General features: G+C 36.4%; 15 protein-coding genes across 15 annotated transcripts; 13 read left to right on the plus strand and 2 right to left on the minus strand.

Annotated features, from left to right (window-relative positions):
- The first annotated feature begins 21,136 nt into the window (after positions 1-21,136).
- Positions 21,137-22,078, plus strand: LOC119247078 (olfactory receptor 9K2-like). The gene has a single exon (XM_037513293.1). The coding sequence runs from the start codon at positions 21,137-21,139 to the stop codon at positions 22,076-22,078; it is 942 nt and encodes a 313-aa protein (XP_037369190.1).
- Positions 22,079-28,824: 6,746 nt separating this feature from the next.
- On the plus strand, positions 28,825-29,769 carry LOC119247079 (olfactory receptor 12-like). Its single transcript, XM_037513295.1, has one exon. It carries the CDS (start codon positions 28,825-28,827, stop codon positions 29,767-29,769), a length of 945 nt encoding a protein of 314 aa, XP_037369192.1.
- A 6,537-nt stretch (positions 29,770-36,306) lies between these two features.
- On the plus strand, positions 36,307-37,254 carry LOC119248432 (olfactory receptor 12-like). Its single transcript, XM_037515386.1, has one exon. It carries the CDS (start codon positions 36,307-36,309, stop codon positions 37,252-37,254), a length of 948 nt encoding a protein of 315 aa, XP_037371283.1.
- Positions 37,255-52,743: 15,489 nt separating this feature from the next.
- LOC119247080 (olfactory receptor 10C1) lies at positions 52,744-53,700 on the minus strand. Its single transcript, XM_037513296.1, has one exon. The coding sequence runs from the start codon at positions 53,698-53,700 to the stop codon at positions 52,744-52,746; it is 957 nt and encodes a 318-aa protein (XP_037369193.1).
- A 7,970-nt stretch (positions 53,701-61,670) lies between these two features.
- On the plus strand, positions 61,671-62,606 carry LOC119248433 (olfactory receptor 6C76-like). The gene has a single exon (XM_037515387.1). It carries the CDS (start codon positions 61,671-61,673, stop codon positions 62,604-62,606), a length of 936 nt encoding a protein of 311 aa, XP_037371284.1.
- Positions 62,607-71,298: 8,692 nt separating this feature from the next.
- On the plus strand, positions 71,299-72,237 carry LOC119248434 (olfactory receptor 6C74-like). Its single transcript, XM_037515389.1, has one exon. The coding sequence runs from the start codon at positions 71,299-71,301 to the stop codon at positions 72,235-72,237; it is 939 nt and encodes a 312-aa protein (XP_037371286.1).
- A 6,121-nt stretch (positions 72,238-78,358) lies between these two features.
- LOC119248435 (olfactory receptor 2AP1-like) lies at positions 78,359-79,297 on the plus strand. Its single transcript, XM_037515390.1, has one exon. It carries the CDS (start codon positions 78,359-78,361, stop codon positions 79,295-79,297), a length of 939 nt encoding a protein of 312 aa, XP_037371287.1.
- An 8,265-nt stretch (positions 79,298-87,562) lies between these two features.
- Positions 87,563-88,501, plus strand: LOC119248436 (olfactory receptor 6C74). The gene has a single exon (XM_037515391.1). The coding sequence runs from the start codon at positions 87,563-87,565 to the stop codon at positions 88,499-88,501; it is 939 nt and encodes a 312-aa protein (XP_037371288.1).
- Positions 88,502-95,059: 6,558 nt separating this feature from the next.
- LOC119248437 (olfactory receptor 2AP1-like) lies at positions 95,060-96,360 on the plus strand. Its single transcript, XM_037515392.2, has 2 exons — positions 95,060-95,965; positions 96,331-96,360. Exons 1-2 carry the CDS (start codon positions 95,060-95,062, stop codon positions 96,358-96,360), a joined length of 936 nt encoding a protein of 311 aa, XP_037371289.2.
- A 7,597-nt stretch (positions 96,361-103,957) lies between these two features.
- Positions 103,958-104,896, plus strand: LOC119248439 (olfactory receptor 6C74-like). Its single transcript, XM_037515394.1, has one exon. The coding sequence runs from the start codon at positions 103,958-103,960 to the stop codon at positions 104,894-104,896; it is 939 nt and encodes a 312-aa protein (XP_037371291.1).
- Positions 104,897-109,921: 5,025 nt separating this feature from the next.
- Positions 109,922-110,860, plus strand: LOC119248438 (olfactory receptor 6C74-like). The gene has a single exon (XM_037515393.1). The coding sequence runs from the start codon at positions 109,922-109,924 to the stop codon at positions 110,858-110,860; it is 939 nt and encodes a 312-aa protein (XP_037371290.1).
- A 6,291-nt stretch (positions 110,861-117,151) lies between these two features.
- LOC119248440 (olfactory receptor 6C74-like) lies at positions 117,152-118,078 on the plus strand. The gene has a single exon (XM_037515396.1). It carries the CDS (start codon positions 117,152-117,154, stop codon positions 118,076-118,078), a length of 927 nt encoding a protein of 308 aa, XP_037371293.1.
- Positions 118,079-126,587: 8,509 nt separating this feature from the next.
- Positions 126,588-127,526, plus strand: LOC119248441 (olfactory receptor 6C74-like). The gene has a single exon (XM_037515397.1). It carries the CDS (start codon positions 126,588-126,590, stop codon positions 127,524-127,526), a length of 939 nt encoding a protein of 312 aa, XP_037371294.1.
- Positions 127,527-132,354: 4,828 nt separating this feature from the next.
- LOC119248442 (olfactory receptor 6C6-like) lies at positions 132,355-133,314 on the plus strand. Its single transcript, XM_037515398.1, has one exon. The coding sequence runs from the start codon at positions 132,355-132,357 to the stop codon at positions 133,312-133,314; it is 960 nt and encodes a 319-aa protein (XP_037371295.1).
- Positions 133,315-139,683: 6,369 nt separating this feature from the next.
- Positions 139,684-140,628, minus strand: LOC119248443 (olfactory receptor 6C6). The gene has a single exon (XM_037515399.1). The coding sequence runs from the start codon at positions 140,626-140,628 to the stop codon at positions 139,684-139,686; it is 945 nt and encodes a 314-aa protein (XP_037371296.1).
- Between the last annotated feature and the right edge of the window lie 3,551 nt (positions 140,629-144,179).

Consider the following 144,179-nt stretch of genomic DNA (forward strand, 5'->3'; position numbering starts at 1 on the left):
AGCGCGGGAGGGTGAGAGAATTCACCAGAGCCAGAGCGGGGAGCAGAGCAGGCAGGAGGACTGAAGTACACTGCTGAGGGGAGCAGCGGGCGGCAGGAGAGGTCTGCGCGCCATGTGGGACCCTCGCCCAGTGGCTGGGGGTCGAACCAATGTTGCAACCCAGCGCTCAACCGCTGTGCCACTGGGGAGGCCCCAAATATATTTTTAATCGATGCAATAGCTTATCTCTACTCATCTGATGCAGCAGTGTTCTTTCATAACAACCCTGAAAGTTAGGCAACGTATCTGAGCAGTGAGACCTCCACTATCAGATGTAGAAGGCCTGATTCGTGACTTTTCTGGCGCACGCTAGCTCTTTTCTGCTCTGAATGGGAGAGTTCATTGTGAGTTGATCTAACCAAGAGCATCATTAAATTGCCAGTTTTACTCTGCTCTCTAAAAGAACTTCTTTTGCAGGTTCATATAGAAAATGAAGGTCAAGGGGCCTCCCTGGTGGCACAGGGGGTAAAGTGTCAGCACTATCAAGCTTTCAGCAGCACGAGTACAATCCTCGCCAGGGAACTACCCACAGGGCACAGCAGACCTCTCCTGCTTTACCCATTGCTCCCCTCAGCAGTGTATTTCAGTCTGCCTGTTCTTTTCCCCACTCTGTCTCTGGTGAATCCTCTCACCACCACCACCCCCTGACCCTGCACCTCTGGCCTGTACCCCCAGCTCCAGAGACAGGGCAGACTGGCCACACAGGAATGTGGCTTTTCTGGGTCCTCTTACCCAGCTCTCTGCTTTTCTGGTGTGGTTTTCCCTTCATCTCACAGATGAGAGTGAAGGTTTGACGACTCAGATGCCCTAATAGGAGAACTGCAGCCATCCGGGCAGGGTGACCCAGAACTTGATCCCTGTAGGCGCCCCCCTCCCAAGCTAATCCCACCTCGTCTTTACCCCACTCTCGCCCAGGAGATGGGGGGGGTGCTGACGTGGGTGGGTGTGGGGGTGGGAGGAGGATTTGAGCTTCCCTCTCTGTCAGCTGGTGTCTGTTTTCACGACAGATGGTGGGTGGTGACGTGGCTCTATTGTCTTCCCCTGCCTGCCCTGGAGGGAGATTTCTTTGCCAGCAAAACGTGCTATACTTCCAGAAGAAACAGCATCTGCCTCTGAGCACAGGTCCAGAAGGCACCCGGCTCTCCATGGCCTCCTTTGCTTTGAAAGCAATTGTGCACTCCGTTAAGCCTCCCAGAGTAACCTGTTGTTTGTTCTCACTCGTCTTCAAGGGTTACCGCAAAGGGAACAGGTTTATCCTCTAAAGGAGGCATGAATGTTAGACACGAGGGAGATTTTTACCTACTCGTTATTAGAAATGACCTGAGCTCAAAATTTAAAACTTGCTCAAACCTGTTTCTCTACCCCAGGCTCTCCGATTCCCCCCCTCCCTGTCCTCATACTGTATTTCCCCCCAACATTGGTCAGTGACATTGTTCATTTTAGCTACTGGGGAAATGGAAAATACTTCATGGATGGTTTTCAGACCAGTGACTGATTTTGACTTTGCACCTCGGTCTTGTCATTGTCTCCTGTTCTTTCCACTACGCTGTAATGTTTCCCTTTAAAATGATGTGAAGAGGGAACTCTCCTGTCCTTTCTGGTTCTATTGAGTAAATAAATACAACTCCTATCCCTCAGGCCGCTAACTCAGGCAACCCCCTATTTCCTCCCCCGCCCATCTCTCTAGACTTAGAGACATTTCTAGGCCCTCTCTTTGGTTTCAACAGCTGCCAGGACCAAAGGGCAATTTTTTTGTGGTGATTTTAATACTGGTTTTGCAGTAATCCTTGGCAGATAAACTCACAGTAGAGAGATTGGGAGTTATTTATGAAGACTTGCTGCTGTAGGAGGCTGGACATTTGTTAATCTTTTCAGCTGAGGTGGAGGGGCCCATTTTAATCAGAATTTGTGCAGAAATAATCCTTTCTTTAAATTCTGGCCCAATTCCTCCAATAATTGCAATCAGGGCAGAGCTCTTTGGAAGACAGGATCTTAGCAGGGAGTTCAAAGGGATGGGACAGGTAGACTGAAATAGTCCCAGAAAAGAAGTTCTTTATAATGTTCTGAGCAGCAAGAGTTCTCTCTAATGTTGCTGTGTAACGGAAGAAGTTGGAGGAGTCTGAAACTCACCAGCCCGCCTTATTTGAAGGGATCCTACCTGTGAACCTGGGAAGCGAGAACGAAAGAAAGACCATTACGACTGGCAAATTGTACTGTAAGAAAAGTTCTGCAAGAGAAGCAAAGGTTGTTTTTACATCGGTGTACAGAGAGGACATCTTACAGCAGAGCTTCTGATTGAACACAAATTTCGTTCGTGTGGGAGAGCATCACTCACCTGCAAGGCAAGAGACTGAGGACATTAATCTGTAATAAAGTAAAAATCAAAATCAACAAGGAACTATCGGCCAGAGACACACGGGGTGGGGGGGGTGGGGATCGGGGGGAAGGATAAGAGGGATTAGAGTCAGAATAAGGGGGGTAAGAATTGTATGGGGAATAGAACCAAAATGAAAATGCATACATTGTGCAAAAATGAAAAATGATGTAAGAATTATATAAAATAAAATAATTTAAAAAAGCAATGTGAAAATGAAAAAAAGAAAAGAAGCAGAGGACAAGATATTATTAGACAAGCAGGAAATCTGGGGAGGAAATCTGTGATGGGTAGGCAGGAGGGAACAGGTGCAGGTAAGAAGAGGGTGCACGTCTGCTGGAGTGAGGGGCGAGGGAAGAGTCACAGGCTCAGCGCAGCACCCAGAGTTTTGGCCACATCAGCGCTGAGACCCTGGAAGAAACTGTCTGAGGAGTCCGGTGTTACAGGGCTTGTCCTGCACTTAGTCATTATCTGAGCGCAAAGCTGGGGACGGGAAGGGTCTCACTGCCTCCTCGGGGTGGATCCAGAGGGATGAGCGCTGGGCTCCTCACTCAGCTGCTCCCGGAGTAGCTTCCCTCAGACTCAGTAGTGAGTCTTCCGGCTGCCACGCCTGGGGTTTGTTTGATTCTGGGAGGTTTCTGTCCCATTTGAGTTTCTGTTTTGTCCCCTATGAAACAAAACGATGACACTTATTCCATCTTGTGGCCCAGGGCAATCTCTGATTTTATAAAAAGTCTCAACCTAATCCCTAACGTGTGGACGTGTGGGCCGGCAGTAGCAGGAAGCTGTAGTGGAAAGCAAGGGTTCGTGGCCAGGAGGAAGACAGCTGATTCGGGCAGGTGCCTTCTCCTGCCTCCGCCCGGCCCTCCTTACTGTCTCTGAGCTCCAACCTGGCTGGCTGGCTAGACGGGGCTAGTCACAGCTTCCATCCGATCTAATCTAATCTGGTCTAATCTATCAAAGAGGTAATGAACTATAAAAGTGTGGATTCAATTACAATTAGAGGGGAGTTTGTGTTGGCTGCAGCCTGGTGCTAGCCGGAGAACACAGACTCAGGCTAGGTGGGAAGGCCCCATCTGGGCTACAAGCTCTGCTGTCGCCTGGGCGAAACCTCACTGAGCACAGTGAAGAAAAAACAGTGCTCAGAGCAGTGATTTTTTTAATGGGAAAAAAGTGTTCACTTTAGATTTTTTTTTTTTTTTTTTCAGAAGAAGACTAGAGGAAGGAAATTTTTCTTTGACTTTCGTTCTCTTATTTCTCAGGGATAACCAAGGTGTATCCAGAATTTGCAACTCTGGTTTTTGCTTCTTGGTTTTTTTGCTTCTAAATCCTCCCCTCTTGCTCTTCTCCCTTCTCTTCCTAAACGGCACAGACTTAGGCAAGGGAGTAACCAGTTCTTCGAATTTCAAGAAAGATCTCTCTTTGTGTCGAGATTCTTTTTTTTTTTTAATAAGAAATAAATATCTTTTTTTTTTTTAGATTTATTTATTTAAACAAGCACTGGGTACAGAAGAAGCGCGGGAGGGTGAGAGAATTCACCAGAGCCAGAGCGGGGAGCAGAGCAGGCAGAAGGACCGAAGGACACTGCTGAGGGGAGCAGCAGGCGGCAGGAGAGGTCTGCGCGCCATGTGGGACCCTCGCCGGCGGCCGGGGATCGAACCAGCGCTGCAGAGGCTGCGGGCAGCTTCGCATCCCAGTGCTCAACCGCTGCGCCACCAGGGGAGGCCCTGTGTCGAGATTCTTATACGTTTTTTCAAAGAGATTCAGGGGCATTCTTAATGCCTTTCTCTCTATAGTCACAAATTGTGCTTGTCTTTTAAAATCCAGCTTTCTGGCATTTCCTGAGAATGGATACTTAGAAAACCTTCAGAGAAGTATGAACTCTTTCCCTCTCCAGACTTCCATTACACCATGGAGCTCTCCTGAACAAATTGATCTTCTTTTGCTTTGCATTAGAGACATTTGCATACTTACTTTTATTCATTTTTCTTGTCTTGCTTACCATGTATACATTCTTTGATTTTAGCGATTATGTTTTTACTAATCTCTATACCATCTACATCTCATCCATCTTTAATTAGAATACAATAGTCACTAAATGTAGGCTTGCTAAGAATGGTCATGTCTTTGAGAGAGAATCATTCTGTCTTCATTTACCTCTTTGCTATCTTTTCTTGCCTTTTCTGCTTAATTTCCAGATCCCAAAGAACACTCTGCAAACCAGTTAAAAGACAAAGTGAATTTTGAAATTGCAAACCAATTAAAAGACAAAAGTGAATTTTTAAATTTTTAAATTTAAAGGAAAAAATTTCTTTTTATGTCGTTTGCTTTTCCTTTTCCCTTTGACCCAATTACAATTTTTCTTACCTGTTTGGGAAGATCCACAGCAGTATTTGGCTTCCCTGGATATTTTTTTTTTTAAAAGATTTCATTTATTTTTGCATAGAAGAACCAGGGTGTAGGCCAGAGGTGCGGGGGATAAGAGGAGTCATCAGACACAGAGTGAAGAGCAGAACAGGCGGATCCATGGAAATACATTGCTGAGGGGAGCAGCGGGGAGACAGGAGAGGTCTGCTGCTCCATGTTGGTCAGGTCCTTGGCTGGGGATTGAACTCAAGCTGCAAAGGAGGGTCCTCGAGGTGGTGGTGCAGAGATTTAACCCTGAGGCCACCAGGAAGGTCCTTCTCTGAAATTTTGTATGAATTCTTTGTAAGACTGTTGTAACATTTATCCACCAATATGGCAAGGTGGCAACATTTTTAATTTTTAACTTTCATTCAAAAGCAATAAATTAAACAGTTTCACCTTTTAACTGTCTATATGGTCTTAGGCATATATGATTTCCCCTTGCCTCAAGGTTTATTACTTTTTATTTTCCCCAAAGACTTTTATAAAAATACCGTGTGGTAAAGCAATTGCTCTGTAAGCATTTGAGTAATTATTATCATTGTCAAAGCTTTTTTAAAAAGAGAAGCAAAATTAAAAATGTATTTTAAGAGTCACTCATAATCCATTACCATTTCCTTAGAAAAAAGTTTTTAAGCAGTTAAAAGAAATTTCTTCTTTCATGCATACATCTGTGTCAGGTAGTAAAGCAATAATATTTCAAGGATTTATAGGATCTCGAAGTAGAGCTGGACTTGTGCCCAGACACAGGTTCTCATTTGGATTGATGTAACTTGCATGAAGACCTGGGTCGTGTTGGAAGAATTCACGCACTCTGTTCCAGACTGGTCACCATACACGTGAGGCCGTCTGCTTATTTTAAAATCAAGCAAATAACATGAAAATCAAATGCAAAATAAAACCCAGATTAGCATATAATCACATTAGCAGACTAATTGAGTCAGGAGCTCAGCACTTTGGGTAATAAGGTTGCACCCTTCAAAAGAAGAGCAAGAGAAAGTCCAAATTGTTTATCCATCCTTTTATTTCAATGCAGAACAGAGGATCTTGGAACCAGATGTGGCCAGAGTCCCATTCGGGCAGTTAGCACAGTATCACTTACTCTAGGGGACCCATAAGAGGGGATTAGGGGTCATCTACTGAGTGCGGCAGCCCCCTAAGGCTGAAGGGATTAGCATCTAATGCAGTCAGCTTTGCAGAAAATCAGGCTCAGATGAGGCTCTAACCCTTTTATTTATTTTTGTTTTTCAAAACCTGCAAGAGCGAGGGTTTTTCTTTTCTTTCTTTTCTTCTTCTTTTTTAAATACAGTAATGTCTTTTCCATTCTGAGAAATTGGGGCGGAAACAGGGACATTGGACTTTGGATCCGCAGGCATTTGATAGGTCTGAAATAAAACATGTTTTCCTTCTATCCATACTTTCTTTGTTTTTTTTTTTTCCCCCCAGACTTTTATTCTTTCTCTTCAATTTCCTTTTATCCATCCTCACCTCCTAGATGACTAATCCCAAATATTTTAGTTGGAACCAACTCCTTTATTCCTCTAAAATTCTGAAAGGAAACAGCAAAATAAACCGTATAGTCTGACATCTTAATTTATTTGGAGCAGTTGTTAATGTGCTACCTTCTCTTTCAGTCATTCCAAAGACATTTATATAATGCTTATACACACACAAACACACACACATTCACATCTGTGCATATGCATATTTGTATGTGTATATATGTGCTTATACGAACATGTACCTATATCTGTGTGTGAATATTATCAGGCATGTCTAAGATCCCCCTTGTAAATCATTGCATAAACTTTGGACGGCACTAGGATAGAATAAAATGAGCTAGTGCCAAGTGCAGTCATATATCCAGACTAACTATACATTCATCTAGTTCAACTTCTTCAATTTTGCTGAAGAGTTAGATGAATTTATAAGATAGCTAATAAAGTGTTTATGGCCCCAGATCTACTTAGGTGCCAAGGCTCAAACCCAGGAACACCAACTCCACCAACTGCGCTTTTTCCTAACAGGGGCATCTCCATAACAAACCCCACCTTAAGGGGGCCAGAGCTGAGCGAAAAGATGAGACACTTGGAGAAGGGCCTGCCTGCTGCCCAGCTTTGGACCTGCCTTAGGGACTTGTGGGGCAAGAAAGGAAACACGGGGAGGAGAGACAATTGGAAGAAACATGGGTGAGAGCTGCTTGGGGAGGCTGACAGTGGCGGCTGTTACCTCGATTTCTGCTTTTGTAACAAGGGGAAGGTTCCAGGTTTCCTGCCCCACCCAAAAGGGGGGTGGAGCTGAGCAGGGAGAGGAGAAGCTGCAGAGGAGACTGAGGAAGGAAGGAAGCAGGATGGAGCCAGGAGGAGACCTGGAGGAGGCACATGTTGCTGAGAGACACGTGAAGAAACTGCTCTTGCCTTTTGGTCGTGGACGGGGTGACTCAGATGTGGGTGAGACCCGTGGGGAGGTGACAATGGCAGTTTTTGTCTTGATTTTGATTTTGCTCTTTTCCCTCCAGACTTGTCTGGTGGTTTCTGATCCTTTTCTGTGGGCCCCACTTGTAGGTGCTTTAGACTGTGGCAGGCTTTGGGGCCTTGCTCTGGGCCAGTCCCGCTTGGGTGGACTTTTACCCACGAGGGGACGGGTAACTTTGGGTGCTTGATTTAGAAACTAGATTCTTTGCCTTCTCTGTATTGTTTCCTAATTGTATTAAAATTCCTTCCCATTAAAGTCTCATATGTTTTGTGTTGACGTGGCAGATGGCAGAACCTATTTAGAGTAGGCAGGTTTGGGGGGTCTGGGCTGCCCCTCTCCCTGCCCTGTAATACTTTGATTTTGCTCCTTCCGTCCCAGACTTGCCAGGTCCCTTCTGCCCCTTTCCTGTGGTTCTTTCCAGAAGGTGCCTTAGACTTGTGGCAAGTTTTCAGGCCTTAGCTCTCTGCTTCAGGTCAACCCTGTTTGGCTGGGTTACCCATGAGGGGCTGGGAAACTAGCTGCTTTGTACTACCTAGTGGGGGAGAAAAAACTCACAAACCCTTGGAAAGTTTGCAATCCAGAGGCACAGACCGGTAAGCAGAGACCTACAGACAGGCCTCTGGTAGGCTTCCCTCACCGCCGCATCACCGGTGGCCTGCTCACACAGCCTTTTACCCAGCACGTCACGTCTAGATATTAAAAAATTACAAGGCATGCCAAAAGGCGAAAAATACGATTTGGAGAGATGCAGCAAGCATAAAAACCAGACATGACAGGAATGTTGGGGTGATGGAATTCATAGACTTTTCCAAAGTGTCACCAGAATCTAGTCTTTGAATAAAAAACACCAGAGGCTCCTTAAGCTTTTAAGAACTTACATCTATGGAGAGGCAGATGTTAGGTAACCACAAAAAATATGGCATATATAATAATACAGCAGTATCAGTCCAGTATTACATGACACAGAGAAAGGAAGTGCTTATACAGAGAGGGCGGAGGCTGTTATGCAGACATTTGTTTTGTACCTGAAGGGGTCAAAGTATAAAGAGAAACACTCCAAGCAAGGGAAATGGTGAAGTAAAAGATAAATGTTGTGTCCTGGGGAAAAGAACATTCTAAGGGATCAGCCCACAGTCCTGGTTGTGTATCTGGAGGTGGGTGGTTAAGAATGAGTTCAGGTAATTTATTACCAGGTAGTTTTGTAACAGTGGAATCGCCATAGAAAGGGGGGGTTCCAGGTTCCCTGCCTCCCCACCCCTGCCCACTGGAGGGTGGAGCTGAGTGGTGAGGAGAAGCTATAAAGACTGGGAGAAAGCTTTGGAGAGGACTTTGGAAGAAGCCAAGGAAAAGATTTAGAGGAGGCGCGTGGACCAGAGAGACGTGAAGAAGAAGCCTTGGACTTGCTCCAGGGCTTGGGGGACCCGGAAGGAGACACTTGAAAGAGACAGAGACGTGGGTGAGAGTCCCGTGGGGAGGCTGACAATGGCAGCCTTGATGGTGACTTGGGTTTCGATTTTGCTCTTTTCCTTCCAGACTTGCCTGCCCCTTCTGCCCCTTTCCTGTGGGTCCCCACCAGGAGGTGCCTTAGATTTGTGCAAGCTTTTGGCCTCAGCGGCCCCACTTTGGGCCAACCCTGTTTGGCTGAGCATTTACCCACAGGGGATGTAACTTTAGATATTTCACAAGCAAACTATTTTAACTATATTCTTTCTCTTCTCTCTATTTATTGCACACTAATTTTATTAAGGTCCTTTGCTATTGAAGTTCTTATGCACTAAGAGTTTGTCTTTATGCAGCCGATGGCGGATCTCATTTAAAGCAGGCAATTTTGGGGTTCCTGAGGTACCCCTCAGCCTGCCCACTAACAATGCCACTCTTAGTACTTTTATTACAATTATTAAGTGTTTATTCAATGAAAATATGTCTAATAACTTATCTGATCACTCAGTTATACATGAAATAGGTTAACAAAATGTTCTTTTCATTTTATACCTTTGTACAGCACAATTCATTTTTTTCTCTCTCTCTCTGTTCTTATTTCTGGCTCCCATATTATCCAGTGAAACCATTCTACTAAGAGAAGATGAATGGATAATTTTCACTGCTTTCAGGCCAAAGGAAGAAATTTCAGGTGCTAAGAAAAATTGGAGACTAAAAATTTCAAGATAGTTTATTTTTACCCGAAGAGCAACTAGTTTTCCCAATTTTCCCATCACTTTTGGTGCTTCAGTGAATGTTGCCGATTAACCAGTAGTATTGAATTTTATAGTCACTAAAAAAATTATACAGTAATTTTACAGTGACTAAATTTTTTATAGTAACTAAATTTTATAGTAACTAAAGTTGCATCTTCTGCGGGTAACTTCCTCTTTCAGATGCACATTCCTGTGATTTCTCCTGCAGTGCACCCTTGATTTACAAGCAGTCCTCAGGAGGTGCCAAAACAAAATTTACCACAGGTAACAGAGAGCGGGGCATGCCATTTTTCTATTTAGAAAGGCACTCTGTAGAATAGTACCTTCAAATTGCATTTTAAAGCAAACTGCAAATTTGGCAGTAGCTGAAAGACAGTATTTTGTTGTTTACTTTGAAAGAAATTACCAATTAGGTAAGGATTGAGTGTGAATGATTCAAGCCAGTTTTTCCTTACAGACACACAAACTCACACCTTGTCCTGTTTCATGCAAGATGAATATTCCCATCACATTATCGCTTGTCTGCTTTGGACTTGATCCTACTGATACTAGGGTGACAGTGGCGTTTTTACACAGAGAAGTGGCAAAATTTATTGTCAGTGGCTGATATCCCGGGCCTACGGGTGGCTTATTTTGGCAAATTCCAGCAGGAACTTTCCTTCATCCTTTCAGGGCGATACATTTTTTTCTGAATTGGGTTTAGGAGACACAGATGACTTGGGGTCTCTGATAGCGGGGAGTAGGCTGGAAGCAGGAATGGCCCGTTGAGGTTCTGTTCCTTGAAATGGACCCTACTCTTATCCCTCCACCGGCTCATGAGAAACTTTTTCAAGGTGCCAGCCTGGTATTCATCCCCCATCTGTCAAGATCCCAGTCACAGGCCTGACTCTCATTAGAAGCCACCTCCACCTCTCTCACATCTCTACACCCAAACAATCTGAACAATCAGACTGGAGTCATGTCATTGTTTCCTATGGAAATCAGTCTCGTGGAGCCCCGGGGAAAAGACTTGCTTTCTTGTTCTACTTCCCTCCAATGAGGACAGGGATTGGAATGGCAGCTTCTTTACCTTCACTTATGCCTGGGGAGAATGGGCTAGGAATATAGAGTTGAGGTCCGGAGGGCCGAGAATGGCTTAGGGTGGAAGCAGTGGGGGAGCAAAGAATCCCTTGCCTAGGCCACAGTTTGTTTGGAGAGGACTTCAGATTTCTAGGATTCTGAAAACTGAGAGGGGGAACCTCACCTCCAACTCTGCTAAATACTGGTATGTTAATTGAATGAGGATATTAGCATGGGTGCAGGATAAAAGCACACCTCATTTGTTGCACTGTTACACCATGAATTTCACAAGCAAACTGAAAATCATAAATTTTCAACTCATTTGTTAGTTCTGCTGGACAGATCTGAATGAAATAATTTTTTTTCTGTTAAAGCTACTCAATGATGTTCAAAGAGCCAGAAAGTGGTGTGCGGATAAAATATCTGTGGGCTTGAAAATTGTTTCTATATTTCATGTAGCTACTTGCTTTCAGTACTCCCGAGTTGCTTTTAAACTAAACTAGAAATATTTTGCAATTATTCATTTATAGCTATAACCACACCTTTGTGTATATTTATGCCTCCTAGACATCTTGTTGCAGTTTAAAATTTTTGCTAGCTGTCCCTTGTCCTTTGTCTTAACTTTTATCTCCTTGTTCCATTTTTTTTTTTTTTTGCAGAGAAAGCAAACAAGAATTGTGTGGTTGTTTTTTTTTTTAAACCCAAAGCGATGCATTTATGATGGAAAAATTCGATAATATGAAATCAGTGGTATTCCTGCCAATGTGAGCGAGACATTTGACTGTGAGACAGAGCCAGGTCCCAGGTGTTCTCCCCAAAGGGCATCGTGGGGGGTGGTGGTGGTGGTAGGAGTTGGATCAGAGAATGAATGAATGGGCAGACCCTGACAGCTGAGGTTTTGATTTGATTTGATTTGATTTGATTAGATTTGAGGGGCTCAATTTTTAGACACAAAACAACTCTGTCTTTTCCTTTAGTTTGCCTTGTGTTTGCTTTTTGACATCTTATTAGAACACTTCTTTTTAAAGAAAATGTAGGATTTCTCATTTCTTACTACATTAAACAATACTGAGAATAGTCTGACATTCAAAGCCCCTGAAAGCTGTCTTAATTGACCAATCTACCATTACCCAGATGCTTCCTGACAATGTTTGATAATACTTGCCAGACTGGACCATGGATTTTTATTTGTTTGTTTGTTTTTAATACAAACTCTACAAATTTGTTTGTCTATTAATACAAACTCTGCATTTAGACTTTCCCAGCAGAGTGTGCTTTTGCTCCTATGCAACTCCTTACTTGGAATTCTTGTGATCCCCCCCTTATCCCCCACTTTTTTCCGTAGACCTAGTTCAATCATGCCTTATTTCTTGAAATCAGTCAGATGGAATTTGGATCTTTCCTTCAAGTCTTCACGATTGTTTTTACCTCATCGGTATTATTTATGGCTTTTTATATTAATTTTCCCTTTAACCACATTTATCAATCTCCCAAATGTAGCCCAGACCCTCGTTAGAGCAGTGGGTGGTCTTCCCTTAGCCTCACCCCCACCCTTGTCCCACCAGATCCTTGTATCTGAAAAATCCATTATGTCCTCTACTACACATGTGCATTGTGTAGGGCCAATCTTAGCTCTCAGTTTTATTCATAAGTCATGCTAAAGGGGTTTGATTCAATGATCTTTAATGTGTATGGGGACATTGGTGAAGCGCTACCTCGTCCACAGTCCATGTTAACACCTTCATGAAGAGACTACAGGAATTTTGGAGGCAGGTACCAGCCTTAAAAAAAATCTTTTTCAGGGGCCTCCAGGGTGACGCAAGGGGTTAAGCACCACACTATGAAGCAATCCACAGCCTCTGCAGCATGAGTTCGATCCCCAGTCTGCCAGGGAGCAACCCACATGGTGCAACAGACCTCTCCTAACTTGCCCGCTGCTCCCCTCAGCAGTGCACTTCAGTTCTGCCTGTTCTGTTCCTTACACTATCTCTGGTGAATCCTCTCACCTCCCCCATCTCTGGCCTTCTATGCATAAATAAATAAATCTTGAAAAAAAAATCTTATTCAGGGCCTCCCTGGTGGTGCAGGGGTTAAAGTCCAGCCACTGCTCATGAGTTTGATCCCCTAGCCAGTGAGCTGACCCACATGGCGCAGCAGACCTGTCCTGTCTTGCCCACTGCTCCCCTCAGCAGCAAATTTCAGTAGAACCAGCCTGTTCTGTTCCCCGCTCTGTCTCTGGTGAATCCTCTCACCCCCTGCACCTCTGACCTAGACCCCAGTTCTTGAATGCATAAATAAATAAAAATAAATCTTAAAAAAATCTTATTCATAGAATATGACTTATAAATGAATTTCTAGAGTTTACTTTTATGAAGTTTTAAAAGAGGCTCCCCAGTTAGCAGAAATGCTGCTGTGACCAAACTCTTGTTGTCCTGTCCCTGGTCCATGGCCTGTGGGAGCTCAGCTTCCCGAGGGGTGCAGAGGCCGGGGGTGACAGATGGCCGGGCCCCAGCAACAGTTTGTGGAAGGAGTCGCTGAGGGGAACTGAGAAGGGCGTGTGTCAAGTCTGCCTAAAAGGCAAAAGAAAAGCCTCAAGGGAGCTGTAAACACCAGGGCCTGTATTACAGACAGATTTTTGCACATTTGAACTTAGGAAACAAATGCAAAATGAAAAAGTGTCTCCTTTAGGCCGAGATTTGTTTTCACTGTTCCCACCATTTGAGCAGCCTCTGCTCCGGTCCCTCGGATGCTGTTGTCTCCGCTGGATCAGCTTCTTTTTGTCATTTTGGACAGGAGTCTTTTCCGATTCCACAGGTCCTGGGAAGGGGTCCAGAGCAAGGTCCTCACCTGACACCTGCGTGTTGAGACAGGTGCTCTGGATGCTGAACATCTGGGGCTGCTGAGGGGCCAGTGGGTTTTGAACACCTAGAGTTTAAGAACATGAAGTGGCAGGAAAGACCAGAGTGCCCTCAGGACGGGCGTCTGGCTATTTGGTTTCCAAGTCTACCTCTAAGCAAGCGATTGAATCTCAAGACTTAATCTCCCAGCGGTGGAGTCTGTTTGCTCAAGGGCCATCTTGGGGCTGGTCTCTCTCCCTGGGGCCATTAACAGAAAAACCTGGAAGCCTGGATGAGCCAGGATGAGCCTGAGCGAGCACCCAGTGGCCATGGAGGGCAACAGCAGCTTGGACCAGCTGTGCTCGCACCTGGTAGGGAGCAGCAGGCCAGTCATCCAATTCAGGCTCAGCAGAACCAGTGCAAAGTCTTCTAACATTTTTTATTCAGGAAAGTTCTTTCGAAGCACCATCCACTTTCATGAAAGGCCGAATCTTTCATTCAACACACTGGGTATTGTTTTTAGCATTTTTCTCTGAAAGAGAGTAATAATGAAGTCAGTGATTATGTGATCAAGGATATTGGACGTAAGTGTGGCTTGGGAAATTCACTTAATTTGTGAAAAACCCATTTCCAGGCTGGCAAAATGAAGAGGATATTTCTTCCTTACCTAATGATTTTGATTAATACTTTTTGCTTTTCAGTTCATGAAAATATTTTTAAAGGTATAATTTATATCATCTATAGTGTCATGCTAGATGGTCAAGAGAGGTTATTTATATGAAAGTGTAAATTATATTCATAAAAAGAGTCAAAAATTAAGGATCTTAATCCTAGTGTTATTCTGAGGGAGATTTAAGGTGGTCCCGCTCAGTCCGAGCTGGGACTCTGAGAATGAGTGAGCACAAAACAATTAGGGATAAACTGAAATTAGTCTGTCTTCTTCCTTTTAACCTCCAAGAACTTTTCTCTAAAGTTCATTGCCACACACTGCAGGTGATTACCCTGCTGACAGAGCAGAGCATGAGCATTTCATGAATGCAGAGAGTTCTAGACATAACAAGATTCCTCGTAGGTGACAACAGGTATGGTGAAGTGGATGAGGAGGTGATGGCACAGCTCGAGGGTCACCAGATTTGGGAAAGAAAACTACCTTTCCATTAGTTGTTTGATCTCCACTGAGTTATGAGAGCTGCCAAAGCAGCTACAATAAGTTACCCAGGAATCTGAGGAGGACACACACCTGCCTCCCCATTCGAGGTGGCTCATCTTTGACTTGCTGTGTCTCGGCAGGTGACCCAGGCACTGAACTCCTCTGTGTGCTCACTGAGGTGAGTGAGGGCAGGACAGAGAAGGGAGAATGGAGCTGGGGTGCCCTGCTTTCCTCTAGCCCACCCTGTGGTTTGTCACATCACAACCCCCCATCCCCAGCCCCATTTAAAGGATGCAGGGTGACGGATACGACCTGTTTTCCCAGCACAGGACTGACTTACTCACTTTCTGTTTCATCTCAAATTGTCTTGAGTTCCAGGAACCCTCTCAGCCCAGGGGAATCAAGAAGGTTAGTGATCTGGTTGTGTTTAGCCTTAAGAGGAATCTGATTTAGAGTCTAAAACTGCTTTAGCCTGACCTATAGACATTCATTTACTAGTTAAAGTAAACAAGCGAGGTTCGGTCAGGTATGAGTGCAACGAGGGGTCGAAAATGAGAGGGGGGCTGGGAATGGCAAAAGACCAGAAGGAGCCAAGAAAAACTTTGTCCACTACCCAGTTTACACATTTTATCCCATAATATTGTTTCTTTTAGAAAGAGCAATCATCTAGAGGCTTCAGGGTGGAGAAAACTCGTACTGAAGGTGTTTACAGGCCTGGGAGTGCACCCTGGGGCTAGATTCCCAGCCCAGCGCTGTCACCAAACTGATTGACTTGGGATAAAGGCCTTCATTTTTCAGAAATTCAATTTCCTTTTTGGAGGATGAAGGGAAACGTGGGTAAACCTGATCCTGAACTTCTTTCTAAATGGAAAGTTCATGACCCATGAGAAGGTCTCCAAGGCCTGCTTTCTACCACTGCCAAGCCTGAGTACCCACGGCCAACATGAGGATGTGCTGCCACCTGGTGGCATTTTGATATCGCATGCACTCGCTGGGAAATTTCTTTTAAAAGAAATACTTTCTGTTAAAGAAGTAAAGACATTTGCTTTCATTTGGAAATTTAGGAACCAGCACTTTACACTTGAACTTGCTTCCACTCATGACCCTATACGAGATCACATTCCACATCTACAGACATTAAAAAAAACTTTTTTTTTTAATAATAAAAATTAATATATCATTTTCTTTTTTTCGGTATTTAGAAATTGCTAGGTTGTGACAATTTATGCTTCAAGTATAAGAACATCAATTTTTCCTTATCATTTGCCAAGTTGATGCATGAGAACAAGAATTTTAATATGTGATGATTAGTGTTATTTAGCGCAATTTAAATTTTTTGTTTGCGTTTCCCTTATTGTGAACTGCCTATTACTGTTTCTGCTTATAAATGTGTGTGAGATAGTTATATGTTCTGAATAATGATCCTTTGATGGTTGCAGGCACCACGTGTATTTTTTCCTTATTTTTTTATGTTTATTGAATTAATAATGGTTTTTAGTACTGTATGTTAGGGGGTACAGGTTCACACCTCTACAGATGCTCCGTGCTCCCTACCAAAGCCCCAACAATCCTCTTCTAAGTCCATTGGATTCCTCCTCTTTCTCCCCAACTCCCTCCACCCTCCCCTTCTGGTAGTCTCAGTTCTGAAGTGAGATGTCAAGGGTTAGTTTTGGTCTGTTTTTATGTTCTTGGTTTTGTCTTGTAAATTCCACATATGAGTGAAATCATCCAGTATTTTTTTTTCTCCTTCTGACTTATTTTGCTTAACATAATCCCCTCCTCTTCCATCCATGTTGTCCCCAATGGAGGCTTCACCTTTTTTATACAGCTGAGCCGTAGGCCACTGTCTACACATTCCGCATCTTCCTATCCACTCATCTGCTGTCGGGCCCTTCGGTTCTTTCCATAACTTGGCTATGATAAATAGTGCTGCGGTGAACACATGAGTGCATTTACCCCTGCGAGCTACCGTTTTTGTATTCTTCAGGCAGACACCTAAGAGGGAAGTTTCTGGACAATAAAGTAGATCTATTTTTACTGTTTTGAAGATTTATCTATTTATTTATGCATACAACAGCTGGGGTGTAGGCCAGAGGTGTGAGGGGTGAGAGGATTCACCAGAGACAGAGCGGGGAGCAGAACAGGCAGATTGACTGAAACACACTGCAGCGGGGAGATAGGAGAGGTCTGCTGCACCATGTGGGTCAGCTCTCTGGCTGGGATCGAACTCATGTTGCAGTGGCTGGTGAAAGCTTCATAGCGCTGAGACATAAACCCCCTGCACCACCCTGCATCCTTTTTTTGGTAAAATTATTTTCTAAGGAAAACCACTCCTTGATCTGGGCTCATTTGTGAGAGTTTTGTGTGCTCTGTGGCATCTTTGGTCCTGGAGCTCCAATTTTCCTAGCAGCTTTATGTGCTGTGAAAGATTGGGAGTTTGGTGTGCAGTGTATGTGTTACTAAATTGTGAATTAGTGAGACTTACCATGTAACAGCCTATCAGCATTTGAAGATATTGGCACTTGATATCCAATTAAGGAAAATTTGCCTCCAATTTTAAGCTTGAAAGTCTCGAATAAATGTTCAGAAAAGAATCACAACCGCTTGAGTCTTCAGATTTTTCAGTATGTAAAAGAGTCGTGTACAAAGTGAAATGTCTGTGTGCTGATTCTCAAAGTAACCATGAAGTCTGATGAAAGAAAAGAAAAAGGAAAAGCCAAAAGGAAAATCAGAAAGCACTTTGGAATGAAAGGAAATGAAAACACAACAGAGCGGGATGCTGTTAAAGCAGCAGGCAGGTGGCGATTTATAGGTCGAAGTGCACATTAGAAAAGAAAGATCTTCAACCCCCCTTTGCCCACACTCCCTGCCATGCCCTTGTCCCGTGACCCTGCAGTGCTCTCTTGCTCCGGGCTGGCTGTTCTGCCTCATGCCTGGATTCACCCACACCACTTGCTGTGACCAATGGGGTGTTACCTTTCACTTCACCCTCTTAACCATCACTTTAAGAACATGCCAGGGTTGCTTGCTAGAGAGAAGACACACACAGAGGAGAGACAGTCTGCCTCTGTGGTGCCAGCTAAGGCCACCCTCGATCGGCCAGCTGATATCACAGAGCCGAGATTCTCTGAGGCTATCCTGATGGTTTATGGTTCTTCTCTATACATTACTTTTGCAATAGCCAGCTGATAAGTAGGTGAAAGAAATGTTTAGTTAAGCATCTTATTTTGTGCATTATAGTCTCAGTTTTTATGACCGGAATTCAGTGTATGGGATCCTAATAATGGCTATAGTTCTACATGTGTATTTCCAGCCAGCTCATTCCTTTTTTCATTATTTCTGGTATTTCAGACAAAGGACACATTCTGATATCTCCACCCACAAAACCTGTGGCTTAGTTACAACCAGAGCATTGGGTCTACCTGAGGTGACATAGCCTTGACATAATGGTCACTTATGAGTGTTTGCTTGTTAATTTTAATTATGGATACACTGATAACATGGTTTGTAATATATTTTGCTAGAATATGAAACATAGAGCTCATCTAGTGTAAGATGCTGTGAGGAAAGAGGGTTAATCAACCTCGCGGCCACAGGACTATAAGCTGTCATGGAAAACAACCAGTGGACAAATTCAGTGTGATTCGAGAAGGCAGAAATTAAGTGGAGGACTGGAAATCATATAAAATATACCATCTCAACCTAAAGCCAAGTTTTCTGAACAAAAAATTCATGTCCAAGAAGGATCCAGAGATGACTTAAGTTTGAGTAATAAGAACAGTCACGTCCCTCCCCTTTTGGCTCTCCTGTGTGGCTCTCGTGGGATGGACCTGGAGTTTGCACTGCTCAACCCATAATTGCCTTCTGTGTGGCCTCTCCTTCCTTCTTGGTGCTGTAATTATCTGAGATGGTTGCAATAGAGCAATAGTTGCAGCAGGGTCCCTGCTGCTGCATTCCTGCAGGTCCTCAGGGGCTGCCTCTGCCCCTGGGGACATCACCTTTGCTCTACTTAAATTTCCATTTTGCTTTCATCCTTCTCATTCTAAGGACTTGAAGGTAGGGCCACAATGCAGAATGAGCTTGCGCTTGGGATGCCACAGGTTGGGTCACACTAACTTTTCAGTTTCTATGAGGAAACGTTCATTGCTTACAAGATGCCCAATGATTCCCTCTTCCATCCTCTGTCTTTAGAGAGGTGTGCATAATTACAGGGGATTTTCAGGTAAAAAACACCAAAAGGAAATTAAAAACACACTCTTCAATGAAGAATGGGATTTTATTCATCAATGAGCAGCACCTAAAACAAAATACAATTATATATTTCAAATCAAGATTTTTATAGTTTGTATAAAATTTTAATTTCAAAATTTAATTTTGACATTGTCTTGGATTTTCTTTATATTGTTTTACAACCTTTAATTGCCTTCCTAGAATTAAACACATCTTTTGTGTCCTTGCATCTACCTTTAGAAAATTGCTTAACAGAAATAACGAAAGAACTATTCAGGTAAGAGATGATAAATTTATTTTTATTTAAGTCAAATAACTGAGTATTTCTACGTTCTTAGTACATACAAAATTTCATGATTGTTAAAATTTACTGTTTATACATTTTTTAAAAAACAGTATGAATAATTTTTTAAAAAGTCCCTTTTCCTAAAGGGCAAATTACAGAATATTGGCTACCTCTTAATAAATGGAAGGTAGGGTGAAAAAGAAGATGCATTCACTTGTGGTATGGGAGGAAACTCCTTTCGGATACTGTGTGTTCCCTTATTCTGACTGGCATTTAGTAAGTGACCCATAATATTGACTATTCTTGAAAAATAATAGGGATCTCAAAGTAATTACTACCTAGTTACTGCAAATTGACTGATATAATTTTAGACAACATGATGTGACTGTTAAAAAAACACAAAATAAATAATACAAAAAATTTTCCTACTAAAACATGACCAGATATCCAGTTACGCGCTGTGAGATTGGTTGCTTTCACAAGGCCTTCTTACTTTCTCTAAAAATCTCTAAAAGCTTACCTGTTCCATTACCCACTTACATCTCATGACTGAAAGCTGAAATTCCTCTCCTAAGTCTTCATTTCTCTAGCCCTGCTTTTACAATAATATTTTGGAACAAGTGTCCTTACAGAAGTTAATATGGACACCTACTGCTTTTTCAGAAAAATCAATTTAATTACAGTTGTTTAAGCAGATTTCAATTTGTGTTGGCAAAGGAGATCTAAGAATCATGTTACTAAGATGTTGACAGTTTTCTCTGTGTGTGAACTCAGCTAACTGTTATGGGAAAGTTAGTACTGGGTAGAAAGGAGAAAGATCATGTGATGAGAAGTTAAGAACAATAAAGTTGGGCATTTGGGGAACATGGATAAAGAAACAGAATGGTTGTGTATATGAGGGAGGATGAGAGTCAAGAACAAAATTCGGGCCTCCCCTGGTGGTGCAGGCTGTTGAGCGCTGCACTGTGAAGCTGTCCACAGCCTCTGCAGTGCAGGTTTGATTCTGACCGGCTCGCGAGAACCCCACATGGTGAAGCAGACCTCTCCTGTCTCGCCCGCTGCTCCCTCGGCACTGTTTTTGGTCGTCTGCCTGTTCTGTTCCCTGCTCTGTCTCTGGTGAATTCTATCACCCTCCCCCACATCTAGCCTGTACCCTGGTTCTTGTATAAATAAATGAATAAATCTTAAAAAAAAAAGAACAAAATTGTCAGCTATAAACACCAAATGAAAAATGAACTCTTTTTCAATCATGTGCTGCTTCTGATAAGCCATCTAATCTCTCCCCTTTGTTGGATGGACTTAAATGCCAATTACTTTTAAAGTCTGAAAAGAAGAAAGAGATGGCTGTTATTTACTTGGAAAAACAAAGTTTTCAAAGTTACAGGACAAACAAATCGGGCTACCTAACTGTGGGCCAGATTCAAAGTTATCCTTTTGAAAATGTTAGGATCTCTTTGGATCTCTTTCTAAATGCAGACATCACAAAATTAGTTTTCAAGACTGATAAGTTTCTTTCTTAACCCCAAACTTTAGTCAAGACATTGTTTTGAAGTTTCCCTTTTTTTTTCACTTGCACAGATGTTTGAGGTCAAGTTGGCTTCTTGGTGGATTTGTACAGAAATTAGTAGGATCCATGGAGTCTCCTCTCGAAGTCTGAACTTTGTCCACTTCAAGAAGCTGAAGATGCATTCATTTTTCAAGGTTTTTAACTTAGGAGTGTGAACTAAATTTCATGGTAGCTTATTTTAAACTCTTATAAACTGCTTAAACATTAACTTCTCTTAATTCCACTGTTGTCCATGAAAGTGACGTTATTATAGTGGGAAGAGCACTGGATTTGGGGAACCACACTGGAAAACTATGAGTTAGGCTACTTCCATGTTGTGTGATGGTGGCCAAGGACAGCTACCTCATTTGCTCCCTCGAAGAGGGTACAGCAGTCATACCCCAGGTGACTGGATGGCAAAAAGGAGATAACACAAATTTCAATGTCTTCTAGAACAGGAAAGGCTATTTTATGATACCTGGAATTGGTAGAAAGTTGAGTTTTTAATCTCATCTTGTCCCTCTTGGCAGGTTGTTGCCATGGGTGACAAGGGAGCAGGCAACCACTCAGATGTAACTGACTTCATGCTTGTAGGCTTCAGGGTCCGTCCAGAGTTCCACATTCTCTTCTTCCTTCTGTTCCTGATGATCTATGGCATGGTCCTTGTGGGGAACATTAGTTTGATGGTGATCATTATGACTGACTCCCAGCTGAACACACCGATGTATTTCTTTCTAGGCAACCTCTCCTTCATTGACCTCTTCTACTCCACTGTCATTGCACCTAAAGCCATGGTCATCTTCCTGTCTGAGAGAAAGACCATCACCTTTGCAGGCTGTGTTGCCCAGGACTTCCTTTTTGCACTGTTCATTGTAACAGAGGGCTTTGTCCTGGCAGCCATGGCCTATGACCGCTTCATGGCCATTTGCAGTCCTCTTCTTTATAGTGTCCACATGTCAAGACGCCTTTGCATATACCTAGTGGTTGGTTCCTATTTCTGTGGCTGGGTCAGTTCTGCCCTGCAAGTCAGTGTAACATTCTCAGTGTCTTTCTGTACATCCAGAGTCATTGACCACTTCTACTGTGATTCTTACCAAATTGAGAAGATCTCCTGTTCCAATCTCTTTGTCAATAAGATAGTTTATCTTACTTTGGCTGCCGTTATTATTTTGCCCACAGTAGTTGTTATTATAATATCTTACATCTATATCGTGTCCACCGTCTTGAGGATCCCCTCCAGTGAGGGCAGGAAGAAAGCCTTCTCCACATGTGGCTCTCATCTGGGGGTTGTGAGTGTGCTTTACGGGACTGTCTCCTTTGTGTATCTCACACCTCCAAGCAATCCTGAGCTTCGTAAAGTGGCTTCAGTATTTTACATATTGATCACACCCATGTTAAACCCTCTTATTTATTCACTAAGAAACAAGGATGTCAAGCAAGCTTTGAGAAAAATTTTATGGAGGAAAAGAACTTTATCCTAATCCTACTTGCCTGTGATTTCCCTATTAATGGGCCATTGATTGATTCATTCTGATTTGCTTTTAATGTGAGGCCAAGTTGGGTCACTTTAGGATGACTATCCCATGATGAATTATTTTCACTGAAGGAGTGATACCAATACATTTTTCACTCTTCCTTAAGAGTCATGTTGTATCTTGGACATCAATAAAATATGTAGTGCTCTGTAAGGAAATACAATCCTCATTCTTTCTAAGTATAACTTTAAGATAGTGAGGGAAAAGAGAATTTTATTTTCCCTTTGGTTAGAAAAATTGTTTCAATAGTATATCAAGCTCAGAATATGCAATCTCTGATTGTTAGAGGAAGCATCAACCTGAGGAGTATGATGATTGATTTGTAATATTTAGTTTATTTTATAAAATCTTTTCAGAGTGACTTGATTCTGGGTCCATAATTTGTGAATAAAAATCATTGTATAAAAATTGTTTTTTGTTGTGCCATCTTGAGTTAAGCAGAACAACTCAAAAATCATGGGTGTTTAATTGTATCTTAGTGGTATTTGTGGTTATTATTGTTATTGCTTTATTATCATAGCAAAGAAATGGAGAAAGACATTCTGTATCCAATTTCTTAAAAAACGTGTACCCAAATCTATAAAGGGATAGCCGTTAGTGCTGGTATCCTATTTAAAGGGACAAAAATTGCATTAGATGTTCCAAATCATCCTATTACAGTTTGTACTGGGTTATTTTGTTTTCTTAAAAAATCACTACTTGTATGTAAAAATTTTTACTTGCTTTGATTTTGATATTTAAATTATACGTGACCTTTTAGTCTTTTTTTTTGTATTGGTGTTGTATTTAATGAAATTATTTGCATTTTTCAAATAATATTTTTGTTGCCATATTACCATGATTTTCCTGATTCAGGTTATTCTTTCAAATGCAAATTGCAAGTATTTAAAATCACCAAATATGATAAAATGAACAGAAAAGTTTGCTGAAAAGAAGTATCAAGGATTTGCTCCTATTGTATCTCTTTTACTTGTGTATTGTGGGATAAAATTGTAATACTGATGGGAGATACAGAGATGTAATAGATATCGAACTTAGTGTATGCTTGCCTGTGTCCATAATATGAGATATGCCAATATAGTCAATTAATTTTGAAAGGTCCCAGTGATCATGCAGTATAAACAACTTGTAGAAGTTAGAAATGGAGGGGCAGAATATGCAGGGATGGATAATGGCAGAACAGAATATTCTGTATTTGGAATAAGATACTATTAATAGCATTTTCTCATAATTTTTATATACTCTAGCTTAGAAAATTTCCTTAGTCAAAGACGACTTCAATATTTTGTCTCACATGACAAGAGTGGTTTCTTTTTGTACTGTTCTAAATGTTGTCCTGGAATTTAAAATGTTTTCTTTGTTCCTTGCCAATATTTCCAATAAATCGATTAATATTATTTCATCACCTTCTGCATTGTAACAGTAGGCATCCCTTTTTTGTTTGCTTAACTGAGTTAAGCAATAAACTTGTTAAATTTATTTGTTTATAAAATACTGAAAATTACTTTGGATAAAGTAAGCGAGGGGAACAGCTGGAATATGGTAAAAGCACACTGAATGAACAGGAGAGTCGGGATCCAGACTTGCGGTCGGGTAGAAGTCCAGCCATCCAAGGAATGAAGAAGCAAATTAAAGAATCCAGTCTCATTCAACGATACACCTGGAACATATGAATACCAGGTATTTTCAAACATTTTTCCCTTTCTGAAATTTTTAAATTTGGATAGAGCAGAACTCAGAGGCCACGTTTGGGGTATGGGTCAGGGCTTTGCTCTTGACTGGGAACTTTATAATTAGAAAAAAAAATTGTATCTCAAACATGATGGCACACTGGTTAAAGTGGCTTAAATCCCCAAATCTGATAGTAAATACTGAAGAGGATGCGGAGCAACAGGACGTCTCACTTGTTGCTCATGAGTACGGAGAGCAGAGAGTTTACCATCTTCCTACAAAACTTAACATAAACCGTACAGAGTAGCATTTGTGCTTCTGGGTTTTTTTCCAACTGATTTGAAAGTTTGTGTTCACATAGAAACTGCACATGAATATTTACAGCAGTTTTATTCTTAAACCACCAAAACGTGAAAGCAAGCAAGATGTTATTTCATAAGCAAATGCATAAAAAAAATCTGTGGGACATCCCTATAACAGAATGCTATTTAAATACAAAAGGAACACATTTTTAATTCAAATACAATATGAATAAATATTAAACGCATTTTAATAAGTGAAAGTATGATCCATTCATATGATATTCTGGAGAAAGCAAAGCTGTAAGGAATAAGATTAGCTGTTTGTAAGGATTTGTGGAGCACAGTGTTTGACTACGGGAGACCCAGGGATCTTCAGGGGAATAGGCTAAACTTGTGCAGGGCTGTTGTGGTGGCCACATGTATCTATGCTTTTGCCAAAGCGCAAGGGCCTTCTTTGTACAAAGAATGAAAATCTACATGTACCAAAAAAAAAACCAAAAAACTAGGAGGTTAGCCCACCCCAGAGCCAAACTGCAGATTGAGACTAAAGAATCACACTGTTTTACAAATAAAAGACCTGATATCACTGAAGGATTGTGCGGGGGAAAGTGAGCACCTATATAATTCTGTAAAACAGATTTTTGCCTGGAGACTCTGTCACTAAATAGAGAAGGAACAGGGCAGAGTCACTGTGTTCTGGTTGGTAATGTTGTTTCTCTCAGGGATGCAGCTTTACAATTGATCGTGAAAATTCTACGCAAATATCCTCAATTGTTTACAAATTTAAGTAACTAATGGCAACTGGTAGAGACCCCCAGTTTCCACTGCCAGAAGGGGGATAGCAAAAGGAGAAGGCTGGAGAGAACCATGTGATATGAGATTAGAGTTGGAGTTACCAGTATGAACTCATCTTTAGATTAATGTAGAACAGAGCAGATATAATGACTCAGACTTGTCTTTTTTTGGACTGAAGATTTGATTTTGACCTAAAAAGTAGGAAGCTACGCAAAACAATAGTAGAAATTTATTATGTGTAGAGCTCAATGTTAAAAGAAAGCCAAAACATTGAATTATAATTATTAGTAGTATGGCAACTCTTGAGTGAAGATTCGCCATCACAAACATTATCATTTAAATTAAGAAAATTTTACTAGTTAATGATACTATAGTTATAATTATAAATTTAATGAAAAGTCAACAGATGAATTTGAAAAAGTACCTTACATGCATAATAGTTTAAAGGTGTTATTTAGGTATTAACAACAATATATGTTTCTATAGTTGATCTTAGCCAAAAAACTGAAAAGTGATGTTTTTCTAAACTTGGAGTATCTAAAAGTCAAAAAGTTACCTAGGTATTATTAAAAGCAGTATGGAGGTAGCTTAAAACATTAAAAACAAGGGGGCCTCCCTGGTGGTGCAAGGGGTTAAGACACAACCTATGAAGCTATCTGCAGCCACTGTGTAACAGGGGGAGGTTCCAGGTTTCCTGCCCTACCCAAAAGGGGGGTGGAGCTGAGCAGAGAGAGAAGCTGAAGAGGAGACTGAGGAAGGAAGGAAGCAGGATGGAGCCAGAAGGATACCTGGAGGAGGCACATGGAGCTGAGAGACACGTGAAGAAACTGCGCTTGCTTTTTGGTCGTGGATGGGGTGACACAGTTGTGGGTGAGACCCGTGGGGAGGTGACAATGGTGGTTTTTGTCTTGATTTTGATTTAGCTCTTTTCCCTCCAGACTTGTCTGGTGGTTTCTGATCCTTTTTTGTGGGTCCCACTGGAAGGTGCTTTAGACTTGTGGCAGGCTTTGGGACCTTGCTCTGGGCCAATCCCATTTAGATGGACTTTTACCCACGAGGAGACGGGTAACTGTGGGTGCTTGCTTTAGAAACTAGATTCTTTGCCTTTCCTGTGTTGTTTCCTAGTTGTATTAAAGTGCCTCCCCATTAAAGTCTCATATGTTTTGTGTTGATGCAGCGGATGGCAGAACCTATTTAGAGCAGGCAGGTTTGCAGGATCTGGGCTGCCCCTCTCCCTGCTCTGTAACAACTGCAGCATGCGTTCAATACTCATCCAGGGAGCTACCCACATGGCGCAGCAGACCTCTCCTGACTTGCCCGCTGCTCCCCTCAGCAGTGTATTTCAGTATATCTGCCTGTTCTGTTCCCCACTCTGTCTCTGGTGAATCCTCTCACCCTCCATACCTCTGGCCTGTACCCCAGTTCTTGTATGCATAAATAAATATTTTTAAAAAACATTAAAAACAGGGCTACCATATGGCCCAGGAACTCCTAGGCATCTGCCCCCAAAATCAAAAACAGTAATTCCCAAAAGGAAACCTGCACTCCCATGCTTATTGCAGTGCTATTTATCATAACCAACTTATGGAAACAATCTAAATGCCCCAAAACAGATGAATGGATCAAGAACCAAACCAATAACAAGCATGAGAAATCTGGCTATAGAATTCAGCTACCAGAGTTGGGGGGGGCAAGGTATAGGGGGGCCCCAGAGCCCTCTCTTGGAGGACTATGGGTGCCTTGGTGATGGGTGTGGCTTGGTAACATACCTCTGAAGAGATGTGATCCTAGATCCCTGAATGCTGAGACTTAACCCCTTGTGCCACCAGGGAGGCCCCCTCTATTACTTTTCTTCTAATATCAGTATGACGTATTGACAATAGAGGTAAGCAATGAATTTCTAAAACAGCTGTAATCCATTTAAATGAAAAATTGTGAATATTCCTCTGTAAATCATGAAAATCGAAGAGGAATCAAATACTTCTCATCTAAATGTGTCTTCTTAAAGTCTTTTCCATAAGTAGAAAGTTAGTTTTCATGGCCTCTAGAGAGCCCCTCTAATGTCCTAAATGCCTGCAAGTTTCTTCTCCCATTTTCCTTTTTGTATTATGATACAAAATGCATTGCTGGTGAGAGCTCTTAGTCCCCCATGGATATCCCGCAGGGGGAATGCCCATTCACACTGGCTTCCCTCCCCTGGAGAGAATTTCTCTCAGGACCTGTCCCAAGTCTATTTGTTGGTTTAATCAATTAAAGAGTAAACTAAAAATAAGGAGGAGGAGAGGTAAGCTACACTTTTTGCTAATACTTGTTCATTTTAGCAAATTTGTGTCATGAGCTGAACAGTGAAGAAATGCAACCCTTATCCTAGAAACGCTTCCTGTTAAACAAAGGTTTGCTAGTTTTCCTATTTTTATTTCTCCTTGAATAATCAAGTTTAAATAAAAGTTTTACTAAGATAAATTGTATTCATTCTTGAGAGTATCTCATATTGAAGTTGTTGATTCTCAACACTGACTTTTAATTCATTTTTTTAAGAAAGCAGATCTTGTAACTGGATCGAATTGATTCTAATATAATTCCATAGTCCCAACCTACTTTAAAAGAATGTCAAAATTAATTAAACTGGAAAAATAACCACAAAAATATAGGAGATGTTATGAGACAGTTCATAATTTCTATCAACTATAACTCATTTATTATTAGTTATGCAATTTATAGATATACTAAATATATTTATAATAAGCATATGAGACATTTTTATAGTACATAAAGTTTTGAATTTATAGTTTGTCAATTTTCTGTTACATTTTCTGATAGATTATTGAATAGAAAGCCACACCACTGTTCAGTTTCATGAATCTAAATAAGCCTTTTAAATCTGTTCTTGTTTCAATGTTCCCATTCATAAAATTAGAATAAAAATTGCTTCTTTTTTTACTTCTCCACTGTATTTTATTTATGGTCATACTAAAAAAAGCTAAATTAATAGAAAGAAGTTTGTTTGAATGCATATTTCTTCCCGTATCCTTTTGCAGTGCTCTTTCAGTTGCCCCCAGGCCTTCTAACTTTCACATGCACAGATCTTTGTGTTTCTCATTAGATTGTCTATTTCTGAAAAGGCAGTAAAACCTCTGCCCAAGATCGTAGACTCCACCAGTTGCATTTCACTCTGCAGTATCTAGTGGGAATAACCAAGGGAAGCATGACAAGAAGGAAAGAAGTAGGGAAAGGTGGGAAGGAGCCAGGCAATAGGGAAGGAGGGAAGACAGGACAGGCAGGTGAATCACCAATAGACATTTGATCTCATTGTGTCTGGAAAATACAGCAAGAATCACTTCTGCATTTTAGCAGATGATCTGTGCCTCTGAGTCACCATAAGGACAAAAATAATCTACGAAATAAGGATATAAGAGAATGGGTAAAAGGAAGATGCTTTTGTCAGGATCTGAACTCTTTGTTAATAGAAGCAATCATTAAAAAATTAAATGTGACCATCAATTGAATGCACCTTCACTCTAAATAAAATCTTAATTAGATTATAACGGCTTTGAGAAATTCCTTTCACTAAAGGAGGCAATTTTCAATGGCAGCAAACTGATAATAAATAATAATAAAAACAAAATAAGACTTTTCTTCTATAATCTCATCTCCCCAAAGTACATTTATAGAGCAAATATCCATTATCTGCAAATAAGTAGAGCCATGAAATTTAACCAATCAGATTGAACTGTTCACCAGGAAGAATATTAAAAAATAGTATTATCTTCTTTATATGTTATTAGGAACAATAAAAATATTAGGAACAATACAATGAAACAAAATTTTTACACACTGACCCTAGTTATTTTTACTAAAACAAATATTTTCATCCCTTATTTCTTTTCTTTTTACCATTTCTCCAGTTCCATCTGTATCTCAGCTATGAAGAGTGAGCTTAATAAGACTTACTCAGATGTGATTGAGTTTATCCTTGTAGGGTTCACAACCTCTCCAAAGTTACAGATCCTTTTATTCCTAGTATTCTTGCTGCTCTACGTGGCCATTGTGGTGGGAAATATCAGCATGATATTAGTCATTAAGATGGACTCCAGACTTCACACTCCTATGTATTTCTTCCTTAGAAACTTGTCCTATTTAGATTTGTGCTACTCCACAGTCATTGCGCCCAAAACTTTAGCCAACTTCTTGTCCAAAGAAAAGAAAATTTCTTATAATGGCTGTGCAACCCAATTTTTCTTCTTTGCCCTTTTTGTCACAACTGAAGGCCTCCTTCTGGCTGTGATGGCATATGATCGCTTCTCTGCCATTTGCTCGCCTCTCCTTTACCCAGTGCAGATGTCTCAGAAGGTCTGTGTTCGGCTGGTGACTGGGTCCTACATTTGTGGAAGCATTAACTCCATGGTCCAAACGGGTTTCACCTTCAGTTTGCGTTTCTGTGGAGAAAACAGATTAGACCACTTTTTCTGCGATGTCCCAGCCCTGATCAAGATCTCATGCATGGACACCTTTGTGAATGAGATCGTGCTGTTCATTCTGTCTGCTTCCATCATCATCAGCACCACAGCTGTCATTCTGGTTTCCTATGCCTATATCCTCTCCACTGTCCTGAAGATCCCTTCCACCAGTGGCCGGAGTAAGACTTTCTCTACCTGTGGCTCGCATATAGCAGTGGTGAGTTTATTCTATGGCACTGTGTTCTTCATGTATGCCCAACCTGGGGCCATCTCTTCATCAGAGCAAGACAAGATCGTAGCAGTGTTCTACACACTCGTGATACCAATGCTGAACCCTCTAATCTATAGTCTGAGGAACAAAGATGTGAAAGATGCTGTGAAAAGAATTTTATGCAGGAAACGATATTTATAAAACATAATGAACAGATTTTTTTCCCTCCAGGTCCTAGTTATTTTTGTTCTTGTGAAATTACTATATTAAAGATATTTGCAAGTATGACAGCAAATACTTTTCTGTTTTGCAAAATAATTTTCTTATAAAATAGACTGTTATTTTATTTGCTTAGAATATACTAAAACATGTTCTCAATTTATGATTTAATATTTTCATTTCAAATTTACTTTAAGAAGTAAATATTAAGGGCCTCCCCGGTGGCGCAGCGGTTGAGCGCTGGGTTGCGAAGCTGCCCGTGACCTCTGCGGCGCCGGTTCGATCCCCGGCTGCTCCCCGGCCACCGGAGGAGGGTCCCACATGGCGCGCAGACCTCTCCTGCCGCCCGCTGCTCCCCTCAGCAGTGTACTTCGGTCCTTCTGCCTGCTCTGCTCCCCGCTCTGGCTCTGGTGAATTCTCTCATCCTCCCGCGCTTCTGACTGTACCCAGTGCATGTATAAACAAACAAACAAACAAGTAAAATAAATAAATAAAGCATGCCTCTATTTTAAAAAAAAAAAAAAAAAAAAAAGAGAAGTAAATATTAAGAGCTGCTATATAATGATTAAAGTAACATTGTGTATGTGTTTTCTATTCTTTAACTTTTTCTTACTATAAAGCAAGCAAACTGATATTTGAAAGAAATAAAAGGCCTATTGTGTAGGTGGTAAAATAATAGTTACGGTTACATAGAACTCTTTTGAGTAAAAGACCTGTTTCCAGGTTTTTTTATTCACCCAGGTTTATATTCTGAGGAGTATCATCCTTAGAATCACTATTCCTATAAAAAGGGGACCCACAGTAAATTATTTGAGATACAGCTATTTACATATATGTAGCAATAACATTCTACCAGTTTTTATTTCCCCATTTTCTACTTAAGGTTTTATAATAATAAAAGGTAATACATAAAGAACAGGTGCAACATGTCACATTCAATTTTTATCACCATTTTCAAATGAGGAAACTGAGGTATTTGGAGACTAAGTAGCTTGGTGTAGGCAAAATGCAACATATCTTCTAAAGCATGTGGAATATTTTAAAAAGGTAACATCACAACCTAGAAAAAGCAATTTCAAAAAGGAGGTATATATCAGTTATTCAGTCCTGGAATTACAACAAACCTGACATAACCCTTTCAATATTTGTGCAAATATTATGTTGTGTTTCTATTTTCTTTTAACATTTTAATCAATGTTTTGATTTAGAGCAGTGTAATTTCTGTATATAATTTCAGTTATTGACCTTTTCTCTTTTAATATGTTATGCATACTTATGCACTCAAAGTCAGATAAATACTTTTATTTATTTTCTAATCCTGGTCCACAATAGAAACTTCACTTGTTTCATCATCTTGCTTGCTTTGGTTAGCCAAGGGGGTGAGTCAGTCTGAGACCAGTGTCAGGGTTCTTATTATTTTTTAAGATGATTTATTTTTTTTTTAAATTATAAGTTTGAAGAAGCTATTTGACTGTATAGTTTATTAAATAAAATGACATATGACAGAAGTAAGAAGCATAATAATTTCTACCAGCCCTCCCCCCACCAAACACCATCCACTGTGTTCCCTCTTAAACTCAGGTCCCCAAGATGTTTATTGATGTCCAATAGATTTGAAAGTACTTTATGTTGTCAAGTTGTCTGTTATTTGAATGTCCAATATTTGGTTTTCTCATTCTGACTTGCTTTGCTGCATATAATTTTTTCAAATTCTCTTCATTTTGTTGAAAATGGCTGCATTTCATCCTTTCTGTAGCTATTTAATATTCTACTATATCTATGTTCCACATTTTTTTTTATCCTTTTGTCCAGGGAAGGAGATTTAGGCTGCTTTCAAGCCTATGTATTGCAAATAATGCTGTTGCAAATGTTAGAACATACGGAGTTTTTATTGATGGTTACACATTATGTGGTTAGCTGCCCAAGAGTGGGATTGCTAGGTCATACGGTATTTCTATTTTCAGATTTTAAGGTAAATCCAGATTTATTTCCATAATGGTTCTTCCAACAGGATAATAGGGTCATTTTTCTCTGCATCATCTATACCACTTATTGTTGAGGATATTTTTTCATTTTTTCATACCGCCCCATTGAGTGTAAGGTGAAATTTCATGGTAATTTTAATCTGTATTTCTTTTATTAGGAGTGAGGATGAAGTTTTTTTCATGTTTTGGTCTTCTTTCATATCCTTGGCTACATTTATTCCTGGGTAGTTTACTATTTTTGATGTGACTGAAAATTATATTTTCATAATGTCTTATTTCTGATAGTCTTTTGAGTCTAAAAAAGAGCAACAAATATCTCCAGGAGATTCACCTGAGCTCCAAAGACAAACACAGGCTAAACGAAAGGTTGGAAACAACTCTACAAACAAATGGTGCCTAGAAAAAAGCAGGAATAATGATATTTATATCAGATAAAATAGACTTCCGGCTAACAAGGTAACAAGAGACAGAGATGGAAGTTACTAAGGGGTCAGTACACCAGGAAAATATAATACTCATCAATACACATGCAGCAAATAAGAAACACCAAAAAAGTATAAGACAAATTTTATTAAATCTGAAACCAGACATTGGAAAGAACAGCAACTTTCACCAGTGGACAAATCAACCAGACAGAAAATCAAAAAGTAAACAATAACTTTGAATGAGGAATTGACAACATAGATTTAATGGACATATATAGAATACTGCGTCCACTAAAAGCTGAGTATACACTTTTCTCAAATGCACAGGGAACATTCTCCAGGATCAACCAAATGCTGAGTCACAAAACAAGTGACAATAATTTAATGAAGACTGAGTCATATCAAATATATTTTTTGATCATAATGGTATCAAATTAGAAATCAGCCACCAAAAAAGTAGGAAAAAATCTAATAAAGAGATTAAACAGCATATTAACGAGTAACCATTGAATAAGCAAGGAAATCAAAAAAGGAAATTGAAAAATGCTTGGAAACAAACAAAACAAAAATGAAAACACACCCTTTCAAAAATCCACAGGATGCAGGAAAAGGAATACTAAGAGGAAGCAAATAGTAGTAGGACCATATCAAGAAACAAGAAAGAGCTCAAATGAACATCCTCGTCTCTAAACTTAAGGTATTGAAAAGGGAAGAACAAACAAAACCACAAACAAGTAGGAGGAAAGAAACATAAAAAGTTAGAGCCGAAATATGTGAAAGAGATCTGGCTGCAAAACGGAGGCAACCAGAAGGGGAGGGTGATGGAGAGGGTGGGAGAGGCCCAATGGAGCTGGGGGTGGATTACTGGGGCTTTGGTGATGGGCATAATGTGAAAACATAAATTTGTGGAGGTCTGAATCTATAACACTTAACACAAATACAACGTTGTGAAGCAACCATACTTCAGTGCAAAGGATGTAAGGTAGGTCTCATGAAATTAAATATAATTAGATAGTGTGTTGTCTAAGAAAGTAAATTTTCCCTTCAATAAGATTATTCATAGTGTTGAATGCACCTCAGACTTCAGCTAAACATAGACATAGTGCATCAAATTTTTTCTAATTCCTTGTCATATTTCTGATCTAAGGGGAAAACCATTCAGGCTTTTATCTTTAACCTTGTATTTCTGAAGCTGGAACTGCCATGGGACAACACCAGCTTCTCCCGCCCCCACCCCACCACCTCAGTGGCCCCAACAGGTACACCCCTAAAGGCACCTAAGGCAGGAGCTGCTGCTTGTGGGCAGCGCCTCCCTCCACTGGCTCCTGGAGGGTTTGAACAGGGAGCCCCTAAGACTCCCAGGACAGAGCGGGAGTTTCCCGCAGGCTGCCTGGGTAGGATCCAACTCCGTGGACTGGGCCTAGTGGTCACCCCAACATTGGATTTGAGAGCTACAGCCCTGTTCCTCCCATTCCCCACTCCCACCCTTCCCCCCATGTTACCAATGTTACTTCACTTAAAAATTAATTTAGTATGAAGTTATTAAAATATTGTTAAATGCTGTCTTATGAAAACTAGTGATTTCAAACCAGTAGAAGAAACACTTCAACGCTCTGGCACAAATGCCAGAGGTCTGTGACAATCTACCACGTTTTGGTAAAACTTACTGTGGAGCCAACATCTCTCTAAAATGCAATGGGTAGAATATGTTTTAGAACCCAAGATAAAGCTGGATGTGTGCTATGGAAATAAACGCAAAGAAGCTAAATGGATGCCTGGTTATATAAACCTGGTTATATAAACCAACCTGGTTATATAAACAGCTTTAGTGATGTCATTTAGGTTTCCATTAGCATCAGAAAATTAAGAAATGAATTAGATCACGAATTTGTGTTTTATAGGAACAGAAATTCCTCCAGTGATATTTGTAAAAACAGAGCAATGAAGAACAAAGAGTATCAGATTCAGAAGAATTTTATAATTAATAATCACTTTGATTGACAGAGTGAGAACATTACTATTCTTCTAGGAAGGAATAAAACTAAATTCATTGGTACTCAAGCTTCTACATAGGGACTGATTTTACTATAGGTGGGAATCTTAAAAAATAAATGAATGCTGCCCACACTCATTTCATTAATGCACAATTTTCAGTATTCAGATTAATTAAGAATGAGGTGTGATCCAGGAATCAGAATTAAAAGCAAAGAGAAACAAAACTTTCCCCAAGAGATTGTGAAGTATGGGTAAGTTTGGCAACACAGACCTAATTGACCTCCAGGGTCTTTTATTTATTTAATAAAACTATATATATATATGTATATGTACCTATATACACATACTAAGCATATAGTTTCTAGTTTACCTTCTTGGCTTTAAGATTAATTATATGTATAGGTCAAATGACTTAGAATTTATGACAGATAATATAGGAGGAATTTTCAGTTCTGTCTTTGCATTATATAAAAAGATATTTCTCGGGATTTGAAATGTTGGTTTTGATAAGTGAAAATGAGGTACATATGATTTAGAAATAAGTAGGTCTATTTATGGAGTGTAATCAGATAGTTGAATAAATCCAACATAAACTATGAAACATTTTTTTGTAACTACACTTTCTTCAAAGTTTCCTTTAAAGGTGTAATCAGCTATTAAAATTCTTCAATGAAGTTTCTTTTGGAGTCTGCTGATTTTCAAGTAAGGTTTTTAAAAATCATATATTTAATGAAAATGTTTTCTTAATTTGGTATACATTTCTCTTTTTTCTGTACAGTCGCTCATATATCCATTATTTATTGAGCAATATCTATTTTCCGGGTACTACATATTCTATTAATTGATATACACAATTTAATTTAATCTTTACAACAGTGATTCTACCAGGTAGCTGTTTGAAGATATGTTTTGCTGCAGAGTGACTCACTGAATTTGAGCAATTTGCCCAAGATAACTTAGCCAGTAAGTGACAAAACATGGATTAAAACTCATATTTATATGAATGAAAATGCTATTTCTTTAACTAATAAAACGCTTAGACTTCACAAGAAGTAATAGAAGCAAATCAGTTTCACTTCTTCTGATTCTATTGTACTTTTAATTTTGTGAAAATTTCCAAATAAAAATATGACATTAAGTTCCTTGAAGGGAAGGGCATTTTTTTGTTAGTTCAAAAATTAAATATAGCCATGGAATCACAGAACTGTAACATAAAATTTCTTTTATTAAAATTGGATTTAATTTTTCAAGTATCTTAAACATGATTAATATTTTATCTGTGTGTCTCTTCAGTGCTTGATATTAAACTTGATAGTTATTTAAAAAAGGAAAATCTATGTAATATAGGGTTTTTTTTGTCCTATTTATTTGCAAACATCTTCTGTTTCAATAATGTATCTGTACAAGGAAAATACCTGCTGGGGAAGTAAATCTTGTACTTCAACCGTAATGCTTCAATATAAACATACTCATTCATATATCTAATTGTTAATGTTCTACATTAAAAGTTACTCTAGAGTTTGGCTGCAACTGGGAAGTAGAACTATGAACAATCAGGGATTAATAATAGATGACGTTGGAGGCAGAGGTTAAACAGTGTACGGTTAATATAGGACTTTGATTTATCTTTTCGGGTGACTTTCTTTAAGATCGATGCTTTATTCTATTTTGATAACTAGTAGGCCCATGTTTTCCAATGTCTTCTATAGCAGAACGACTTCCCCACACCAGTCATTTCACTACATCTTGTAAAAATGGAGTTGCCATGTTTTCACCCAATTTTCCATTTTTTTCAGTCTAAGTAATTATAAGTGCTTGTTTGTTTATTTGACTAACATTTGTTACACCTTTAAATCTTCCAGTAAGTTTAAATATTGCTTTTCACACTCAATTTCATGTTACCCTTCTAATAACCTATATATTAAATATGATGTATTTGGGTACTTGCAAATGTAAAAGTATTCTGTTGGATGTGTTGCCAGGAAAGTGTCATTTTCAATTAGCATATTATCTTTTATTGGGAACTTCAGGAATCAAAAGTTGACAAAAGTTTCCACAGTCTTCATGATCACCCACTATTTTTTTCAGATAAATTTTTCAGATAGCGCTCAGCTATGAAGAGTGAGCTCAACAGGAATTACTCAGAGGTGACTGAGTTTATTCTGCTGGGATTCAAAACATCTCCAGAAGTGCAAATCCTCTTATTCGTACTCTTCTTGCTTATCTACATGGTCATTGTGGTAGGAAATATCAGCATGCTAATTGTTATTAAAATAGACTCCAGACTTCACACACCTATGTACTTTTTCATCAGAAATTTGTCCTGCTTAGACATCTGTTACTCTACAGTCATTGCTCCCAAAACCCTCGCTACTTTCTTGTCGAAGGAAAAGAAAATTTCTTACAATGGTTGTGCAACACAGTTCTTTTTCTTTGCTCTCTTTGTTGGCACTGAAGGCTTTCTTCTGGCTGTGATGGCATATGACCGCTTCTCAGCCATCTGCTCACCTTTCCTCTACACGGTGCGCATGTCTCAGATGGCCTGTGCCCGTCTGGTCCTCACCTCCTATATCTGTGGAAGCATCAACTCTATGATACAAACAGGTTTTACCTTCAGTTTGCGTTTCTGTGGAGAAAACAGATTAGACCATTTTTTCTGTGATGTCCCAGCCCTGATCAAGATCTCCTGCGTGGACACCTTTGTGAATGAGATCGTGCTGTTCATTCTGTCTGCTTCCATCATCATCAGCACCACAGCTGTCATTCTGGTTTCCTATGCCTATATCCTCTCCACTGTCCTGAAGATCCCTTCCACCAGCGGCCGGAGTAAGACTTTCTCCACCTGCACCTCGCACATCACTGTGGTGAGTTTATTCTATGGCACTGTGTTCTTCATGTATGCCCAACCTGGGGCCATCTCCTCGCCAGAAAAGAGTAAGGTTATAGCTGTGTTCTATACTCTTGTCATCCCTATGTTGAATCCTTTGATTTATAGTCTAAGGAATAGGGAGGTGAAAAATGCTGTGAAAAGGATATTGTTGAGAAAAACATCTTTTCATTGATTGAGCTGTAAAACTATATAATAGGGTAAAAGCAATATTTTCAAATATTTGTTAGGAAACAGCTTGAATTTGGAAATTCAAGCTATTGGAATTAGGAAATGATTCCAGAAGTTTCAGAAGATTGAAGTTTATTTTATTTTTAACATCAATAGATTTTTTTTAAATGAATTTAAAAATCAATATAGATTTTTAATATCCTTATAATTCTTATATGGTGTGGTGTCTAGTTTGTTGTAATTTTGTTTAGGTATATTCAAAATTGCAACTCATAGGTACAGTACTATTAATTAATGCACATTTTAAATCTATTAGTATAATAGGTTCAAATACGTGATCTTTACATATCTATCTATCTGGAAGAGGGAGAAATATTTTTACTACTGAATGTTCCAGGTTTTTTCTCTAAATCATAGTCAACTTCGTCACTGTACAATCTTTGTAAATGAGAATTAGAAATGTTATTACATTGTAAATTATTCACTTTGCCCAAATACTTATACAAAGGAGGGGTGCAAATTATTACACCAATGATTTCCTTAATAATATCTTTATATTATCCAAACATTAATGATGCTATCAAGGAGCAAAAACATAAAAATAAATAAATTATTGTGATTTAGCTTTTGCAAAACTATGTTGTCATGGGAAGTCTTAATAATAAATGTTTTATAATATTTCCAGTATTATTTATGCAATTTGCCTCATTATTTATGGTTCGTGGATCATTTTCATAACACATATTGACTGAGAATCCTTAATTTAAGTTGGAAAAGTTATTAATTTAATTTGGAAAAGTTACTGTCACAATTATTTAGTGTTTTGAATGCCTGTGGGTAGCTATCATTTCTATTTGGAATCCCTTTATCTTACATTTATACTTAACTAAATTTGCCAACAGTTTGATTTCACATCATTAGAATTTTGAGTTCCATATCACTGATTTCTGTGGCTCTAACTCTCCTGGTATCAGGACAGTTGTAAGCCATTATTGCATGGTAACTATAATTAAGAAGAATGTATAATATATTTGAATTTTTCTAAGAGAGTACGTTTAAATGTTCTCACTACAAAAATAAAAAGGCAGTGTTATGAGTTAATGTGTTGAGTAAACTTCTTATATACGCATCAAATCATTATGTTATACATTTCAAACTTGCATAATGTTATATGTCAATATAGCTCAGTAAAGGTGGATGAAATAAAATATACACATGCTGGCACATGAACTTTCTGTTCTATAGATAACTGTGTTTTCTTCATAATTTTAATACAAACAGAGGAACCAATTTAGTAAACTTACTTGTAAGCTTTAGCACTAAGCAAAAATTCAAAGAAAAATTCAGACAAAAATTGTAGCTTTGCTCTTTGGTGCATTGAAAGTAGGAGCCATTTTTCATCAGCAGAAAAAAACAAAATGAAGAGAAAATATTTTTAAAAAGTATGGAGATTCAATTGTGTAGAAAAAGACGAGCAAGTAAATATAGACAATTAAGAATATTTTGCCCATCAAAGGGTGTTTTCCTGAAATTACATGACAAACCACAACCTAAAGTGTATTTTCACAATGCACACAAACAAAAAGATTATATACTGAGTTCTTACAAATTTATAAGAAAGGCACAATCAACCAATAGGAAATGGGAGAAATGCATTAGCGCACATTTCACAGAGCAAACATTTACATTTCACACGCAAACAATATGGCCAGTAAATTTTGCTGGGATGTTTTATGTCAATAGTGATTAGAGAAATAGAATTTAAGGTTGTAGGAAAATTCTATTTCACACCCATTCAGTGGGAAATTAATGAAAAGGTCTGACTATGCCAGTGCTAAAGAGTACATGGTCTGTCACCTGCATCTCTCAACAGGACTGATATTGTTTTTATGAGAGCAAAAATTATTTTTTGTTGTGATGAAAGAACTTATTTTTTTATTTATAATCTTATATAATCATTCACTTTGTTGCTTATACATAAAATGTAAATTCTGTTTTGTGTATAGATATACACAATATACAGTTATATTGTGTGCTTATAATATGAGCATTTCCTGATGGTGATTATAAAATATACAAAAATGTAATGAAAAAATTATAATAAAGAAAAAATAAGGTTGAATATACAGATGCTTTACAGGCTCTATTTTACATTACATTCTATACTGTTGGAATGTTCATTTGAATTGAGTTGAATCTATAAATCAGTTTGGGTATATCTAATCTCTTGCAGTATTGAGTGTTCCAGTTATGAATATGACATATTTCTCTAATTAGGTCTTCTACAATTTCTAATTTTTTAGTGTAGGGGACATACACATTTGTCAGATTTATCACAAAATGTTTAATATTTTTATCCTATCAAAATGAAGGATTTCATAAAAAGAATCTTCTTTTTATAAAAACCTTCTTTTATAGGTCTATTCAAACTCCTCCAGAAATTTTAGGTAGAAATAATATATTCCAAATCTTATTTTAAAATTTTCATAGTTATTTTATTATATTTTTATTGAGGTTACATTGATTTAAAACATTGTATATGACTTAGAATTACAGGACACACCCTTCAGGTGTATGTTATCACAAGACATCTACCACCAGGTACCCATAACCCCCCACCATAGTTCATTGTGCCCCTTTGTAACCTCCATTCTATAGTCAGATTTCTAGGGTTTCCTGTTTGTAGGGTTTGCTGTTCTGTAAAAAGTTTCTATAATTTGTTTTTACCTCCCTAGCTTAACTCCTAAATATGTTATTTTTCTTGATGCTTGTATAGTAGAAATTCAGCTTAATTTTCTCTTCAGATCCTTTGTTATTAATATAGAGCAATGCAACTAACTTTTCTGTATTGACTCTGTGTTCTGCTACTTTGAGGCATTTTTAAAATCTAGTTCTAATAATTGATATATGTGGACTATATTGTGTTTCTTTTTTTATTACTATTATTAGGATTGACAGTCTGAATAATTTCAGTGTATTTTGGGCAATAAAGACAGTACTTACTTGATCCTGGGATGAGTAAGCAAAGAAAATAATCTCCTGAGGATTAAAGGTCAAATGAAAGAATTATAATCTGAATTGGTAAGTTAAATTATGGAAGGATAGTATCTGTACATTTAAAACTTTAATATATTGATTAAAGAAACTGAAGTAAACACAAAACATGGAAAGATAACCCATGTTCATGAACTGGAAGATTTAATATTGTTATAATTGCCATACTATCCAAAGTTATTATTATTTTTACATTATTGTATATATACATTGCAGCTTCTGACAATAATTATAGTTTTTTGTTGATTTTGATTTACTTTCTTATAGTATTCAATAGCATGATCCAGTCTTATATTTACGTTATTTAATAACATCAGCTCTCAATAATTTAGTAATTATTTTTAGCAATGTACATGTCATATATACAACCACCAACATCAGAAAGTAATGTTATTACATTACTATTATATCAACCTCAGACTCTATCTTCTCAAAATGATCCTATATAGCAAAAGGATATTTGTTAGAAGCAGAGATTGTATCCAGTTGTTCTCATGTACTTTCAGTCTCCTTCAAGTCTAACAGATTCTCAAGATTTTGAATTTTCATGACATTAAGACTTTTGAATATTATTTGTATGGTACTTTATAGAATTTTCAAGGAAGTTTCTCTATGACTAGATTCAATTTACAAACGCTTTATAAGACGATTACAGAAGTGTTGTTACCGTCTCCTTGTGTCATTGCAGGTAGCACATAAATTCATTCTGTCATGTTCCTGATAAATTTTACTTAATCAGTTAATGAAAATCTATCTTCTGCTAGATTTCTTCCTTTAAAGTTAAGCATTGTTCATTGAAATAAATAAATATAAAGGTGCATTTAATAAGATATAACAGCATAGCTGGCATCTTATTTTATTAAATGGGTTTATCATTTTACTAATCAATCTTGATGCAAAAATTGTCCTCAGTTTGGCCAGTGAGAGCCCCTTAGATGCTTCTATGTCATTCTGAAATGTTCCTATTTATCTATGAGAACTTACTTTATAGCAAAAGTGATAAATTCATAAGATATAAATAATTCAATAAAGACATGCCTACACATATATGCATAAACCGATAGTAGAATATTTTGTTAAAGAATGGGGTATTTTTAGCGGAGGTAGATCCAAGATAGCATCAGAGGAGATTCTTTATTTCATTCCTTACAGGACCATCCTGGTTGTAAGGCAAACATCCCAGGCTGGGCAGGTTCATTGTTGATTCAGGCAAATGGAAAAGGAATCTTGGAGCCTAAGTACCTGACACCCCTTTAATGTTAAAGCAATGAAAAGGAGGCTAATTTACTCCACTTTTCCTACACTGGTTAATCAGTGGAATACTGTACTCAAAGAGTACTATGCCTAGGGACAAGCTAGAATATCTCTTGGACATTGGAGACGGTTCCGACTATATCAGAAGAGACATAAAGTATATTCATGCTTTAGTGAACAAGATGTGGATGGGGAGACATTTGGAATGTAGACTGGAACAGAAGACTTCTGTACAAACTACAGTACTACAACTTAGCCAGCAGCCCCAGGAGAAGAGAGTCAAACAGAGCAGAGACATACACTTTTGATTGAGGATAAATATCTGCAGAAGAGCTGGAGTGTTTGCAGTGGCTGAGATCTCCAGTGAAGGAACATGTACAGTGCACTGGCTTGTGATCCTTCTTCCACAACATTTGGTACTAGCACATGCCACTGAGCACATTCAGAGGCAGCAGATTCTCAGTTCTGGAACAGGAGAGGAAGGCTATAAGATGGTACCAAAAACATAAACCTGCTCCCCCCTAGTGACTGGACCCCTTCAAGACCTCCTCACCTCCTTACTCAGCAGTTGCACGATCAGGTCTCATACATAGAGAAGCCTAAAAAACCAAACACCCCAAATCATATAAAAACCACAGTGCCATCTGCTATAATTGAATAAGTAGTTCAAATCTCTACAGTTGCAAACAACAAAATGATCAGGCAAAAAAAAAAAAAAAATATGGCAACTTGAGGCCTCAAGGAAATATGACACCATAGGGAGAACAACTTTCCAGAATCCAAGCACAAAGATGGAATATTTTATCTTCCTACCAGACAGAGAGTTCAAAGTTCCCATGATAAAGGAATTCAAAGAAATGCATGAAATTTCAGGAGGAAAAGTCAAAGTGATAAAAGAGCTGTGAAAAACTGATCCACAAAGTTCAGAAAAACAAACATGTCATGAGAAATAAAATTAGTGAAAAGAAAATAGAAACTGACAAATTAAATAAGAAAGTATGAGAGTTTCAGTATGTAAAAAAATCAAGAGAGAAGGGGAAAAAACACTGTAGAAAGCAATAAGAGCAGACTGAGTCAAAAGGAGAATCAAATTAGTGACCTTGAAGATAATAATGCACCCAAAACCTGGGTTGAAGAAGAAAGAGATATGTGAAGGGGAAAAAATGAAGAAACACTTAAGATCTATCCAAATCCCCTAGGAAAGGCAACATGAGAGTAATGGATATTCCAAAAAAGGAAGAGAGAGAGAGAAGTAAACAGAGAAATTATTCCAAGAAATGATAGAGGAAAAATACATAAACTTGGGGAAGGAACTAAATATGCAAGTCTATGGAGCGAAAATAGCACATGCTTGTTTAAATATAATGAGACCTAGACCAAGACACATGGTCAAGAAATTTCCAAAAGTTTAAGACAAGCAAAGAATATTAAAGGGATAAAGATAAAAACAGACAACCAATAAAGGCACACCGATCAGGATTATGGACTTACAGGCTTACATCTTATTTCTCTGAAGAAACTTGATAAATAAGAGGAAAATGAAATGATGTGTACAACATCCCTAAAGATAAAAAATTCCAGACAGGAATAATATAGCCTGAAAGAATTCCCTTCATATATGAGGGAAAATAAATTTCCAAGCATTTTATTCCAAGACAATAGGAGCTGAAGGAGTTTGCAAACACTAGATCTCCAGTTCAAGAAATGTGAAAGGAGGTCTCTTATCTAACTCAAAGAGAAAAACATAAAAAAAAGAACAAGAAAACAGAGAGACAAAGAATGAAAAGACAAAATTGAAATAACAGATCCTCATGTATCAATAATCAACCTAAATGCAAATGTACTGAACTCACCAATCAAAATGCTGGCTGGATCAGAAAACAAAAACAAATTTTCTGCTGTCTCCAGGAGACCCATCTGAGCTCTAAAGACAAATATTGGCTCAAAGTAAACTTTTAGAAAACAATATTACCAGCATATGGGACCCCAAATAAGACAGGGACAACCATACTTTTGTCAGATAAAATAGACTCGCAGCTGTACAAGGTAACAAGAGTCATAGATGGATATTATGTAACACTCATCAATATGGATACACCAAATGAAGAGACATCAATAAATGTAAGAAAGATATTGTTAAAATGTGAATACAGATATTGGCAGCAATGCAACAGCAGTAGGGGATTCTAACACTTCATTTCCTCAAATGAACAGAGCAACCAGACAGAAAATTAAAAAAGAACAATAGCTTAATATGAAATTAAACCACAAGGGTTTAACAGATATTTATAGGGCATTAAACTCCAAATAATCTGAGAAGTCATTCTTCTCAAATATGCATGGAACATTCTCTAGGAAAGACCACATGTTGGATCACAATACAAGTGTCAAATTCACAAAGATTGAAATCATATCAAGTGTCATCTCTGAATGGTATTAAACTAGAAATAAACCACAAAAAGAAGGCAGAACAAATCGCTATGTGGAGATGAAACACACTGCTGATTGACTATTGGGTTAATAAGAGTATCAACAAATAAATTTAAAAATGCCTCAAGACAAATGAAAATGAGTTCACAATATACTGGAACCTATTACATACAACCAAATCGGTAATAAGAGAGAAGTGTACAGTAATACAGGCCCACATCAAGAAACAAGAAAGATATAAAAAGAGTCCAAACTGGGAAAGAAAAAATAAAGCAATCACCATTTGAAGATGGCATGATAATATGTACAGATAACCTTAAAGACTCCACTAAAACAATAGATCAGTACAGTTAAACGGCAGGTTACAAAATCAACTTACAAAAATCAGTTGCATTCCTACATCCATACAACAAGCTACTGGTTAGAGATCAAGAAAACAAGTCCATTTACCAAAGCATCAAAAATTAAATTCTTTGGAGTAAACTTAACAAAGGAGTCACAGGACTTGTATGATGAAACTATGAGACATGTTAAAAGAAAGAGAAGACACAAATAAATGGGAAAATATTCCCTGCTCATGGATTAGAAGAATTAGCATTGTTGAAGTAGACTTCTTTCCCAAAGCAATATATAGATTCAATGCAATCCCTATCAAAATTTCAACGGCATTCCGATTATAGGGCAAACACTACTGACGTTTATATGGACCCACATAAGATCCCAATTAGTCAAAGTAATCTTGACAACAAAAGATGAGGAATGGACGTATCAGACTTCAAACTATAGATCAAAATCATAGTTATAAGAACAGTATGTATGATAAGTATAAAAATAGACACACAGATCAAAAGAATAGAGAGCCCGGAAATAAACCCTCCCTATATAGACAATTAATATACAACAAAGGAACCAAGAGTGTACTTGGAAAAAGGAAAGGCTCTTAACAATGGTACTAGGAAAACTGGACAGCCACATGCAGAAAAATGAAACTAGACCACCCTCTCATAACAAATACAAAAATGAACTCAAATGGATTAAAGATTTTCATGTAAGACCTGAAACCATAAATTATATAGAAGAAAAGATAGGCAAAATAGTTCATGACATTGGCCTTAGTAAAGTTTTTGTGAATTCATTTCCAACAGCAAGAGAAACAAAACAAAATATAAAGAAATGGGACCATATCAAACAAAAAAGCTTCTGCAGGGGAAAAGAAACTACCAATAAAACAAAAAGACACACTACTGAAGAGGAGAAAATATCTGACAAGGGGCTAACATACAAGGTTTGTGAAGAACTAATGCAACTCAACAAAGGAATAAATAACCCAATTAAAAATTGGGCAGAAGAGCTAAATAGATACTTCTCCAATGAAGACATACGAATGGCCAATAATCTATGCTCTAGTGGCAACTATATGTGTAGATAGATAGATAGATAGATAGATAGATAGATAGATAGATAGATAGATAGATAGATTAGTTTGCATGGATTTTAAAATTAGTCTTTAAAAGAGAATCAGCTATAAGTTTGGCATTCTTAAAAATTTTTATCTTAATAACTTTAAGTGCCCCAAATATAAAATGATTAAGCTACATGCACATTTTTTATTGCTACCAATTCATCACCAGAATTCAAATCTCTTTATTCCAAATTCTTTCTGTTCACAAGACTTTACCCATATTTAGATTAGTTATAATTAGTAAAACATTTTATTATATAAATATAAATAGTAAAATATTTCATTATAATTAGGTTTCCTTCCCAATCCTGAGAATTTGTGTAATTAATGAGAGAATTTTCTAATTAACTTTTTTTTGAGCGTCTTATGTTAATTATGTAAGACAACACAATCCTTTTAAGACACCCTTTATACTTAAAGATTTTGATGTGCCTTATGGAGTGTATAGTAGTGAAAAATTTACTTTTTTAAAGCTGCAAACCCTAAGAGACCAATTAGAAACTCAAATAGCACTTCTCTATTGTTATCATTAATTGTCTTTGTCCTTAGAGAATATTTATACTAATATTTTTAAAGATGAAGTCATCCTCAAGGTAGCATGTTTGGAATCAGTTCACTCTGATGGCTTCCACTACTGGGAATCCCCCTGGATGCCTACAATAATACTTCATTCTCACAGCTAAGTGTGCCAGTTAGAGGGATACCTAAGAGAGATGGAATCATGCTTTGAGAAGGTTAATGAGAAGCAGGGACCCCCGTGGGTCTCAAGGTACAGTAGGGGTAGAAAGTAGCTAATTTCTCAAACTTCCTTGGACAAATTGAGTTGGTTTTGCTATAATTAGCTGTAGGCTACAGCAGGGCAACCAGAGGAGATGATTCCCACTGGTAGAATGAAACTTTTTTTAATCCTGCTATGACTTATCTTAAATAAAGACCATATTAAAGAACTCATGATTTTAATCAGTCTCACTGGGCCCTATTAAAAAATGAATTTAACAGTCAAAGAACAAAATTAGAAAGAACCTTAAGAATTCCCTGAGTAATAGGGTGACTCAAGCCTGAAATACTTTTAAGTGGTACTTTAAATGTTAGAAAATATAGTCCTAGACAAATATTTTCTTAAGATTTTATATTCTCTCTCTCTCTCTCTCTCTCTCTCTCTCTCTCTCTCTCTCTCTCTCTCTCTCATACACACACACACACACACACACACACGAATCTCTTGGGTGAATGTTAGCATTATTAGAGTAGTTTCCAAACACTCTGATTACTAAAAGTAACATACATGCAAACATAATTTTCTGATTTCTTCCATGGACAATTATATCTGCCTTTGACCATATAGCTTCTTTTAAAAATCTATTTGAAAGAGCAATTTATAACTTCCAATTTAAACTCCTTTTACATAATCTCTGGAAGTTACTTTAAAATTTATTTACATATATTATTTCTTTGGTGAATATAGTGATGTTACTTATCTGGTTTAATAATAACCTAGAATAAATGGGAAGAGAAGAGAATCTTCTTTGAACCAATTTCTCTTATTTTTAAGATATGCATGCAAAATTGTATTTATTACAATTTCTTGCCATTTCAAATATATACTTTTCTTTAAAATCAGTGTTTCACCTATTTTATTTATATTTAAAATTGAGGTAGCACTAGTTTACATCACTATACATTTTAGGAGCATAAGTCACACCTCATCAGGTGTGTGCTATCATCACCTAAGTACCAAACACTCTCCACCAAAGACAAATAACTCCCCTTCACACTTTGCTTATCAGAACCCCCTTTTCTAGCAACCTGTTGTGTAGTCAGAACCCAAAGATTTGGTTTAGTTTTGTCTGTTTCTTTGCTTTGTTTCTCTCTTTAAGAATCGTTTTGAATGGCAAGATAAAATTAACAACCTCTTTTGAGATGCTAAAATCTTATGGAGAAAGTTCAAAAAATATATTCTCAGTAGTTAATCAGATAAATATGTTACAGTCTTTCCTTCACACATTTAAAATGTTCTCATTATTGTATTCCCTGCAAGGTCACATATATAGCATTTATCTTACTGTAGGATTCTTTGATTAGCTTGAGTATTTGCTTTAACTATATTAGAAATCATGTTGCTTGTAAGTACTGTATTCTCAACCAGTCCTTTTAACCAGAGCAGTCATATAACAGACTAATTAATTATTTTCACTATTAATGCTACTTAGGATTTGAAGAATAACTACCAACACCAACAAAACCCCCCTTGCCCAAGTGTTAAGAACATCTATTGTCCAGTCATCTTAAAAGTTTTCCTGCAGCCACCCACCAAGAGTTGCGAATAACTCTGGTTAGATAATTATGAGGAAGAACTTCCTGACTGATTAAAACTGGTAATTAAAGCAGAAGGTGAACTGATGAGAACACTGAAGTTGCCTGGAATCTACCTAAAACAATGCAATAGCCTTCCTACTTCTACCTTAAGAATAATTGAAAAGGAAAGCAAGGCACTATGTTAGCCGTTGATCAAAAATGAAACATTTTGTATCTTCTGACTGAGATTAATTTCAGACACTAATAATTAGGCTATAATTCAAAATTATTTTTTTACATTTCCTAGAATCTTAATCACTCTGAGGTGGAAGATTTCTTACTTTAAATGAGAAAGACAATGTTTTAAATTTTAAAATTCTCCCCTAAATTGGATAGATATTCTTGTTATCACTTTTAATTAAATAAGAGAATTTATTAAATTATTAAATTAATTTATCAAAATTTATTTTTGAGGATTTTATCAGTTGATTCTGCAACAAAAATTAATTATCCTTAAAGAAATGTTTAACTATATTGGCTTATCTTATAGCATTCATGCATGTAAATAATTCCCTGGAAAACAGGAAACCATTTTCTACCTAAAGACAGAGGATGGGGATCAGAAAGGTATAAGACAATGGAGATTTAAATTTTAGATACTGTCTTTTAGAGTTTAATATAGTCAAGTGCAAATTATTTATGTCAAATAATTTAATCTGACAATTCAAACCGAACACTTTCTATACACATTAAATCAACAACCCATGAGTATACCCTTGATTATATTCATCAATTGAGAATTTCATATTTTTGAAAGCATGCCATTTCATTTTCCAAAATCTCTGCTTTTCAAAAGTTTTTCCTTCAAACTGATCAAAAAGATGTTTTCCTGTGATTTCTTCCCATTGTTTTTTAATTCTATCTTTTTACTCTCTTGAAAATAAGCCAAACATCTTTGCATGTTCGTTCAGTGTATAACGATAATTGCTTCAATCTTTTATAAAATTCAGCTTCCTTAGCGACTTCAGTCCAAGCTTATCCATTGTGGTCAAACATAGAAAATCTGGCCACCTGCAGTATAAACTTGCTTTATTATTTTACTTGTCTTTCAAATGTAGTAACATCTACAAGTAAACACAATACACATTCAATCATTTATTTTTAAGTATTTATTTAGAGTTTTCAAGGTCCCATTTGAAGGATACAGTCCATGAATCTCTTGGAATGAATATTGTGGAAACCACTGATTACCATGGTACCAACTATCTCGCCTCTCAAACAGTTTATAAGTTATTGGGGAAAGAGCAGGGAGTTAAAAATGCTGTAGAGAACAAGAGAGTTAGGTGATAAAAAACATGAGTCATATGTGAGATGTCCTTTCCTTGGTATAGGAAAGGAAAACACCGGGAATGATCCTATTTCTTTGGGCAAATTTTAAGTAATTTTAGTAAATGCAATATTTTAAATAAAATTTCATGTCACAATTTTTTTTAAAGATTTATTAATTTATCTACACAAGCAATGGGTACAGTCAGAAGCGCAGGAGGCTGGGAGAACTCAGCAGAGCCAGAGCGGGGAACAGAACAGGCAGACTGACAAAATACACTGCTGAGGGGAGCAGTGGGCGCGGCAAGAGAGGTCTGCGCACCATGTGGGACCCTTGCCCGGCGGCCAGGGATCGAACCGGCGCTACAGAGGCTGGGGGCAGCTTCGCAGCCCAGTGCTCAACCGCTGCGCCACCAGGGGAGGCCTTCATGTCACAATTTTTGAGCTAAAATGTCACAGTGCCTGATTTTTTAAAAAATGTAAACGTACAGAAAAGGTATTCAGATGCAATCACTACAAATTCTGTCCAGCAGATGGCACTGCTAGAGAGCTTTTCAAGAACAAGGCATCTTAACTGTGCACCATGAAATAATTTGCCTCTGAATTTCTTTAACTGGTAGGATTTGAACATAGTTAAATGTCATTTTTTTCCTAAGGCATTTATTCGTCAGTTAATAATTTGAAGAATGATTGCATTGTTTATATTGAAAATGTATAATTTGGTGACAATTTCAAGTGTACAAAATCCTATTCCGGCTTACTATCTTACTTAACAGATTAATCAATGTTGCCAGATCAATTAACAATTATTAACAAATAGTTGGTATCTGCAACTATATATGTATAAATAGAGAAAGCATATATAATCTTACTTACGTACTATTTTAAAAATTAAAACATGATGATAGTGCATTTCTGTCTAATGTTGGAAATGGTTTGGACACTAACCACATACTTTGATTTGTGTATTTGGAAAATTTCTCTTGAGTCAGGTGATCTGGTCACAAAGAGTACTTTTGTATTATGTAATTTGTTTAGCTTTTTCCTTCTGAGGATAGAAAAAACTTTTAAATTAAAATCCTCAGGAATCACACCAAACAAAAGGATAACTCTCAATTGTTTATCCCAAAATAATGAATAATATTTGTAAAGAAATTTTCATAATTCTTGAATCACTCTTAAAGGGTATATGCACGTAAGATCTGTATGATTAAGTAATAAAATAATTAAAATCTATTTTAATTAATGTAGTTTTTAGGATAGCCACTGAAAATTTTAACCAGACAAATATGTATCAAACTAGCAGAAGAATGTAGACTAATAACTAATCTTTTCTAGAAGTAAAAAGAATAAAAAAAATAGTCTGATATAAGTCCTCAGAACTTAGTTAAAATGGCCTTTGATTTATTGAAGATTGTATAACTCATGTCAAAATTACATTAAAAAAAGATAAAAAGGGGGAGAAGATATTTCTATCTCATGCAATAGAAAATTCCAGTGTATTACTAAAACTGGATTCATCTGCCTACATATCATTATGACACTACAGTTACGAAGTTCTAGGCAGTGTTTTCCTTCGTGGACATTACAATAATAAATTATTTAAAATAATAAATGATTTCAAAATATAAATAAAAGGTAAGAAATTATGACTATCTGGATTATGCCAGCAGAAATAAAGAGAAGCAAATGGATTCTCTTGTTTCATGGGGTTCACTTGCTGATTTAGGCATTTCCAGTTAAGTTACGTTGAACTTTCAAGTGAGATAGCAATTAGAAACTAGATTCAGATTTTGAATTGGTACTGTATAATGTAAGTGGTTAGCTTTCAATAAATTAATAAAAATGTCAATAATTAAAGTCAAATAGGGGAATATTTTGAATGTTACTGGAACATATATAATATCAGAGGCTACATATTATCACCAGTCACACCTAGGAAGTGGTCTTTATGTAATTATGGATCATTTACTGGAGTTGAATAAATATATTTTTGAGGACAAAATAGGTTTAAAAAATCCTAACACAGGAGAGCGAGCACTAAACAAATCTCAAAGAAGCAGGGGGTACCAGAAAGTGTCTCGTTGGTGCCCATAGCTTTTTATTACTCAAATTAAAAATATGTACACATCATTTTCCTTCACTACATTTTACATTGGGGCATAATTTGAGATTGCTTTTGCAATCCCTTCTCATTCTCTTCTAAACCAATAGTGAATATTGAATTGTCTCTCGTGATATGTGTGGGATAAACTTTGGGATGAACTGCTTTGGAGTTCAAGCAATAAAATATTGCATATGTTGGGTATGAGATTTCTTTCATCTCATTTCCTGGGAATTTTATTATCATTCTGGTATTCTAGGAAATTAGAGATTGAGGTGATGCAGGAACACCTGCCATGGAGTCCTTAACAGTTTGGTGGTGAATAGCAACAGCACAGCTTCTTTAAGTGGTTGTGCAGAGGAGTGAGAATTAAAATGAGAACCAAACAATATAAGAGACCTGACATGACCGGTGGCTGTTAGACTGGGGTATGTGTGTGTTTGTGAGTGTGTGTGTGCGCGCACATGTGTGTGTGTGTGTGTGTACATGTGAGCTATTTATGTGTTTCAGAGACAACTAAGAAGTAGCTTTGGAAGGTGAGGCTGTGCTGTCCCACAGGTACTGCTCATGGAAACTTCAGTCATCCATGCTTCTGAAGTTTCTTTCACCTAAAAGAACTTTTTAATTAAGGTATCTACATTTACTTTAAACATAATGCTATTCACACTGAATAGTCCACCGTAGAGTAAAATTAACTGTCATATGCACTAAGAATCCAAAAAAAATTTTTTTGTGAGTCACTTTATTGTGAGTTTTGCTTTTTTGCTGTGGCCTGGAACTAAACAGACAACATTTCCGAGATGTACCTTCATGGACAGTCCTATAGGAAATTATATTCAAATTGATAACTCCTATACAAGGTTTCTAAATGGAATAACAAGAGTGAATGTTACACAGAGACACATTTCTCTAAAACTTCACTATAATAAAAATAAAAGACAAGAGGATAAGAAGAAATGAATAATCTAGTTTTGTATGAAGAATCATGTCTCTTACTGGATTTATAAATTCAGTGCTTAAAGTTGTATCATACTTATATAACTTCTCAGTTGATTATTAAAGATGATTATTAACATGTATGAAAGCAGAGAAATTAAACTTCCATAATCCACTTTAAGAACACAAATTCTAAATTTAGTATGACACTAAATTTTATTATTTCCTATCAATTTTCTTATTTTCTTATTTCTTATTTTATTATTTCCTATCAATTTTTTCTTTTTTTTCCATTTAAGTACATTTCATTTACTTCACTAAAATGGTGTGAAATATACTTACCTTGATCCTAATGCCATTGGAAAATGAAAAAAAGAATTGTGTCAGGATACAGGAGATGCTTGGTAATTATGTTGGTGGGACGATATGGATTGAATGAATAATAGACAATTTAGTGATCCTACCACGTAGTTCAATTTTGCCAAAACTCACTGAAAAATGTAGTACACATCCCAGTGTTTTGGGGTTGCTGTGCTATAAATTTTTTAATGACACTGTTTTGTGATATAAGGATCATAAAATCTTGGGGAACTCTTGGCAGAATAGTGTTTTGGCTACAGTGGCTCTTTAGGTCATTGTCTACGCGGGTGTCTTTGTGCTACCTTTTGAAAGGCTTCCTTCACTTCCTTGTTTCTCAAGGTGTAGATGACAGGATTCAGAGCCGGGGTGACCACTGTGTACATGAGTGCAGTGGCTTTGTCTGTCTGTGCAGTGTGTGCAGCCTTAGGTTGGAGATAAGTGAACAACGCAGTGCCATAGAACAGAGAAACAACCAGAATATGAGAAGAACAAGTAGAGAAAGCTTTGTGCCGGCCAGCTGCTGAGGGCATTCTCAAGATGGTCGCCAGAATGCGTGTGTAGGAGCACAGGATGAGGAAACAGGGACTCATAATGAAGAGCACGGATACAGCAAACATTACAATTTCATTGTGGGAGGTATCCACACAAGCCAGCTTCACCACAGGCATGATGTCACAAAAGAAGTGCTCGATCCTTCCTGTGCCACAGAAGGGCAGAGTGAAGATCCAGGTGGTCTGGGCTGACTCCACCACCATCCCAGTTGTCCAAGATGCTGCAGCTAATTTCAAACACACACTGGGGCTCATCAAGAGGGTGTAACGCAGAGGGTAACAAATAGCTACAAAGCGGTCATAAGCCATGGCTGCTAGCAGGCAGCATTCTGTCAGCCCCAGGATGGTGAATATGTACATCTGCACGGCACAGCCCCCCACACTTATGGTCTTGTTCTCCACCAGTAGGTGGACCAGCATCTGAGGGACCACACTAGTGATATAGCACATTTCCAGAAAGGAGAGGTTAACCAGGAAGAAATACATGGGGGTGTGCAGGGAAGGGGTGACCCAGATTAGACAGATGATGATGAGGTTTCCTCCCACCGTAAACAAATAAATGATTAAAAACACAACAAAGAGCACCGGTTGTAATTCTGCTAAGGAGGAAAAAGCCACAAAGGTGAATTTGGTGCAGAGGGACTGGTTTCCACTCATTGTAGGCTCAGAGTCAGACATCTGTGGATACAGCGGAGAGAGTAGGTGAAGGAATAAGGTCCCCTAACATAATCAAACCCCAGCAATGGACGCTTTCCTGGAATCAGTGGTCTGACATGAGAATCTAGACACTTGAATTCCTTTTGCTAAATCTTTTAAATAATTGCCCAATTAAAATGCATGCAATATTCTTTGCTGATTTTGAGTTGTGGATCTTAGGCTATTTTAGAGAAAGTAAAGAAAGTATCTAATCAGATTTCTTTTTGTTTTATATTATTGATATCCAATCATATGCATATGCTGTTGTGTGAATAATATATAAAGACAGTCTACTTGTAAATGAGCCATATAAAACCTGCATGTATCGAGTAAAATATAAAGGGTCTATATTCTGGTCTTTTGAATTACACAATCGTTCTTAAAATCATATTTAAGAATTTGGAAGCATACATACACTCATTTATCTGTTCATTTTCATACATATTTTTGCTCATTTTAATTTTAAAATAATAAGCCAATGATTGGGCAGCTGAAATCCATAGAAACCAAAACTAACAGAATGTTCTTTCTACAGCCTCAATGTAATTTTACAGGGAATTATGAATAGTGAACATACCTAGAACCACAAGGTGAATCTTTTCCTTGCTAGGATCCTAGACTGTCTACGATTCCGAATTATAACATGATTATGAGATGAGCTATATTTCTATTCTGGCTAGAGAGCTTAGGGATTACATGCACAGCATGGTTTAATTGTATTTGTCTCAAGAGAAATTCATGCAGGAACAACAATAATGAATGAAATAATGGAAACTACTGAGCTATTCAAAAAAGACAAAATTTTCTTATTTGTGGCACCATAAATGGAACTGGAGGAAATTATGCTAAGCAAAATATATCAGAAGGAAAAAGATAAATACCAGTGATTTCACTCACACATAAGCAAAACAGCAGAGCAGGCAAAAATTAAAATAAGGCAAAATTTCAAAATCTGGGTGCAGAACTGAGGCTCCTAGAGAGATAGGGAGGGATAGGGAGCAAAGATTAAGAGGGGGCACCTTCCTCTATGGTGGAGGATTATTGATGCTTTGGTCATGGGCCTGGTGTCATAACATACATCTAAAAAGAGGTGAAACTATACCCTTAAATTGCATACTATGTTGTAAACCAAGATTACCTACAAATATACAATTAAAACAAACAAAAAACTCAGCCCTGTCTTTTGCAATGTGATTCTGAAACTACTCTCCACAGGAAAATAAGTTTCCTCATATTTTGAGTCTATTCTGAGCCCGGGACTTGATTTTGCCAAGAGAATGTAATGTGCTAATTCAGAGTACAGAGTCAAGAAGCCAAACATACATCAACTCTCTTGCACCCACATGATTTCTCAAGATAGCAAGACAAGACTAGCCTGCTCGAAGAAGAGCCGTCTACTCAAGCAGATCTCATCCATTCCATGCGGCCATTCTAGACCAGTTTAAAATCAATTGATTCTCCAAAATGTGGTTCTCCACATCAGCAGAAGAGTCTAACTGAGCCAGAGAGTGATGAGCAATAATGAATGCATTGTTACTTTAAGGCACTAAGTTTAGGGAAGTTTTGTTACATAAACTGTGGTATGAAACACATAATGAATGCCAGATAATTAGATTAAGTATCACAACTGCAGGTTCATCTCTGACTCTAATTGAAATTATTTGCACTATGCTGCAGGGGACAGAGAAGTGGTAAATGTTATCCATTATAGTAAGAAAGTCAGTTTCCAGGGCTTATCTTTCTTATCCCCCATTGAGGTATTGAACTCTCTCTCCTTCAACTGTCTGTCTCTCTGAATATTAACTCCTCAAGCTTCCAGGATTTGTTTCTGTCTTTTACTTGGTTTCCTTTATAAGGTCACTGGCTTAGATTTCCACTTACCCTGTGCATCTCAGCACTACCTGATCACATAATGATAGAGCATCTCTTAGGAAATTCTTATAGGAACCCCATTAGCCCATAGATGTTACTCCTATTACTATAGTTTCTATAATTGCCTTTCCCCTCAAATTTTATCAATTTATCAGTCATTTATGAAACTATATAATTTGGAGAATACACCTTCACACCTCCATTGTGTGTTCTTTTCATATCATTCATCTCTTTGTAAAGAATTCTTTGTTCCTGGATCTCTTTTCTAAGACCTTTCACCTGCCTTTCTGTGTTTGACTATACTTCTAATACCTTATTTGCTTTGGTTAAATTATTAATCTAAAATATTTGTCTGTATACTCCTCTAATTCTATGACCTTCATTTAAGTCACTGGATTTCTAGTCTCTACTTTTTCCATCTTGCGTTCAGATGCTCCTTATTTCATAGGCATATAAGCTGCCTTATTGGCTTTTCTTCTGGTTGAGGTTCTCTGGGCTTATTTTGTTTGTTTTCTTTGTATAACTTTGTGGTAGGTAAAGGAGGGGGTGAAAGCTGGAGTCCAAAGACTCGGTCTCTGATCTTGTGGGTAAGGAGACCTTTTCATGTGGTCCTGGATTTTTGCTTTTGGAGACACATTATTTTTTCAATAACTTAATTATTTTTTCAATTTCCTTGCTCATAATTGGTCTGTTCCAGTTTTCTATTTCTTTTTTATTCAAGTTTGGAAGTTTGTAGACTTCTAAGAATTTGCCAGTTTCATTCCAATTTTCCAATTTGTGGCATAAACACATTCTTATTAGTCTCTTATGGTCCTCTGTATTTCTGAGGTGTGTGTAGTAACTTCTCTTTCATTTCTGATTCTATTTTTAGAGTTTTCTCCCTCTTGTTCTTCGTGAGTCAGGCTAAAAGTCTATTTTTTCAAAGAAACAACTTTTGGTTTCATTGATCTTTTGACTCTCTTTTTGATTTCTAGTTCATTTGTCTGGGCCCAATTTCTATTATTTCCTTCCTTCTACAGGTTTTCTATTTCATTTCTTCTTTTTCTCAGAAATTTCCATACCTGTATTGTTTAACAGCTGACTAAGTAAAAAAATAAATTGATTATAACTAAGGGGTTGGCAAACTATGACCCATAGGCCAAATCCAGTTCATTGCTCATTTTGATAATGGCTGTTGAGATCAGAATGGATTTTACATTTTTAAATGTTGGGCAAAAAACAAAAGGATAGTATATTGTGCATGTGAAAAGTATATGAAATTCATACTTAAATATCCTCCAATGAAATTTTATGGGAACATAGACACTCATTCATTTCTGTATTTTCGATGCCAGCTTTCACACTATAATGGCAGTAGGGAAGTTGTGATAGAGCCCATATGATCCACATACTTAAAATACTTACAGCCGAGTCATTCACAAGTTTGCTGACCCTTCGTGTAATGGCTGATCCACTTCACTTTGTTGAAGCAGAAAAATTTCCCTGTTGGTTATATATGACTCCCCAAACCAGGCAGAGGCGACCTGCTCACCCTGCATTCAGCAGGCTGTGCTCTCTGGAGACACTCGCACTCTCTGGCTGCCAAACTGAGAGCCCACCAGCAGGTGACACAGAGAGGAGGCAAGGAGCCTCTCCCACTAGCAGGTGACACAGAGGGGAGGTAGGAGCCTCTCCTGGTCCTGAAGGCCAGCCCAGGAGTCCTCACCAAGAGACTGTGACTCACCTGGGGCGCCTACAGTCTCTGACTACAGCAGCTAAACTCTGGAGAATACAGTGGGGATAGGTGGGTGCCTCCCCTGGCTCCCCAAACCAGACACCATCACATGCTGTGCTCTCTGGGGAGGCTCAAACTCTCTAGTAACCAGGAGGTCCCACTACGGGGGAGGTGGGTACTTCTGGTCACCGAAGCCTATTTAGAATCCCCCGATCAGGATGCTCTCTCCCTGGGAGCCTACACTCTGGTTTAGCAGGGGAGCACTGGGCCACACACTGGGGATGGTGGGTGTCTGTCCCACCTCCCTGGGTCAGGCGCAGATATCCCAGGTGCCCTTTGTTATGCAGCTGGTGGCTCACACACTCTCTCCGGCTGCACATTCTGCAGACTGCCTCATAACTCTGAAATTGCACACGGGATAGGTGAGTGTTTCTTCCTACTGTTGAACCCCGTCACAGGCTAGTCACAGGCCATCAGGGCTGTTCAGCAGAATACACTCTTAGGGAAACCTTCACTCTAGTGCAGCTAGTGCAGGGGAAAACAAGGGAGATCTGGCTTCCCCAGCTTCTTGGCACAGTTCCTGCACACTTGCCTACCCATTTAATGTCCCTGTCGTTCCCAGCGCCGGAGGCACTGGTCTTCACTTCCTAGCTCCGACCCACATGTGACTCTTCCTCCAGCCTCTCTCACTGTGTCCACGAAGGGAGGCATGACTCAAGGGTTCTGTCATTCTGCCATCTTTCCCCTCTCCTCTTGTGTGAGTGTTTTTAAAGCTATCTATAATCTTAGTGAACAACTCTTTTTGTTCTGGATATATTTTCTAAAATCCTGAGTTGTCTTAAAATTTCCATCCCCAAATCTCTGTTAAATACTTGCTTGTTCTACTTTATGTAGGTCTCTGAGATACAGCCTTTCCATCCTGCATTCAGATACTCGGTCTCCTAGGCAAGTGCATCGCCTTAATTGCTTTTTCCAAGAAGGGTGCTGTGGCTTTAATTCTGTTTGTTTCTCTTCTTTACTTTACTCCATTACAGGTGAGGGAAGGAGGGGATGTATCAGTCTTGGTGGGGAAGAAGGATTATTCTAGACAGAGAGGTTTACCTTGCTTCGTTTTCCCTCCTCTGCAAAGCAAACTCTGCTTCAGGGAGTCCAAATTCCAGAACTCTGTGTCCTTGTTGCTCCTGTGGCTGCACAGCGTGGGCTGTGTACAGATTACAGCCGCCCTTGCAGATCTCAGTGCAGGGCGGGTAGGACCCTGCCTCTGACACTCCAAAGCAGCCAGATTCTCCATGATTGAATCAGCATCGCAGCACATGGAAGCAAGCAGCTCTACACTCACCCATTACTGAAGAAAATTTCCTCACGCAAGTTCTCCATACCACACAGTCTCTGCCAGTGTCCAAACTGTTTGGCTGGCACTGCCACTCCCTGGCCACAGTTCCCTCGCTCTCTCCCCCTGTTGCACCACAGCAGTAAGTCACCAAACTCAGAGCAAGATTTCTGGGTTTCAGTTGACGATTGCCAGTGATGACTTGGTGAGTTTTCCCATTTTTATAGGACAATGGACAAAGGGATAGGAAACTCGTCTTGTATTATTTTCAAATTAAAGTGTAAGGAGTTTGGTTGTTTTGGTGTGCTGGGCTGGTTGGGAGGGATTTTGGCAGATGATCTGATTGAGGTTCAGTGGAAGTATCCTATGTCTTGATAATGAGTAATAGTGGAAAGATAACAAGATACAGCAAGATGCATGAGGAGTTTGGGAAAGTTCAGTCTGAAGAGAGAAGAGTAATGCAAATGGAGATAAATGGACAGATTCAGAATTTGTGTAGGACGTAGAGGTGGCAATACCTGCTGTGGGAAATGAGCAGCAAGGTAAGAAAACTAAAGCCCTGGTCAGTAGGAACCAAGGAAGGCATCATTTTCCTTCTGATATATTTCTCATAAATCCATGAGAGTTCACTTTTTTTTTATAAAGTTGCCTTTTTTTTTTAAAGATTTATTTATTTATTTATACAAGCACTGGGTACAGTCAGAAACATGGGAAGGTGAGAGAATTCACCAGAGCCAAAGCGGGGAGCAGAGCAGGCAGACCAACAAAATAAACTGCTGAGGGGAGCAGCGGGTGCGGCAGGAGAGGTCTGCGCGCCATGTGGGACCCTCGCTGGCGGCTGGGGATCGAACCTGCGCTGCAGAGCCTGCGGGCAGCTTCACAGCCCAGCGCTCAACTGCTGCACCACCAGGGGAGGTCTGAGAGTTCACGCTTAGTTTCCTTTGTTCACACAGTTTACCCTACCTAAAATGTCATATTCTACTTACTAATCTGTCTCCAATGTCTTGCTAAAGATCCACGCTTTCTTACAAATCTTCCCCAACTGGCCCAAGTCCTAGAAAAATCTTATGGTCTCACTCATAGCAGGAATCTAGAAAACTTAAATAAGGGACCAGGAAAATGAATATAAGAAAGTGAAAATCAAAATCAACAAAAAACTATGAACCAGAGACACTTTTTGGGGGGTGGGGGGCGGGAGGGGAAGGATTGGGGTCAGAATGGGGCGTTTGCAATTGTATGGGGGAATATAAAAATAAAATTTAATATTTAAAAAAAAATAAAAAAATAAAAAAAAATAAAAACTGCAAAAAAAAAAAAAAAAAAAATCTTCACTCCTGGTCTCCTTTGCCACATACCAAAATCAGGATCATTTACCTTTAAGTTTATGACACTGTATATTGCTATATTCATTCATGCATTCTGTATCCTCAATAAATTGGTAAATTACAATAGTCAAGGATGTTACCTTGACTTCAATTCCTCAGTGTATTGCAGTGCATTCTCCATGGACCTGTGAAAATATTTTAGTAAATGTTCGTCACTTATAATGAAGTCATGAAAGAAGAAATTTGCCCTCATGGGATGAAATGCTTATATCTATTGTTTCCATGACATTTATTTTATTAGGTGCTAATCGGTTCTCAAACACACAATTTCATTTCAATTAGCATGGTCTTTTACTCATATTATTTTGAGACAGTATTACCTTGAAGTGTTTGAGCACACTCAGTCACTGGTCATTACAGTAAAATCGACTAGAGTTTTTCCTCTGTATTCTCCTGAGTAGAGGTACATTACAGTTCTGCTGTAACTTGGCCTCTCCATCAGTTAAGAAGGAATGAGCAAATAGAAATCACCATTTCATCTGAATTAAAAAACAGTCTCAATGGTAGTTTTTTTCTTTATATCTTTCCTTGCTGTCTTATCTCCTCCCTCCTCTGTTTTCTTTTTCTTCTCCATTTCAATTTTCCTCTCTCTCTGAGCCCTGACTCACTATATTTTACATTTCACTTAATTATTTTCTTCACTTTTTCAAAAGAACATCCTGTGGAAACATTGAACTTGCTCAATTCTGTTCAAATCAGACATACTGGGCCTCCCTGGTTGCACAGTGGGTTGAGCACTATGCTGTGAAGGGGTCTACAGCCTCTGCAGCGCGGGTTCAATTCCCAGCCGGCCAGGGACCTACCCATATAGCATGCCTCACCCGCTGCTCCCCTCAGCAGTGTCTTTGGTCCACCAGTGTCTTCTGCTCCCTGCTCTGTCTCTAGTGAATTATCTCACCCTCATGTGCCTCTTATCTGTACCCAGTTCTTGTATAAATAAATAAATCTTTTAAAAAAATCAGACATACTGTGCAATCAGTCAGATCTAGTGTTGGAATGAGAAATGGTAAATGTGAAGAGAAGAGACAAAGAGATAGAAATCAGGACAGAATACAGCACACTGAGTGATAACATTTTTAAAAAAGAATCAAAAAGCATGAGATCAAATATTGATTAGCTGAGTAAAATATCCCAAAAGGCCACCAACTGCAAAACTTATAGTCACGATTATATTGAATTAATTCCAATATTTATCTGAAGCCAAAGCTGGATTTCTGTTTTCAGTCATCATCATCTTGCATCTCTTCCACATGCACTGCCAGCTCTTTGACTCAATGAAATTTATGTAATCTTCAGTCAGGATGAATGTTAAATAATATGACACTTGGATTCTCACATACTGAGAAAAGAGGAAATCAGTTTTTTTCACATGCAAATTCACCTTTTTACATAATTATAATAAATATAACTAAACAAGAACATAAAGATGACATATGAGATGGGGAAAAATATTTTCTCAATGTGTACAAAGGGACAGATTTTACTACAGTGTGTCTTACAGTAATAATTTCAGCAAAGTGTACCTTTCCTCCAGATAATCAGTAGAATTACTAGTATTTTTACCTTGGTACTGTCATATTTTACCACTAGATCCTTTACATATATTTCTCTCAATATTTTTACTAGAGCAGAAACAGATCAGGAGACAACAATGGAAAATCGTACAAAGGTGACGGTGTTTATCTTAGTAGGACTGACAGAGGATCCCGGATTGAAGATCGTGCTATTTATCTTCCTGCTTCTCACCTACTTGCTAAGTATCTCAGGCAACTTGATAATCATCACCCTCACTTTGCTGGATTCTCATCTCAAGACCCCCATGTACTTCTTTCTTCGAAATTTTTCCTTCTTAGAAATCTCGTATACAACAGTCTGCATCCCAAAATTGCTCGCCACCATGGCCACTGGTGACAAAACCATTTCTTATAACTGTTGTGTAACTCAGTTATTTTTTGCCTTCCTTCTTGGCGCATCTGAATTTTATCTCCTGGCCGCCATGTCCTATGACCGCTACGTGGCCATCTGCAAGCCCCTGCACTACACCACCATCATGAACAGCCGGGTCTGTATTCAGATGGTGCTTAGCTGTTGGCTTACTGGTTTCCTCATCATCTTTCCAGGACTCATCTTAGGCTTACAGCTGGATTTCTGTGACTCCAACATCATCGATCATTTCTACTGTGACACTGCTCCTCTCCTACAAATCTCCTGCACAGATACACAGTTTTTGGAAACCATGAGCTTCATCTTAGCTTTGGTGACCCTCCTGATGACTCTGATTTTAGTCCTTCTATCTTATACCTACATTGCCCTGACAATTTTAAAATTTCCTTCTGCCAACCAGAGAAAAAAGGCTTTTTCGACTTGTTCTTCTCATATGATTGTCATCTCCCTCTCATATGGCAGCTGCATTTTTATGTACATTAAACCCTCAGCAAAACAGAGGATATCCTTAATGAAGGGAGTTTCAGTGCTCAATACCTCAGTGGCCCCACTTTTGAACCCTTTCATTTATACGTTAAGGAACCAGCAGGTGAAACAAGCGTTTAAGGATTTGCTACAAAGAGTTTTGTCATTATCAAAATGAAATCACAGTGAGATATATAAAAGAGATTATTACAGAAAACTGCAAAACAAATACCTACATTTGGTCTGAATTTCCTTTACTCTGACATGTCCTTTTGGTTCTTTCGGAAGTCCCATGATGTTTTCATTACAATTGATTCTCAATCATGCCCTTCCTTTCAAAATCAAAATTTTGTTTTTATTTTTCATTATAAATATTCTCATATTTGACCCTTCCTCTCTATTCTTTCACTGAAGTGCAAATAATAAATGAAAGTTTAACCTTTATGTATCTTATCATGAGGTGATTATTCTCAGATGTGCAATGTATTTTGTTCTCTTATTTAGTGTTCTATAAAATAGAATGTTTAAAACAACTTTATGATGCGGCTTTTCCAGAATTTTTTTTGTCTTACCATGGATTTTTATTTCCCGTTACAATTTTCAGTTGTTTTTCCCTTTGAATATATTTAAAAGTAGGAATTTGATCTTAAAATACGTTATTCTTTGCCTAAGAATAAAACTAACTTGTACCCTTAAATCTTATATACTATAGCATACAAATTCATAAGGTATATTATCTTTATATTATGTTTGGTCTTCTATAAGTAAAATTTGAATCATATATGTGCACTAGACCTTGGCAACTTTTTTTTTAAAGATTTATTTATGTATACAAGAACAGGGGTACAGACCAGAGGGTGGGGGGTGAGAGGATTCACCAGAGACAAAGTAGGGAGCAGAACAGGCAGATTGACTGAAATACACTGCTGAGGGGAGCAGCGGGCGAGTCAGGAGAGGTCTGCTGCACCATATGGGTTGCTCCCTGGTCGGCTGGGGATTCAACTCATGCTGGAGAGGATGCAAATAGCTTCAAAGGCTGCGTCTTAACCCCATGTGTCACCAGGGAGGCCTGATCTTGGTAACTTTGATTAAGACTAAAATACAGTCTGAGGAGATCACATTTGATATTTTGTCAGCTAGTCCTCATTCAACTTAGAACTCTGTTCCTTGAACTCTACATCTATAACACAATAAAACCTAGATCTTTTTTAAGAGGTTAAGGCTAATTAGAATAATAAAACAGTTAATGGATTAAAAGAGGAATGTTAATTATGAATTTTTTTTTTATTTCACATTTTTTTTGTTTCTTAGGAAACAAAAAAACATTTTTTTTGTTTTCTTAGGAAAACAACAACAATGAAATAGACCACATAAGCCCTTTTATTTCAAAGCATATAACTAGTGGTATTCAATGACTATGATAGGGGAATATTAGTGTTCTGTGGTGGGCATAGAGTAGCAACGAACATTTGAAGAGATGGGAACCTATACCCTTAAATCTTACATACCATTATAACCCAATGCTATGTCAATTAAAAAAAATGTAATTTAAAAAATATAGAGATAATTGGGGATAAAAGAAAAACTAGTCATGACAGGTAAAAGAAAATCAAATTAATTATTTTAATTGGACCAAGTACTGATAATAAGACAGTAATCAGTAGTAAATGTTGTGGAAAAGGACATGTATTTTAAAACTATTTAAAGTTATTAAAAAATGTCTATATGTACCAACCATTTTATAGGAAATAAAAACACAGATGAACATATTAAATTATACAATAAAAATCCAAAATATTCACTTTAGAATGCAGCATAGTCTATATTAAAATAGCCCTGTTGCTTCAGAAGGATAAGAATCAAGAACCAGAAGTTTCCAGAAGGAAAGGGAACAAAAGGTATCATTCTAGATAGAAGAGACATCAAGTGAAACAGGTAGACTTCAGATTGATACTAATTTACACTAATCTGATATTATTTTAACAAAAAGTTGCATTTTAAATGTGATTGAATAGTTAAAAAATGTGTTGAATATGATGTAGTCAATGGATTGTATTTTCAAATCCCTTATCTGATAGAGTCAAATAATGGAATATACAAGAATGAAATATGATATCTGTGGTTTGTTTTAAAATTGTGCTCCAAAATTATAATGTTTATAACACTTGAATTTAAAATAATGTATTCCTGCATGTTCATTATACTATTCTTTGTATTGTTTATGATTATCAATTTACAAAATAAATATTTTAGGATAAAATATAAAGGTGGAAATAAGGTGACTGACATTGTTAATGTTCTAGTTTACATTATGTTCCTTAACTATTAACCAATTAATATTGGAAATACTTTGTTAATTATCCATGCCCTTTTTGGGTATAGCGTACTAAAAAAAAGTCAAGGATAAAAGGGCAAACCAATACTGTATTAATTCTAAGAAAAGTCCTATTTCTTTACCTAATATTTATTGGAACTATAACCACAAAATTCTAAATATTGAACATTCCAATTTTTAAAACTACTGCTTAGGATACTAAGGACAATTATATACAAGGATAGTAGTCACAGACACTTTTTATTTTAATGAGAATTCCTTTCCAAATTCCTACCTGCAATCTGTCCTTATGAGGTAGGATAGAAAATAACATTTAATGTTATTTTAATCATTAAGAAGAACTAGTATTTATTAAGTACTAATCTGTGCCATACATGGTCCTAGCCACCTCACCCCTGTGAAAGTAGCCCATTTGAAAATAGTTAAGAAATAACAAGTATTGGTGAGTACGTGGAGAATGTTGGTTGATTGCAGACTGGGCCAGCCTTACAGCAAACAGTTTGGCATGATCTCAGAAGGTTAATGCTAGAGCCAGTCCACTCCTAGGTATTATTCTGAGGAATGCAAAAACATGCATTTGAAAGGATATGTGCTCATATGTTCATTGCAGTACCATTTGCAATAGCCAAGTTATGGAAGCAACCTATGCGCCCAAGGACAGGTAACTGAATACAGAAGATGTGGCCCAGACACACAATATATACACAATATACAACCGCCTTACAAGAAATGCGAGAAGGGGTTCTGATACTGGAAAAGATAAAAGGAAAAAATATAAGACATTAAACAACAGGATCAATAGTAATACATAATCAAAATTATAAACAAGAGTAATGAGACAATAAACATTAAAAGGGAGAAAGAAGACAGAATCTATATAATCAAATGATTGCTACCAGCACAAAATACACTCAGACACAGAATTTGCTATAACCACAATGCAAAAAACGTGTTAACCAAACAGAAAAACCTAAGATAATGACACAAAGAAGAAATGAAGAAACTGAGAGAACCAGCAAGGAAAGCTATCTAAATAAAAATTTGGATAAATAGAATGACTTGTACATATTATAATTTCAGATTTAAAGACAAAGACTTAGAGTGAAAGGTTGAAGCAAAGTATATCAAACCAATAACACCAAGAGAGAAAAAGGAAGAAACTACTATTTCTAAATCTGATAAATTAGACCTTCAGCCAAAAAAGGTAACTAGGAACTAAGATGTGTATGACATCATGATCAAGGGGACAATTCATCAAGAAGCTAAAATGGACATGAATATATACATACTCCATACAGGAGCCCCCCAGAATATAACTCAACAACAATCAGCACGAAAGCAACTCATTGACAGCAACACAATAATAGTAGAAAATCTCAATACACCACTTACACCCATGGATAGATTATAAAGACAGAAAGTAAACAAGGAAATGAGGTCTTTAATGAAGCTTTGAACTTAGTAGACAACTATAAAGTTTTCCATCCCCAAAGAATTGAATATACATTCTTTGAAATGTACAAGAAACTTTCTCAAGGAGAGGTCAGATGCTGGGACAGAAAATATGTCTCAAAAAAAATGAAGCATTGTCCCTCACGGGTGGAACACCTAACAAGTATTCAGGAACTGGATACCAGGGAGAATCCTGAAGCATGGGGGTGACAACGAAGCACACCCCTTGCATGTCAGAGACCCAACGCTGCAGTAGGATGGGAGCCATCAAAAGCCAGACATCTCAGTGGCAAACATGTCTCAGAGAAACATGGGGAGGCAGCAGTCTAGGTGAGATTGAGATAGCAGGGCTGCAGCCTGGCAGGGGCCCTGGCGTGGGGAGAGTACAGGCATGGCAGAAGCCCACATGCTTGGGGAAGATGAAGCACAAAGTACAGAAACAGGGTACTCCACATGACGCAGAGGAAAACAGCCACTTGGGATCTATCCAGGCAGGAGCAAGTATACCACAGTCACTCAGTCTGAGATCTGGGACCCTAAAGAAGAATGACTTTGGGGTCCTGCCTGTGAACTAGGTCTCCCCAAAGACATCCATGACTAGCTGCTACCCCAGAACTTCCATCCCTCCCCACTAATAACAGAAGCTGTAAAGAAGTCTACAGCTACCGATCAGGGAGACCAGTGGGAGGCAGAGGGGGACTGACCTAAAATGGAGGCCGTGGAGGACTGACCTAAGATGGCGGCTCTGAGAGCAGCCTCCGGTCTCCTAATCAGAAAACATTTCCTGCTGACACGCACCTAGAGAGCCCCAGCATTTTCACATGCTGCTGTGTCTCTACACTGTTCCTATCAATGAATTAGGAATAAAAGTTGTGAAAATCGGGCCTACCTGGTGGCGCAGTGGTTGAGTGCCACACTGTGAAACTGTCTGCAGCCTCTGCAGCACCGGTTCGATTCCCTGCCGCCCAGGGAGAACCCCACATGGCGCGCAGACCTCTCCTGCCTCGCCCGCTGCTCCCCTCAGCAGTGTACTTCGGTCCTTCTGCCTGTTCTGCTCCCCGCTCTGGTTCTGGTGAATTCTCTCACACTCCCGTGCTTCTGACCAGTACACCAGTTCTTATATAAAATAAATAAATAAATCTTTAAAAAAAAAAAAAGTTGTGAAAATCCAGGCCTAGCAGTGTAAAAACTCCCCTGTGATCCACTACTGTCCCCCTCCCTTCAGCTGCTGGCGGAGTGTGGGCTCAAGTGGAAGATTGAAGATCCTTCCTCAGTTCGAACGATTTGAAAAAAATCATCTGATTATCTGATTTTTGAAGGCTTTGAAAAGCCCCTGAATGACTTCATACAGGGGACCAGCCCCATCGCACGCTCCCAACACACCTACAGATAGAAACAAAGCCAACCTTTGGGGCTGCATATTTTAACAGTAACTTTTAAGAAAATAACCATCTCTATTGTGCAAATAGGCAAACCTGATCTATTGGAATTAAGGGCAATAGTTAGCCCTGAAAGGGATAGTGAGCAGAAGGGAAAGGAGTGATGGTCAGGAGGACGGGGAACTGTTTGTCCATTGGGGAGCGCAGGTCTGGGAGGGAGAGGGAAGAATACAAAAGAATATGGTGATGGTTCCTGGGTGATATGTGGCAGGAGAACTATGGGGGCTACAGGACATAAAAAATTAATTAATTAATTAATTAAAAGAGGGGGAAAAAAGATGACTAAGTTCTATAAATGTGATTTCTGTTCTGTATTTTATACTTCAATAATTTCTTTAAACGTCTGCTGTGTAATGCCTCAATGATTATAACGCTTATCTGTAAGAGCAGATACTTGTCATTTAAGTACCTAGAATGGCAAGTGGATTTGAAATGCAACTTTATGTAAAATCAATCAAATTTTCCTATAGATTGGTTCTGGGAATTTAGACAGCAGGTACAAACATTTGATTCTCAATTGTCTGTCTGTCTAGGAGCTCATTCCCCTTCAATTAAGAGCTCTCTAAATCTGATCTAAATGGATGAGATACCAATTAATATTTTTTAATCAGTGATGACATCAACTTTGACTCTTGTTACTCAAAAAGGATGAATCTCAGAGGCTTAAAAAATGTATGTGTAAGTATTGAATTTATCTCAGTTTAACATTTTAGCAATTAACCTTAAGATCTTATCGGAACATAGATTAATGAATTGCATTTTTATGATGTATATTTTGTCACAGACATAGAAAATGACTTAGTTTTTCTTAAAAGTCCTTTGGTTGTCAACAAATTGTTGCCTCACAAAGGTCTTATCTTTTTTAACTAGAGTTTATGGAATACAGATTTCTCCACTTGTGACTAGTTCATCCTGTACAGTGTTCTCTAGGGTAAAGTTTACTTGTTTTTCAAAAATATGAAATCAATCCTCTTGAGACTAGTGGCAGAACATATAAAAAGGAATTATTTTGCTACTTGTAATCATAAAAACTAAAAGCCAAGCAATTGGGTTTCTCAAGGAGGACAGAAACATCTTAAAAACAGAATGATCTTGAAAACTTATTATTTTATTCCTTTTTAAAAAAAAGTTTAAAAAAGATGTATATTTTATACATAATAAAATATGCTATGATTAAACAAAATATAAATTGAAGAACATTGTTTTAGAAATTGAGAAGAAAGGAAACTAGATAAATTTCTTGTCATGATAAAAATCTTTGAGCTTACATCCTTAGTGTGTTTTATTAGAACTAATGTACTTTTAAATGTGAACCCAAGATAAAGTAGGGATTAAAGAAAAAAAATGTTGGATAAACCACCCTCAGAAATTGCTTCTGTTCTAGGATTCATATCAAAAGCAGAGTTGGAAATGAAATTACTGCAAGAGACAGTAAGGTTTGAAAAATTTATGTTTTTATTTTAATCACAATAATTTATTTCATGAAGCTTGAAAAATTGATTCCAGTAGAGTCTATTGGCAGAGTTTGGCATGAAATTCAAAACTTTTTTTTTGCAAAGCAATTAAACTTTTTTTTGCAAAGCAATTACTATTTTAAACATAATACTGAATGAATTGATTGTTATCTTAGTAGGAAATCTTCATTTGGTAAGTATCTAATTTGAATAAATATCTGTCACAGTATCCAACAGAATTGCAGCAATGTTCCTTGTGAAATAAATGTGCTGTTTCCTCCACATAATTATACATAATAGCATATGATTTTATTCTACATTGTCATTATGAATTATGACACTAGAATGATGAAATCATCCTGAACTTGGGAAATTATTGTTTTATATTTGTCAGTCATATTGAATTCAATAGAATTCAAACATGTCATGAACTTTCCAACTTTTATGTGCTAAAGAAATATCTTACTCTTTTCTAAGCCATAAATTGGCAAAGCAATTACAGAAGCCCTTGGGACTCTAAGAGTGCTTGGAAACAATAATCAGTCAATGTAAACTATTTTATTTACATTCAGTAAATGTAAACTATTTTATTTACATTCAGTAAAATAATTACTGGGAAATTAGAAAGAAAATATAATGTTGTCAAGTAGCTTGTGATATGTTTTTTATTTTCAGTAATTTTAAAATTTAAATTCTGGCTAAAGACTACCCACATAAGAGTGTACCTCTGATTTTGTGTTTAGACTCTATGTAACTCATCTGTTGATTGAGGTTTTCCTATTGTTGTCTTTAATTTTTAAAATTTAAAAATTGTGGGCCTCCCTGGTGGTGCAGCGGGTTGAGCACAGCACTGTGGAGCTGTCCACAGCCGTGGCAGCCGGGGTTCAATTCCCGGCCTGCCAGGGAGATTCCCACATGGCGTGGCAGACTTCTCCTGTCCTGCCTGCTGCTCCCCTCAGCAGTGTATTTCGGTCAGTCTGCCTGTTTTGCTCCCCCCTCTGTCTCTGGTGAATCCTCTCATCTCCCATGCCTCTGGCCTGTACCCAAGCTCTTGTACAAAAATAAATAAATCTTTAAAAAAAAATTTAAAATGTACTTTTCAATGTACTTTTAAATGTGATGAGTATTCATTTTACTATAAATGCCCAGAATATAGACAATTCTAGAAAAATTATTAATTGATGGTATAAGAAAGAAAAAATATGTAAAAAGGAGCAAAAGAGGTAAGAAAAAAGGGTTTTATTCTGCTGAAATAATTTCTAATCACTGGAAATATTTGTCTATTGTTTTAACACCAGATCTGGGCTATATGAAATGTAATAAGTTAAAATAAAATTTAACCTGGGACAAAGTTTTTCTTAAAGAAAAGATTATAGTTTAGAAAAACTTGGCGATGCTTTTGAGGTGATCAATATGAGGACCAAGGCATGGTTGGAAAGAAGATTCTAAAAAATGGGAAACATGAAAAGGTTAACATGAATTTAATTGTTGTGTGTGACCAAAAAGAAAAAATATGGATATGATTAAGAGAGAAGAGCTTACTCGCAATAAGGACAGCCACACAGAGGGTGACACCAATACAAACCAACAGGCTTATCCAGCTGAAAGTTATTTTTTTAAATAGCTTGTTTTCTAGAACCTGCCAAAGTCCCTAAAATACTCAAACATGCTACACAGCAATACAATTGTGTGACAAGATCCTTGATATCTGCTTTGGTATCTATCCGAGAAAAGACACCATCCAGATGAGAGAGGAGTATATTTACGTGCTCAGGGAAAGCACAGCTAAGTGTTCTGAGCATTTAAATATTGACGTCTTCTGAGTGTTGGTAAAGTGTTACATTTCCACTGGCTATGGTGGCAGATCTTTGGGCAAAGTTTATTATGATTTTAAAAGGTCCAGAGTCCACAATGAAATTTGACTGAGAGAACTGAAAATCTACTCTTAAGATTAATAAACACAACGATGTGTTTGACTCTTATCCCTCTGTAAAATTAGGATAATGAAATCTTCACACTTTTCCAAAAAGTTATTGAAGCTGTGTAGTTTTAAGATCTATGACAAGGAGATAGTTACATTAAAAATACATATTAACCATAAAGAATTTCAGATGAGTATCTCTTACCAACTTTCCTCCTGGATTCTCACTACACACTACTTTTTTTTTCTGTTTCAAATAACAGCCAACCATGAGAAACCACACCACAGTGACAACCTTTATTCTTCTTGGACTGACAGATGATCCTCAATTACAGATGGTCATTTTCCTTCTACTTCTCTTCACCTACATGTTGAGTGCCACTGGGAACCTCACCATCATTGCACTCACCCTACTGGACTCACACCTTAAGACACCCATGTATTTCTTCCTCCGAAATTTCTCATTTTTAGAAATCTCATTCACGACTGTCTGCATCCCCAAATTTCTGGTCAGCATGGCCACAGGAGACAGGACCATTTCTTACAATGGCTGTGCGGCACAGCTGTTTTTCACTATTCTTTTGGGGGCAACTGAATTTTTTCTTCTGGCCGCCATGTCCTATGACCGCTATGTGGCCATCTGCAAGCCGCTGCACTACACCACCATCATGAGCAGCAGAGTCTGCAACTTGCTCATCTTTGCTTCTTGGTTGTCTGGCTTCATGATCATTTTCCCAGGGCTCATTATGGGTCTCCAGCTTGACTTCTGTGCCAACAATGCTGTAGATCATTTCTTCTGTGATGTTTCTCCTCTACTGCAACTCTCTTGCACAGACACAAAACCAATAGAGTTAATAGAGCTTCTGTCAGCCATTTTGACTCTCCTGGTTACCCTGGTGTTAGTGATTCTCTCTTACACGAACATCATCAGAACTATTTTCAAGATACCGTCTTCTCAACAGAGAAAGAAAGCCTTTTCTACTTGTTCTTCTCACATGGTGGTTGTGTCCATTTCTTATGGCAGTTGCATCTTCATGTATGTGAAACCTTCTACTAAGGAGAAAGTGTCTTTAAATAAAGGGATAGCTCTGCTCAGTTCTTCTGTGGCTCCCATGTTGAATCCCTTCATTTATACCTTGAGGAACAAACAAGTGAAAGACGCTTTGAAGCACATGATCAAAAAGATGGAAATGTTGTCCATGAAATGAATCAATATGGTGGTATCATTAAGGGTATGAGTAAAATAAAAAATAAATAAAACAAGAAGGGTGGATACTGTTGCAGAATTCTTCACTATTTATCTTCAAATAATATGTCCATCTTTTTGAGTTGTAATTCTCATTGTGATCAGCCTAATCTCTAAAATTTTGCTTTCATGGCTATTTTTCCCTTTAGCTGAGAACATGTATAAAATGTATTTCTTTTTGTTGTCCAATTCATTTAAATTTTTGTTGCTACCTCTAAAGATGTGCTTTCAAAATTCTCTGAGTGATTCAAAGTTTGATTTCTTTTTTTTTTATGTTCTTTTCCATTTTTCTAGAATTCTGATTTGTATTTGGTATACTGTACATAGTTTAATATACCACATAGATTTGATCACCACATAGATTTGATGCAGCCTTTATTGGTTGATGAGGAATTTGAAGTCTGATTTCTGACTGTGCTTAATGGAACTTTAATTGACGTAACATATTTGTTTAATAGCATTTCTTAAAATACATATTTTGATAATTTCAAATTTTTACCAAGGCTTACAGTTAGAATTTACTTTACAAACAGATGAAAGGAACTCCAGAGAAGTTAAAACATTATTGCCCTTGCAGGACTCACACTGAAATTTTCACTAATGCTACTGATTATTTATAATGGCCAAGTTTTAGGAAATATATTAATTTCCATTGTCAAACCTAGATAAGACAGTTATTGCTATGTTCAATTGATTAAAAATTTCAGGTATATTGAGAGCATGAAAGGCTTCCTGATGGGAAAAAATCATTGATGATAAAATTCTTTAATGTGTGTTTTATACATATATTTTACATAATAGAGTTCTTAGCATACTTTAGACCTTGTTATCAAAATAAGTGGAAATTCTTCTTTCCATGTTATTTATGTTATTTCAAAGGGAAATAAATAGAAATCCATTTATGGAACTCCATAGAATTTATGGAATGGCATCATTATACTATGAATTATAAAATCTAGTAGGAATTTATTTTCCAAATTTAGAGAGCTGAGCATTACAAATTAGATTCAATGACTGATGATGTGCAAAGCAAAATATTTTAGCCTTTTTTCTTTCAATTGCATCATCTCTCAGCGTGACAAAGAGAAGATAATTTTTCCTAAAAAGACTAAATTTCCTTTAAAAATTAATTTCTTTTGTGTATATTTAACATCACCTAATTTTCATATATGATTAGTGATAGTATGGTTTCTTTTAAATGTTTCTCAGAGAAATAGAATTGAGGATTTTACCCCCAGCATATATACCTTCCAAGAAGTGTCCTAAAAACTCAAGGACAAGGGCCTCCTTGGTGGCTCAGGGGGTTAAGCACCGCACTATGAAGCAATCTGCAGCCTCTGCAGCATGATTTTGATTCCTGGCCAGCCAGGGAGAAGCCCACATGGCGAGGCAGACCTCTCCTGTCTCACCCGCTGCTCCCCTCACCAGTGTCTTTTGGTCAATCTGCCTGTTCTGTTCCCCACTCTGTCTCCTGTGGATCCTCTCATCCCCCGCACTTCTGGACTGTACCCTAGTTCTTGTATGCATAAATAAATAAATCTTTTAAAAAAACCCTCAAGGACAAGTAAAACAATGCAGGTCAAAAAAAATAAGATTAGATAAAATTTGCATGCAAATGTTTATAGATTTATACAGAATTTCCACAGTCACTGTGTTACTCAGTCTGAGATCTGGGACCCTAAAGAAGAATGACTTTGGGGTCCTGCCTGTGAACCAGGTCTCCCCAACGACATCATGACTAGCTGCTACCTCAGAACCCCCATCTCTCCCCACTAATAACAGAAGCTTGTCAACTATCTCCCATTGTCCACAATATGTACAGGAGTAACCATGAATGACAACATTAATATTAATAACAAATAGTACGAATAATATAGCCATAACACAGTTTGGAAAAGTAAAATAAATGCAGCTAACTTCTAAACTGCTGATCTCAATCTCGATTTAACCAAAATGAAGAATAATTTAAAGGCACACAGAAGAAATGAAGAATAATTTAAAGGCACACAGAAGAATGTATGACCAGGCAGTGCCCAACCTGAAGAGCCATAATCATATATATGGACATGCCATACCTGTTAGTACATTGGCAAATAATATGTACAAAACCCAATAACATGCTGTCTTCCATATGCATACAGAGAAGGTAGAAAATAAGTTAGGAAACAAACATTACAAATAATAGAAGTTGTTGAAGTAGTTTCGGGTGTCAGTGACTGAGTAGTGGATTTCTTGGATAATATGGACAGGAAAGCTTCCTCTGACATGTGTCCAATTCTGAGATCTGAATTAAGTGAGGGAGTTTTCTCCTGTCTTCCTTCAGTCTTTTCTTGTTTTGTCTTTTATGAGTTTGACATTTTTTTGAAGAATGACTGCTGATTACTTTGTAGACTATCCTCCAGTTCGGATTGGATTTGTGTTTTTTCATGATTGGAATGCAGTTATGAGTTTTTCACAATCACCACAAAAGTGGTGTTTTTTAATTTTGATTACCTGGCCAGGTGATGTTGTGTTTTCTTTTGGGGTGATTGTAGTTACTAAATTTTTGGTGGAGATACTGTGAGATAGTGCAAATCCCTTTTGTTCCCAAATATTTCCTCCCAAATATTAGTATCCATGGGCAGGTTTCATCTGCAATAATAATTAATGTGATATTTGCCACATGCTTGCCTTTCATTTCCCTATTTCCTTCTAATTCATCAACTAGAATTCCACTGTAAGAAAAAGTCCTTTTTCCATCATTTCTTTATTCAATCATCTATTTCAATCAATATCACCCAGAGATATTTTATTTTTCCCTACGGGTAAAAAATGGATGTGATCGTTGTGTATTTTGTTGACATTAGGAGTTCCATTGAGTTGCTGCTGTGTGTTATCATGGTGGTTGTTTTCTGTTGAGATGATCCCTTGTTTTTAAATTAGTTCCCTTCTGACACCACAAGATATTTCATGACCATTTTCTATTTTCCCTTCTCAATCCTGTAGCAACCACTTCTCCAGCATGTCATGTAAGGTCATAGATAGAAGTAAAATGTACTGATTTTAAATTATAATTGAAAGAACAAATTCAAACAAAGTGACTACTGGGTCTCAGCCCAGCTCATGGTGAGTCAGTCTGTTTTTTTTTTCTCAAATCCTGTTGAGACAGCTGACCAAAATAAATGATTTCCCAAGCTACCTCCATCATTCATCACTTGTCAGGAAAAGCTGTATTTTGCAGTGCTTCTGTTTAATTTTACTGATTTTGGTAATTAGAACATTCAGAGCAGAAGTGGTGTATAGATATGGTGCTAATGGAATGAATTAATTTATATAAGCTTAGTATTTATTTTCCTGTTTCTATAAATAGGTAGCTTTGTGTTTTACCTTGTGATGGCCCAGGGGCCATCTCCCAGTGGGTCCCAAACCTTTATATTATTCAATTTATCCACAAAAGAGCATTTGGAACTAAGAACTCACCCTATTGAGGTAAGAGAGGGTTGATGATGGGTACATTTAACAGGGATGTATAGTTTCCTTAATGCTTTTTGTATCTCTTTCATGTTTGACTATGGCATAATACACACACATTAAAGCTAAAAATATTTTAGAAATCAAATTACATTTTATTTTTTCAACTATACCAATTCTACTTCCCATAAATTAAAATTTCTTAACTTCTCTGTTAAGTGTAATTTAGAACAATGCTCCATAATCTAGTAGATCGTTTTAATTTGAATTGTGGGGTTCCCCACTGAAGAAGACAGAGCTAACCATGAAGTTATAGGCAATGCACTGTAGATACAAATATACTTTGAAAAAATAATTCATAGCTAAAGTTATCCAGAAAAGATTAGGGGAGTTCTCCTATGGCCTTTCAAAATACAACAAAAGATCTGTTGTTTTAAAATCACTATCATAACAATATTTTAAGCCAAATAAATTAACTAGTTCATGTATTTACTATTTTATTTTATATATCATAAGCAAGCATTTTTTCTGGGAATAACGTGTGTTGGTATTGTAAAGTGTTGTCTTATATTATGCTGAAAGAAAAATTTTCGATATAATTTTTTGTTATATAGAAATTATTATTTTACTCTGCTTTTATTTAGTAGATGAGCTCACTGGCCAAATTTGAATTTTAACTTTGCCCACATTGCAGGGCCCTCATCTAGTCATTCACTCGTGTATTTCTGCTATGTGGGAATCATTTACAAATTTTGTCTCATCAAAAAATATTACCATTAACCAATGGAAATTCCATCTATTAATGTTATTTAGTGAATATAACTGCTTGATTTTTTCAAAGTTACAATTGTCCTTATCGATATCTAGGAATTCACAGTAGAAGATAAACATTTATATAGTCAAATATCTGACATACTATTTTTATGTAGAAATAGAACGTCGTTACTAACTGATCAAATCTCCAATGTTTATTGCAAATCTTTGTGGTGATGAAAAGTTTTATCACAGCTGAAAGTGTTTCTTAATATTTCCCTGAATACAATATATTTTTTGTAAAATCCATCATTTATGTATATTTTTAAATGTCCCACATTTTTATCTATACTCATTACAAAGTCTAATATATTTAGATATAGTTGGTATAATTTTGACTAATACTTAAATTTCCATTCTACATTGCTCTAATTATTTATTGCTGTAACATATTAACATAATAGCCCTGCATAAATGCATCAATGTGAAAGTATTAACAAAAGAGACAATTCCTTAAAAAATGCAAAATTGGCTAAAGTTACAAATTTTCCAGACATAATTCTATTAGACAAAAAAATATTTCTAACTTGGCAAAAACTTCCCTTTTGTCTGTATTAAATATTTTGGAAATTTTAGTATCACTATTCCCAATTAATTTCATATTATAATGTTTTCAGTGGGGAAAAAACTTTCTAAGTGAAATTTCTCCATGTCTGATAATGGGAAATATTAAGAGAAAATCCTGAAGAATTGAATGCATAAATTTAATTGGAACTTCTGACTTCAGGAAAACCCTATAACATTCATTAAATAGAGCTATAAATAAAAAGAAGTCAAAAAGATATTTTTTATGAAAATTTTAACCAAATCTACAATTTTTTGAACTGCTTGTGAAAGATATGCAGAACAGGAGCCTATTTTTGTGGGAAATTTATTGACTTTACTGTTGGACTGAGAAAGTCTACATATCTATATAATAGGAAAATCACTTGACTTTATGACTCAGGGGTATGTTCTGATAATTTTATAAAAATATAAATATAAAGTGAAGGGAGAAACAATTGCTGTTGATTAGAATTACTAGAGAAAATTGAATGGAGCATAGAACTTGAACCAACATCTTAAGGCACTGCAGTGTGTTGATGGATAAATCCTGTGTGCTGAGAAAACAGAATCAATGGAAGTATTTCAACTTGATATTTTAACAAGTCCTGACTAATCTCTATAGTTCCACAAATACATATCCTTGTTATGACACAAGAACTGTAAGCGATATAAATTCTAAATATTTTATTTATAATTAAGAGAAAAACCTGTAGGTTTTAGCTTCAGTGGATGCACAAAATTATTCTTGAAAATGAGAAAGTAGAAATAAGCAAAAAACACAGTAGAGCAAGAAAAAAGCACCAAGTTCAATTTCATTCCTATAGCTCACATCTTGTGTTCTATTTACATTTTTACCTAATAAGCTAAGCAAAAATGCTAACTTGACAAATCTCAAATGAAACTTACCCTCTTTAAATTGATGTTAGTATTTTCCATGCACCTGTGACATTATTTTACAATGTGGAGAAGAAAATCAAAATAGAAAGATAAGCAGGAAAATATAAACAAACGGGGAAATTGTGACAAATAAATATCGATATAGTTGAGAAAACATAATTTAAAATTCCCTAAGAGGCAGTGACTTTGTTATTTATGAATTTTAAAAATGTGTTGTCATTAAAAGAAATTTTCAGTTTAAATTATAGACAAAGTCCGAGTTGAAAATTCTACTCCTAATTGCTTTGGCCTGACTTTAAATTTCAATTAAAAAAAAACTGGAACATTTGCTTTATTCCAACTTTCATACTTATTCTTCTTCTCTACCATAGTTAACAATGGGAAACCAAACATCAGTGTCAGAGTTCATTCTTGTTGGATTGACAGATGATGCTGATCTGCAAGCTGTGCTGTTCCTCTTTCTGCTGGTAACTTATGTCCTAAGCATCACGGGGAACTTGACCATCATTATTTTGACCCTGCTGGACCATCGCCTCCAGACTCCTATGTATTTCTTCCTCCGGAATTTTTCTGTTTTGGAAGTATCTTTCACCTCTGTCTTTGTTCCCAAAATGCTCATCAATATTGGGACAGGAGACAAGTCAATCTCCTTTGCTGGTTGTTTCACTCAGTACTTTTTTGCCATCCTCCTGGGAGCAACAGAGTTTTACCTCTTGGCAGCCATGTCTTATGATCGCTATGTGGCCATTTGCAAACCCCTCCATTACACCACCATCATGAACAGGAGACTCTGCTTCCTCCTAGTCATTTGTCGCTGGTTCTCTGGGTTTTTAGTTGTCATTGCACCACATATAATGACTGTCCAGCTGCCTTTCTGTGCATCCAACGTCATCAATCATTATTGCTGTGACTATACTGTCTTGTTGCATTTAGCCTGTTCAGACACACACTTAATAGAAGTGACTGAGTTTGTTGCTGCTGTAGTTACCCTCATCTTCACCTTGGTTTTAGTGATTCTTTCCTACACGTACATCGTCAGGACAATTCTGAGACTCCCCTCTGCTCAACAAAGAAAGAAAGCTTTTTCTACATGTTCCTCCCACATGGTTGTGGTCTCACTTTCTTATGGAAGCTGTATCTTTATGTACATAAATCCCTCTGTTAAGGATGCAGCAACTTTTAACAAGGGAGTGGCTGTTTTAAACACCTCCGTTGCTCCTCTTTTGAATCCTTTCATCTATACACTAAGGAACAAGCAAGTGAAAACAGCCTTCAGAGATATGGTCAGTAAAATACCAATTTTTTCAAGAAAATGAAATGATCAGGGATTACTATTTTTTTAAATAAATGATAAATATTTGAAAGACTGTAGATGTGCATTATTCAAATGTAATGTATTTTCTACTTTATATTCTATTTTCCACAAATATTCCTATATAAACACCAATATAATACAATAGCTTACGTCAATTTTATAATAATTTTATTGTTCTTAAAAATGAGCTTGTCTCCTAAGACTGTTTTTTTTAAATTTACACATCACTTTTAAAGAAAGGACTTGTGTGAGAGTTAGAACTGCGAATATGACTTCCTATAGTTTGTTTTTTAAACTGAATATTTTAAAGTTTTTTTATCAAATGTATAAGTTACATCAATATATTTTCTCAACTCAATAAACATACATGCCACACTTCACCTACTACCTAGTCCTAGTATTTTTTTTTTATCTTATATATATATTTACCATCAGGTATTCAATGTCTACACTTGTAAGAGAATAAATAAGTTTACATTTTGAAGAAATTTATTTTAGGTTATTAATAATTCTATAACTTGATAGTATGTTGGCATATTGATGTAAATATTAATATCTTCAAATTATAAAAATCAAATCTATGCTTAGTCATTTCACAATAATCATTTGAGGAGAACCTACACATATCTAATGCTTTAGATAAAAAAAATTCTAAGAAAGTCAAAGCCTATATATGTTCATCTTAATATTGATGAGAAATATTTATTGAATTATGCACAGATTAGACTCTTTCAGTGAATCCTTAAATGAGGTAAAGAGGTTATTTAAGTTTAATATTATTTAGAACTATAATATTAACATTTTTATAAATATTTCATTATAGCAAATTTCATGCAATTTAATATTGTGCCGTCATTGATTTAATTTTTATTTCTAAGGATATGTAATACAACTGTCTTGATTCTATCCATGGTGTTTTTATTTTTTTCTTAATTTCATATGCTTAGACCATGTTCATTGTAGGTTTCATACCAAATTTAAAATGTTTATAATTTGTTATCACTTCTACATGGGTCTCCATCACAGATAAAAGTTGTATTTTCTGAATAGTTCTTGTCCACATTCATTTGTAGATTAAATGGACTAAATTCAAGGCATGGGTAATTTTAAATTTTAAATAATATTTCTGCTCCAATATCTTAAATATACTGATAAACTTTTACTGAAATATATAATTAATTAGTGTCAATCCTGCATTCTTGAATTATTTACTCCTCCACTGACTGATAATATAGTACCTACTAGGTAGCAGAGATATTTAGTGTTCTAAGAAACCATGGAGAAAAAAGAGGATTGAAAAATAGAATTTGCCAGTTTCTACAAAGCAACCCATAATTTCAATAAAAATTACATAAGCACCTAATACATAATTTTATGTTAACAAGTGAGCTGATTTATTTCTTTGTTTTTTAGAGTTCCAGGTAATTGATTCAATAGTCCACTTATTTGTTTGTTATTTTGAAAATCATCAATACATTAATCATAATCATCCAAAACATTATCTCACTGTATGCTGCTTGTTCAATTTCATGTGTTAGATTACAGAATGAAAGAAATTTAGAGATTATATTGATAATTTCTGTTAAACACAAACACACAAAATTTTATTTTATTTTTTCATCTCATCTGAATTTCATTTTATTTTATTTTATTTTATTTTTATTTAAATTTTATCTTTTAATCCACATATAATTACAACCCCCTTATTTCTCTGGTTCATAGTTGTTTGTTGATTTTGATATTTTCTTTCCTATAGTTATTCTTTTTTCTGGTCCCTTATTTAAGTTTTCTAGATTCCTGCTGTGACTGAGACCATCCAGTATTTTTCTTTTTCTTTTTGGCTTAGTTCGCTGAGCATGATCCCTTCCAGCTCCATTCATGTTGCTGCAAATTGCATGTGTTTATCTTTTTTGAATGCTGAGTAATATTCCACGGTGTATATGTACCACATATTCTTAATCCAGTCATCTATTTTTGGGCATTTGGGTTAAACACACAAAATTTTAAAAGCCAATTCAAAGTAGTAGTGTATTGAAACAGGCCAGATGTTTATCTGCAAGAAAACTGGCAGCTAATAAAAATTGCAGAAAAAGATGAATTAACATATACTCTATCAACTGAAATCCCCATTAACCAGAGATACTTTGAGTCACCAAAACATTGACAAATGATATTCAAAATTATACACGTTTCTTTTCAAATTCCAAATTATTCAGGAAAAGTTTTTTAAAAGTTGATTACAGATTTAATAATAGGGCCTCCCCAGTGGCGCAGTAGTTGAGCGCTGGGCTGCAAAGCTGCCCACAGCCTCTGCAGCGCTGGTTCGATCCCAGCCACCGGCAAGCATCCCACATGTCACGCTGCACCCACTGCTCCCCTCAGCAGTGTATACCCGTCCTTCTGCCTGTTCTGCTCCCCACTCTGGTTCTGGTGAATTCTCTAACCCTCCTGCGCTTCTGACTATACCCAGTACTTGTATAAATAAATTAATAAATCTTTAAAAAAAAAGATTTACTAATGTTATTTCACTTTGGAGTCTTTGAAAACCAGTAATTTAGTATGAAGAGTCTAACCTTATTACTTGGAAGTTTGAATGACTAGTACTCTCCATTATGAGAATCTTCTCAGAGTTAATAATGATTTCACAGTTTCCATTAATGTTTTTAACTTTGATAATATCTTGCAATTTCACATACAAATCCTTCCTATTGGTACTCTGACATTGCTGTACATTCTGCACAAGTCCTTTCTGTTCTGTTGGGTTTGTAAGGTGTTAACTGCTACACCAAGGAGGTGGGTGTCTTAAACCATAGGGAGTGAAGGCTTCAAATAAGTCAAGGGGAGATTGGAATGTAAACAGTTGACAGTGGGACTGAACCTTCTAAGGTGTCAATATTTGTGTCCTTAAAAATTCACATGGGGCCTCCCTTGTGGCTAAGGGGTTAAGCACCGCACTATGAAGCAATTCACAGCCTCTGACGCATGAGTTCCATCCCTCCTGGTCAGGAAGAAACCCACATGGTACAGCAGACCTCTTCTGTGTCACCCGCTGCTCCCTTCAGCAGTATATGTCAGTCAGTCTGCCTGTTCTGTTCTGCAATCTGTCTGGTGAATCTTCTCATTCCCCCTTATCTCTGGCCTGTACCCCAGCTCTTGTATGCATAAATAAATCTTTAAAAATAAATAAAAAAGATGCTATCTGCTCAAAGCTACGAAGACTATAAGGAGGTGGCAATATTACACCACTGAGCTTTTGTAGATTTGCTGCACTTGATAATAAAACTCTCCTGCTTAATCTAAAACATTAATTCATAAACATAATCTATTTCTCAACAGTAGAAAGTATTCTATTTTAAATTCTTAAATTCATATTTATTCAATTCCTATTTAGTGTCAGGAATAGTCCACACACTAAGTTATAGGGAAGAATGACAAATAACATGTCTCTGCTCTATGGCAGCTTAGAATTTTGTAGACTCCAGAGAGAAAACAAACAAACAAAAAACATGTCCTGTAGATCCCACCTTTTGTGGAATATAAGTAACCCAAAACCTATACTGGTAAAACACAACAAAAATATCTTTACATTTAGTGAAAGACATGCCGGTTACCAGAGGGAAGGGGGAGGGACTCTGGGGATGGGGGTGGAAGGAACCGGGAGGCCTTGCGGGAAATGAATGAAGCCTTTGCACATATGGAGAAGTAAAATTGTACCCTTAAAGTTACATAGAGCCGAAATGACTGGCATTTTAAAAAGAAAAAATAAAAAGAAAGAAAGAAAAACAAGTAAAAATATAACCATTGGTGTTCTTATAGAGAACAGGAGGCTCCTCCTAGAGGCGCCCTCTCAAAATGAATTTCTCGAGGAGATGGTGCTTTATACAAAACTTGGAATTTTGATATAGAGAGTGCAAGATAGGGAGAGACATTAAAAAGGGCTTGAGAGGTGGAAAGAGAGTCAATGTTCCACGGGTAAAAACAAAATAAAGAGCTTGAGGAGCTGAGGTTGGGGAGAGTGGCGTGGATCTGGGCCCCGGACGCGTCCCTGTTCCTCATAAACTGCCATTCATTTTGGTCTCGTGATGTCATTTTAGTGGAATAATAACATGATCAGAATTAGGTTTTAGAAAACATCATTTCATCTTCTCTATAGATACTGGGTTGAATAGGAGAAGGAGGCAGGGCGTGTAAAGAAGTCTACAGCTACTGATCAGGGAGACCAGTGGGAGGCAGAGGGGGGACTGACCTAAAATGGAGGCCGTGGAGGACTGACCTAAGATGGCGGCTCTGAGAGCAGCCGCCGGTCTCCTAATCAGAAAACATTTCCTGCTGACGCGCACCTAGAGCGCCCCAGCATTTTCACATGCTGCTGTGTCTCTACACTGTTCCTATCAATAAATTAAGAATAAAAGTGAAAATCCAGATCTAGTAGTGTAAAAACTCCCCGTGATCCACTACTCTCCCCCTCCCTTCAGCTGCTGGCGGAGTGTGGGCTCAATTGGAAGACTGAAGATCCTTCCTCAGTTCGAACGATTTGAAAAAAAAATCATTTGATTTTTGAAGGCTTTGAAAAGCCCCTGAATGACTTTATAGAGGGGACCAGCCCCATCGCACGCTCCCAACACACCTACAGATAGAAACAACGCCAACCTTTGGGGCTGCATATTTTAACAGTAACTGTTAAGAAAATAACCATCTCTATTGTGCAAATAGGCAAACCTGATCTATTGGAATTAAGGGCAATAGTTAGCCCTGAAAGGGATAGTGAGCAGAAGGGAAAGGAGTGATGGTCAGGAGGACGGGGAACTGTTTGTCCATTGGGGAGCCCAGGTCTGGGAGGGGGAGGGAAGAATAGAAGAGAATATGGTGAGGGTTCCTGGGTGATATGGTGGCAGGAGAGATATGGGGGCTACAAGGACATAAAAATTAATTAATTAATTAATTAAAAGAGGGGGAAAAAGGTGACCAAGCTCTATAAATGTGATCTCTGTTCTGTATTTTATACTTCAATAATTTCTTTAAACTGTCTGCTGTGTAATGCCTCAATGATTATAACGCTTATCTGTAAGAGCAGATACTTGTCATTTAAGTACCTAGAATGGCAAGTGGATTTGAAATGCAACTTTATGTAAAATCAATCAAATTTTCCTATAGATTGGTTCTGGGAATTTAGACAGCAGGTACAAACATTTGATTCTCAATTGTCTGTCTGGAGGAACTCATTCCGCTTCAATTCAGAGCTCTCTAAATCTGATCTTAAATGGATGAGATACCAATTAATATTTTTTTAATCAGTGATGACATGAACTTTGACTCTGATTTTGTTACTCAAAAAGGATGAATCTCAGGCTTAAAAAATGTATGTGTAATTATTGAATTCATCTCAGTTTAACATTTTAGCAATTAACCTTAAGATCTTTTCGGGACATAGATTAATGAATTGCATTTTTGTGATGTATATTTTGTCACAGACATAGAAAATGATTTCGTTTTTCTTAAAAGTCATTATGGTTATCAACAACTTGTTGCCTCACAAAGGTCTTATCTTTTTTAACTAGAGTTTATGGAATACAGCTTTCTCCACTTGTGACTAGTTCATCCTGTACAGTGTTCTCCAGGGTAAAGTTTACTTGTTTTTCAAAAATATTAAATCAATCCTCTTGAGACTAGTGGCAGAACATATAAAAAGGAATTATTTTGCTACTTGTAATCATAAAAACTAAAAGCCAAGCAATTGGGTTTCTCAAGGAGGACAGAAACATCTTAAAAAACAGAATGACCTTGAAAACCTACTATTTTACTCCTTTTTAAAAAAAGTTTAAAAAAGATGTATATTTTATACATAATAAAATATGCTATGATTAAACAAAATATAAATTGGAGAACATTGTTTTAGAAATTGAGAAGAAAGAAAACAAGATAAATTTCTTGTCATGATAAAAATCTTTGAGCTTACATCCTTAGTGTGTTTTATTAGAACTAATGTACTTTTAAATGTGAACCCAAGATAAAGTAGGGATTAAAGAAAAAAAATGTTGGATAAACTACCCTCAGAAATTGCTTCTCTTCTAGGATTCATATCAAAAGCAGAGTTGGAAATGAAATTACTGCAAGAGACAGTAAGGTTTGAAAAATTTATGTTTTTATTTTAATCACAATAATTTATTTCATGAAGCTTGAAAAATTGATTCCAGTAGAGTCTATTGGCAGAGTTTGGCATGAAATTCAAAACTTTTTTTGCAAAGCAATTCCTATTTTAAACGTAATACTGAATGAATTGATTGTTATCTTAGTAGGAAATCTTCATTTGGTAAGTATCTAATTTGAATAAATATCTGTTACAATATCCAACAGAATTGCAGCAATGTTCTTTGTGAAATAAATGTGCTGTTTCCTCCACATAATTATAGATAATAGCATATGATTTTATTCTACATTGTCCTTGTGAATTATGAAATTAGAACAATGAAATCATCCTGAACTTGGGAAATTATTGTTTTATATTTGTCAGTCATATTGAATTCAATAGAATTCAAACATGTCATGAACTTTCCAACTTTTATGTGCTAAAGAAATATCTTACTCTTTTCTAAGCCATAAATTGGCAAAGCAATTACAGAAGCCCTTGGGACTCTAAGAGTGGTTGGAAACAATAATCAGTCAATGTAAACTATTTTATTTACATTCAGTAAAATAATTACTGGGAAATTAGAAATAAAAAATAATGTTGTCAAGTAGCTTGTTATGTTTTTTATTTTCAGTAATTTTAAAATTTAAATTCTGGCTAAAGACTACCCACATAAGAGTGTACCTCTGATTTTGTGTTTAGACTCTATGTAACTCATCTGTTGATTGAGGTTTTTTATTGTTGTCTTTAATTTTTAAAATTTAAAAAATGTGGGCCTCCCTGGTGGTGCAGCGGGTTGAGCACAGCACTGTGGAGCTGTCCACAGCCGTGGCAGCCTGGGTTCAATTCTTGGCCTGCCAGGGAGATTCCCACATGGTGTGGCAGACATCTCCTGTTCTGCCCGCTGCTCCCCTCAGCAGTGTATTTTGGTCAGTCTGCCTGTTTTGCTCCCCACTCTGTCTCTGGTGAATCCTCTCATCTCCCATGCCTCTGGCCTGTACCCAAGCTCTTGTACAAAAATAAATCTTTAAAAAAAAATTTAAAAATGTACTTTTCAATGTACATTTAAATGTGATGAGTATTCATTTTACTATAAATGCCCAGAATATAGACAATTCTAGAAAAATTATTAATTGATGGCATAAGAAAGAAAAAATATGTAAAAAGAGGTAAGAAAAAAGAGTTTTATTCTGCTGAAATAATTTTTAATCACTGGAAATATTTGTCTATTGTTTTAACAGCAGATCTGGGCTATATGAAATGTAATAAATTAAAATACAATTTAACCTGGGACAAAGTTTTTCTTAAAGAAAAGATCATAGTTCAGAAAAACTTGGTGATGCTTTTGAGGTGATCAATATGAGGACCGAGGCATGGTTGGAAAGAAGATTCTAAAAAATGGGAAACATGAAAAGGTTAACTTAAATCTAAGTGTTGTGTGTGACCAAAAAGAAAAAATATGGATATGATTAAGAGAGAAGAGCTTACCCTGGCAATAAGGACAGCCACACAGAGGGTGATACCAATACAAACCAACAGGCTTAACCAGCTGAAAGTTATTTTTTTAAATAGCTTGTTTTCTAGAAACTGCCAAAGTCCCTAAAATACTCAAACATGCTACACAGCAATACAATTGTGTGACAAGATCCTTGATATCTGCTTTGGTATCTATCCGAGAAAAGACACCATCCAGATGAGAGAGGAGTATATTTACGTGCTCAGGGAAAGCACAGCTAAGTGTTCTGAGCATTTAAATATTGACGTCTTCTGAGTGTTGGTAAAGTGTTACATTTCCACTGGCTATGGTGGCAGATCTTTGGGCAAAGTTTATTATGATTTTAAAAGGTCCAGAGTCCACAATGAAATTTGACTGAGAGAACTGAAAAATCTACTCTTAAGATTAATAAACCCAACGATGTGTTTGACTCTTATCCCTCTGTAAAATTAGGATAATGAAATCTTCACACTTTTCCAAAAAGTTATTGAAGCTGTGTAGTTTTAAGATCTATGACAAGGAGATAGTTACATTAAAAATACATATTAACCATAAAGAATTTCAGATGAGTATCTCTTACCAACTTTCCTCCTGGATTCTCACTACACACTACTTTTTTTTTCTGTTTCAAATAACAGCCAACCATGAGAAACCACACCACAGTGACAACCTTTATTCTTCTTGGACTGACAGATGATCCTCAATTACAGATGGTCATTTTCCTTCTACTTCTCTTCACCTACATGTTGAGTGCCACTGGGAACCTCACCATCATTGCACTCACCCTACTGGACTCACACCTCAAGACACCCATGTATTTCTTCCTCCGAAATTTCTCATTTTTAGAAATCTCATTCACGACTGTCTGCATCCCCAAATTTCTGGTCAGCATGGCCACAGGAGACAGGACCATTTCTTACAATGGCTGTGCGGCACAGCTGTTTTTTACTATTCTTTTGGGGGCAACTGAATTTTTTCTTCTGGCCGCCATGTCCTATGACCGCTATGTGGCCATCTGCAAGCCCCTGCACTACACCACCATCATGAGCAGCAGAGTCTGCAACTTGCTCATCTTTGCTTCTTGGTTGTCTGGCTTCATGATCATTTTCCCAGGGCTCATTATGGGTCTCCAGCTTGACTTTTGTGCCGACAATGCTGTAGATCATTTCTTCTGTGATGTTTCTCCTCTGCTGCAACTCTCTTGCACAGACACAAAACCAATAGAGTTAATAGAGCTTCTGTCAGCCATTTTGACTCTCCTGGTTACCCTGGTGTTAGTGATTCTCTCTTACACGAACATCATCAGAACTATTCTCAAGATACCGTCTTCTCAACAGAGAAAGAAAGCCTTTTCTACTTGTTCTTCTCACATGGTGGTCGTGTCCATTTCTTATGGCAGTTGCATCTTCATGTATGTGAAACCTTCTACTAAGGAGAAAGTGTCTTTAAATAAAGGGATAGCTCTGCTCAGCACTTCTGTGGCTCCCATGTTGAATCCCTTCATTTATACCTTGAGGAACAAACAAGTGAAAGACGCTTTGAAGCACATAGTCAAAAAGATGGAGATGTTGTCCATGCAATGAATCAATATGGTGGTATCACTAAGGGTATGAGTAAAATAAAAAAATAAATAAAACAAGAAGGGTGGAGACTGTTGCAGAATTCTTCACTATTTATCTTCAAATAATATGTCCATCTTTTTAGTTGTAATTCTCATTGTGATCAGCCTAATCTCTAAAATTTTGCCCTCATGGGTATTTTTCCCTTTAGCTGAGAACATGTATAAAATGTATTTCTTCTTTGTGGTCCACTTCATTTAAATTTTTGTTGCTATCTCTAAAGATGTGCTTTCAAAATTCTCTGAGTGATTCAAAGTTTGATTTCTTTTTTTAAATGTTCTTTTCCATTTTTCTAGAATTCTGATTTGTATTTGGTATACTGTACATCATTTAATACACCACATAGATTTGATCACCACATAGATTTGATGCAGCCTTTATTGGTTGATGAGGAATTTGAGGTCTGATTTCTGACTGTGCTTAATGGAACTTTAATTGACGTAGCATATTTGTTTAATAGCATTTCTTAAAATACATATTTTGATAATTTCAAATTTTTACCAAGGCTTACAGTTAGAGTTTACTTTAGAAACAGATGAAAGGAACTCCAGAGAAGTTAAAGCATTATTGCCCTTGCAGGACTCACACTGAAATTTTCACTAATGTTACTGATTATTTATAATGGCCAAGTTTTAGGAAATATGTTAATTTCCATCATCAAACCTAGATAAGACAGTTATTGCTATGTTCAATTGATTAAAAATTTCAGGTATATTGAGAGCATGAAAGGCTTCCTGATGGGAAAAAATCATTGATGATAAAATTCTTTAATGTGTGTTTTATACACATATTTTACATAATAGAGTTCTTAGCATACTTTAGATCTTGTTATCAAAATAAGTAGAAATCCTTTTTTCCATGTTATTTCAAAGGGAAATAAATAGAAATCTATTTATGGAATTCCATAGAATTTATGGAATGGCATCATTATGTTATGAATTATAAAATCTAGTATGAATTTATTTTCCAATTTAGAGAGCTGAGCATTAGAAATTAGATTCAATGACTGATGATGTGCAAAGCAAAATATTTTACCTTTTTTTCTTTCAATTGCATCATCTCTCAGTGTGACAAAGAGAAATAATTTTTCCTAAGAAGACTAAATTTCCTTTAAAAATTAATTTCTGTTGTGTATATTTAACTATCACCTAATTTTCATATATGATTAGTGATAGTATGGTTTCTTTTAAATGTTTCTCAGAGAAATAGAATTGAGGATTTTACCCTCAGCATATATACCTTCCAAGAAGTGCCTTAAAAACTCAAGGACAAGGGCCTCCTTGGTGGCTCAGGGGGTTAAGCACCTCACTGTGAAGCAATCTGCAGCCTCTGCAGCATGATTTTGATTCCCGGCCAGCCAGGGAGAAGCCCACATGGCGAGGCAGACCTCTCCTGTCTCGCCCACTGCTCCCCTCACCAGTGTCTTTTGGTCAATCTGCCTGTTCTGTTCCCCACTCGGTCTCCTGTGGATCCTCTCACCCCTGTACTTCTGGCCTGTACCCTGGTTCTTGTATGCATAAATAAATAAATCTTAAAAAAAAAACAAAACCTCAAGGCCAAGAAAAATAATGCAGGTCAAAAAAATCAAAGATTAGATAAAATTTGCATGCAAATGTTTATAGATATATACAGAATTGCCACAGTTACTGTGTTACTCAGTCTGAGATCTGGGACCCTAAAGAAGAATGACTTTGGGGCCCTGCCTGTGAACCAGGTCTCCCCAACGACATCCATTACTAGCTGCTACCTCAGAACCCCCGTCTCTCCCCACTAATAACGGAAGCTTGTCTACTATCTCTCATTGTCCACAACATGTACAGTAGTAACCAAGAATGACAACAATAATATTAATAACAAATAGTACTAATAATATAGCCATAACACAGTTTGGAAAAGTAAAATAAATGCAGCTAACTTCTAAACTGCTGATCTCAATCTCGAATGCAAATGGCCAACAGGCATATGAAAAAATGTTCAACATCACTTGCCATCAGGGAAATGCAAATCAAAACTACCATGAGATACCATCTCACACCAGTGAGAATGGCACATATTAAAAAAACTAGCAACAACAAATGCTGGCGAGGGTGTGGAGAAAAAGGAACTCTTCTGCACTGTTGGTGGGAGTGCAAACTGGTCCAACCACTGTGGAAAGCTGTGTGGAGATTTCTGGACCTACTAAACATAGAGCTTCCATATGATCCAGCAATTCCACTCCTAGGTATTTACCCAAAGGACACAGAAACATCCATTCCAAAGAACACCTGCACCCCTATGTTTATAGCAGCACTGTTTACAATAGCTAAGCTTTGGAAACAACCCAAATGCCCAAAAATAGATGACTGGATCAAGAAGATGTGGTACATATATACCATGGAATATTACTCAGCATTCAAAAAAGATAAACACATGCCATTTGCAGCAACATGGATGGCGCTGGAAGGGATCATGCTCAGCGAAATAAGCCAAAAAGAAAAAGAAAAATACCGGATGGTCTCACTCATAGCAGGAATCTAGAAAACTTAAATAAGGGACCAGGAAAATGAATAACTATAAGAAAGTGAAAATCAAAATCAACCAAAAACTATGAACCAGAGACACTTTTTTGGGGGCGGGGTGGGAGGGGAGGGATTGGGGTCAGAATGGGGGGGCTGCAATTGTATGGGGAATATAACAATAAAATTTATTATTAAAAAAAAAAAAAAAGAAATGAAGAATAATTTAAAGGCACACAGAAGAATGTATGGCCAGGCAATGCCCAACCTGTAGAGCCATAGTTTTATATATGGACATGCCATACCTGTTAGTACATTGGCAAATAAGTATGTACAAAACCCAATAACATGCTGTCTTCCATATGCATACAGAGAAGGTAGAAAATAAGTTAGGAAACAAACATTACAAATAATAGAAGTTGTTGAAGTAGTTTCGGGTGTCAGTGACTGAGTAGTGGATTTCTTGGATAATATGGACAGGAAAGCTTCCTCTGACATGTGTCCAATTCTGAGATCTGAATTAAGTGAGGGAGTTTTCTCCTGTCATCCTTCAGTCTTTTCTTGTTTTATCTTTTATGAGTTTGACATTTTTTTGAAGAATGACTGCTGATTACTTTGTAGACTATCCTCCAGTTCAGGTTGGATTTGTGTTTTTTCATGATTGGAATGCAATTATGAGTTTTTCACAATCACCACAAAAGTGGTGTTCTTTAATTTTGATCACCTGGCCAGGTGATGCTGTGTTTTCTATTGTGGTGATTATAGTTACTAAATTTTTGGTGGAGGTACTGTGAGATAGTGCAAATCCTTTTTGTTCCCAAATATCTCCTCCCAAATATTAGTATCCATGGGTAGGTTTCATCTGCAATAATAATTAATGTGATATTTGCCACATGCTTGCCTTTCATTTTCCCTTCTCAATCCTGGAGCAACCACTTCTCCAGCATGTCATGTAAGGTCATAGATAGAAGTAAAATGTACTGATTTTAAATTATAATTGAAAGAACAAATGCCAAACAAAGTGACTACTGGGTCTCAGCCCAGCTCATGGTGAGTCAGTCTGTTTTTTCTCAAATCCTGTTGAGAGAGCTGACCAAAATAAATGATTTCCCATGTTACCTCCATCATTCGTCACCTGTCAGGAAAAGCTGTATTTTGCAGTGCTTCTGTTTAATTTTACTGATTTTGGTAATTAGAACATTCAGGGCAGAAGTGGTTTATAGATATGGTGCTAATGGAATGAATTAATTTATATAAGCTTAGTATTTATTTTCCTGTTTCTATAAATAGGTAGCTTTGTGTTTTACCTTGTGATGGCCCAGGGGCCATCTCCCAGTGGGTCCCAAACCTTTATATTATTCAATTTATCCACAAAAGAGCATTTGGAACTAAGAACTCACGCCATTGAGGTAAGAGAGGGTTGATGATGGGTACATTTAACAGGAATGTATAGTTTCCTTAATGCTTTTTGTCTATCTTTCATGTTTGACTATGGCATAATACACACACATTAAGGCTAAAAATATTTTAGAAATCAAATTACATTTTATTTTTTCTACTATACCAATTTCTACTTCCCATAAATTAAAATTTCTTAACTTCTCTGTTAAGTGTAATTTAGAACAATGCTCCATAATCTAGTAGATTGTTTTAATTTGAACTGTGGGGTTCCCCACTGAAGAAGACAGAGCTAACCATGAAGTTATAGGCAATGCACTGTAGATACAAATATACTTTGAAAAAATAATTCATAGTTAAAGTTATCCAGAAAAGATTAGGGGAGTTCTCCTATGGTCTTTCAAAATACAACAAAAGATCTGTTGTTTTAAAATCACTATCATAACAGTATTTTAAGCCAAATAAATTAACTAGTTCATGTATTTACTATTTTATTTTATATATCATAAGCAAGCATTTTTTCTGGGAATAACGTGTGTTGTATTGTAAAGTGTTGTCTTATGTTATGCTGAAAGAAAAATTTTTGATATAATTTTTTGTTATATAGAAATTATTATTTTACTCTGCTTTTATTTAGTAGATGAGCTCACTGGCCAAATTTGAATTTTAACTTTGCCCACATTGCAGGGCCCTCATCTAGTCACTCACTAGTGTATTTCTGCTATGTGGGAATCATTTACAAATTTTGTCTCATCAAAAAAATTACCATTAACCAATGGAAATTCCATCTATTAATGTTATTTAGTGAATATAATTGCTTGATATTTTCAAAGTTACAGTTGTCCTTATTGATATCTAGGAATTCACAGTAGAAGATAAACATTTATATCGTCAAATATCTGACATATTATTTTTATGTAGAAATAGAACATCATTACTAACTGATCAAATCTCCAATGTTTATTGCAAATCTTTGTGGTGATGAAAAGTTTTATCACAGCTGAAAGTGTTTCTTAATATTTCCCTGAATACAATATATTTTTTGTAAAATCCATCATTTATGTATATTTTTTAAATGTCCCACATTTTTATCTATACTCATTACAAAGTCTAATATATTTAGATATAGTTGGTATAATTTTGACTAATACTTAAATTTCCATTCTACATTGCTCTAATTATTTATTGCTATAACATATTAACATAATAGCTCTGCATAAATGCATCAATGTGAAAGTATTAACAAAAGAGACAATTCCTTAAAAAATGCAAAATTGGCTAAAGTTACAAATTTTCCAGACATAATTCTATTAGACAAAAAAATATTTCTAACTTGGCAAAAACTTCCCTTTTGTCTGTATTAAATATTTTGGAAATTTTAGTATCACTATTCCCAATTAATTTCATATTATAATGTTTTCAGTGGGGAAAAAACTTTCTAAGTGAAATTTCTCCATGTCTGATAATGGAAAATATTAAAAGAAAATCCTGAAGAATTGAATGCATAAATTTAATTGGAACTTCCGACTTCAGGAAAACCCTTTAACATTCATTAAATAGAGCTATAAATAAAAAGAAGTCAAAAAGATATTTTTTTAATGAAAATTTTAACCAAATCTACAAATTTTTGAACTGCTTGTGAAAGATATGCAGAACAGGAGCCTATTTTTGTGGGAAATTTATTGACTTTACAGTTGGACTGAGAAAGTCTACATATCTATATAATAGGAAAATCACTTGACTTTATGACTCAGGGGTATGTTCTGATAATTTTTTAAAAGCATAAATATAAAATGAAGGGAGAAACAATTGCTGTTGATTAGAATTACTAGAGAAAATTGAATGGAGCATAGAACTTGAACCAACATCTTAAGGCACTGCAGTGTGTTGATGAAAAAATCCTGTGTGCTGAGAAAACAGAATCAATGGAAGTATTTCGACTTGATATTTTAACAAGTCCTGACTAATCTCTATAGTTCCACAAATACATATCCTTTGTTATGACCCAAGAACTGTAAGCAATATAAATTCTAAATATTTTATTTATAATTAAGAGAAAAACCTGTAGGTTTTAGCTTCAGTGGATGCACAAAATTATTCTTGAAAATGAGAAAGTAGAAATAAGCAAAAAACACAGTAGAGCAAGAAAAAAGCACCAAGTTCAATTTCATTCCTATAGCTCACACCTTGTGTTCTATTTATATTTTTGCCTAATAAGCTAAGCAAAAATGCTAACTTGACAAATCTCAAATGAAACTTACCCTCTTTAAATTGATGTTAGTATTTTCCATGCACCTGTGACATTATTTTACAAAGTGGAGAAGAAAATCATAATAGAAAGATAAGCAGGAAAATATAAACAAATGGGGAAATTGTGACAAATAAATATCGATATAGTTGAGAAAACATAATTTAAAATTCCCTAAGAGGCAGTATCTTTGTTATTTATGAATTTTAAAAATGTGTTTTCATTAAAATAAATTTTCAATCTAAATTATAGACAAAGTCCGAGTTGAAAATTCTACTCCTAATTGCTTTGGCCTGACTTTAAATTTCAATAAAAAAAAAACTGGAACATTTGCTTTATTCCAACTTTCATACTTATTCTTCTTCTCTACCATAGTTAACAATGGGAAACCAAACATCAGTGTCAGAGTTCATTCTTGTTGGATTGACAGATGATGCTGATCTGCAAGCTGTGCTGTTCCTCTTTCTGCTGGTAACTTATGTCCTAAGCATCACGGGGAACTTGACCATCATTATTTTGACCCTGCTGGACCATCGCCTCCAGACTCCTATGTATTTCTTCCTCCGGAATTTTTCTGTTTTGGAAGTATCTTTCACCTCTGTCTTTGTTCCCAAAATGCTCATCAATATTGGGACAGGAGACAAGTCAATCTCCTTTGCTGGTTGTTTCACTCAGTACTTTTTTGCCATCCTCCTGGGAGCAACAGAGTTTTACCTCTTGGCAGCCATGTCTTATGATCGCTATGTGGCCATTTGCAAACCCCTCCATTACACCACCATCATGAACAGGAGACTCTGCGTCCTCCTCATCGTGTGTTGCTGGTTCTCTGGGTTTTTAGTTGTCATTGCACCACATATAATGACTGTCCAGCTGCCTTTCTGTGCATCCAACGTCATCAATCATTATTGCTGTGACTATACTGTCTTGTTGCATTTAGCCTGTTCAGACACACACTTAATAGAAGTGACTGAGTTTGTTGCTGCTGTAGTTACCCTCATCTTCACCTTGGTTTTAGTGATTCTTTCCTACACGTACATCGTCAGGACAATTCTGAGACTCCCCTCTGCTCAACAAAGAAAGAAAGCTTTTTCTACATGTTCCTCCCACATGGTTGTGGTCTCACTTTCTTATGGAAGCTGTATCTTTATGTACATAAATCCCTCTGTTAAGGATGCAGCAACTTTTAACAAGGGAGTGGCTGTTTTAAACACCTCCGTTGCTCCTCTTTTGAATCCTTTCATCTATACACTAAGGAACAAGCAAGTGAAAACAGCCTTCAGAGATATGGTCAGTAAAATACCAATTTTTTCAAGAAAATGAAATGATCAGGGATTACTATTTTTTTAAATAAATGATAAATATTTGAAAGACTGTAGATGTGCATTATTCAAATGTAATGTATTTTCTACTTTATATTCTATTTTCCACAAATATTCCTATATAAACACCAATATAATACAATAGCTTACGTCAATTTTATAATAATTTTATTGTTCTTAAAAATGAGCTTGTCTCCTAAGACTTTGTTTTTTTTAAATTTACACATCACTTTTAAAGTAAGGACTTGTGTGAGAGTTAGAACTGCGAATATGACTTCCTATAGTTTGTTTTTTAAACTGAATATTTTAAAGTTTTTTTATCAAATGTATAAGTTACATCAATATATTTTCTCAACTCAATAAACATACATGCCACACTTCACCTACTACCTAGTCCTAGTATTTTTTTTTTATCTTATATATATATTTACCATCAGGTATTCAATGTCTACACTTGTAAGAGAATAAATAAGTTTACATTTTGAAGAAATTTATTTTAGGTTATTAATAATTCTATAACTTGATAGTATGTTGGCATATTGATGTAAATATTAATATCTTCAAATTATAAAAATCAAATCTATGCTTAGTCATTTCACAATAATCATTTGAGGAGAACCTACACATATCTAATGCTTTAGATAAAAAAATTCTAAGAAAGTCAAAGCCTATATATGTTCATCTTAATATTGATGAGAAATATTTATTGAATTATGCACAGATTAGACTCTTTCAGTGAATCCTTAAATGAGGTAAAGAGGTTATTTAAGTTTAATATTATTTAGAACTATAATATTAACATTTTTATAAATATTTCATTATAGCAAATTTCATGCAATTTAATATTGTGCCGTCATTGATTTAATTTTTATTTCTAAGGATATGTAATACAACTGTCTTGATTCTATCCATGGTGTTTTTATTTTTTTCTTAATTTCATATGCTTAGACCATGTTCATTGTAGGTTTCATACCAAATTTAAAATGTTTATAATTTGTTATCACTTCTATATGGGTCTCCATCACAGATAAAAGTTGTATTTTCTGAATAGTTCTTGTCCACATTCATTTGTAGATTAAATGGACTAAATTCAAGGCATGGGTAATTTTAAATTTTAAATAATATTTCTGCTCCAATATCTTAAATATACTGATAAACTTTTACTGAAATATATAATTAATTAGTGTCAATCCTGCATTCTTGAATTATTTACTCCTCCACTGACTGATAATATAGTACCTACTAGGTAGCAGAGATATTTAGTGTTCTAAGAAACCATGGAGAAAAAAGAGGATTGAAAAATAGAATTTGCCAGTTTCTACAAAGCAACCCATAATTTCAATAAAAATTACATAAGCACCTAATACATAATTTTATGTTAACAAGTGAGCTGATTTATTTCTTTGTTTTTTAGAGTTCCAGGTAATTGATTCAATAGTCCACTTATTTGTTTGTTATTTTGAAAATCATCAATACATTAATCATAATCATCCAAAACATTATCTCACTGTATGCTGCTTGTTCAATTTCATGTGTTAGATTACAGAATGAAAGAAATTTAGAGATTATATTGATAATTTCTGTTAAACACAAACACACAAAATTTTATTTTATTTTTTTCATCTCATCTGAATTTCATTTTATTTTATTTTATTTTTATTTAAATTTTATCTTTTAATCCACATATAATTACAACCCCCTTATTTCTCTGGTTCATAGTTGTTTGTTGATTTTGATATTTTCTTTCCTATAGTTATTCTTTTTTCTGGTCCCTTATTTAAGTTTTCTAGATTCCTGCTGTGACTGAGACCATCCAGTATTTTTCTTTTTCTTTTTGGCTTAGTTCGCTGAGCATGATCCCTTCCAGCTCCATTCATGTTGCTGCAAATTGCATGTGTTTATCTTTTTTGAATGCTGAGTAATATTCCACGGTGTATATGTACCACATATTCTTAATCCAGTCATCTATTTTTGGGCATTTGGGTTAAACACACAAAATTTTAAAAGCCAATTCAAAGTAGTAGTGTATTGAAGCAGGCCAGATGTTTATCTGCAAGAAAACTGGCAGCTAATAAAAATTGCAGAAAAAGATGAATTAACATATACTCTATCAACTGAAATCCCCATTAACCAGAGATACTTTGAGTCACCAAAACATTGACAAATGATATTCAAAATTATACACGTTTCTTTTCAAATTCCAAATTATTCAGGAAAAGTTTTTTAAAAGTTGATTACAGATTTAATAATAGGGCCTCCCCAGTGGCGCAGTAGTTGAGCGCTGGGCTGCAAAGCTGCCCACAGCCTCTGCAGCGCTGGTTCGATCCCAGCCACCGGCAACATCCCACATGTCACGCTGCACCCACTGCTCCCCTCAGCAGTGTATACCCGTCCTTCTGCCTGTTCTGCTCCCCACTCTGGTTCTGGTGAATTCTCTAACCCTCCTGCGCTTCTGACTATACCCAGTACTTGTATAAATAAATTAATAAATCTTTAAAAAAAAAGATTTACTAATGTTATTTCACTTTGGAGTCTTTGAAAACCAGTAATTTAGTATGAAGAGTCTAACCTTATTACTTGGAAGTTTGAATGACTAGTACTCTCCATTATGAGAATCTTCTCAGAGTTAATAATGATTTCACAGTTTCCATTAATGTTTTTAACTTTGATAATATCTTGCAATTTCACATACAAATCCTTCCTATTGGTACTCTGACATTGCTGTACATTCTGCACAAGTCCTTTCTGTTCTGTTGGGTTTGTAAGGTGTTAACTGCTACACCAAGGAGGTGGGTGTCTTAAACCATAGGGAGTGAAGGCTTCAAATAAGTCAAGGGGAGATTGGAATGTAAACAGTTGACAGTGGGACTGAACCTTCTAAGGTGTCAATATTTGTGTCCTTAAAAATTCACATGGGGCCTCCCTTGTGGCTAAGGGGTTAAGCACCGCACTATGAAGCAATTCACAGCCTCTGACGCATGAGTTCCATCCCTCCTGGTCAGGAATAAACCCACATGGTACAGCAGACCTCTCCTGTGTCACCCGCTGCTCCCTTCAGCAGTGTATGTCAGTCAGTCTGCCTGTTCTGTTCTGCAATCTGTCTGGTGAATCTTCTCATTCCCCCTTATCTCTGGCCTGTACCCCAGCTCTTGTATGCATAAATAAATCTTTAAAAATAAATAAAAAAGATGCTATCTGCTCAAAGCTACGAAGACTATAAGGAGGTGGCAATATTACACCACTGAGCTTTTGTAGATTTGCTGCACTTGATAATAAAACTCTCCTGCTTAATCTAAAACATTAATTCATAAACATAATCTATTTCTCAACAGTAGAAAGTATTCTATTTTAAATTCTTAAATTCATATTTATTCAATTCCTATTTAGTGTCAGGAATAATCCACACACTAAGTTATAGGGAAGAATGACAAATAACATGTCTCTGCTCTATGGCAGCTTAGAATTTTGTAGACTCCAGAGAGAAAACAAACAAACAAAAAACATGTCCTGTAGATCCCACCTTTTGTGGAATATAAGTAACCCAAAACCTATACTGGTAAAACACAACAAAAATATCTTTACATTTAGTGAAAGACATGCCGGTTACCAGAGGGAAGGGGGAGGGACTCTGGGGATGGGGGATGGAAGGAACTGGGAGGCCTTGCGGGAAATGAATGAAGCCTTTGCACATATGGAGAAGTAAAATTGTACCCTTAAAGTTACATAGAGCCGAAATGACTGGCATTTTAAAAAGAAAAAAATAAAAAGAAAGAAAGAAAAACAAGTAAAAATATAACCATTGGTGTTCTTATAGAGAACAGGAGGCTCCTCCTAGAGGCGCCCTCTCAAAATGAATTTCTCGAGGAGATGGTGCTTTATACAAAACTTGGAATTTTGATATAGAGAGTGCAAGATAGGGAGAGACATTAAAAAGGGCTTGAGAGGTGGAAAGAGAGTCAATGTTCCACGGGTAAAAACAAAATAAAGAGCTTGAGGAGCTGAGGTTGGGGAGAGTGGCGTGGATCTGGGCCCCGGACGCGTCCCTGTTCCTCATAAACTGCCATTCATTTTGGTCTCGTGATGTCATTTTAGTGGAATAATAACATGATCAGAATTAGGTTTTAGAAAACATCATTTCATCTTCTCTATAGATACTGGGTTGAATAGGAGAAGGAGGCAGGGCATGTAAAGAATTCTACAGCTACTGATCAGGGAGACCAGTGGGAGGCAGAGGGGGGACTGACCTAAAATGGAGGCCGTGGAGGACTGACCTAAGATGGCGGCTCTGAGAGCAGCCGCCGGTCTCCTAATCAGAAAACATTTCCTGCTGACGCGCACCTAGAGCGCCCCAGCATTTTCACATGCTGCTGTGTCTCTACACTGTTCCTATCAATAAATTAAGAATAAAAGTGAAAATCCAGATCTAGTAGTGTAAAAACTCCCCGTGATCCACTACTCTCCCCCTCCCTTCAGCTGCTGGCGGAGTGTGGGCTCAATTGGAAGACTGAAGATCCTTCCTCAGTTCGAACGATTTGAAAAAAAAATCATTTGATTTTTGAAGGCTTTGAAAAGCCCCTGAATGACTTTATAGAGGGGACCAGCCCCATCGCACGCTCCCAACACACCTACAGATAGAAACAACGCCAACCTTTGGGGCTGCATATTTTAACAGTAACTGTTAAGAAAATAACCATCTCTATTGTGCAAATAGGCAAACCTGATCTATTGGAATTAAGGGCAATAGTTAGCCCTGAAAGGGATAGTGAGCAGAAGGGAAAGGAGTGATGGTCAGGAGGACGGGGAACTGTTTGTCCATTGGGGAGCGCAGGTCTGGGAGGGGGAGGGAAGAATAGAAGAGAATATGGTGATGGTTCCTGGGTGATATGGTGGCAGGAGAGATATGGGGGCTACAAGGACATAAAAATTAATTAATTAATTAATTAAAAGAGGGGGAAAAAGGTGACCAAGCTCTATAAATGTGATCTCTGTTCTGTATTTTATACTTCAATAATTTCTTTAAAAGTCTGCTGTGTAATGCCTCAATGATTATAACTTTTATCTGTAAGAGCAGATACTTGTCATTTAAGTACCTAGAATGGCAAGTGGATTTGAAATGCAACTTTATGTAAAATCAATCAAATTTTCCTATAGATTGGTTCTGGGAATTTAGACAGCAGGTACAAACATTTGATTCTCAATTGTCTGTCTGGAGGAACTCATTCCGCTTCAATTCAGAGCTCTCTAAATCTGATCTTAAATGGATGAGATACCAATAAACATTTTTTTAATCAGTGATGACATGAACTTTGACTCTAATTTTGTTACTCAAAAAGGATGAACCTCAGAGGCTTAAAAAATGCATGTTTAATTACTGAATTCATCTGAATTCAACATTTTAGCAATTAACCTTAAGATTTTATCAGAACGTAGATTAGTGAATCGCATTTTTTGTGATGTATATTTTGTCACACATTGAAAATGACTTCGTTTTTCTTAAAAGTCATTATGGTTATCAACAAATTGTTGCCTCAAAAAGGTCTTATCTTTTTAAACTTGAGTTTACGGAATACAGATTTTTCCACTGTGACTAGTTAGTTCATCCTGTACAGTGTTCTCTAGGGTAAAGCTTACTTGTTTTTCAAAAATATGAAATCAATCCTCTTGAGACTAGTGGCAGAACATATAAAAAGGAATTATTTTGCTACTTGTAATCATAAAAACTAAAAGCCAAGCAATTGGGCTTCAGAGAATGACCTTGAAAACTTACTATTTTACTCCTTTTTAAAAAAATGTTTAAAAAAGATGTATATTTTGTACATAATAAAATATGCTTTGATTAAACAAAATATAAATTGGAGAATATTGTTTTAGAAATTGAGAAGAAAGGAAACTAGATAAATTTCCTGTCCTGATAAAAATATTTGAGCTTACATTCTTAGTGTGTTTTATTAGAACTAATGTACTTTTAAATGTGAACCCAAGATAAAGTAGGGATTAAAGAAAAAAAATGTTGGATAAACAGCCCTCAGAAATTGCTTCTCTTCTAGGATTCATATCAAAAGCAGAGTTGGAAATGAAATTACTGCAAGAGACAGTAAAGTGAAAATTTTATGTTTTTATTTTAATCACAATAATTTATTTCATGAAGCTTGAAAAATTGATTCCAGTAGTCTATTGGCAGTTTGGCATGAAATTCAAAACTTTTTTTTTTTTTGCAAAGCAATTAAAAATTTTTTTGTGAAGCAATTACTATTTTAAAAGTAACAATGAATTGATTGTTATCTTAGTAGGAAATCTTCATTTGGTAAGTGTCTAATTTTGAATAAATACCTGTCATAATATCCAACAGAATTGCAGCAATGTTCTTTGTGAAATAAATGTGCTGTTTCCTCCACATAATTATAGATAATAGCATATGATTTTATTCTACATTGTCCTTGTGAATTATGAAATTAGAACAATGAAATCATCCTGAACTTGGGAAATTATTGTTTTATATTTGTCAGTCATATTGAATTGAATAGAAATTAAACATGTCACGAACTTTTCAAGTAAAGAAATATCTTACTCTTTTCTAAGCCATAAATTGGCAAAGCAATTACAGAAGCCCTTGGGACTCTAAGAGTGGTTGGAAACAATAACTATTTTATTAACATTCAGTAAAATAATTACTGGGAAATTAGAGAGAAAAAATAATGTTGTCAAGTAGCTTGTTATATGTTATTTTCAATAATTTTAAAATTTAAATTCTGGCTAAAGTCTACCCACATAAAGAGTCTACCTCTGATTTTTTGTTTAGACTCTATGTAACTCATCCTGTTGAATGAGGTTTTCCTTTTGTCATCTATAATTTTTAAAATTTTTAAATATTTAAAATTTCTCTGATGAGTATTCATTTTACTATAAATGTCCAGAATATAGACAATTCTGAAAAATTATTAATTGATGACATAAGAAAGAAAAAAAAATGTAGAAAGAAGCAAAAGAGGTAAGAAAAAAGAATTTTATTCTACTGAAATAATTTCTAATCACTAGAAATATTTGTCTAATGTTTTACCACCAGATCTGGGCTATATGAATTGTAATAAGTTAAAATATAATTTAACCTGGGACAATGTTTTTCTTAAAGAAAAGATCATAGTTTAGAAAAACTTAGTGATGTTTTGGGTGATCAATACGAGGACCGAGGCATGGTTGGAAAGAAGATTCTAAAAAATGGGAAACATGAAAAGGTTAACATGAATTTAATTGTTGTGTGTGACCAAAAAGAAAAAAATATGGATATGATTAAGAGAGAGGAGCTTACTCTGGCAATAAGGACAGCCATACAGAGGGTGACACCAATACAAACCAACAGGCTTATCCAGCTGAAAGTTATTTTTTTTAAATAGCTTGTTTTCTAGAACCTGCCAAAGTCCCTAAAATATTCAAACATGCTACACACAATACAAATGTTGTGTGACAAAATCCTTGATATCTGCTTTGGTATCTATCTGAGAAAAGATACCATCCAGATGAGAGAGGAGTATATTTATGTGCTCAGGGAAAGCACAACTAAGTGTTCTGAGCATTTAAATATTGACGTCTTCTGAGTGTTGGTAAAGTATTACATTTCCACTGGCTATGGTGGCAGATCTTTGGGCAAAGTTTATTATGATTTTAAAAGGTCCAGAGTCCACAATGAAATTTGACTGAGAGAACTGAAAAATCTACTCTTAAGATTAATAAACACAAAGATGTGTTTGACTCTTATCCCTCTGTAAAATTAGGATAATGAAATCTTCACACTTTTCCAAAAAGTTACTGAAGCTGTGTAGTTTTAAGATCTATGACAAGGAGATAGTTACATTAAAAATACATATTAACCATAAAGAATTTCAGATGAGTATCTCTTACAAACTTTCCTCCTGGATTCTCACTACACACTACTTTTTTTTTCTGTTTCAAATAACAGCCAACCATGAGAAACCACACCACAGTGACAACCTTTATTCTTCTTGGACTGACAGATGATCCTCAATTACAGATGGTCATTTTCCTTCTACTTCTCTTCACCTACATGTTGAGTGCCACTGGGAACCTCACCATCATTGCACTCACCCTACTGGACTCACACCTCAAGACACCCATGTATTTCTTCCTCCGAAATTTCTCATATTTAGAAATCTCATTTACAACTGTTTGCATCCCCAAATTTCTGGTCAGCATGGCCACAGGAGACAGGACCATTTCTTACAATGGCTGTGCGGCACAGCTGTTTTTTACTATTCTTTTGGGGGCAACTGAATTTTTTCTTCTGGCCGCCATGTCCTATGACCGCTACGTGGCCATCTGCAAGCCCCTGCACTACACCACCATCATGAGCAGCAGAGTCTGCAACTTGCTCATCTTTGCTTCTTGGTTGTCTGGCTTCATGATCATTTTCCCAGGAGTCATTATGGGTCTCCAGATTGACTTCTGTGCCGACAATGCTGTAGATCATTTCTTCTGTGATGTTTCTCCTTTACTGCAACTGTCTTGCACAGACACAAAACCAATAGAGTTAATAGAGCTTCTGTCAGCCATTTTGACTCTCCTGGTTACCCTGGTGTTAGTGATTCTCTCTTACACGAACATCATCAGAACTATTCTCAAGATACCATCTTCTCAACAGAGAAAGAAAGCCTTTTCTACTTGTTCTTCTCACATGGTGGTTGTGTCCATTTCTTATGGCAGTTGCATCTTCATGTATGTGAAACCTTCTACTAAGGAGAAAGTGTCTTTAAATAAAGGGATATCTCTGCTCATCACTTCTGTGGCTCCCATGTTGAATCCCTTCATTTATACCTTGAGGAACAAACAAGTGAAAGACGCTTTGAAGCACATGATCAAAAAGATGGAGATGTTGTCCATGAAATGAATCAATATGGTGGTATCACTAAGGGTATGAATAAAATCAAAATAAAATAAACAAGAAGGGTGGAGACTGTTGCAGAATTTTTCAATATTTATATTCAAATAATATGTCAATCTTTTTTGAGTTGTAATTCTCATTGTGATCAGCCTAATCTCTAAAATTTTGCCCTCTTGGCTATTTTTCCCTTTAGCTGAGAACATGTATAAAATGTATTTCTTCTTTATGGTCCAATTCATTTAAATTTTTGTTGTTACCTCTAAAGATGTGCTTTCAAAATTCTCTGAGTGATTCAAAGTTAGATTTCTTTTTTTTATGTTCTTTTCCATTTTTCTAGAATTCTGATTTGTATTTGGTATACTATACATCGTTTAATACACCACTTAAATTTGATCAGCTATGCAGCTTTTATTGGTTGATGAGGAATTTGAAGTCTGATTTCTGAGTGTGCTCAATGGAACTTTAATTGATGTAGCATATTTGTTTAATAGCATTTCTTAAAATACATATTTTGATAATTTCAATTTTTTACTAGGTTTACAGTTGGAGTTTACCTTTACAAACAGATGAAAGGAACTCCAGAGAAGTTGAAACATTATTGTCCTTGCAGGACTCACACTGAAATTTTCACTAATGCTACTGATTATTTATAATGGCCAAGTTTTAGGAAATATATTAATTTCCATTGTCAAACCTAGATAAGACAGTTATTACTATGTTCAATTGATTAAAAATTTGAGGCATATTGAGAGCATGAAAGGCTTCCTGATGGGAAAAGTCATTGATTATAAAGTTCTTTAATGTGTGTTTTATACATATATTTTACATAATAGAGTTCTTAGCATACTTTAGACCTTGTTATCAAAATAAGCGGAAATTCTTCTTTCCATGTTATTTCAAAAAGAAATAAATAGAAATCTATTTATGGAACTCCGTAGAATTTATGGAATGGCATCATTATACTATGAATTATAAAATCTAGTAGGAATTTATTTTCCAATTTAGAGAGCTGAGCATTAGAAATTAGATTCAATGACTGATGATGTGCAAAGCAAAATATTTTACCTTTTTTTCTTTCAATTGCATCATCTCTCAGTGTGACAAAGAGAAAATAATTTTTCCTAAGAAGACTAAATTTCCTTTAAAAATTAATTTTTGTGTATATTTAACTATCACCTAATTTTCATATATGATTAGTGATAGTATGGTTTCTTTTAAATGTTTCTCAGAGAAATAGAATTGAGGATTTTACCCTCAGCATATACACCTTCCAAGAAGTGTCTTAAAAAGTTGGGCCTCCCCTGTAGCGCAGCGGTTGAGCGCTGGGTTGAGAAGCTGCCTGCAGTCTCTGCAGCACCCGCTTGATCCCCGGCTGCTTCCCGGCCACCGGAGGAGGGTCCCACATGGCGCGCAGACCTCTCCTGCCACCCGCTGCTCCCCTCAGCAGTGTACTTCGGTCCTTCTGCCTGCTCTGCTCCCCGCTCTGGCTCTGGTGAATTCTCTCACCCTCCCGCGCTTCTGACTGTACCCAGTGCATGTATAAATAAATAAATAAATATTTAAAAAAAAAAAAAAGTTGAGGACAAGAAAATAATGCAGATCAAAAAAATCAGAGATTAGATAAAATTTGCATGCAAATGTATATAGATTTATACAGAATTGCCAAAAATGTAAACAATTCACAAGTGAGTCAAAAAACAAATGGGCATTGGGATACATCCATGTGGGAGAGTACTTGAACAATGCAAAAAAGATACAGATGAATATTAAGTGAAAAGTGCTAAAAGTCAGCAGACTGTGTTATGTATACACTTAATGTATACACTTAAATGGTTATCTAAACTATACACAATATACATTAACATATATATGAATACACACTTGTGTATGGGTTCACTTATGTGGCATTTTGAACAAGCAAAATATTCAAGTTATACAAACTAGGGTTGCCAGACAGGTCACTGGGAGAGAGAGGGTAGAATCCTTGAAATACAGCTGATTTCACTCAAGGTAGTAAAACTATTCTAGATGACATTATGAAGTTGGGTATATCACACAAGAATTACTAAAACCAATTGAACATTGCAATACAAAGGTTATTCTAATGTGCAAATTAAAAACAACTTAAATCCAGGATGTTTGATGGGATGTAGGACAATTTAACTATATTACAAATATATGAAACAATCTTATAATGAGAGCAGGTGGAATAGGAACTGACCAAAATAAGCATGTTGCTATAATCTTATTTTTAAAAAATGTATTGCCTTGGGAAAACTGTTGCCTCACATAAATTTGTGATCCTTTGGGAATGGTGTTCTTGGATCTCATATCCCCCTGAGAACTCTTCATAAACTTGAGAGATTTTTCTCTGGGGCACAGAAAACCTAAATAGTCCATGGGTCAAAGATTGATTTCTTTTATATGTGATTGTGGCTAATCTGTACAACATATATTCAATACAAAAAGTATAACTTGTAGGAAGGGAAAATTTAAAGTACAACCTTAAAAAAATATATGAAAAATAACTAAAACCATTTATAACATTGCCATTTATAGGTTTAAAAATAATCATCAATTTTTGGATAGGGTGAGATCTATTCAGAAAGAAATGAAATTGCTGTCCTCTTACTAGACGATGATAAAAGAGTTAAATTTGAACAGAGAAGTTTATATGAAATACCGTGTGACTATAGCTTCTTAAGAAAAGGTATTTGTAAGTATTTTGATACATTAATTAGGATTCAAGAAAGTGAAAAGAACTATGAATGTCTAAAATTTAATGACTACACTTCCTGTTAGATATATTTTAATACACTTTTGTTTTATTTTCACCATTAATATATTAACCGTAATATATGTCATTTCATCTATAGGTCTGACTTCTTATCTTTTTATAATGCAAATTTAAAAAAAAACTGTGATGTGTTTTGGTGATAGTTAGCTTATGTTATTGTTGATATTGGGTAAAGATGTTATTTGACAAGGTAAAATGTGAGGTATGTGTTTTATGTATAAGCATTTCTGTCATTCATTATGCCATTGCAATAACGTGCAAATGAAGAAAAAATTATATAAATATTGTTTCAAAATTATGTGAATCTAAAAGGAATACTGAGGTACTGAGAATAAAATTGTCCTTAGAGATAGCATTAATCTTTTGTTTTTAGAAATACACTATATTGGGGCCTCCCCTGGTGGGCGCAGCGGTTGAGCGCTGGGCTGCAAGGCTGCCCGCAGCCTCTGCAGTGCCGGTTTGATCCCCGTGCAGCCGGGGAGGGTCCTACATGGAGCGATAGACCTCTCCTGCCGTGCCCACTGCTCCCCTCAGCAGTGTATTTCATCAGTCTGCCTGTTTTGTTCCCTGCTCTGGCTCTGGTGAATTCTCTCACCCTCCTGCGCTTCTGACTGTACCCAGTGCTTGTATAAATAAATAAATAAATCTTTAAAAAGAAAAAAAAAAATACACTATAATGTGTTCTATAATTATTAATAGAGAAAGTTGTAGTTTAATGAGGACAACTTTGGAAAAATCACTCCTTTAGGCTTAATCCTGCCATCTAATTTGCTAACTGTGCAAATCTGATCAACTATCTGATTTGATATGAGCCTGGTGTTGAGACAGTTATCTACCATTAATGTTTGTTTATTTAATTGCCTGTTAGCTGAACATTTGAATATTCTGATGCTGGCAAAATACATGTCTCTGACAATATTATGAACACTATCTGTGATTTATTAAAAGTTGAAATTTACCAAACACTCCTCATCTGTTTTAAGCCATGCTGATATCAAAATTGTTCATCTTTTCAGTCTGTGTTTTAGACAAAGAATGAATTGGTAAATGTAAAGAACAGAAGTAGATGGAGAGAAATTTCATTATTTTCTTATAGTTTTTATTCTCTAAATTTTATTTACTATATTACACATTTTACCTTCACAACCCAGTGCTCAACCGCTGTGCCACCGGGGAGGCCCAATTTATATATTTTGATTTTTACATTTCACTTACTAATTTATATATTCTGAATTTTAATTTTTACTAATTAACATACCTTTCATATTTTTTAACCTTTTCCCCCCTCAAACTCACTATCCTATATCTAAAAATCCCTCCTTACTTCTCTAGTATTCCATAAAACCTTGACTTTCTCTCTTGTTTATATTTCTGTATTCATAAGATGTTATTAATCCATATTTATATATTCAGATATGCTTCTGTACTCTTTTATCTCAAACTTTCATTTTCATTTTCAATTTTCAGAAAACTCATCTGCATGGAAATCTGTGGTTTCTTTGTTATACGAGTGGAAATTATCATGCTGTCCTTGTGGATTTTGAATTAAGATACACTGCATGAAGAACAGAGGTGATAACAGAGCTTGAATGGATGGAACTACTTATAAGGAAAGAAAATACAATTATTTCTGATGCCTCCTATTTATTAGGAAATTGGATCTCATTAGCCATGAAAGACCTTAACACCAGTATCAAGCATTTGAGTTTGATTATTTGAGTAAAATGGTAAAGTCTAAGTAGACTGTTTATTGATCATGGCTACTTTTATGTGTGGGTGGGATGCATGTTTATTTTAACAATGGCCTGATGTACTTGGTATGACAACTATAATTTAGATTCTGGAATGCCAATTTACTTTATTAAATAGGAAATGGTATACCATCTCAACTCTACATTTAATCAAGAGGAAAAAATATGTTTCCATGATTTAAATATCACTATATTCTCTTTAATTGTTATATAATAACAATATCATTTATAGGCTATTCTGTTGTAGAATTGTTAAAAAAATGAACAAGATAGAATTCTCTGTTCTGTTAGCTTGAAAATGCAAACTATAGTTCTTCCTATCATAATCATCTTTAAACTATGAATGAACATGATTACTCATCTTATTACTATATCTGAAATGTCAACTTGATAACTTTACCTTAAACACTATTTAGCACTGCTCTTTTCCCATTGGGATCGTTTAGTTTTTCTATTTAGACCTGGAAAAAGTAGAAAACAATAATGGGAAACAATACAAGAGTGACAGTGTTTATCCTAGCTGGTCTGACTGATGACCCACAAATGAAAGTTATATTATTCATCTTCCTGCTTCTCACCTACTTGCTAAGCATCACTGGCAACCTCGTCATCATTACACTCACCCTGGTGGACATTCACCTCAAGACACCCATGTACTTTTTCCTTAGGAATTTTTCCTTCTTAGAAGTTTCCTATACTACTGCCTGCATCCCTAAGTTGCTGGTTACTATGGCAACTGGGGACAAAACCATTTCCTATAATTGTTGTGTAACTCAAGTGTTTTTTGTCTTTCTCCTTGGAGCATCTGAATTTTACTTGCTGGCTGCCATGTCCTATGACCGCTACGTGGCCATCTGTAAGCCCCTGCACTATACCACCATCATGAGCAATAAAATCTGCACAATGCTTGTGTTCTGTTCTTGGCTGTCTGGATTCTTCACCATCTTTGTACCTCTACTTTTAGGCTTACAACTTGATTTCTGTGCCACTAACATTATTGATCATTTCTACTGTGACACAACTCCTCTCATGCAGATTTCCTGCTCGGACACACATCTGATAGAGACAGTGGGGTTTATTTCTGCTGCAGTGACACTCTTGGTCACGTTGGTCATGATGATAATATCATATACCTATATTGCATTAACAATTCTAAAGTTTCCTTCCGCTAGTCAAAAGAAAAAAGCTTTTTCAACATGTTCTTCTCACATGATTGTTATATCTCTCTCATATGGCAGCTGCATCTTCATGTATGTGAAACCATCAGTCAAACAAAGAATATCTTTTTCCAAGGGAGTTGCAGTGCTCAATACCTCTGTTGCTCCACTTTTGAATCCTTTCATCTACACCTTACGGAACCAACAAGTGAAAACAGCCTTTGTGAATATGATACAGAAGTTGGGCTCTTTCTCAAAAAGATGATATCATCACATTATGTAGGAATAAAACTAGTGTATCCTGTACTGGCCATTTTGCTTCAAAGAAGTGAATTTTCTTTACAGTCTTCAAAAGAGATTTTTTTTTCTCATCTCACATCCTTTTGCTCTGATTATATGAATGAAATTAAGCTAAGTTTTTCAATTTGTCTTTTTGTCTTCAATTCTACTAAATTAAGAATGTATGATTTTTTTCTTGGAAATCATATTTAACACACATGTAATGTAAAAGTTATTACCATCCTTTTGTACCAATTTAGAAACTACTTAAAACTAATAATCATTATATTTTTGTTATACTACTAATTTACTAGTGAATATGTTATGTAATAAAATGGAAGGAAATTTCAGCAGAGATTAACCATTTGTTCAAATTATAAAATATTTGCATATCGATAAAATGATGTTAAAGCATAATCTATGGAAGCTGGTTGTTAATAGTGATACATATTTCATTTGCAGATGAACAATGTATTGCTTAATGTTTCTTTTAAAAATTAGTAGTGAAACAAAATATTTATATGGTTTTCCATACTCCAATGTCCTTCAATAACTAAGACATACTTTAGATAGATAGATAGATAGATAGATAGATAGATAGATAGATAGATAGATAGATAGATATGGATGGTTTTCAAATGATTTGAAATGTACATCATTATCTGGAATGTCAGGACTCAAATCACTTTCTCTTTCATGACAAAAACTGAAAAATATTACAAGTAATTAAAATGTTTTTAAAGATACTTATATTTCATGATTTCTTTTCCAGAAATGTGAGTGTATTATTTTGACTGAGACTTCATTTGATGAAAATGCATTTGAAAAATACTAAAAGCAGAATAAAATATAACTAGGGAGAAAAATACCTCTAGTATATAATTGGCTGGACTTAGTACAAGGTTTTTTTTGCTATATTTCTTTGTTATATGTTACTAAACAGGATCTTAAAAGATACATGAGTGATGAATAAGATACCAAGTCTAGTGTTTATTTAAATGATTGATTTCAGGGCCTCCCCGGTGGCACAGTGGTTGAGCGCTGGGTTGCGAAGCTGCCTGCAGCCTCTGCAGCACCAGTTCGATCCCCGGCTGCTCCCCGGCCACTGGGGAGGGTCCCACATGGCGCTCAGACCTCTCCTGCCGCCCGCTGCTCCCCTCAGCAGTGTACTTCGATCCTTCTGCCTGCTCTGCTCCCCGCTCTGGCTCTGGTGAATTCTCTCACCCTCCTGCGCTTCTGACTGTACCCAGTGCATGTATAAATAAATAAATCTATCTTTAAAAAAAAAACACATGCTAATAAAAATAAATAAATAAATGACTGATTTCATTTTCCTTTGACCATTTATATACATACATGTATACAGTATATGTGTACACATATATGCATATACATATGCTTTTTCATATATAGTACATGTAAATTATATATCTTATACTTCTATATATATTGTTTTTATATATAAATTATATGTATATAGATAAATATTCATTTTTTCCACTCTTGACCCTTCATTCTTGACACTTCACTGACCCTCATAAACTGCTATTCATTTAGGTCTCATGATATTATTTTAGTGAAATAGTGACATGATCAGAATTAGGTTTTAGGAAACATAATTTTATCTTCTCTACAGAAAATGGGTTGAATAGGTGAAGGAGGCAGAGTGAGTTGAAAAGTATACAGCTGCTAATATGGAGGCCAAGTGGAAGGCCGTGGGGGATTGACCTAAAATGGTGGCAATGACAGCAGACGCCAGTCTCTTAATCAGAAAACATTTCCTGCCAATGCGCATCTAGAGAGCCCCAGCATTTTCACATGCTGCTGTGTCTCTATATTATTCTTATCAATGGATAATGAATAGAAGTTGTGAAAATCCCCTGCACGCCCAGCAGTGAAAAACTCCCCTGTGATCCACTACTCTCCCCCTTCTTCAGCTGTTGCCTGAGTGTGGCCTAAAGTGGAAGATCCTTCCTCAGCTTGAATGATTTCAGAAAAATCATTTGATTTTTGAAGGTTTTGAAAACCCCCTGAATGACTTCATCCCACTCTCCAAATACACATACAAACAAACAACACTGACCTTTAGGGCTACATATTTTAACATAAACTTTTAAGAAAATAACCATTTCTATTGTGCAAATAGGCAGACCTGATCTATTGGAATTAAGAGCAATAGTTAGCCTTGAAGGGATAGTGAGCAGAGGTGAAAGGAGTGATGATTTTGGAGGATGGGGAACTGTGTCCTCGTCTGAGTGCTGCTGCTCACTTGGGGATGCACAGCTATCAAAAGTGGCCAAGCTCTAGACACGTGGTGATGTCTGTTCAGTGTGTGCTTTATGCTTCAATAAAATATTTTTAAATGTCTCTTGTGTAATGACTATAAAGCTCATGTGTAATACCATCTACTCTTAATTTAAGTGCTTAGCAATGAAATGTAGAATTGCAAGTGGATATGAAATGCAATTTTATGTAGAATCAAATTTTCCTACAGATTGGATCTGGAAAATTAGAGAGCAGGTACAAATATTTGATTCTCATTTGTTATATTGAAGAACTCACTTTACTTCAAATCAAAACTCTATAAATCTGATCTGACATGTATGACTTATCAATTAACATTTTCTTTATCAATGATGACATATTTCTTTGAGACTCTAACTTTGCAACTCAAGATGGACCTCAGAGGCTTAAAAATGCATATGCAATATGCACCCCTTATTGAATCAATCTGCATTCAGAATTTTAGCAATTAGCTTAAGAAGTTAGGCTAGGATGATTAATTTTACTTTTCAAAAATGTATGTTTCTCATGGAGATGTAAGTTGACTTACATTTCCTTAACAGGCCCTATGGCTGACAACATATAGCTGTCTCAGGAATTTTTTTGTCTTGCTTTTAAACATGAACTTATGGAATACAGTTTTTTTCATTTACAAAATTTTCATATATTTATGGCATCTTGAACAATGGTCTCCAAGGTAAAGCATCTTCCTTTTTAAATTTTTAATCAGTTAATTCTCTTGAGAGAAGGTACAGAGTATATAAAAGGGATTATGTTGCTACTTGTAATCATAAAACTAAACACCAAGCAACTGGGCTTCTCACAAAGAACAGAAACATCTCAAAATAGAGAATGAGTCTGAAATCTTAGCTTTTTGCCTCTCCTTTCTTAACTTAAAAAAAAAGACATATATTAATTTTATACATAATCCAGAAAATGACTTAATTTAAATATAACAAGTTGGAGAGCATTGTTTTAAAAAGATGAGAAGGAATGGAAACTAGGTAAGTTTCTCATCATGATAAAAATCTTTGAGTTTACATCCTGAATGTTTTACTAGAATTCATGTATTCCTGCATGAGAATGCAATAAAAAATAAGGGCTAAAGCAAAATTTTTAAATGTTGGAGAAGCAACCTTCAGAAGTAGCTTCTGTTTTGGGATTCACATCAAAAGCAGAGTTAGAAATAAAATTGCTGCTAAAAACATTAAAGTCTGGAAAAAATGTTTTTATTTTAATCACAATATCTCTATTAAAACTGATTTTTATGTTACGCCATTGATATGACATGAGGTTGGAATTTTTTTTAACAAAGGCAATACTAAGTTGACTATTTTGAAAGTTATACTGAAGGAACTGATTGTATCTTACAAAAAAAAAAAAATCTTTGAACGCTTCATTTAGTAGGAACCAAGTTTTGAATAATTCTCCTTCCTTCATATCTCAAGCAGAATCTCAGGAATGCCCTTTATAAAATGAATGGCTTGTGTTCTTCAGATAATCATATATATAGTAGCATGTGACTTTAACATATATGAACATTGTCAGTATTGGGAATAATCACACTGGAACAGCAAATTATTCCTGAACTGGAAACATTGTTCTTTATCTTTATCAAGCATTCATACTGAATTCAGTAGAATTTAAACCTGTCATGAAGTAGTCGACTTCCATATCCTAAAGGAATCTCTTATCTCTTACCTAAGCTCTAAATTGCAAAAGCAGTTACAGAAACTCTTGGGACTCTAGGGCTGGCTGGAAACAATGATTGTTTTTCTTTCATTCAGCAAGGAATTTATTGTGAAATTACAAAGAAAGATAATGTTATCAAGTTGTTTGCAATAGTATTTTTATTTCTGTGTTATGATTTCAAAAGCTAATTTTAGACCAGAAACTACCCATCTATTAATCAATCTGCCTCTGGCTTTATTCTCAGGCACGCTATATAGCTCATTTTGTTGGCTGATATTTTCCTGTGCTTTCACCTTTAAAACAGACTAAATTTGAATCTAAAAGCTCTTACTAATGAGTATTCATTTTACTTAAATGTCCAAAATATAGATTTTTTTTAAATGGTCAACTGAAGAGATAAGAGAAAAAATAAATGTATGGACAAAATGAAATAAAACAGGAAGGAGATTTTTGTTGTATTGAAATTATTTACAGTCATTGAAAATATTTGTACATTATTTTAACAGCAGAACTGGGGTATATGAAGTGCAGTAAGTTAAAATACATTTAACCTGCAACAATATTCTTCTTAAGGAAAATATTGTACTGTAAAAATTTTGGTGATAGATTTTTGAGGTCACCAATGTGAGGACATAGGCATGGTCTGAAAGAAGATAGAAAAAATGACAAGTTTAGCAGAGTTTTGAACTGGTATTTGTGTGCACCAAAAAGAAAAAAGATTGGATATGAAGACTCTACTGTGTCAAGAGGGGCAAATCTGCAGAGAAAAGACCTACTGCAAACTATTTTTAAAATAGCTTGTTTTCTAGAATCATCTGTCACTGCAATTATCAGGAAAACATGCTACATAATAATACAAATGTCACACCTGTTATATCTTCTTGGGTGTATATCAGAGAAAAGACATCAAAGAGGATCAGAGAAGGAAGTAAAATTGTCATCATGATAAGTGGAGTAAGCAAAACTAAGCATCAGGAGGATTTAAATGTCAAAATTTACAGAATTTGGGGGAATGTTTAATTCCCCTTACATATAGGCAAGAGATGTTGATATCAAGTTTATCATAATTTTTAAAAGTTGAGAGTTTGTGGGCCTCCCTGGTGGCACAGAGGTTGAGCGCTGGGTTGTGAAGCTGCCCACAGCCTCTGCAGCGCAGATTTGATCCCCGGCTGCTCCCTGGCCACCAGAGGAGGATCCCACATGGCGCACAGACCTCTCCTGCCACCTGCTGCTCCCCTCAGCAGTGTACTTCGGTCCTTCTGCCTGCTCTGCTCCCCGCTCTGGCTCTGGTGAATTCTCTCACCCTCCCGCGCTTCTGACTGTACCCAGTGCATGTATAAATAAATAAACAAACAAACAAACAAATAAATAAATCTTTAAAAAAAAAAGTTGAGAGTTTGTAAAATTTTAATTAGAAATTTATAAAGCCTACTATAAAGAGTATTCAAAAGCAGAGGAAGAGAATATTGCCCCCCAAAAAAGAATCATTCACACATCTCTGTAAAATGCTGGTTACGAATTTTCACTTCACCCAAAGCAAGTGGCTTTTCTGAAGATCTTTTGAAGCTGTGTAGCTTTAAGATCTATGACTAAGATGACAGTTTCATTACTTTGCATTTTTATCAGTAAAAATATGATTATTTTAATTCAAAAAGAAGTCTGCAGGTGACTATATAGTATAAAAAATTTTAATGTAAACTAAATAGATTGGCAAAAAATTGCCAATAGGAAGATTTAAACTAGTTTTGTTTCTTTGCTACCATTTCATGACATTATCAAAACAGTAAAACTTTAAAACATCTGAATTTATGACACTTGGAAAAAAGACTGAACTTGAGTAAAATTTATATGAGTGAGTTTTTATAGACTTACTCCTACAGCAGAATAAAGAAGGAGGTTCAGGGCCTCCTTGGGGGACACAGGAGTTAAAGTGTCAGCACTACTATCAAGTAATTGCCCGCCTCTATGGCATGAGTTCAATACCAGTCCAGGGAGCTACCCACATGGCACTACAGACCTCTCCTGTCTTGCCTACTGCTCCCCTCAGCAGTATACTTTGGTCAGTCTGCCAGTTCTGCTCCCCACTCTGTCTCTGGTGAATCCTCTCACCCCTACATCTCTGGCCTACACCTCAGTTCTTGTATGCATAAATAAATAAAATAAATTTTAAATAAAAGGAAGTTCAGACTGGGCAACAATGTGTTTATGGAGAATCCCAGATAATGAGTATCTCTTACAGATTTCCCCACTGGATTTTCATTTCATACTTTTTTTTCTTTCAAATAACAGCCAACAGCCAACTATGAGAAACCACACCACAGTGACAACCTTTATTCTTCTTGGACTGACAGATGATCCGCAATTACAGGTGGTCATTTTCTTTCTACTTCTCTTCACCTACGTGTTGAGTGCCACTGGGAACCTCACCATCATTGCACTCACCCTGCTGGACTCACACCTCAAGACACCCATGTATTTCTTCCTCCGAAATTTCTCATATTTAGAAATCTCATTCACAACTGTTTGCATCCCCAAATTTCTGGTCAGCATGGCCACAGGAGACAGGACCATTTCTTACAATGGCTGTGTAGCACAGCTGTTTTTTACTATTCTTTTGGGGGCAACTGAATTTTTTCTTCTGGCTGCCATGTCCTATGACCGCTACGTGGCCATCTGCAAGCCGCTGCACTACACCACCATCATGAGCAGCAGAGTCTGCAACTTGCTCATCTTTGCTTCTTGGTTGTCTGGCTTCATGATCATTTTCCCAGGAGTCATTATGGGTCTCCAGCTCGACTTCTGTGCTGACAATGCTGTAGATCATTTCTTCTGTGATGTTTCTCCTCTACTGCAACTGTCTTGCACAGACACAAAACCAATAGAGTTAATAGAGCTTCTGTCAGCCATTTTGACTCTCCTGGTTACCCTGGTGTTAGTGATTCTCTCTTACACGAACATCATCAGAACTATTCTCAAGATACCGTCTTCTCAACAGAGAAAGAAAGCCTTTTCTACTTGTTCTTCTCACATGGTGGTCGTGTCCATTTCTTATGGCAGTTGCATCTTCATGTATGTGAAACCTTCTACTAAGGAGAAAGTGTCATTAAATAAAGGGATATCTCTGCTCATCACTTCTGTGGCTCCCATGTTGAATCCCTTCATTTATACCTTGAGGAACAAACAAGTGAAAGGCGCTTTGAAGCACATGATCAAAAAGGTGAAGGTGTAGTCAATGAAATGACCAGTGTAGTGGTATCACTGAGGTTGGAAATACAGTGAAACAAGAAGGATGGAGTGTGTCACAGAGTTCAATGTTTGTATTCAAATGAATATACCTTCTCTTGACTTATAATTCTCACTGTAATCTGCCTAATCCCTACACTTTAGTCCTCATTAAACTTTTCCCCTCCTGCTGAGAGCATGTATAAAATATACTTCTTGATTTTGGTACAATTCACTTAAGTTTTAATTGGTACAGCTATTAATGTCCTCTCAAATTTCTCTCAGAGTGATTCTCTCAGAGTCCATAAAATGAATATGCACTTCATTTTATCCATATTTCTTTCCAGTGTTCTAGAATTCAGAGATTGAATTTGCTATATACTCTCTGTATAGTTTAATACACTCCCTAGATTTGGTCACCTAACCAGCTCTTATTGGTGAATTCAGAATTTCAAGTCTAATTTCTTATTGTCCTTAATAGAACCTTATTTGATGGAATAAATTAAAGGCATTTCATTTTTTAGTAATATTTATCATAGTAACATTGGATTTCAGCATTATATAAGTTTCATATGTGCTCTAGAGCAATATCTGCATATATTACATTAAATCCATCGCTAAAAAATAATTTTAACACTTCACTATACAATTTACCTTTTTTATCCAATTTACCCACACCTTTTCCCCCTATTCTTTTGGCAACCACTAATTTGTAGTTATAGTATAAAAGTTTATGTTTGTTTTATTTATTTCATTCATTTGCCTTTTTTTTTTTTCAGGTGCCAGATGTTCCTCAATTGGCACTTCTTAATTGCACATCTTAATAGTCAAACATTTTTATTTGTGCTTAGGGTATTAGTGCTTTTACAGAAACTCCAGAGAGAATAAATCATTGTCTTTGCAGTATTCAATTAAAAATATTTGCAAATGATTATTAATTGCCTTATAATGGCAAGGTTTTGCAATGGTTCCCATTTTCAAAACTGTATAAGTATCATGATGTTCATTTGTAAATAAAAATCTAAGACATACTTAGAGCTTAAACATATTTGTTGATGACAGAAGTAATCCTCACTGATGACAAAATGTCCACCTATCTTTTATACCTTGTTATCTAAATAAAGTGTAAACCCTCTGAATATGTCACTTAGATTATAAACAGTAGTATCTTTACAGAGTACTCACCATAGTTTTTAAAAATGGCATAGACAAGATTAATATCTTATGAAGTATAGAAGTAATTGTTTTTCAATGATAACATACTGAGAAAAAAATTTTGACCCCTAATTTTGACCCCTTAATTTTCTTTCAATTAAATCATATGTCATTGTGACAAAACAAAAAATTTTCCCAAGAAAGATTAATCTAAATTTCCTTGATGGGTATTTATCCATCATTAGTTTCCACACACTGTAGTTGGTGTCCTTATGGATAATTTCTGATGGTAAAATTATTACATTTTTAACCTTTCAAATTATTCATACAAATTATTCCAATATTGTTAGAAGGAAATATAACATTGCTATAGCTTCAGTTTAGAAATTTAATTTTAGGGACCTCCCTGGTGGCTCAGGCAGTTGAGAGCAGCACTGTGAAGCTGTCCACAGCCTCTGCAGTGCGGGTTCCATCCCCTGCCGGCCAAGGAGATACCCACATGGTGAGGTAGACCTCTCCTATCTTGTCTGCTGCTCCCCTCAGCAGTGATTTTGGTCAGTCTTCCTATTCTGCTCCCTACTCTGTCTCTGGTGAATCCTCTCACCCTCCTGCACATCTGGCCTATACTCCGGTTCTTGTATAAATAAACAAATCTTTTTTAAAAAGAGAAATTTAATTTTATATTAAATTTATGTGAATGCTTTAAATATATATCTAAATAAATATTAAATGGAGATAATCAGAAGAAACAGATTCAAATGTACATTTTAGGTAGGCACCATGTTAATGTAAGTAGATTCCATAAAAGGATAATATTTTAATAATAATTTATTTGACAACAGAAGCATCCAACTTTTCTTTTTTGGTTTCATTTTACAGATGAATCTCTTTTTAAAGGCATCATAACTTCAATTTGGGTGCATAAAATTTTCTTCCTTATGGATAACAACTGCACTCAAGAAAAGTCATCTCAAAATGCTTGGCATCTGGCATAAACCAGAATTTCTTAGATTTCCTTATAAACATTTATCTAAGTCTCAAGTTGTTATCAAATGCAATTGTGGGAAATATTTAATTTTGTATTTCTCAATATGATTTTGTGTATTATTAAACTTATTATCTAGATTGAAATGTTAAGCTTACTTAGCTTTTGTTAAAGCCCAATATATCAGTAAATCCATAAATAATTTAAAATAAATCTAATACTGAAACGTCCCTTCTTCCTCAATTTGATATTCAAAATAATTACGAATAACTGTGAAATTTAGAAATATACTAGGCTTACCTCATTAGAATGAATAGCACCCCCCCCCTGCCATGTGTTGCTAGGCTACATGAAGGGGATAATGGAAAACACAAAAGAAATGAAGTCCCAGGCCTAAGACATGATGGGAAATTATTAGTGTTTTCTCAAGAATTTGTTTTTAATGATGAGTTTATAAGCAAATATTTATTTTTTGAAAAAAAAAACAGAATATGAGAGTGTATTATATCACCTTAACCCATTTGGCCTCTTGCAGATGGAAAGTCTGCTCAAAAGGCCCCAGTTTGCAAGATTACTGATACCTGGGGTTCTAAACAGAAAGTGGAAGGTAGAGTTTCAAGCAGGCTATGGTGTGAATTAAAACATCCCAAAATAAGCCTATTGCAAGGATTCCTGGGAATGACCAGATGCTGTTGTATCTCCATCCCGAATGATGACCTTAGTGCAAGACCACAGCAGGAGGCTCTCCAGAGATGAGACACTGAGCGCTTCTACTGGAACAAAGGTTGTCCGAATGGTTTCACTGATTTAGAGACCAAGCTATTATCTGCCCTGGCTTTGGACACCCCCAAATGGGAAAACCTTTTGAACTTATGTACATGAGAAAACAGGTAAAGATCTGAATTGGGGAGTGATGACATCACAGGAGGCGTCACTGTGAAGGAGGGAGGAGCGTCGCCATGGCCACAAGAAGGGCACCATTTTCCTCTGTGTCTTCCTGGGTTCTTCTGACACCTGGGTTCTTGACTATGGTGTTAGAAGAATTCACTGCCATGTCTTTAGCATCTGTGGGGCCCTGGGGGTGGGGAGTAGGGGCTGGAGATACGGGCAGGCAAAACCAGTGTGTTTTCTACCCCATCCATGCGCTGCTTGGGTCTTTTACAGTCTTGTCCTTCCCCTGGTCTTGTTCTGGACTGTCTCTCAGCTCCACCCCTTCCCATGGGAGTGAGAGTGTTCGGTGGAAGTTGTCGTGGTGTCCCCCTGCGCAGGGGAGAAGAGGTGCTTTGGGTGGTTTCAAGGAATGACTGTTTCTCCCAGAGACTGGCCAATTTCAATTTCACCTCCTGTGGGTGCTGCTTGCCTTTTCCCAGGTCCTCCCAGCCTTTTGTCAGTTCATAGGGGTGGGTTTTTGTGGTGCCTTCTATTGGGGCATGGGATGTTTTTTTCTTTCTACAAGTTTTTATCAGAACAGAATTTCTGTAAGCCTCTGGTGCCTGAGGGGGGAGACCAGGTACCATTTGATCCATTCCAGGCACCTCGACTTGCTTCTAACTGCCTAACACTTGTGTCCCTGCTGCCAACATCTCAGATGCCTTGGACTACAACTCAGGGTCTGGAAAGGGGGACACCTGGGAAGGAGCAAGGTGGACATTTACATATGAAGGTGGAACAAAAGACAATGGAGAGACATGTAGAGAGGCTGCTCCTGGGACTTTAACACTTTGACAGGCAGCATGGTGATGGAAGCTGCCATCTTGATCTCCTGGTGGTTTACATGACAGGGTGTGGATTTTGGGTCTCTCCTTCTGTCCCAGCTCTGTGGTTTCCTGCTGGAAGATGCCTTGGACTCCTGGCAAGTTTTGGGGCCTCAGCCACCCCACTCTGCCCAGGCTGTTTGGTTGGGCATTTGCTCACAAGGGGTTGGGTAATTTTTGGAGTTTGATTAGGAATGTGCTGTTTGAAATCCTTTCTTCTCTCTATGTCCATTGAGCCTCTCATCAATTAAAGGACTTTGAGGACAGAGTCTGCTTTATTTTCCCTTGAGTGAAGAAATGGCTAAATCCTTTTAGATTGGACAAAATGGGTTTTTCCCCTTACCAGTTTGGAGCCCCTGGGTAACCTTCTGTTTTGCCTGGTTTCATTTAGGTAAAAAAAAAGATTAAACGATATCTACTAGAATAAAATACCTAATCTTGTGAAAGTGGGCGGAGAAAAAAACCTGGTATTTCTGGGGAAAATGGACTCGGGAGGCATGAAGTTTGTTTCTTTAGCATTATGAATTATCCCTGGAAGTGCCCGGCAGAAGTTAATCACTCCAGTGAAGATCTTCTGAGTCCTAAAGATCCTTAAGTTTACCAGATTGCTGGGTTGGCCACCCTTCACTAGATGGCTCTGTGAGGATGAGAGACCTTGGCACCATGCCAGCACCTTCCAGTCACCTACCCTCCCACCCTTACCCTTAGGCGAGATGTCTCTCATTTCCCCCACCCCTGTTCTCAGTCTTTGAGTGGAGCAGGCAAGTGTCAAGGACTGATGGCTGTAACAAATAATTACCCTACTTAGCTGTCCTTCCAGACACAAGTCAACAAGTTGGGAGTTCCAAGACTTACCAGTGGCTGGAACACTATGTTGGCAGTATAGAGAAACTAAGTATGCTGCCTCAATGTGGCTTGCCTCTCCACCTGCATGCCACCAAAGAGAGTGGTAAGGAGGAAGAAGGTAAACTTCTGATCAAAGGAGAGTTCTTGGACAATCCATTACACAAATGATCTCATTTATAGTCTTTGGACAGAATTTAATCACAGGACCACAGCAAGTGCAAGAAAGACTAACTATAGACATAGATAAACATTCTATTAATACAGAAGGAGTGGAGAATGCCCAGTTGTTATGAAATATCAGTTTAAGGTCCAGTAGATAATATCACAATGACTACTTGGAGGAATAATTGTTTTCAGAATAGAAATGGAATGGCAAATAGGATATGAAAATTTAATTGTATCTGGAGAATTTATAACAATGCACTTAACCTGGGTTATAATTTCTTTTCTATGCCAAGTTATCCAACTTATATTATCATTTTTTATTACCATTTAACATCATGTTTTTTTTTTTACTCCAAATCCTTGTCTATGTATCTGATATTTCACACCATGAGTGTGTAGGAGGGCAAAAATTACATATATCTATACTGAATTCCCTGAAGATATCATTAAAATATTTTTTTTAATCTATAGTTTTAATTTTTTCAAATACTGAGTGCCTGAAGAGAATTCATGTCTACCAAAATTTGTGATCCTTTGGGAATGGTGTTCCAGGATCTCACATCCTCCTGAGAATTTTTAATAATCTTGAGATGTTTCCTTCAGGGCACAGAAAACATAAATACTCCATGGGATCAAGTGTTGTTTTATTTTATTTGGTCTTGTGGGTTATACTTACAGAAATATGCAAAATGTGAGAAAGTAAATAGTAGAACTATGGAAATTTAATACACCAGTTTAAAAATCTGTAAAAAGTAGCTTGTCAGATAATTTGCAAAACTGGCATTTAAAAAATCACAGAAGTATAGAATGAGGTTAATTCTATTTTCAAATATAATTTGAGACAATGTTAAGATTGCTGTGCTCTGTTCAGTATGATGATAGAAGAGCTAAATATTAAAGCAGAGAAAATTTTGTCTATATAAATCTGTGCATATCATATTTTTAAAGAACGTATTTGAGGTTGTATGTGTTTCTGGAAAACTGAAGACTCAAAGAGATGAAACAACTGGTAAGTTTAAAGATGCTGTTTCCTATTAAATATATTTTACACCTACTTCCCCCCCTACTTTTACCATTCGAGTATTAGCCTTAGTCTTTCTAACCTTGTCAGTTTAGGTTTAGGGAAAATGGTTTAAGTAGCCAAGTAAATTGAAACTAATGAAAATATTGTATTAAAGAACTTTTTCTTTTAAAATTTATCTCATATTCACAGTAACTAAAAAATCTATCCATGAGGTATTCATACAACAGACTTATAATGTTTTACAATGTGAACTTTGTTAATTACAGTGTTTTGGGGATAAGGGGAACATGTAATTGTTGAAGTTATACAAAGTATCTTCATCATAATTTCACAAAAACTTCATCGTTTGTGAGAAATTTTATAAAATTCTAATGTATTTGTTATAGATATATGCATTCCCTATAATTGTTGCCATTATTGTAATTTGTGTAAATTACACTAATTTGTGTAAAAAAAAAGAAAAGTTACGTAAAGATTGCTTTACAGTTACTAAGTCTGAAAGAATGTCTAGGAAAAAAGTCATTTTTCCACCCATGCATGTCTACATTTTTGACATGATTTTTAACAGCAGCTCATTCTTTTTCTTAGAATCCTCCTGAAAACTCCCTTAGATATTATTGGAAACTAAATTACATATTTTTACTCTTCTATGTACACATTTTAAAATTGTAAGTATTGAAATTATTGATTTACATATTTAAATTCCCCTTTAATTTTTAATTACTAATTTACATGTTTATCTTATTTTATTTTTTCATTAAAGTAATTATCTTGTATCTAAAACTTCTTCTTAAGGCTCTTTACCATATCCATTCTCAACACTATAATCAACGGAGGAAAACTTCAGTTTCTTACTACACACATGAATTATCAGATTATTCCTGCTGATTTTGTTTTGAACTTAAAACCTGGGAAGAATGAGTGATAGTGAATAAAGGAATGAAAGTACTATAAAATTATTCTTGATGACTCATTTTCACTTATCTGAAATTGGATTTCATTAGCCATGAAAGTACATGACATGGTAATCAGCAATTTGAGTTTAAGTAAACTGGTGGTTATTTTAGCTCTATTCATTGAGGGGTGTGTGTTAAAGGAAAAACAATAGCTGTAATGACACATATCACTTTGGTTCTAGTCTGCCGTCTTCAACTGAGCAGGAAAGGTCATTGCATACCAACTCTTGCACTTTATAAAGAGAGTAAGAGCATTTTCTATTCTTTAAAAATCCCTCTAATGCAAATGTATGAGGAATATAAAAATAAAATTTATTAATTAAAAAAAAAAAAAAAGAGGGCCTCCCCGGTGGCGCAGCAGTTGAGCGCTGGGTTGCGAAGCTGCCCGCAGCCTCTGCAGCGCCAGTTCGATCCCCGGCTGCTTCCAGGAGGAGGGTCCCACATGGCGCGCAGACCTCTCCTGCCTCGCCCGCTGCTCCCCTCAGCAGTGTACTTCGTCAGTCTACCTGTTCTGCTCCCCACTCTGTCTCTGGTGAATCCTCTCACCCTCCTGCACTTCTGACTGTACCCAGTGCTTGTATAAATAAATAAATAAACAAATCTTTAAAAAAAGAAAAAGAAAAATACTGGATGGTCTCACTCATAGCAGGAATTTAGAAAACTTAAATAAGAGACCAGGAAAAAGACTAATCAATACAAAGTAAAAATCAAAATCAACAAGCAACTATAAACCAGAGACACACTATGGCGGTGGCAGGGGGTGGGGGCGGGAGAAGGAAGGATTAGGGTCAAAATAAGGGGAGGTCACTTATATGGGGAATAGAACCAAAATGAAAATGCATACATTGAGCAAAGATGAAAAAAGATGTAAGAATTATATAAAATAAAATATTTAAATAAAAAATAAATAAATTAATAAAAAAAATAAAAAATAAAAATCCCTCTAATGCCCCTCTAATTTATTCACATAAAAATTATCAACAATTGCTCCATCCATGTTGCTGCAAATGGCATGAGTTTATCTTTTTGATTGCTGAGTAATATTCCATTGTTTATATGGACCACATCTTCTTGATCCAGTCATCTATTTTGGGGCATTTAGGTTGTTTCCATAGCTTACTTATTGTGAATAGTGCTGCAAAAAACATTGGGGTGCAGGTGTCCTTTTGAATTAATGTTTTTATCTCCTTTGTGTAGATACTTAGGAGTGGATCATATGGAAGCTCCATTTTTAGCAGATTGAGGAAACGCTACACAGTTTTCCATAGTGGTTGTATCAGTTTGTACTCCCACCAGTAGTGTAGTAGAGTTTCTTTAGCTCCATAACTAAAAATAAGTAAATAAACAATCAATAATTGCTACAATTATAGAGGTTATTCTTTGGTAGATTTTCAAAGTAAAGATCAAATTCCCTGCCCAGATGCTCTGGAAATTCAAACTGTTGTTCTTCCTGGAGCAACCATCTTTCAAACTTGATTGAACATTGAATTACTCTCTCTGAAATGTCATTTTGCTAATTTGACCATAACCACAAGATATCACTGCTATTTTTCCACTGGAGTCATCATTTTCTTTTTCTTTCTTTTTTTTTTTTCCTTCCTGTGTAGACCTGGATAAATTAGAAGGTAGTAATGGGAAACCATACAAAAGTGACAGTGTTTATCCTAGCAGGTTTGACTGATGACCCACAATTGAATGTTGTATTATTCATCTTCCTGCTTCTCACCTACTTGCTGAGCATCACTGGCAACCTGGTCATCATCACACTCACCCTGGTGGACATTCACCTCAAGACACCCATGTACTTTTTCCTTCGGAATTTTTCCTTCTTAGAAATTTCCTATACTACTACCTGCATCCCTAAATTGCTTGCTACTATAGCAACTGGAGACAGAACAATATCTTATAATTGTTGTTACACTCAAGGGTTTTTTGCCTTTCTTCTTGGAGTATCTGAATTTTTCTTGCTGACCGCCATGTCCTATGACCGTTACGTGGCCATCTGCAAGCCCCTGCACTACACCACCATCATGAGCAGTAAAATCTGCATAATGCTTGTCTTCTGTTCTTGGTTAGCTGGCTTTTTGGTCATCTTTCCACCACTCACCATGGCACTAAGCCTTGACTTCTGTGCTTCCAACATTATCGATCATTTTTACTGTGATACAACCCCAGTCTTGCAGCTCTCCTGCTCAGACACAAGTCTCCTTGAGACCATGGGGTTCATCTCAGCTTTGGTAACACTTGTGTTCACATTGGTATTGGTGATCATATCATATGGCTGCATTGCTTTGACCATTATAAGAATCCCTTCAACTAGTCAGAGGAAGAAAGCTTTCTCGACATGTTCTTCCCACATGATTGTATTATCCATTTCTTATGGCAGCTGCATCTTCATGTATGTGAAACCATCAGTCAAACAAAGAGTATCTATTTCCAAGGGAATTTCAGTGCTCAATACTTCTGTTGCTCCACTTTTAAACCCTTTCATCTACACCTTACGGAACCAACAAGTGAAAACAGCCTTCACACATATGATACAGAGGATTGCTTCTTTCTCAAAAAAATGAATATCCTTTGAACAAAGGAACTGAACAAAGAAGTCCCTGATTATACCAATGTATTCAATAGTGGCTTCCAATAAATAATTTCTTCCATTTTCCCCTTTCATATCTATGATAATCATCTTTATTCAAGATTTATTCACAAAAATCTTTCTACAAAATTAATTTTCTCTAAATTATGCTCTAGAAAGTTTCTTTTTCTTCCATCTCATGTTCTTTTCCTCTGGATATATGTTTGAAATTGTGTGAAGTATTTCAACACATCCTTTTGTCTTTGATTTCTAATTAGTCAAGACTTTAAATCATTTAATTTGATTTGAATTTAATGTAGCATACAATTTGATTCATGTTGTCTTTTAGTTATAATCAGTCACAACCCACTTAAAACTAATAATCAGTTATGTTTTTGTAATACTACCAATTTATTGTTATAAATTCTATTTACAGTCATTGAATGAGAATTGTAGATTAGCCATTACTGTGATAGTTGTAATTGAAAATGTTCGTTAAAAGTATGATTGGTTTGGTAAAATAATTTCAGTTTTCTGACACTGCCTTTGATTCTGTTAATGTGCCAAGTACAATGAGTTTGGTTAAATCATATAGTCCAGGTAAAACCACTATTTTATCACTGAGCTATCGTGAAAAGCTTTTCTTACATATTTTCAAATGTCTGCTATCTATTAGTAATTAACTATGTTCTGTAACACTTAAGAGAGTCCAGCATTTTTAAACTAAGATTTCCCTATTCTCACTTCTTCCCACTCTCAAAATGGTTAAAGTCACATCACCTGCCTTTCTGTTATTTCAGTTAGTCTGTGACATATCACTTTAGATTATATGTACTAGAACTGTTGATCTCTGAATATTGAGTATCCAGACAGTCTACTACTGTGCTCTTGTTTTTAATTGACTCTTTAATGAGTAATACAACTTTTTAAATGCAGGTGGCACTCATTCCTTAAAAGAGCATCAACCTAAGTGCTGAAATGCTTTTACGGAAGTGCCCTCAGCTTTTCTGCTATAATGAAGTAGTTTTCATTGTTATAGTTGAAGATCATTGTATCTTTTAAACATTTATCTGAAGCCTTCAGATTCCTGAGTTGTCTAGTAAAGGACATTTAATTGATTTCTTTACATTTTTAGTGCTCAAAGACTAAGAGAATTTATTGTATCACAATATTATATCACAAATTTCTTTTTGAGGTACAATTAGTTACTCAATTATCTGGGTAACTTCATCTTTAATACATTCTTTTTGAATAACTCAGTGGATTTCAATGCTACCATCATTCTAACTTGTTAGTTGATATGTTCATAAAATCAACTGTTTTGAATTATTTTCAAAATAAATTCTAATAGATGTGTAATTCTCCATCTGACTTCTTTGGCTTTTGCATTAAATTAATCTTCAGAAATTTAAGTAGCAACCCTTGATTAATAAAAGAAACTTATGAAAAATTCCATGCTATGTCCCAAATTTTGTTCACTTCAATAGTAACATAAAATTCCTACTCAAATAAAAAAATTATTTGTATACTTTTATTGTAAATACACCATCAACATTTTCATTAACTTGAAAAATAAATTAAGGTTAAATTATCTCGCCATTACCTATGATTACAGTCTCATAGAAAATAAGTGTTACACAGAAATCTCATCTGTTTCTGAAAATCTCAAATGTAAAATAGACGATATATTCAATGAAAACTGCAAGGCATTGCTAACAGAAATAGAAGACACAATGAATTAGAAAGATAGTCCTTGCTAATAGACTTGGAAAATTAATATGTCCAAATATCTATCTTACCAAAAACAATTTATAGATTTGATACAATCACTATCAAAGTTTCAGTGGAATTCTTAAATAAAAAAGAGCAAACATCACTGAAACATATATGGAATCACAAAAGAACCCCAATAATCAAAGGGATTTTTGACAAAAAATAGAGTGGAGGTATCATGCTCCCAGGCCTCAAAATGTACTATGTATATGGTAATCACAACAGTATTGCAGTGGGATAAAAATAGACTCACAGACCAAGGGAATAGAATTGAGAGCTCAGAAAAAAAGCCACATTTCTATGCAGAATTAACGTGTGACAAGGGAGACAAACGTATACAACAAAGAAAGGAAAGTACCTTCAGCATATGGTATTGGGGTGACTGAACAGCAAATTGTGAAAAAGTGGGAGAAAAAGAACACATTTGCCAGTAGTTTTAATCTATGAAAACTATAAAATAAAATGCATCGTAGTATAAATGCATAGAGTGTATATGCACACACATATATGAAAAACCACAGACATTATATACTGTGTGTACATATGTGTACTTACAGGAAGAACCTATACAGAAACCGAAAAAATTCTAGTATTTTCCAAGACATGGATTACAGTTATTTCTTCTCTTTTTCAAATTTTTTCTGTTTGTCTTTGTGAACACATGTATCACTTTTAAGATTAAAATAATTTAAAAAATCTCAAACAATATTCCAGTAACATACAATAAAAACCCTATTTTTTAAGATAGAATTTGTTTGCAACATTTAAGGCTTTTCTGAATCTGTTTTATGTGATTATGATTTTTTCCCTATTAAAAAGAGAAATTTTCTTGTTGGAGAAAACTGGGCCGGCAATTTTTTTTTTGTTGAGGACTATGGAACAATTGATGCTTTTGTTGCAAATTTCCCAGATTTAAAAACAAAAACTGAATGAATTTTATTTTGCACATAAATAATACTTTCCGAATACCAATCTCTAGGGAAAAATTTTGCCTACTTTTTCTGTTTCCCAGTTTCAATAAAATCCCTTGTGTCTTTATTGAGCAAATAAATATAGACCTTAGCCTAGTTAGGGCCATGGGATATATTAATTTACTGCACTTAAAACTGGTACTTCTTCCACGATTCTCATCTTTGATATAAAACTTCCAAGTAAAGACTAAGGAAAACATTCTGAAAATGTAAACAAACTGGAAAGGATGATAAAAACACATGTGTTCTGCAGTATCTGAATGCTGAGAGGTATAGTAAATGTGAACTTAAGTGAAAAATGGAAAATGTTTTGAAAAAGAAATAGTACTCACTTTTTACCTTTTATTTAAATTCCAATGAGAAAAGCATTGCTTTTTATATTCCTTTAATAATTGAATAACATTCAAAAGGATTGTCAGCCTTAGTTTAGGTGGTCTATACATTCTACTACATATCACAACAAAAATAGAATCCTTATATATAAGGTACGTCAAATTTGAACTTGTCTATTTTTGATTCAGAACTTAGGGAAAAAATTAGAAGTACAATTAAGAACCTTCAATTTGTCTTCAAATTGTCTTATTAGGCCTATTTCTTTTGATTGAGAAGTAAAAGTGCCTATATAATTTACTATGAACATATAATTTACTATGTGTATCTATATAATATAAAATGTAACTTTTCAAATGCAAATGAATCTTCATTCATTTTCTTAATTTAATTTTATGGACTTGCAGTTGCATTGGATGAATCAACGAGGAAAAAAGGTAGCTATTCTGCACATCTTGAGGAAATCTAACATATTTACATTCACTTTAAAACTTATTTCTCAAAACTTGGAAGCATATGGAAATAGAAAATAATGAAGACATAATGTCTTAATTATGTTTAGTATACCACGTTATAAAAATTTCATAGATAATGAATAAAAAGCCAGATTCATATTTTAATATAATAAAAGGAAAATCTTTAGGACAATCAAATATTTTTATGTTGGAATAAGACTTGCATATAGTTCATGGACAAAACTGATGTCAAGCATTCAGGTATGTTTTAGACAAAAATCCTAGGAATTAAGTAGCTTTAAAAATTATGCATGAATAAAAGAATAATATTGATTTACTAAGAAAAGTCGATAATTATATTTTAAATATTTAATTGGATATAAAAGGGAAATACTTGTGTGGCCTTTGTTTTTTTTTTTCTATTACACCTTATGTTTTTAAAAGGGGGAAAAACTTTTAGATTATTGCCTGGCAATTATGAAAATTGGTTAAGACAAAAGTTTGTTACTCTGTCATAAAGAATATAAAAATAATATTAGCAAAAAACTGATTATAATTATTATAATGACAAGCAATATGATTGCTTGAAATAACTTTACATTGAAAAACAGATACAGCTTCCTCTGTAATCTGCATAATGACAAAGAAAGTAATATGAGATTATTATACACTGAAGAAAATTAAGGAAAGGTTAAGACATAGGAAGACTAATTTTTGCTCTTCTGTTTTATTTTTCTAAGTCATACAGAATTGAGGCATTGTTAATGCTTCACTGGAAATTTTCAAAATGTTGAATCTAAGGACCTCTGATAAAGTATATGAATAGACAAACAGATGGAATTAAAAGAAAATTAAAAGGAAAGAATACTTCAATCAAGTAAGAAAGGAAAAATGAAATAGAACTTGAATATGAATAAATAAATATTAGAGAGATTAGCTAAGTGCAGAAGATAAGAAATATGAACTTAATAATGTATGAGGGCAAAATCTATGAAAGATGGGCAATAGATTAACACTAACTGAGTTGTGGAGCTAAATTTCAAATTACTGACGAGCCATCTATAAAGTGATAATTGGGACTTCTTCAAATCTTGTCAAAAGAAAAATCTCCATTTCATGAAAATGACTGACATAACAGACACTGTTCACTTTGATGAACTCGAAGTAGATTTTCGAAATTATTTGAATGTAGTAATAGGTTTCTGCATATAGAACATTCTATTGCCAAGAATGAAGAAAACTATTCTCTTGGCTTAACTTTTGTTTTCTGTAACTTTGATAGGGAAGAAAAGAAATGAAGAACAAATCAACAGAAATAGAGTTTATTCTGCTTGGACTGACAGATGACCCTCTGTTGCAAATTGTGATTTTCCTTTTTCTATTTTTCAACTATGTCTTGAGCCTGATGGGCAACTTAGTCATTATTCTCCTTACCCTACTGGATCCTCATCTCAAGACTCCAATGTATTTCTTCCTACGTAACTTCTCCTTCTTAGAGATTTCATTCACAACTGTTTGCATTCCTCGATTTCTGATAAGCATTCTCACTGGAGACAAAACAATTTCCTACAATGGTTGCGCAGCTCAGTTATTCTTTTTTCTTTTATTAGGAGTTACAGAGTTCTACCTTCTGGCGGCCATGTCCTACGACCGCTATGTTGCCATCTGCAAACCCCTGCATTACCCAATCATTATGAACAGCAAAGTGTGCAATCAGCTTGTAGTCAGCTCTTGGGTGACTGGATTCCTCATCATATTTCCTCCTTTGGCCTTAGGACTTAAACTGGATTTCTGTGCTTCCAAAACTATCGATCACTTCCTCTGTGACAGTTCTCCTATCCTGCAGATCTCTTGCACAGACACACATCTCATAGAATTGATGGCCTTTGTCTTAGCGGTGGTGACACTTGTAGTCACTTTGCTCTTAGTGGTTCTCTCCTACATATACATCATCAAAACTATCCTAAAATTCCCTTCTCGTCAACAGCGAACAAAGGCCTTTTCCACTTGTTCATCGCACATGGTTGTTGTCTCTATTACTTACGGGAGTTGTATCTTCATGTACATGAAGCCATCAGCAAGGGAAAGGGTGACTCTAAGTAAAGGGGTAGCAGTACTCAACACTTCTGTTGCCCCTTTACTAAATCCCTTTATTTACACCCTCAGGAACCAGCAGGTGAAGGACTCTCTCAAGGATATATTTCAAAGGTTCTGTTATTTTCAAAATAATGACACAAAATTTGGGCATAAATAATCTGTTGTTGAAACATGAATGGGATATTTTTTTTAATTTAAATTTTATTTTTATATCCCCCATACAATTACAACCCCTTTATTTTTACTCCAAGCCCTCCTTTCCCCACCCCCACCCCCCAACCCCTGTAGAGTGTCTCTTGTTCATAGTTATTTTTTGATTTTGATATTTTCTTTCTTATAGTTATTCTTTTTCCTGGTCCCTTATTTAAGTTTTCTAGATTCCCGCTATGAGTGAGACCATCCGGTATTTTTCTTTTTCTTTCTGGCTTATTTCGCTGAGCATGATCCCTTCCAGCTCCATCCATGTTGCTGCAAATTGCATGTGTTTATCTTTTTTGAATGTTGAGTAATATTCCATGGTGTATATGGACCACATCTTCTTGATCCAGTCATCTATTTTTGGGCATTTGGGTTGTTTCCAAAGCTTAGCTATTGTAAACAGTGCTGCTATAAACAGAGGGGTGCAGGTGGTCTTTGGAATTGAGGTTTCTGTGTCCTTTGGGTAAATTCCTAGGAGTGGAATTGCTGGATCATATGGAAGCTCTATGTTTAGTAGGTCCAGAAATCTCCACACAGCTCTCCATAGTGGTTGGACCAATTTGCACTCTGAATGGGAAATTTTAATACAATTTTCAACTCATGAGTTCAAGCTTGCTATGTCTTCCCTCCTTGTTTGTTTCATATTAGATTATAAGTTCTTCTTGATCTCTGCAATTTTCTTTCTTCTTGATCTCTGCACTTTTTTTTTCTTTCCTTTTCCTTCTGAGTTAATCTTCCCCACACTAGTAGTAACTGCCTTCTCAGTCCAGAAGATTGAGTCTATCTTTAATTAGAAATATATCCTCGCATAATGCTTTCATGTGCTGATACTCTAAAAAATGAACCTTACTAATATACTTAGTTTATTTCTTAATAAATGTGTGTTAATTGCTAAGCATTTTGCTTTGCTTAAACCCTGAGAGACAAATTTAAAGTCTAATAAAGTTATGTAGTGCAATTGCCACTGCAGTGGAAAAGAGAAATCTAATTATAAAGATCAAAATAAATTTCCAAGAGAAATGATCATTTATGCAGAAACTTGAAAGATAAATAAGGAAATATAAGTTCAAAGATATAACCAGAGTATAAAATATGCAAAGGAACTGAGATTCTACTAAGTAAGTTTCCCTTAGAGAGTTACAATGACGAAGAATATCTTTATAAACATTATTAGTTTTGTGTGGAAATAATTGAACCCCAAGCTTTGGTTAAAATTGTTTATATAGCTTTACAGTCCAGGTTTACAAATGATATTAATCAATGAAAAAAAAACTCATGATGTAATTTATTTGTATCTGGATTTGGAGATCTTTCCATCTATTTTTAAACTGTTTCTAAATTAAAAATGCCCAGATCTACTATGATTGTGTCAGTTTAATTAAATTCATTAGGTATACCTTATATGCAAGTGCATATAATCATTTTAAGCCAATGAATTTGGACAGATATTGACACCCACATGACAATAAGGATAGGGAACATTTGCATCATATTAAATAGCCCCCTTTGTCTCCTTCCAGTCATCCCCAACCCTCTACCCACCAATCCTCTGACCCCATTAATTCCACATGCTTACTAGTCTTTCAGTCACTATAGAATATTACCTGTTCCAAGAATATTTCCACTATAGATTATTACCTTTTCCAATATTACCTTTCCTTTTCTTATAAGAGAAATCACAAAGCAGGAAATTTACATCTTCCTTCACTGTCTCAATATAAAATTTTTGAGGTTTATGCATCCCTATTTCATGGCTTTTTGCTGATGTGACCTGGCAGAATCAGTGGTGTCCCTTTGTCATGCCTTACATCTCTCCTTATCCTCACACTTTGGTATCCTCATTCTTGGAGTAATTCCTCCCAACACTGAGTCATTTACTTAGGCCAGTGCGAAAAGTCAGTATATATCATATTTTGAAGTGCCTATTATGAGAGCTTCTATTGTCCCATAACTCCTTTGCAATAGACAGTCTGTCCAAGAGAAACTGATTGAAAGAGCATTGCTCTTCTGAGTGACTTCACTCCTTACCTCCTATTGTCCCAAGCAAAGAGAACATCAGGAATCATCCCTACAGGAGAAGTACCATTGACTATTTTGTTACTCATTTTAAGAGCCCTTCTCAATTCCAATTAACATGCGCTATTATTTTAAACACAACAAGTTCCAAGTCTCAACCCACTCTTGAAGAGGTAGGGGAAGCAAGTTTGGACACTGAACAGAATATTGAGGACATAATAGGTTAAAGTCTTATAGACAATGGTTCAAGAAATTGTGTAGGAAAATAAGAGTGACTCAGTAATTTCTGAAATGCACCCATTTAGTAGTATTAGCAGGAAAGCTGCCAGTTCTCACTTACCGAGAATTCACAAGGGATCTTGCCTCTGCTCATTAGTCTAACTACAAACGCCTCAGGAGAATAAAAGCCTTTGCTTCTCTTCCAACTTCCAAATTTTGCAAAGTTCTCTCACTGACAAAATGTGCATTAGAATCATATAGGAAATAAGACTCTGGGAAATAGCATCCTAGTTTCTCCACTGCAGCTAGAGAACAACTAAAAATGTCATATGTGAAATTGAGCTGGCAATAGACTATTCATTACAGAAACTTTGAAAATAGCTAAAAACAAGATCTCCAAAATTGCACAGTGTTTCTATCACTTACTCTGCATAGAGAGTGATGTCAGTATCCAGGCAAGTTTTACATCTTCTTGTTCATTTTACTTCCACCATTAGGACACTATTTGAAGGTCCTGGTGTTATGAATGTTAAAATCTACATAATCTACTTGTGTTATTTCAGACACCTGTGGCACCCAGGTCCAAAATTAAGCTTCTGTAGGTGACAGTATATGTGTTCCTGGTGGAGGAATGGATGAGGGAAAAGAGTGATGAAAGAAGGGAAATGAATTTTATTACTATTACAATAATTAAATGTAACCATGAATTATAGCTATTAATCTATAAAATTGTTTCTCATGAGTCTCCCCCACGGCGCAGTGAGTTGAGCGCAGCGCTGTGAAGCTGTCCGCAGCCTCTGCAGCACTGGTTCGATTCCCATCTGGCCAGGGAGAAACCCACATGGTGCAGCAGACCTCTTCTGTCGCGCCTGTTGCTCCCCTCAACAGTGTTTTCAGTCATCTGCCTGTTCTGCTCCCTGCTCTGTCTCTGATGATTTCTCTCAGGCCTCTGGCCTGTACCCCAGTTCTTGTATAAATAAATAAACCTTAAAAAAATTTACTTAAAAAAATAAATAAATAAAGTAAAGTTGTTTCTCAGGGAGTACAGACCTCTGTTACAAGATCCTCTAGGATAAATTCTTTGGACAAAGAAAATTCCAGACAACTGTGTTCATTCATTCATTCATTCATTCATTACCTCATCAAGAACTTGCAATAATTATAGAAGACATGCCAGACATGCTTCTTGAAATAAAATATTTATAGTTTCATTGATTAATGAGAAAGAGGTCCACAGAATAAAAGTGTCTTAATAAAAATATTATATTATGGGGTGGGGGCAGGTGGAAGCAAAGGGGAGAGAGGTCTCAGAAGCCTGTGGTAGAGGACTATGGGTGTGTTGGTGGTGAGTGTGTTGTGATTACATGCGTATGAAGAGGTGTGAACCTATGCCTCTGAATAATCATTCACAGTGCTGTAAGCCATAGTTATCACAATAAGAACATTAAATAAGTTAAAATAACTTTAAAAATGCCCCATATGGGGCCTCCCTTTTGGTACAGGTGGTTGAACACCGCGCTGTGATGCTGTCTGCAGCCTCTGTAGCACCGGTTCGATCCCGACCAGCCGGCGAGGGTCCCACATGTTGCTCAGACCACTCCTGTCTCACCCACTGCTCCCCTCATCAGTGTATTCCATCAGTCTGCATGTTCTGTTCCCTGCTCTGTCTCTGGTGAATCCTCTCACCCTCCCTCGTATCTGGCTTGTACCCCAGTTCTTGTATAAATAAATAAATCTTTTAAACAAATGAACTCTTGCCATTTATGGCAACAAGCTGGAGGCAATTGTGTTCAGAGAAATAAGTCAGATGGATAAAGATAAGCTACAAATGGTTTCACTCATCTGTGAAATGTAAAGAAACAAATGTAGACAAAACCCAACCTATCACAAACCCTGCAAGTCTGACTGTAGAATTGAGCCTACAAGAGGAAGAGGGTAGGGTAGAGAGCAGGGTGGAGGAGATTCACTGGACTAGGAGTGTCTGGGGTGGGGTAAGGATGGTAACACTCATCTAAAGAGGCATGAACCTGTGGGTCTGCTAAACTTAAGCAGCCTGTTCAGCTGCCATTATGGTTACCTGCAGTTCTGCATCCTATACAGTCAGAACTGCCCTTCAGAACCGGTCAATCAGCCATAGGAGCCACACTTACAAGACACCTTTCATATCGCTCAAGAGCAGAAAGCTTGATCACTCTGGGAAGGGTATGCATCAAGAGGTGTGACTGGGAATGCCCGGGGGGGGCTAGGACCGATGTATGACAAGGGACCCCAGAAGCTGATCAGTGAACGCCTTGTTGATAAGATTAGGACCATGGCCGGGGATCTGGGGTCGGGTTTCGATTACAACACTTGATCATCAAGCTGATAACATGGTCAGCAGACTCATGTCCCCCAAAGCCCTAGATGACGTTCCTAAGTTTCCCCCCCTTTTGTCCTTGTCCTCTTAATGCACGTAGGTGATGCTGTATGATTATTCTATCAATAAAAATGGCCCGGATCTTGCTCTCAAGCAACACCCTGCATCATGTAGCCTGCTCCACGACTCCCGTGTGCTTGTCAGTGTGATGTTGCCCGACGCAGCATGAACCTATACCTCTGAGTCAAATACACTGTGGAAACCAATATTATCAGCTAAAGAAATAATAAAGCTTACAACTTAAATGCACTTTCATTAAGTCTCTCTGTCAGAAGTGTTAGGCAAATAATGACACATCAAAATAATGGGCACTACTGTGGATGGATGAATGGATAATAAACATGGAATATATTGATGGTATCCCAGATATAATGACTCAACACAATAAGAGCAACTTGAAATTGTGTTTATAAGACTAACTTGGTGATTCCTAGACACAAAACCTTTCAAAAGTACTGATACATCAAATTCATTTTTTTTCTATTTTTAATTTTTTAAATTTTCTTACATTGTTGTTCATTTTGTACAGTATTTGGTTTCTCCCCTCAGGTGTAATCCCTGTAAATCCCCAACAACCACATCACCCAGGAACATCACCATGGTCCCTTGTGCTCTTCCCTCCCCTATTTTAATCCCTGTCCCCACCCCTCCCCTGCTTTAAGCCTTGGATTATAGAGCAAATTTAAATCCAAAATACTGTTCTGGCACACAGGCCCTTCATGGTTTTACATTTATCTTCTTAAAAGCACACCATGGATTAGTTGCGATATGTCTTTGAATTATTCAAAATAAGCCTTACCTTTACTGAGTGTTCACAGTTCTTCATACATCTACTGAACTATCAGGTGCGTGTTATATTTCTCCTGCTTTACATAAAAAAGCCTACATGTTCTGTGCACTGTGTATGTGGGGAAGCCTTAGTGAATGGGCAGAATATCTCAAAATCCTGCTGTAAGCACTAGATACACTAATGCTTCAAATGCATGTGGTTTTCTAACACCTTTGTCATATTGCATGTATTTATATTTCAGTCTACTTTCTATGTGTGTTTTTATTATCAGCATAATCATTACTTTCTCCTGAAATCCCTCCCAGATCTCCAAAATCACTTAGAAGTCAGGGCCTCCCTGGTGGTTCAAGGGTTTAAGACACAATGTGTGGGGCTGTCTGCAGCCACTGCAGCACAAGTTTGATCCGCAGCCAGGGAGATACACTCATGGCACAGCAGACCTCTCCTGGCTCACCTGCTGCTCCCCTCAGCAGTGCAGTTCAGTAGATCTACCTATTCTGTTCCCTACTCTGTCTCTGGTGAATCCTCTCACCCCCACACCTCTGGCCTGTACCCCAGTTCTTGTATGCATAAATAAATAAATCATTTAAAAAATCACTGAGATGTCATACAATTTGCCAATTATAAGGCTATGGTTTTAAAAACTAATACGCACTAAGGAGATGCTATTTTGAAATTGTATTGCAGATTCCAGGGAAAGCTCCGATAGCAGGGTGAAATTCTTTTCCATAGGAAGAATAAAATGTGAGGACAGAATTGAACTACAACATTCTCCTACAAATGAATCTCCTATATGACATAAGTAATGACAGAAGAGATAAAAATAAATGCATGAAACATATTTTCTATTATTTTATAATAGAAAAGCTGTGATTGGTAGCACTTTTTTACAATTGCTTTTTTGAAAACCATGACATCTTTTGTAACATATCCCTAAAGACTTCCTTTACCTGCTGGTTCCTTAGGGTGTAAATAAAGGGATTTAGTAAAGGGGCAATGGAGGTATATAGCAAAGCCACATCTTTGGATAGAGTCACTCTTTCCTTTGCAGTTGGCTTAATGTACATAAATATACAGCTGCCATAAGTCATGGAGACAACAATCATGTGGGAAGAACAGGTGGAAAAAGCTTTGGTTCTTTGCTGTGCAGAAGGGAATTTCAGAATGGTTCTAATGATACAGGTGTAAGAGAGAATCACTAACACCAATGTGACCGCAAGTGTCACCACAGCTAAGATTAAAGACATCAATTCTAGGTCATGCGTATCAGTGCAGGATATCTGCAGGATAGGAGAAGTTTCACACATGAAGTGATCAATTACTTTGGAAGCACAGAACTCCAACTTGAGTCCCATGGCCAAAGGAGGGAAGATGATTAGAAACCCCGTCACCCAGGAGCTAATAACCAGCTGATAGCACACTCTGTTGTTCATAATGATTGGGTAGTGCAGGGGTTTGCAGATGGCAACATAGCGGTCGTAGGACATGGCCGTCAGAAGGTAGAACTCTGTGACTCCCAGTAAAAGAATAAAAAATATTTGAGCTACACAGTTATTGTATGAAATTGTTTTGTCTTTAGTCACAATGGTTACCAGGAATCTGGGAATACATACTGTTGTGAATAGAATTTCCAAAAATGAGAAATTACGGAGGAAAAAATACATTGGTGTCTTGAGGCGAGGATCCAGCAGGGTAAGTAGGATGATGATTAGGTTTCCCATCAGGCTCAGTGTGTAATTAAGAAATAAAAATAGGAAAGTCACAACTTGCAATTGTGGGTCATCTGTCAATCCGAGAAGAATGAACTCTATTTCTACTGACTGGTTCTTCATTTCTCTTTTGTGAGCTTTAGCAGATCTATATAAGAAGAACAAAAATTGAACACATAATTAAAAAGAACATGAATTAACCTAGATATTAACCTGTAAACATTAGTCTTATATAAAAATATGTATAAACTTAAATATACACAAATTAGCTTAAATACATCTATATAAACTAAATATGTAGTAAATATATATGCTAGTGTATATATTTATTTCACTTAAAGCAGATTTGGCGACTGCAGCAGGACTAAATCTGTTACAGGGCAGGGAGAGGTGCACCCAAGAACCCCCGAACCTGCCCGCTCTAAATAGGTTCTGCCATCTACTTCATCAAGACAAAACATATAAGACCTTTAAAGGAAAGGAACTTTAATACAATTAGTGTGCAATACAGAAAAGACAGAAAATGCAGTTTTTAAATAAAGCACCCAAAATTACCCATCCGCTCGTGGGTAAATGTCCAGCCAAACAGTATTGGCCCAAAGCAAAGCCTGCTACACGTCTAAAGAACCTTCCGGTGGGGTCCCACAGAAAAGGGTCTTAAGCAGTCAAACAAGTCTGGGAGGAAAAGAGCAAAATCAAAACTGAGATAAAAGCTGCCGTTGTTGGGCCTCCCCGGTGGCACAGCAGGTTGAGTGCCATGCTGTGAAGCTGTCCACAGCCTCTACAGTGCCGGTTCAATTCCCTGCCAACCAGGGAGATACCCACATGTTGCGGCAGACCTCTCCTGCCTTGCCTGCTGCTCCCCTCAGCAGTGTCTTGGGTCTGTCTGCCTGTTCTGCTCCCCCTCTGTCTCTGGTGAATTCTCTCACCCTCCCGCACCTCTGGCCTGTACCCCAGTTCTTGTGTAAATAAACAAATCTTAAAAAAAAAAAAACAACTTAAAAAAAAGCTGCCATTGTTAACCTCCCCATGCGTTTCTCACCCACATTTGTTTCAACCAGTCCAGAGCCAAGAAGCAAGAACAGTTTCTTTACATGTCACTCTGCTCCTTGTGCCTCCTCCAGGTCACCTTCTGGCTCTCCATCCTGCTTCCTCCCACTCCAGTCTCCTCTCCTGCTGCTTCTTTCAGCTCAGCTCCACCCTCCCTTAGTTGGGGCAGGGAATCTGGAACCTCCCCTTTTTTGTGGGGGTTACTCTGTTACATATCTACTGTTCCCCTATGCGTGCATGGTGAATATGTATTTTAACATAATGACTATAATTTTACTCTTTTCTCAGACAGATTATATTATCTAATCTAGATAAAAAGATTTTGGTGGGAAGAGGCAATGTACACACACCATATTTCTGTAAAGAATGCCCACTTTCCCTCAAATTCATACTTACTTTGAAGTCTTGAACTCAGATAGCTTTATTGGACATCCCCCTTCTATTCCAGATAAGTTATATTTTGTGAAATTTTGTTGTTATGGTTGTTGTCATTCAAAATTTCAAATAGGTAGTTATTCTTTAAAAAAAAAAAAAAAAGCAGCAACTGAAAATAACTCAGAACATCATCAGATGAAAGATAGGCCACTGTTCCAAGAAAGAGAGTCCACATTACCATGCACACACTTATAAAATGTGGCATTTTTATCATTCTTTACTTACTACAGACTCAAGTGATATATTGAAACAATACAGAAAATAAAGCCTTTTCTCTGGGGATCAGTGTTCCAAAAGGAGTAATTATTACAAATTATAATGGCAACCTACCTGAAATAAAAGAAGAGATGGAAGTATCCCAGAGGAGTATCACAAAAGTTTTAGAATTATCAATGAAATATTGAACAAGTTCATCAGTGGTTTGCTGTCCTGGGACAACACTGGAAAAATCCCCAGATGGTTTACACCAACACAAGATTGCCATGCTTCCAATAATCAACAGAAGAAATTACAGGCTTTATTATAAATAATTTTATACTTTGGCACCAAGGGGTGTATATATTATTTATAATAATAGTTTATTATTGGACTAAAAATAATATGACGTTTGAGATGAAATTTTGATAAAAACAATTCTGATCCTCAAGCCTGGAGACATTTTACTGTCCATCAGCTGGTGAGTGGTTTAACATATTGTGGCAATGCACAAAATGGAAAACATTAATGACACATCAAAAACACGAATCTCAGAAGTGGCATGCTAAATGAAAGCTCCAGATATAATATTCTATGACTCTTTTCCTATAGTTCTGGAAAACACTAAATTATAGGGACAAAAATGTGATCAGTGGTTTAGAGGCTGAGGATAAGCAGGTGTCACTGACTACAGATGTATTTTAAGGGAACTTTTTGGGAGGATGGAAACATTTTTTGTCTTGATTGTAGTGATGGTAGCATAAATATAAATTCAGGAAAAGCTCAGAAATTTTCACCTGTGCCAATGGAGAGTGGACAGTTCTACCAACACCTTGATTTTGTCCCTGTGGAACTGATTTTAGACTTCTGGCCACCAGAACTGTGAAAGAATAATTTTGCATGGTTTTGAGTTATCCATTTTGCCATAACTTTTTACAGTATCCACAGAAAGTTAATACATTATCCAATAAAAGATATATCAATATATACATATTTATTGTATTAATGATAAAGCAAATCGAACTTTCAGAACATAAGTCATTTCCTAAAATATGTCTTTAAAAAATTTGTATGTAGGTCAGATGTCTCAAAAAAAGTTTCCTGGTACAAAAAAGCCTGAAAGTTCTTAAATAAAATTTAAAAGAAAATGAAAATAAGAATGTCTGAGCTGGTGGAAATGTAAGTGAATTCTGCAATATCTAGACAGTGAGTTAATGAATCCTGAAATAGGTCATCACAGGTAAGAGATGGGAAAGTGTTGGACCAGGTAATGGACTTCACTACACCTTATAAAGTGAGGTAATGAAGCAAAGTGTGGGTTCCATATGTAGGGATGAGTAATATATTACTTCTTGACCCATTCATCTGTTTCCCAGCATTTAGGCTGTTTCCGTATCTTCGCTGCAATGGCCATGGTAGTGCAAGTTTGCCAAGGGGACACTTTTGAAGGGACCTACATTAAGCATCAAATAATAAGCATCATTTGATAATTAAGCATCAAAATGAATAATGATAATAATGAATAAAATCAGAAACCATAAATTCGTAATAATATAACTAATCTATAAATCGGAAGATTTCCAGCATTAATATTTGAAGTGTTTATACAAAATAATTGTTAATTTCAATGATAAAACAATATCTTTATGGTGGATAACCCTATAAATAGCCAAACAGCCCTATCAATCAAATTTTAAAAAGCATCATCAATTAAAAAAAATAAAAAGTATACCTAATAGTATCCAATGAGAAAACACATTTTGATGACAATCATTCTTGCCAAAGGTTAATAATTGAATATAATCAGACATCAAAATCATTTAACAATTGAAGATCATAATATAAAATTTCTGAAAAAAATTCCCATCAACATTCCTGAAAGTTAAGGAGAGACTAGGGAACTATTTCAAATAAAGGAAGCTAAAATATATGAAAATTAAATTAAACATATAATTCTAAATTATGTTATTTTATAAAGGACTTTTTTAGTCAAC

Source organism: Talpa occidentalis, unplaced genomic scaffold (assembly GCF_014898055.3).
Source record: "Talpa occidentalis isolate TD23 unplaced genomic scaffold, MPIMG_talOcc4v2.1 talOcc4.16, whole genome shotgun sequence".
NCBI classification, from domain to species: domain Eukaryota; kingdom Metazoa; phylum Chordata; class Mammalia; order Eulipotyphla; family Talpidae; genus Talpa; species Talpa occidentalis.

Bases quoted from the DNA above. Each gene is read 5' to 3' on its own strand.
- LOC119247078 (XM_037513293.1), top strand. From the start codon at position 21,137: ATGGGTGACAAGGGAGCAGGCAACCACTCAGATGTAACTGACTTCATG.
- LOC119247079 (XM_037513295.1), top strand. From the start codon at position 28,825: ATGAAGAGTGAGCTTAATAAGACTTACTCAGATGTGATTGAGTTTATC.
- LOC119248432 (XM_037515386.1), top strand. From the start codon at position 36,307: ATGAAGAGTGAGCTCAACAGGAATTACTCAGAGGTGACTGAGTTTATT.
- LOC119247080 (XM_037513296.1), bottom strand. From the start codon at position 53,700: ATGTCTGACTCTGAGCCTACAATGAGTGGAAACCAGTCCCTCTGCACC.
- LOC119248433 (XM_037515387.1), top strand. From the start codon at position 61,671: ATGGAAAATCGTACAAAGGTGACGGTGTTTATCTTAGTAGGACTGACA.
- LOC119248434 (XM_037515389.1), top strand. From the start codon at position 71,299: ATGAGAAACCACACCACAGTGACAACCTTTATTCTTCTTGGACTGACA.
- LOC119248435 (XM_037515390.1), top strand. From the start codon at position 78,359: ATGGGAAACCAAACATCAGTGTCAGAGTTCATTCTTGTTGGATTGACA.
- LOC119248436 (XM_037515391.1), top strand. From the start codon at position 87,563: ATGAGAAACCACACCACAGTGACAACCTTTATTCTTCTTGGACTGACA.
- LOC119248437 (XM_037515392.2), top strand. From the start codon at position 95,060: ATGGGAAACCAAACATCAGTGTCAGAGTTCATTCTTGTTGGATTGACA. The intron at 95,966-96,330 runs GTCAGTAAAATA...CAAATGTATAAG, and splicing joins AAACAGCCTTCAGAGATATG to TTACATCAATATATTTTCTC.
- LOC119248439 (XM_037515394.1), top strand. From the start codon at position 103,958: ATGAGAAACCACACCACAGTGACAACCTTTATTCTTCTTGGACTGACA.
- LOC119248438 (XM_037515393.1), top strand. From the start codon at position 109,922: ATGGGAAACAATACAAGAGTGACAGTGTTTATCCTAGCTGGTCTGACT.
- LOC119248440 (XM_037515396.1), top strand. From the start codon at position 117,152: ATGAGAAACCACACCACAGTGACAACCTTTATTCTTCTTGGACTGACA.
- LOC119248441 (XM_037515397.1), top strand. From the start codon at position 126,588: ATGGGAAACCATACAAAAGTGACAGTGTTTATCCTAGCAGGTTTGACT.
- LOC119248442 (XM_037515398.1), top strand. From the start codon at position 132,355: ATGAAGAACAAATCAACAGAAATAGAGTTTATTCTGCTTGGACTGACA.
- LOC119248443 (XM_037515399.1), bottom strand. From the start codon at position 140,628: ATGAAGAACCAGTCAGTAGAAATAGAGTTCATTCTTCTCGGATTGACA.